The sequence below is a fragment of the Somniosus microcephalus genome, chromosome 1, assembly GCF_052327205.1.
Source record: "Somniosus microcephalus isolate GS21.2 chromosome 1, FLI_Smic_1.0, whole genome shotgun sequence".
In the NCBI taxonomy this organism is placed as follows: Eukaryota; Metazoa; Chordata; class Chondrichthyes; order Squaliformes; family Somniosidae; genus Somniosus; species Somniosus microcephalus.
The window spans coordinates 103,548,423-103,692,601 of record NC_140987.1 but is presented as its reverse complement, the minus strand read 5'-3'; the positions used below and the strand labels follow the sequence as shown (position 1 = coordinate 103,692,601).

General features: G+C 45.7%; 1 long non-coding RNA gene across 1 annotated transcript; it reads right to left on the bottom strand.

The window, feature by feature from the left end:
• Positions 1–79,138: 79,138 nt before the first annotated feature.
• On the bottom strand, positions 79,139–137,525 carry LOC147124267 (uncharacterized). The gene is made up of 4 exons (XR_015079711.1): positions 137,435–137,525; positions 132,427–132,573; positions 131,658–131,769; positions 79,139–79,798 (listed from the first exon to the last, which is right to left on the bottom strand). It is a non-coding gene; the product is annotated as an uncharacterized LOC147124267 (long non-coding RNA).
• Between the last annotated feature and the right edge of the window lie 6,654 nt (positions 137,526–144,179).

The following is a 144,179-nucleotide window of genomic DNA, read 5'->3' as shown; positions in this document are numbered from 1 at the left end:
GCTTACCTTCAGCGACTGGTGCACAAGGACACCCAGGTCTCGTTGCACTTCCCCTTCTCCCAATCTATTGCCATTCAGATAATAATCTGCCAACCTGTTTTTGACACCAAAGTGGATAACCTCGCATTTATCCACGTTATATTGCCTCTGCCATGCTTCCGCCCAATCACCCAACCTGTCCAAATCAGCCTGGAGTTTCTCGGCATCCTCCTCACAGCACACACGCCCACCCAGCTTTGTGTCATCTGCAAACTTGGAGATATTGCACCTAGTTCCCTTGTCTAGATCATTAATATATATTGTGAATAGCTGGGGTCCAAGGACCGATCCCTGCGTTACCCCACTAGTGACTGACTGCCACTCGGAAAAAGACCCGTTTATTCCAACTCTTTGCTCTCTGTCTGCCAACCAGTTCTCTATCCAAGTCAATACCTTGCCCCCAATCCCATGTGCCTTAACTTTACACGCTAATCTCTTATGCGGGACCTTATTGAAAGCCTTTTGAAAGTCCAAATACACCACATCCACTGGTTCTCCCTTATCTATTTTACCAGTTACATCCTCAAAAAATTCCAGTAGGTTAGTCAAGCACGATTTACCTTTTGTAAATCCATGTTGACTTTGTCCGATCCTGTCACTGTTTTCCAAGTGCTCTGCTATTACATCTTTTATAATGGACTCTAGCATTTTCCCCATTACCAATGTCAGGCTTACCGGTCTGTAATTCCCCGTTTTCTCTCTACCACTTTTTTTGAATAGTGGGGTAACATTAGCTACCCTCCAATCCATGGGTATTGTTCCAGATTCCATCGAATGTTGGAAGATGATCAGCAATGCATCTACTATTTCTAGGGCCACTTCCTTAAGTACCCTAGGATGTAGATTATCAGGCCCTGGAGATTTATCGGCCTTCAATCCCGTCAATTTCCCTAATACCATTTCCCTACAAATACTGATTTCTTTCAGTTCCTCCCTTTCATCAGACCCTATGTTCCCCGACATCTCTGGGAGGTTATTTGTGTCCTTCTTTGTGAAGACGGAACCAAGATATGTATTTAATTGGTCTGCCATTTCTTTGTTCCCCATTATTAATTCCCCTGATTCTGACTGCAAGGGACCTATGCTTAACTTCACCAATCTTTTTCTCTTCACATATCTATAGAAGCTTTTACAGTCAGTTTTTATGTTCCCTGCAAGCTTACTCTAAAATTCTATTTTCCCCTTCTTAATTGATCCCTTTGTCCTCCTTTGTTGAATCCTAAACTGCTCCCAATCCTCAGGTTTACTGCTTTTTCTGGCCAATTTATATGTCCTCTCCTTGGATCTTATGCTATCCCTAATTTCCCTTGTTAGCCATGGTTGAGTCACCTTTTTTGTTTTATTTTTATGCCAAACTGGGATGAACAAATTCTGTAGTTCATCCATGCGGTCTTTGAATGTTTGCCATTGCCTATCCACCGTCAACCCTTTGAGTGACATTCCCCAATCAATCCTACCCAACTCGCGCCTCATGCCATCGTAGTTTCCTTTATTTAAATTCAGGACCCTAGTCTCTGAGTCAACTACTTCACTCTCCATCTTAATGAAGAATTCTATCATATTATGATCGCTCCGACCCAAAGGGCCTCGTACAACAAGATTGCTAATTAATCCTTTCTCATTACATAATACCCAGTCTAAGATGGCCTGATCTCTAGTTGGTTCCTCGACATATTGGTCCAGGAAACCATCCCGTAAACACTCCAGGAATTCCTCCTCCACAGTATTGTTACTAATTTGGTTAGCCCAATCTATATGTAGATTAAAGTCACCCATGATGACTGCTGTGCCCTCATTGCACGCTTCTCTAATTTCCCTTTTAATGCCATCCCCAACCTCCGCATTACTGTTTGGAGGTCTATATACCACTCCCACTAACGTTTTCTGCCCCTTGGTATTTTTCAGTTCTACCCATACAGATTCCACATCATCAGAGCTAATATCCTTCCTTACAATTGTGTTAATCCCCTCTTTAACCAGCAATGCTACCCCACCTCCCATTCCTTTTTGTCTATCTTTCCTGCATATTGAATACCCCTGGATGTTGAGTTCCCAGCCTTGGCAACCCTGGAGCCATGTTTCTGTAATCCCAATCAAATCATATTCGTTTACCTCTATTTGCACAGCTAATTCATCCACCTTATTACGAATGCTCCTCGCATTAAGACACAAAGCCTTCAGGCTTGTTTTTTTAACGCTCTTAGACCTATTAGAATTATTATTTACTGTGGCCATGTTTGATTTAAACCGTTGATTTCTCTGACTGCCACTTTTGTTTTTCTCCTTCCTATCTTTTGCTTTTATCCTTGTTTCCCTTTCCTCTGTCTCCCTGCTCAGGTTCCCATTTTAGTTTAAACCCTCCCCCAGAGCACTAGCAAACACTCCCCCTAGGACATCGGTCCCGGCCCTGCCTAGGTGCAAGCTGTCCGGTTTGTACTGGTCCCACCTCCCCCAGAACTGGTTCCAATGTCCCAGGAATTTGAATCCCTTCCCCTTGCACCATTCCTCCAGCCACGTATTCAGCTGAAATATCCTTCTATTTCTGCTCTGACTAGCATGTGGCACTGATAGCAATCCTGAGATTACTACCTTTGAGGTCCTATTTTTTAATTTACCTCCTAACTCCCTATATTCAGCTTTTAGGACCTCATCCCGGTTTTTACCTATATCGTTGGTACCTATATGCACCACGACAACTGGCTGTTCACCCTCCCCTTCCAAAATGTTCTGCAGCCGCTCTGAGACATCCTTGAGCCTTGCACCAGGGAGGCAACACACCATCCTGAAGTCTCGTTTGTGGCCGCAGAAATGCCTATCTATTCCCCTTACAATAGAATCCCCTATTACTATAGCTCTACCCCTCTTTTTCCTCCCGTCCTGTGCAGCAGAGCCACCCCTGGTGCCAGGAAGTTGGCTGCTGCTGCCTTCCTCTGATAAGCCATCCCCCCCAACAGTATTCAAAGTGGTATATCTGTTTGAGAGGGTGATGTCCACAGGGGACTCCTGCACTACCTGCCTGCACCTACTACTCTGTCTGTTGGTCACCTATTCCCTTTCTGCCTGTGCAGCCTTTGCCTGCGGTGTGACCAACTGCTTAAATGTGATGTCCACGACGTCCTCAGCATCGCGAATGGTCCAGTATGTATCCAATCACAGCTCCAGCGCCGCAATGCGGTCTGCCAGTAGCTGCAGCTGGACACACTTCCTGCACACATGGTTGTCCCTGAGTTCCCACATAGCGCAGGAGGAGCATACCACGGGGCCGAGCTCTCCTGCCATGACTTACCCTTTAATTAATTGAAATTAAATTAAATCAAATCAATCCCACTTAAGGGCCCTGGTTTAACAACAGTCAGACCACAGACACCCTCTAAACTATAGACCACTGAGTTTAAGTTTAAAAGAGAGAAATACTCACCAACCAATCACTTACCTGCTTTCTGGTTCCGTCACACTTCGATTACTTTTTCTTCTCTCCCTCCTTCAGAATCCCATCATGGCAGTTGGGGAATTTAAATTCAGTTAATTAAATAAATCTGGAATAAAAAGCTAACATCAGTAATGGTGACCATGAAACTATCAGATTGTCATAAAAACCCATCTGTTTCACTAATGTCCTTAACAGCAGGAAATCTGCTGTTCTTACCTGGTCTGGCCTATATGTGATTCCAGACCCACAGCAATGTGGCTGTTTCTTAACTGCCCTCTGCTGTTCAAGAAGGCAGCTCACCACCACCTTCTCAAGGGCAATTAGGGATGGGCAATAAATGTCAGCCTTGCCAGCGATGCCCACATCCCATAAATGAATTTAAAAAAATTAAGTGACATAATGGCCCAGAAATTCGTGTCTCCATGGGTGAGTACGCATGGGGTACTCACCCGTAAGCCCAATGGAAGTGCCGGTTTCCTGCATGCACTGCGCATGCGCGGGAAACCGACACTTCTGTTCCCCTGAAAGAAAGGGTTCAGAAGTCGAACGCGTGCGCAGGAGAGGCAGCGCGTGCGCATCGAACTTACGTCTCTTTTGCAGGTTTTCCCGGGAGGGTAATTTTCCAGAAGTTAGACAAGTAAAAAGCAGTCGCAAGGCCTGCTTTTTACAAGGTAAGTGGTGAATTAATTAAAATTAAAATATTTTTTCCACAGGTTTATTATTTTTAAATACTTTAAAGAAAGGTAAGTTTATTTTTAGCCCCGTTAGAAAATGTAATTAATTTTTTCAAAAATGAAAATTATTGTTTAAAATAGTTATTTCATGTAATTTATAGTTTATTTTATAAATGTGATTTTTAAAAAATTTATTTGAAGATTTAGGGCTTATAGTATTTATAGGTTTGACAGGTCTTCCTGTCAAACTGATGAATGAAGCATTCCCTGCTACCATTGGCTCCCCATGGCCCACGTGATCCCAGGGGATGCATCGAACTAACTGCGCCCCTGGGATACGCAAGCACTGCGCGCCGGCAGTTGGAGGAGGCCCAGGATTGGAATCCCACGCGGGCCCACAGCTCAACAGCCGGCGCGGTAGGTAAGTGCAGGTCGGGGGCTTGCACCCGACCCAAATTTCTGGGCCAATGTGTCAATGGGCATATGTTTCTGGCTGTAATCTAAACCCCTACATTGCTTATCTAAACAAAATTGGCACTTGTCAACCTACTTTCTTCTCACTTCCCCCAAACCACTCAGTTGCTGTCGATTGGAGAATGCCATGTATCTTGAATGTGCTTTTTCTGAAAGTGGAAGGTACCTATTTTGTAATCTTTTTGCTCTAATGTTAATTATTTGAATATCTCATGGGGTGCTGTCTAGGTTTTCCCCAAAGTTAGTGTCAATCCTTTTGTATTAAGTTACATTCTGACAGAGTTATTCTGTAAACTGCTTGGCAGTGACCAAGACAGCTGCAGTATGACTGTATCCTTAAAAGTCACTACAGATTTCTCTTATCCAGGTGGTGGGTCCAGATTCCTCTTAAAGGTTTAGGGCCTAGAAATTCGGTATCGCCGCGCCAGGTCTTTAGTGCCCGAAATTTTGCGCTCGCCCGGATTCCCGTAGCGCCCGCCTGAAATTCAGTTGCGCCGCCCCAAGACGGAGGCGGGCGCTATTGCAGGGTTTGGCCGCCTCGTTTGGGGCGAAGAATGTCAGTTTCAGGCGTCCAGCTGCCGCTGCGGCACCCAATGCGGTGCGGCAGGCTGGGGTACTGCAGGCCTCCTCCTTCTCTTAAGGAGGAGCTGCCTGCAGCCGTGAGATCGCCGCTGGATTCCCCCGGTAAATGAGCCCGGCACCACGGAGAATTGCCGGGCTCGCGGGAGTCACACACCAATGCCGCGGGGGGGCGGTGCAGGAGTCCGGGGAGGGAGGTGCGGCCAGGCGGCCGCCGGGAAAGTGGCCGGCCGCCCCTCCACCTTTATGCGCCGGCCTCTCCGAGCTGCAAGGCACCGTTTTGCAAACGTTGTTTGTGGCCGCGACGGGCGAGGCGGCCGCAACTGAATTTGGCCATCGGGACGGATTACCATTGGAACCGGGGCGCTGCGCACACCAATGACGTCATCGGTGCCGGCGCAGCGCTACCGGCTAACGCCGATGTTAGGGACCAACTGAATTTCGGGCGCTAAAAAACTTCCGGCGCAAACCACTTTATAGCCAATAAGTGGGCGCAAATGCGACTGAATTTCTAGGCCTAGATGTTTTAATGTTTTAAATGAACTATCATAAAGCCAGTTATGGGTATTCAATGAACCACTAATGAGCACGTGTGACGTTGTGTAATTATACTGTAATTTTAATGTTTCTCAAATGCCACTTGTTAAATGATTCTAATGAATTCAGATCTGTTCTTGGGCCATTTCAGTTGTATGACAATGAGAGACTGACTGATGCAGTATTCTGGGACCAGTTCACTTTTAAGACATAAGTGCAATTGACCATTTTAACTTGACAAATGGGAGATCTGAGTCCAAATGTTTTGGGATCAAATGTTCTAATGTTCAGTTGGTCAGAGCAGTGGTTATACTTTTGTCACAGGTAGCTGTTTCATCTGACAGTTCTGGATAGTGATAGCCAAGACATTTTAGGGTTGTAAACCATGTATATATTTTTGCAGCATGATCCGACAATTGAAATATTAAATAAGGTTGACAATTCAAATTGTCTGCAGTAACAAATCATTTTTTTAAAAGTAGATGCTGCCACAAGGAAAGTGGCATTAGTCTTGAATCCTGTAACTTGTTACTGCTTGTCATTTCAGTTAGACCATTGAATGCCTTGTTCTCCTGAGCAGAGCAATGTAGAAATTAGTCATCTTGGTTCCTTGCATATAAACAAATGTTGAGGAAAGATAGTAAGAAAATGCATATGATATTCTGTGACAAACTTTCTCGATTGTCTATATTGCAGTTACATTATGCTGTTGCTCTGAGATTGTAACTGTAAAGTGAGCGTTGTAGCTGGCCACACATGAACTGTGTTGTAAGTTGCGAGTCACACGCGGTGCTCGGGGAGAGCTTCATGCATGTGTGTGATTGCAGAGCTCTCTTCCCAGCTCGTCAATTTATATTGTGTTGAGAGTGCGATAGAAAAGTCTTGCTTTTTCAAAAACATTTAAAGATTTTTTTAATCGTTTTGTAAAGTACCCAAGAGGTCCAATAGACCTGAGCACTTTTAAACCTGACTTGACAATGTATTACATTATACTCTGTGGTGTTCAACCCAAGAGCCTTGGCAGCGGAGCAGGGTCCCAGGAGTTTCAGGCTGGTGTTTCAGAAGGCTATTGAGTAAATTGCAGTGAATTAAGTTCCACCTTGTATGATGCTGTCAGTTCTGTACAACCAAATGTGGTTATAAATATCTTAATGGCTTTGAATTTGCGGTCGGTATGACGGTGAACTGTCAGCTTAAGCTGTCATACCGCCTTTGAAACTGACCGCAACTTCGGGATTTGGCAATCCCGACGTTGCGGTCTGTCAATGAAAACTGCGAAACTGGCTGCACTGTGCCCCTCTGCCCCTGCCCACACCCCCACTCCCCCACAGAGCTGGCAATCAGTGAAATCTCGTAAACCATTGAAACTGATGAAAACTTTGGCTCTTCCGCAGTAAGTACGCTGTTAAATTCCCCACTAAAAGTTAGACCCAAAGGGATTAGGTGTAACTGGGGTTTTAACAGCGTATTGACTACTAAACAAAGGTTAAGGGCCTGGAAAACGAATTGTAATTTTGTGCCGTGTGAAATTTATCCATTTTAATAAAAATTTAAATTTTTAAGAAACTTTTCAAAACATTTTTTTATATTTTTTTTAAGTTTGTCCATCTTTATTTCAGGTTTGCCTTTTCCCCATGTGAGAACCCCAATCTTTCTTTTGCTCTCTCTAACTGTTTTAAAAAGTTCGAATATTAAGGTCTTACTTCCTTGTTTGCTGTCGGTGAGAGTTCTGGTTTTGATTGGTTGCCTGTTGACATCACAGCAGTTTGAACAAGGGGATCCACATTAAGTTCCATTGAATTGAATTCAAGGTCGGAACACCCGGAGTTCTTGACACAGGGATTGTGAGATCCTGGTGCGGATCCTGGCGCGGAGCGTACTTCGGGGCCAGCAGCAACCACCTTCGCTTTGCTGCTGACCGCAACTTCAGGGCCAATGTATTTAATTTTGAAAACCATGAATTGCCATGTATCGTCCAGTATGCTGGTTTGAAATGAACTGATTTTATATGCCCAGTACTGGCCTCCTTACTTTTCACCCTCAATTCCATTTTACTCATGTATTAAATAAATGCTACATTACAAATCTAAGAATAGTGCTAAATGATCATTTTTGAAAATAATCCAAAGTGTTTTAAGCAAACTTCGTGCTGCTTACTAATTAGAATGATTGTGGCGTGCAGCCCAGCACTGAACGCGCTGCTGAGTGGCTGCATGCTCAGCAGGGGTCCAAGTTTGTCTGAGGCTAGCACCAATTAAAGCTAACCTGCACCTCTTAAAAGGGAGGTGCATTCTGGCTGCAGCAGGTGATTCAACTGGCTGGGGAACAGAGTCTGAGAAGGAAGATGTACAATGGCACAACGGGGGAGAGAATGTGCTCCAAGGTTCTCGGTTGCAGCACTGGAGGACTTGGTGCCGGAGGTGGACCGGAGGAGAGAGGTCCTGTTTCCACAGGGGGCCAGGCAAAGAGGGAAAAGGCAATGAGAGCAGATAGCCGTCATGGTCAATGCAGCAGTGTTGCCCCGAGGACCTGGATGCAGTTCCACAAGAAGTTCAATGACCTCACACGATAAGTCAAGGTCAGTGAATTCATCCTCAAATGCCATATCCTTACAACTGAACCACTAGCCTCAGACACTGTTCAATTTTGTCAGAGCAGTGGGAGGCATTCAAGGAGGAGATAGTGAGGGTTCAGCAAGTATGTTCCCTTAAAGAAAAAGGGTGGGACTAGCAAATCTAGAGCTCCCTGGATGTCAAGGGGCATACAGGATAGGATAAAGAAAAAAAGTGAAGCTTATGACAGATACCGAGGGCTCAATACTGCAGAAATCCTAGAGGAGTCTAGAAAGTGCAGGGGTGAAATTAAAAAGGAAATTAGGAAAGCAAAGAGGGCATGAAAAAATATTGGCAAGTAAAATCACGGAAAAACCAAAGATGTTTTATAAATACATTAAGAGCAAGAGGATAACTAAAGTAAGAGTAGGGCCTATTAGGGACAATAAAGGTAACCTGTGTGTGGAGGCGGAAGACATGGGTATGGTTCTTAATGAAGACTTTTCGCCTGTTTTCACAAAGAGAGGGACGATGCAGACGTTACAATCAGGGAGGAGGAGTGCGAAATACTAGATGAAATATGCATAGTGAAAGAGGAAATATTAAGGGGTTTAGCATCTTTGAAAGTGGATAAATCCCCAGGCCCAGATGAAATGTATCCCAGACTGTTAAGAGAAGTAAGAGAGGAAATAGCAGAGGCTCTGACTATCATTTTCCAATCCTCTCTGGCTACAGGTGTGGTGCCAGAGGACTGGAGGACTGCTAATGTTGTACTGTTGTTTCAAAAGGGAGAAAGGATAGACTGAGTAATTACAGGCCAGTCAGCCTAACCTCAGTGGTGGGAAAATTATTGGAAAAAATTCTGAGGGACAGGATAAATCTTCATTTAGAAAGAGATGGATTAATCAGGGACAGTCAGCAGGGATTTGTTAAGGGAAGGTCGTGTCTGACTAACTTGATTTAATTTTTTGAGGAGGTAACAAGGAGGGTCGATGAGGATAGTGCATTTGATGTAGTCTATATGGGGGAAAAATTCAGTTGGTTGCGCCTCCCGTTAGCGCCTTAAGAGGTCGCTAACGCGACACAAAGCAACTAGCGCCCGGGGGCAGCACTGCCCACGTCTCCCGCAAAATTCAGCGGGACGTTAGTGGTGGCACTAACCGGTAGCGCCCTGCGGCGCTGCACTGCTGGCGATGACATCATTGGCGTGCACAGCACCCTGCTCACGCCCCGGCCACGATCTTCAGGAGTGCCCCCTGACTTACCGCTGGACGCTATGTCCGACGGGGTCAGGGGGGCATACCTGCGGCCGGGGAGGCGCAATTTAAAGGCGAGGTGCGGGGCGGCCATTTTTGTTGCTGGCCGCCTGCCAGCACCTGCCTGCGCTCCCGTCCCAGGCCTCCTGAAACGCCCCTTCCCCGCAGTGTGCTGGCAGCGCTCCAAGAGCCCGGCACTTCTCTTGAGTGCTGGGCTCTTTTACCTGCACTCCCGATCCCCAGGGGCCCAGCTGGGCCCCAGGTCATGCTGCACAAGGCCCCTCCCCTTTAAGAAGGGGAGGAAGGCATGCAATACCGCGGGGCGGCGTGCCGCAGCGTGTGGCGTTGCGGCACATAACGCCGCAATATTGACTCGCAGCACCCCAAGAGGGATGCAGGGTGCTTCCAGTAGTGCCCCACTACCCCCTTTGTGTGCAACCACTCAAGTTCCAGCATGGGGGCACTAATTTTTCTGGGACGCTAAAAGTAGCGCCCCGGCGAAGTTAGCGCCCCAATTGCGGCGCTACTCAATTTTTAGCCCTATGGATTTTAGCAAGGCTTTTGAGAAGGTTCTGCATGACAGACTGGTCATAAAAGTAAAAGCCCATGGGATCCAAGGCAAAGTGGCAAGTTGGATCCAAAATTGGCTCAGAGGCAGGAAGCAAAGGGTAATGGTCGAAGGGTGTTTTTGTGACTGGAAGGCTGTTTTCAGTGGGGTTCCACAGGGCTCAGTACTGGGTCCTTTGCTTTTTGTGGTATATATCAATGATTTGGAGTTGAATGTAGGAAGTATGATTAAGAAGTTTGCGGATGATACAAAAATTGGCTGTGTGGTTGATAATGAAGAAGAAAGCTGTAGACTGCAGGAAGATATCAATGGACTGGTCTGGTGGGCAGAACAGTGGAAAATGGAATTCAATCCGGAGAAGTGTGAGATAATGCATTTGGGGAGGGCTAACAAGGCAAAGGAATACATAATAAATGGTAGGACACTGAGAAGTGCAAAGGATCAGAGGGACCTTGGTAGGGAAATTATTGGAAAAAATTCTGAGGGACAGAATTAGTCTTCACTTGGAGAGGCAGGGATTAATCAGGGATAGTCAGCATGGCTTTGTCAGGGGGAGATCATGTCTGACCAATTTGATTGAATTTTTTGAGGGGGTGACTAGGTGTGTGGATGAGGGTAGTGCAGTTGATGTAGTCTACATGGACTTCAGTAAGGTATTTGACAAAGTCCCACATGGGAGACTGGTCAAGAAGGTAAGAGCCCATGGGATCCAGGGCAATTTGGCACATTGGATCCAAAATTGGCTTAGTGGCAGGAGGTAGAGGGTGATGGTCGAAGGTTGTTTTTGTGACTGGAAGCCTGTGTCCAGTGGTGTACCGCAGGGATCGGTGCTGGGTCCTTTGCTGTTTGTAGTGTACATTAATGATTTAGATATGAATGTAGGAGGTATGACCAGTAAGTTCGCAGATGACACGAAAATTGGTGGAGTGGTAAATAGTGAGGAGGGAAGCCTCAGGCTACAGGACGATATAGACGGGATGGTTAGATGGGCAGAACAGTGGCAAATGGAATTTAACCCTGAAAAGTGTGAGGTGATGCATTTTGGGAGGACAAACAAGGCAAGGGAATACACAGTGAATGGTAGGATCCTAGGAAGGATAGAGGATCAGATGGACCTTGGTGTGCATGTACATAGATCCCTGAAGGCAGCAGCACAGGTAGATAAGGTGGTTAAAAAGGCATATGAGATACTTGCCTTTATTAGCTGAGGCATAGAATATAAGAGCAGGGAGGTTATGCTTGAACTGTATAAAACACTAGTTAGGCTGCAGCTACAATACTGCGTGCAGTTCTGGTCACCACATTACAGGAAGGATGTGATTGCACTAGAGAGGGTGCAGAGAAGATTTACGAGCCTGCGCTGGGGAATTTTAGCTATGAGGAAAGATTGTATAGGCTGGGGTGGTTTTCTTTGGCACAGAGTAGGCTGAGAGGAGATCTAATTGAGGTGTATAAAGTTATGAGGGGCCTAGATAGAGTGGATAGGAAGGACCTATTTCCCTTAGTAGAGGGTCAATAACCAGGGGGCATAGATTTAAAGTAATTGGTAGGAGGTTTAGAAGAGATTTGAGGAGAAATTTCTTCACCCAGAGGGTGGTGGGGTCTGGAACTCACTGCCTGAAAGGATGGTAGAGGCAGAAAACCTCATCAGATTTAAAAAGTACTTGGATATGCACTTGAAGTGCCATAACCTACAAGGCTACGGACCAAGTGCTGGAAAGTGGGATTAGGGTGGATTGCTCTTTGTCAGCCGGCACGGACAGGATGGGCCGAATGGCCTCCTTCTGCGCTGTAAATTTCAATGATTCTATGAATTCACCACAACCCCATCACTCACCTAGCAACAATCTCTATCAATCATGACTCATACCTCACATTCATCGCTTCACCTCAGCCTCACACACTTAGCACTGCTGCAAGCCTCACACCCTCATCTCACAGCTTACACATACTGCCAGCTATTCTAACATGACAGCCACATCACCCAAATACATTGCACCACATTCACTGACTCACTTCTCTCTCTCTTGCAAGACAAGGCGGTTCTTAACTGCAGGCAGCAGGGGTTACCTGCAGGGAGACAGGCACACCTGCATAACCTTATCTTAATGGAGGAGACAGTGCTGTAGATCATTGGAGCAGCCATTGCTGAGCCCATGGCACAGCCGAAACACTGCACAATGACGGTATCCTCACAACTAACCCCCCTTCTCACATCTCACTTCCCCTCATCCCACAATCTCTTCTGATTTACCAGCTGCAGATGGTGTAAGCACGCGCCTCTTGCTTTCACCCCTCCCCCCACCACAACCCTACCCTTGCACCTTTCTCTTTTCAGCTAGCTAAGAACTCCAACCTGGCCAGGCAGCCACCAGCTTAGATACCGACACTGCGCATACATTTAGAGGGGAGCATAGAGGCGAGATCTGCATGTGATGAGTCACCGGGCACAAGTGGGCTGCAGCCAGGCCAGGTAGAAAGGGTAGCGCAGGTGCCAGCTCCCTGGAGGGCAAGGTTACACATGAGTTCTACTGCACAGGACTCAGATGAGGAGGTCTACAGAAGAATGCTGATGGGTATGCACAATGAAATGCTTGGTGCATTGGCAGGCCTGCCAGAAAGCCTGAATGCAATGTCAAGGAGCATGGAGGAGTCCAGCACCAACCTTGCATAGGGCTTGGCGCCTGTCCTGTTCACCGTGGAACTGGTGCCGCCACCTCTGGTGGGTCTGTCCTACCAGTGGGATAGGACATACCTGTTAAATCCGTGTATCTTGATGTTGTGTGTCCTTCAATAATTTGACAAGAGACTGCAGGGAACAATCAACAGGTGTTTACTGGATGAGGGTTACTCTAAAACTAATTATACAGATCCCTACTCAGGGTTATATACAGGTGTGGTCACTGCCGGTACTACAGTATGCAGGAGCTGTAAAAAGTAGTTCTCCCCTTAAAGGTACATACACTACAATTCCTCCCCTTTTAGATTAACAGTACCATAACATTCATTTAACAATTAAATATCAACTAATTACAATTAACACTTTTAACATGCAACATTAACTGAAAATAGTCTATTTATAAATTCAGTCTTTGGGGAGGCTTCCTGATCCTTTCTGGACAGCGCCTTTCCTGAGTGTCTTGCTCTTGGTGCGGAGGCGATTCTGGACCCCTGTCGTCGGTTGGTTCCTCAGCTTCCGATGCTACTGTTTCTGGGGTAGATGCTACCTGTATGTCGGGTTCATCACCAGGTACGCGAGACATGGGGTTGACTCGTTCTTGTGACTCTAGGATCTGGTCAACATGACGTCTCACAAAGTTCTCCCCAACATCCACTGTGTACATTAGTGGCCCCTGCCGTGTGCATATCGTTCCTGGTTGCCATTTCTCTGTTTGGTAGTCGCGGGCCAAGACTGGTTGACCTACATTGAAGCTCCTTGTCAGCTTCTCATTGATGTGCTGGAATTGCTTATTCTCAACATCTCTTCGTACATTTGGTCTGAGCAAATCCAGACGAGATCTCAACCTTCGGTTAAAGAACATCATGGCTGGGGTCTGGTTGGTGTCTGCATGTGTCGCATTTCTGTAGGCTAACAGGAAATTGTCCACCTTATGCTGCAGTGGAATGTCATCATCGCACATGGCCCTTACTGCTTTTTTAAAGGTTTGTACGAACCTCTCAGCCAATCCATTTGTGGCTGGATGATACGGGGCGGATGTGTAATGCCTTACCCCATTCCTTTTCATAAATCTTCTAAATTCTTTGCACACAAACTGTGGTCCGTTATCAGAGCAAATCTGCTCTGGCAAGCCGTTCCTGGCAAATATGGTCCGTAGGACTGCAATAGTTTTCTCCGTGGTGGTGGAGGACATTTTGATCACCTCAGGCCATTTCGAGTGCGCATCCATGGCTATTAAAAACATTGAGTCCATGAATGGACCAGCAAAATCAATATGCACCCGTTGCCATGGAGATGAGGGCCACTCCCATGGGTGTAGAGGGGCATGTGGTGGTGCATTTTGGACCTTCTGGCATCCTGAGCAGCTCTTTGTCAGGTCCTCGATTTGCTGATCGATCCCCAGCCACCACACATAAGCCCTAGCAAGGCTTTTCATTTTCACCCCTCCCAGATGGCCTTCGTGAAGCTCATTGAGCACTCTATCACTTAACTTGGGTGGAATTACCACTCGGGATCCACACATCAAGGTCCCCTGGCATACTGACAGCTGCTCTCTTCTGGATGAGAATGCTGGCAACAGTGAGTCGCCATGTGTTGGCCATCCCTTCACCGTCAAGTCATATACCCGAGGCAGTGTCGGGTCATTTCGGGTCTCCTTCTCTATATCAGCGTTAGTTACTGGCAAGCGTTCAATTATAGTCGAATAAAATATTTCGACAGGGTCCACTGCTGGTGCTTCCTCTGCAGTAGGCAGTGGCAGGCGTGATAGCCCATCAGCGTTTCCATGCTGTTTCGTGCCCTTGTACTCTATTTCATATTGGTTCGCCCCTAGAAAAAGGGACCATCTTTGTAGCCGTTGCGCAGTCATCACCGGAACGCCCTTCTTTGGATTAAAGATGGAGACAAGTGGTTGGTGGTCAGTCAGCAAGGTGAACTTCTGCCTGCGCAGATAGTGGTTGAACTTTTTCACTCCCCACGCTAGGCTGAGGGCCTCCCTGTCAATCTGGGCGTAGTTACGCTCGGCTGAGGTTTGTGACCGAGACGCAAAGGCTACTGGCCTCTCCAAGCCGTCCGGGAATTTGTGCGACAGCACCGCTCCAATGCCATAGGGTGATGCATCACACGCCAACCGAATTGGTAGTGCTGGGTTGAAATGAGCCAACACCTCTTTTGATGTGATCAATTCTTTGCACTTCTGGAAAGCTCGTTTACATTCATCATTCCACTTCCATGGTACCCCCGTTTGCAGTAGGGTGTTCAGTGGGTGTAGTACTGTAGACAAATTCGGCAAGAACTTATGGTAGTAGTTCACGAGCCCGAGGAACGACCTCAGTTGTGACACATTTTCCGGTGCTGGAGCCTTGACTACTGCCTCAATCTTTTCAGGGGACTTATGTAACCCCTCTTCATCAATAACGTGGCCACAATACGAGATCTGCTTCTGGAAAAACTTGCATTTGTGGCGATTAGCTCAGAGCCCATATTCCTTCAATCTAGTGAGCACCTGCTCCAGGTTGGCGAGGTGATCACTGTCATTTTCGCCCGTGACCAGGATGTCATCCAAATAACACTGGGTCCCTGGAATCCCTTGCAGGACTTGATCCATTGCCCTTTGCCAAATAGCCGGAGCTGATGCTACCCCGAACACCAGCCGATTGTATTGGTAGAGACCTTTATGAGTGTTGATCGTGAGGTACTGTTTCGAGGCTTCTTCTACCTCCATTTGCAGGTACGCCTGGGCCAGATCAATCTTAGTGAAGCATTTCCCTCCAGATAGCGAGGCGAAAATATCTTCAATCCGCGGAAGCGGATATTGTACAGTGTGAAGGACTGGGTTCATTGTCACCTTAAAGTCCCCACAGATGCGAACCTTCTTTGGTTCCCCAGGCGTATTACTCAATGACCTCTTCATTACAGGAATGATGGGTGTAGCCCACTCGCTCCAGTCCACTTTGGACAGTATTCCTGAACTGTAGTGTATGTACCTTTAAGGGGAGAACTACTTTTTACAGCTCCTGTATACTGTAGAACCGGCAGTGACCACACCGGTATATAACCCTGAGTAGGGATCTGTACAGTTAGTTTTTAGAGTAACCCTCATCCAGTAAACACCTGTTGATTGTTCTCTGCAGTCTCTTGTCTAGTTATTGAAGGACACCCAACATCAAGATACACGGATTTAACATGAACGTTCCAAACCTTCCAGCTCTGCTTCGACGGCTGGGCGGATCGCTTAAGGTACCGGTCTGGCCTTAAAAAACTTTGGGCTTGCATTTTCCTCTATTTTGATCGTCGCTGTTATGCCTTTTAGTGTTCCGAGTCCCTGCTGGAACACTTCTTGTGCGTCAGTTAGCATTTTTGACAGTCGTCCAGGTGTGACGTCATCATCCTTTTTGGCATCTACAGTCAGTGCTTGTATGGAATGCCAATCTAGCTGTATCTTCCGGATCCATTCACGTCCTAGTAGTGGTGGTCCTCCATCTGACAATGCATATAGGTCCATTTTTGGTGTTTCTTTGCCGTTATATATAACGTTCACCCTTATTTTTCCTTTGGGGTAGACTTTTTGCCCCGTGTACGTCTTCAAGACAATCCCTGTATCTCTCAAGGGTATATGTGAGAATAGCCGCTTGTAGTCCCTTCGGTTTATGACTGTTAGGGCTGATCCTGTGTCCAATTCCATTTTCACTTGGACTCCGGCTATCTTGAGCGTGACCCAGATAGTTTGGTGATCCTCCGTTTTGATCACATTATGTAGTTTCAGACAACCCAGCTCCTTGCTTCCAGAGTCTGTATCACTTTTCTGTTCGTCTGCACTACTCTCCGTCACCTTATGTACCTTCTTGTACTTCTCCTGTGGGGCTTTCTTGCTGCTGGTTTTCTTTTCCGACCTGCAGACTCTTGCTATGTGTCCTACTTTTCCACACTGTCTGCACACTTGGTCCTTGAACCAGCAATCCTTATGGTCGTGTGTTGTTCTGCCGCAGCGATTGCACTTCACTGTTCCGTATGACATTTCATTTGTGCCATATTCTTGCGGTCTCCGTTGTATCTCTGCCGCGCCCCATGCTGCTGCTTCGTGTGATACTGCCATGCTGAAAGCCTTGTCCAGCGTAAGATCCTTTTCTGATAGAAGCCATTTCTGGGTTCCTTCACTTTGAAGCCTACACACACAAACTTGTCCCTTAAAGTATCTGCTCTTCCCGTTCCAAACTGGCAGTGTTTCGATAGCTTGCGCAGTTCCATTAAAAACTCAGCATTACTTTCATCTTTATGCTGGTTCCTTTTGTGAAACTTAAATCTTTCCACTATCAGCAGTGGTGTGGGGTCTAAGTGGTCCTGTAGGATTGACACTATGTTTTCAAAATCCTTTTCCACTGGCTACTCTGGGGTTACTAGGTTTCGCAGTAAGCCATACATTTTTGCACCCATTGAATTCAACAATACCAGCGTTTTCCTGTCATCTGGCACTTCATTCACCTTGCAGTACACTTCTATGCATTCGACATATGTCGTCCAATCTTCGACTTCATTGTCGAACGCTGTGACACTGCCACTCTTCAACATCCCTGGGTGTGGTTAGACTGGCTCAAAATGGCGTCTCCCGCTCTCTCCCTTCTTCTCCGCTGCGGCTCAAAATGGCGTCTCCCGCGCTTTCCTTTCTTCCCCGCTGACGCTGCTCGGCCCCTGAACACCGGCTGTGCTCTGCACGTTTTCCTGCGCGCCTCTCTCTCTCGTTGACGCCGCTCGGTCCTGAACAGCGGCTGCGCCCTGTGCGCTCTACCCTCTCTCTTTTCCCGTCGACGCCGCTCGGTCCTGAACACCGGCTGCACCCTGTGCGCTCTACCCTCTCTCTTCTCCCGTCGATGCTGCTCGGCCTTTTTCTGTGCCGTCGGTCGGCTCTAGCCGCCGCTGTGCGGGAAGGGTCTGCGCCGTACCTGTTGCCAGCCCATTTCGCTGGAGTCTCCGTTGGATGGTCAACGCCCGTGCTTCTTGACTCGGCCTTCTTCTGCAGTGCTGCAGGTAGGTTCGAATCTTCTCGTCGCCAATGTTAAATCTGTGTATCTTGATGTTGTGTGTCCTTCAATAATTTGACAAGAGACTGCAGGGAACAATCAACAGGTGTTTACTGGATGAGGGTTACTCTAAAACTAACTGTACAGATCCCTACTCAGGGTTAGTGGGTATGACTATGTTAGGCTGTTGCTTGACTAGTCCGTGGGTGTGCCGTTGTCGTGGCCAAAGCCAGTGCCGAGGTCGATGTCAAGTGTTCCATCCAGTTTTATTCTTATTATTGTTTTTTGTAGCGGTTGTGTACCTAGGCCATGTCAGAGGGTAGTTTAGAGTCAACCACATTGCTGTGAGTCTGGAGTCACATATAGGTCAGACCAGCAGATTTCCTTCCCTAAAGGACATTTGTGAACCAGATGGGTTTTTACAACAATCCGATAGTTTTGTGGTTACCATTACGGATACTAGCTTTTGATTCCAGATTTATTTAATTAACTGAATTTAAATTCCCCAGCTGCCATGGTGGGATTTGAACTCATGTCTAACTAGATCATTAGTCCAGGCCTACTGGATTACTAGTCCAGTAACATAACCACTATGCTACCTGTAAAGTCTGTGGGTTGTGCAGTTAATAAATACACAGACTTCAGAAGTAACAAACAAACAGGTCTTTTCTATTCGAAGGTCCGGGCGAATCTGCCCCAGCAATCCTGCCACAACACTTATATACTGGTGTGGTCACTATCGGTATTACAGTATACAGAAGCCAAACAAATAGTGCCACACCTAAAGTAGTTCTCTTAAAGGTGAACGGTTACATTCAATAGTTCCCTTAAAGGTAGATGGGTACATACACTACAATCCTCCCTTTTTAGCTTATTACTTACAGAGTCCCCGTTAAACATACATATCTTCAACTTCCAATAAAACAAATTACAGATATAATCTCGGTGGAGTCAATGCCATATAAAACAATTTACAGATATAATCTCGGTGGAAACAGTTCACAGGTTCAGTCTCTGCGGAAACAGTTCATAGATTCAGTCTCTGATCTTGACTCGTTCCGAACAACATTTCTTTGGTGTAGCCGATTCACCTGGCTAGCGTGACTCCTCCATAGCCTTTTTCTTGACGTAACAGCTTGAACTTTCGTCCTGTTGAACCAGCAGTGCGGACTTTTACAACCAACTGGCTGTCTTGACATTTTCCAGTTTTTCAACTAATTTAGCTCCTTTCGTAATGTCCCGCCTGGGATGGTAGAAGTGCTAATATTTTAGACAGTTATTATCTTCTGCTTCTTCTTTTTCTTTTCTGCCTTTTTGAAACTCTCGGAGCTCCTTTCTCGGCTGCCAGCTGTAGCGCCACCAACTCTCTATGTTCCTTAGACCTTAAGTGCTTCATCCAGATTTCAGCACTTTGGGAGTTTTCATCACAAGCTGGGCAGACCACATCCTCGTAATATTCAGTGTCACTCAACAGGTCATGGTAATATTCGGGTTCGTCCTGAGTTATGCCAGCGAGAGAGCGTTCATCTTCCTCCTCACCCGTCTGGACGTTAGCTGACGGTGGTTCCTTCCCTAGACATCTTTCTTGAAAAGACTTCTTCATGCATTCATATTCATCCCGCTCTTCCTGGGTTATCTGCCATTCCTTCACGACGGACCTCATTTGTGAGTTCAATACCTTCCCTTCCATTGGGAATTGCGTTATCAGGCTATTTAAACCTTCTACTGAAGTAACGGTTTCCACATTCTTCTGTTCACCTTGACGTGATTCAACGTACTTTTGGCATCCTTGTAAAATTTGTGTTGCCACCTCAGCTATCTCCATGACTTTTGAGAGCTCCGAACTCGTTCCCCCTGAAGATTGAAGCTCGTGTTCAGATTGTTCCCCTTGCAGAGTCTTGTCCTTCAGCATATGAAGAAGTTGGCTGACCATTAACTCTTCCCTGGGAACACGGTGGATCAGAGTCTTCTCCATTTCATCCACCTCTTTCTCCAATACTTCCACCTTACGTTCCTCTTGAACTTTGGCTTTCAGCGCTCGGAAAAGCTGCGCCCTGATGCTCTCTAGTTCATGTTCAGGGACCATTCTTACAGTCTCTGAGTTTCTTACAGTTTCCTTTTCTTCCACTGAAAGGATTCCCAGTTGAATCTGTTCTTCAAGTTGTTGAACCTCGGTCATTGCCGCCTCATATTTGTCTTGGGTGTCCTTCAATGTTTTTATGAGTTCTTGGACATCCTGTCTTTCATGCTCTGCCATGTTTTTCACCTCTAATTTCTCATCTATGGATGGAACTTCTACCGATGAGTCTGTCTTGGCCTTGAGCTCATCAAGAATTTCCTGCAGCCTTTGGACTTCTTGCTCATGTTCAACCTTTAGTTGTTCATATGCTTCTACTGAAACTAGCTTTTCGGAGGCTGCCGAGTTAACCCCCTCCAGAATTGTAGCCTGGGCCTGTTCATACTGTTCTTTCAACTTCTCACACTCTGCTTGTAAGGAGTCGTAGAGAAGAACTGGAATAAAATCCTGGCTTCCTGAAGATTCCTCTTCCTTTGGTTCGTTCTGTAAATATTCTAGTTCCTGAACAGCATCAGGGGAATGTGATTGGTATTTGGCCACGATGGCTCTATGGTCGCTCTCTGCTTGAGCTAGCTGTCTCTGTTGTCTTTCCAAGTTCTCCCATTCGGTGTCCCAGAACTTTTCCATATTTTTCATCTCTTGTACGAGACGGTCACTCAACTGTTCTAATTGTTGTCGTACTTTGACATAAGTTTGCGTCCGAGCTCGGTGTTCTTCCGTTGTGGATGAATCCTTTGCTTGAACAGGCTCAGAATTCTCTGTCAACCTGGACTTCTGCTCTGCAGCTTTATTCTTCTTGGTACCATAAGTCCTTCTGCATGTCTTCGTTTTCTTCCCCATCGTTGGCAAGTCCCTTTTAGCCTTGTCTTCCATATTCGACTTGGTCTTATCATCATCCATTTCAGAATCTGAGCTAATAGCTTGCACCGAGTCCTCCCTCATTATGGCTTTTAGGTAATGCCATTCCATGTCTATTTTCTTAATCCACTCCCATCCTAGAAGTGGTGGTCCTCCCTCAGGTAATACGTACAAGTTCATTCTTGGGTGTTCTTTACCCCTATCTCTCACCTTGACTCTTATTTTCCCCACGGGGTATACGTTATGCCCCGTGTATGTCTGTAATACGAACTTGGTATTTCGTAAAGGTATGTGGGAGAATAGCCGGTGGTAGTCCCTTCGGTTGATGACTGATAGAGCTGATCCAGTGTCCAGCTCCATTCTTACTTGGACTCCAGCTATTTTTAGTATGACCCAGATGGTCTGTAGATCCGTTTCTTTACCCACATTGTGGATTCTCAGACTACCCAGCTCCTGGTTGTTTGGGTCTGAGTCTGAATTCTGTTCGTCTGAACTCTTCTCAGCCACCTTGTGTACCTTGTTGTACTTTTCTTGTGGTGGCTTCCTTTGATTGTTGGTCTTTTTCCCGGACCGGCATACCTTCGCGATGTGACCCAGTTTGCCACATTTCCTACACTCTTGGTTCTTAAACCAGCATTGATTCTGGCCATGCGTTGTCTTCCCACAACGGTAGCATTTTGTTGTGCTTGAAGTAATTTGGTCCACCCCGAGTGCCGCCGCCTTTAGTTGCATTTCCGCCGTTCCTTTCGCTGCGGCTTCGTGCGATGCAGCAATAAGGACAGCCCTGTCCAGTGTGAGGTCGTTCTCTTCCAGTAGTCGCTTCTGCGTCCCTTCTTTGGACAATCCGCATACGAACTTGTCCCGCAGCGCTTCTGTCAGATTCCCTCCGAACTGGCAGTATTTCGCTAGCCTACGCAGTTCGACCAAGTATTCCGCATTGCTTTCGTCTTTCCTCTGCGTTCTTGCGTAGAATTTGAATCGTTCAGCCAGCATCAATGGTGTGGGGTTCAAGTGGTCCTTCAGCACAGCCACAATCTCTTCGAAGGTCTGATCCGCTGGTTTATTTGGTGCTATTAGATGCTTCAAGAGCCCGTATGTTTTTGCCCCCATCGAGTTTAGCAATGTTATCGCCTTGTCGTCTTCCTCTATTTTGTTGGCTTCGCAATAGATCTCTATGCGTTCCACGTACGTGGCCCAGTCTTCTATTTCAGAATTAAAGTCGTTAATATTCCCTCGCTTAGGCATCTTTCTTCCCTTGGGAGCAGCACCAGTATTTCTTTAAGTATTCTTATTTATTTGTTTGTTTCTAAGATAGCGGTTTTCCCGCGAAATCGGCGGTTTCCCGCTCTTTCCTTCTCTCCCCGCCCACTTCAATGGCGGTATGTCAGTTAAGATGGCGGTTTTCCCGCGAAAATGGCGGTTTCCCGCTCTTCCTTTCTCGCCCCACCCACTTCAATGGCGGTTTCCCGCTTCTGGCGTCTTCTCCGCCTAATGGCGGCTTCCCGCGTTTCTTCCCGGTGGAAGGGGTACGCTTCCCCCACAGCGGACAGGTTCAGCCGCTGGCTGGCTTCCGCACAGCTCCCCTTACTCGGCTCTGTCTTTTCCTCCTGCCCGCATGGCTCTACCGGCGCTGGGTACACCCCATTAACGGAGGACAGTTCAGCCGCTGGACTGGCTCTCGCGCAGTCTCTCTCTCCGTACCCGGCTCTGTCGCTCTCTCTCCCGCACGTTCGGTGCTACCGGCCCTGGGTACCCCGTTGGTGGAGAACAGTTCAGCCGCTGGACTGGCTCTCGCACAGTCTCTCTCCCCTTGCTCGGCTCTGTCTCTCCCTCTCCCGCACGTTCGGTTCTACCGGCTCTGGGTACCCCGTTGGTGGAGGACAGCTCAGCCGCTGGACTGGCTCTCGCGCAGTCTCTCTCCCCTTGCTCGGCTCTGTCTCTCTCTCCCACCCGCACGGTTCCTGTTCGCCTCCCCGCCCTCTCGCAGACCGGTGTTTCCCTCCCCGGCTGCGGCTGGGTTTCTCTTCCCGCGCCTACTCACTGTCTCAGCGCTTCGTGACTGCGGTCGCTGCCCAGTTTTCCCGCCGATCGAGGTCCGACTGTCTCACGACGCCGTTGGACCCGACTTTCTGACCGGCTCCGTTCCCCCCTCGACCGTGGTTGAGTGCACAGCCCTTATCCTCCGGATATTCTCTACACCTTCCCCTACTCACAGTCTCCGCGGCCGCCTTGTTTCCAGCTGATCGGCTCACTCCGCACCGTGGTAGAAGGGTAGTCAGTGCCTGTTGCAGATGGAAGCTTTTGTTGCTAAAGTCTTCCTCCTTCCTCCTGCTGCAGCCTCGTGTTTTCCTTCAGCAGCACGCCGAGGGCGGTTGCCTCTCTTCGACGCTTTTTGTTGCTTTGGTAGTCTTGCCGCAGGGTACGATCAGACTCGTCGCCACTGTAAAGTCTGTGGGCTGTGCAGTTAATAAATACACAGACTTCAGAAGTAACAAACAAACAGGTCTTTACTATTCGAAGGTCCGGGCGAATCTGCCCCAGCAATCCTGCCACAACACTTATATACTGGTGTGGTCACTATCGGTATTACAGTATACAGAAGCCAAACAAATAGTGCCACACCTAAAGTAGTTCTCTTAAAGGTGAACGGTTACATTCAATAGTTCCCTTAAAGGTAGACGGGTACATACACTACACTACCATTCCCAGCCTCCTCCTGTCCTCCTCCTTTTCATCCTCCTCTTCCTCCTCCTTCTCCTCCTCCTCATCCTCCTCCTCAGCTCTTCGCCGTATATATGATTGCAAGGGCTGTGCCCTCATGTTGGCGAGGCACAGACCACGACGAATCTTGAAACGTGCTCTGGCGAGTACTGCAGGGTTCCTCCGGAGCGGGCCAGGCAGCGGAATCATTGTTTAAGCATGCCAATGGTGTGCTCTATCAGATTCCATGTGCTGGCGTGGCTTTTGTTATATGCATCCTGTCCACGTGTGCTTGGGTTGCACACTGGAGTCATGAGCCGGGTGGTCAGCGATAGCCCTTGTCACCCAGTAGCCACCCTCTGGTTTCTCGTGATGGCTCAAATGTGGATGGTAAAGCGGACTGCCACAGAGTGAAGGCATCATGGCCTAGAAATTGGATTAGGCCTGAAAAATGGCGCGGGCATCGCGCAGCGCGATGTGCCCACACCCGTTCAAAGTGGTGCAGGCAGCAGACAAAATTCATGCTGCCTGCTCATTACAAAGATTGCAGCGCTGATCTCAACACTAAATGCGCTGCTGATTGGCTTAGCACTGAAAAAGGGTGGCCAATATGGGGTGCAATCTAGTGACCAACAAAGTTTGGCCTACGCTTTCTGCATTACTTAAAGAGGAGACATTTTGTTGCAGAAGCACCTGGTTGTCATTGTGGACAGAGCCATGGCCTTACAGCCAAGGCAAAAGGGCAAGGAAATTTTCAGGTGTGGCACTGGAGGCCTTGGTCTGTAGTGAGGCAGGAGGCCTTCAAGGCTGAGCACCAAAAGGCTGTGCGCGAAGATCGCTCAAGCCATCACTGTGTCGGGCATTGTCCCCAGGACCTGGATCCAGTGCCGCAAAAAGTTTAATGACCTCACGTGTGGTCAAGGTGAGTGAATGCATCATGAAATATCATATCCCACCATCTTCACCACAAGCCTCACACACTGCTCAATGCACCACACCCCCATCACTCCCCTACCAACAATCTCTAACAATCACCACTCAGACTTCACAATCATAGCTTCACTTTACCCTCACACATTTACCGCTGCTGCAAGACTCACACCTACATCTCACACCTTGCATACACTGCTAGCTATTAAACCATGGCAGGCACATTACCCAAACACATTACACCACGCTCACTGACACACTTCCCTTTCTCTTGCAGGCAAATGTGGCAGACAACTGCCAGGAGCAGCAGCAGACTGGTGGAGGGGAAGCCAGTCAGAGCTGGAGGAAGCAGTTCCTGACATAATTGGAGGGGCAGTCACATGGCGAGCGGGGAAGTTGAAAGCATGGCTGAGAATGCTGGTATGCTCTTCTTCTCACTTCCCACTTCCCCCTCATCCCACAATCTCTCTTCACTTACAAGCTGCTGATGGTGTATGCATGGATATCTTGCTCCGCTCCCCCCCCCCCCCTGCACACCTCACTACAACCCGATCCTTGTGCCTTTCTACTTTCAGATACTCAAGAACTCCAACCTGGCCAGGCAGTCCCCGAAGTGATGGAGAAGAAGAATACACACTGGCACTGCATCTGATACTCGCAGACACCAGCTCAAAAAATGGCACTCTGCGTACTTTAGAGAGTAGTATAGAGGTGGGTGTAATGATCAATAACATGTCATTCTATAGTGGACACTAGGTGGAGCCGTAGAGCTGTGTAGAGCTGTATATAGCTGTATGTATATTAAGACTACACTACTCAGCTGTATGTACATTAAGACTACATTACCATGAGGCACTAGGCTACCCACAAGGCAGCAGTCAAGATGGAAGCCTCTACAGATACTGTACCTAGTCCACATGTGCTCAATAAAAGTGTCTAGCAAAAGCTAGCTGTGTTCATAACAAGAATGTCTATTTATTAATGAACATAAGATGGTACCAGGGTGGTGAAGATCTGCTGAAAATTGTGAAAAGCGACATGGAGAATTTGAAGCCACCAGAGCGTTTGAAACTCACAGAAAAAATCGACTACAATTGGCAGGCTTTTAAACAACAATTCGAACTCTACATTGCAGCCATCAGATTCGGTACGAAGCCAGATGCAAGGAAGATAGCGTTGCTGCTTACGGATGCAGGCCCACAGGCGATAGAGGTATTTAATACATTTGTATTTAATCCAGCGGAGAACAGAGACAAATTAGAAGATGTGCTAAAAAAATTTGATGCACATTGCTCTCCCAAAAAGAATGAGACGTATGAAAGATACATCTTCCGTTCTCGGACACAGCAACAAAATGAGACTTTTGATAGCTTTATAACTGATCTGAAACTGAAAGCACAGACATGTAATTTCTCTGAGCTGAAATCATCCATGATTCGTGACCAGATTGTGTTTGGTATTCATGATAAAAAAGTTAGGGAACGTCTGTTGAGAGAAACCGAACTAAATTTGGAAAATGCGGTGAAAATATGCCAAGCCAGTGAACTAGCTCGAAAGCACGTGAAGACTTTCAGTGAAATCAATAATGATGCGATTGTAATGAGTGATAATGCTGCTGTCGGTGCTGTGTCCTACAAGGGGAAGAAACGTGGGCAGAACAGAAATGAAAAGCAATCGGAGGATGAAATTTTTAATTGTAAATGCTGTGGTTACAAACACCAGTTAAGACAATGCCCAGCATTTGGAAAAATGTGCACAAAGTGTAATGGAAAGAATCACTTTGCCAAACAATGCTTTTCAAAAGTAAAAACAACGAAAGGGCAACAAGTTAATGTGATTGAGGACACTGATTTAAGTGAGACATTTTTTGTAGGAATGGTGTCATGTGACGATATCAAAAAAGATACAGAAAATGTGCAGCCCTCAGAAATGGATAATGCTGAACATAAAGTCAATGCAGTAAAAGTGGACAAATGGATGATCCCACTGCAGATAAATGGAGCATTAGTTACATTGAAACTGGACACTGGGGCAAAAGCAAACTTAATCAGTATGAGTGACATAAAAAATATGAAAGAAAAGCCCAAAATACAGAAAAAGTCAGTACTACTGAAGAGCTATAATGGACAGAAAATATCTAGCTTAGGTGTATGCAGACTTAAAGTGACAGTCAAAGACAAAGTGCATCATCTCATGTTTTCTGTTGTGGCTGAAAGACTTGATTCAATACTAGGTGACAAAGCTTGTGAAGACTTAGAACTGGTCAAGAGAGTCTACCATATAAACTGTGCCATAAGCAGACCAGATGACTCAGGTGATGAAGCAGAGAGCCCATCAAGGATGAAAAGGCCAAAGGGTATCCATGTCTTCAAAAAGCCTTGTTTCTCCAAGAAGAAAGAAAAAGACTTTAAGGTCAAAGAGAAGCCAAAGGAAAAAAAGCACAAAGAGGAAAAACACAAGGAGAAAAAGTCCAAAGATATAACCGCAGCAGATGTTGTTAAGCAGTGGAAAGAGAAAAAGAAAAAGAAGAAGCCTGCACCAGAGCAGGAAGCAGTTCCGGTGGATACTCCTTCTCCCCTCAGGCCAATCTTTGGTGTTCCATTAGCCGAGGCTGCTGAGAGGACTATGCTGTATGATGGGATCCAGCTGCCAGCAGTTTTTCGAGAGTGCATTGACTACATTGAGAGTTATGGCATGAAGAGTGAAGGAAACACTGAAACCCTCTCCAAGCAAAGATCGTAAGGAGACCTCGATCTATACAAGAGCAGATCGATGACAATGCCGCAACTGCATCTTGTCATTCACCGCCAGAACAATCTCATGAAGACACATCAGACTTACCCGTGTTGAGAAGATCCACACGTGAAGTAAAAAAGCCTGATAGACTTAATCTTTGAGTACAATGTAAAGCTTTGAAAATGTGTTGACTGTTTTGAAAATGTTTATGTTTATAGAGCACTAACAAAAGTGTTACTGATATTATCTTTATTGTTTTCTTGAAAGTTGATTGATATTGATTTTGTTAAACCTCAAAGAAAGGGGGATGTAATGATCAATAACATGTCATTCTATAGTGGACACTAGGTGGAGCCGTAGAGCTGTGTAGAGCTGTATATAGCTGTATGTATATTAAGACTACACTACCCAGCTGTATGTACATTAAGACTACATTACCCATGAGGCACTAGGCTACCCACAAGGCAGCAGTCAAGATGGAAGCCTCTACCGATACTGTACCTAGTCCACATGTGCTCAATAAAAGTGTCTAGCAAAAGTTAGCTGTGTTCATAGTAAGAATGTCTATTTATTAATGAACATAAGAGTGGGATCTGCATGTGGTGAGACACCAGGCACAAATGCGCTGCAAGGGGAAGGGGAAAGGGTAGCTTGGGTGCCAGATCCCCGGAGGGCGAGTTCGCGCATGAGTTCTGCAGCACAGAACTCAGGACTCAGATGATGACCTCGATGGTGCAGCCTTCAGAAGAAGGTGGGTATCATGGCAGACACATGGCAGATGAAATTCAGCGCAGCAAAGTGTGAGGTGATACTTTTTGGTGCTAAGAATGAGGAGAGCTAATACAAGCTAAATGGTACAATTTTAAAGGGCGTGCAAGAAGAGAGAGACCTGCGATGCTTGTGTGCAAATCTTTGAAGGTGGCAGGACAGGTTAACAAAGCAGTTAATAAAAACATGTGGGATCCTGGGCTTTATAAATAGAGGCATAGAGTAAAAAAGCCAAACGTATATAAAACACTAGTTCGGCCCCAGCTGGAGTATTGTGTCCAATTCTGGCTTTGAAGGCTTACGTGAAGGCTTTGGAGAGGGTACAGAAGAGATTTACTAGAATGGTTCAAGGGATGAGCCATTACATTTATGTGGATAGGCTGGAGAAGCAGGGATTATTCTCCTTAGAGCAGAGAAGGCTAAGAGGAGATTTGTTATAGGTATTTAAAATCATGAGGGGTCTAGATTGAGTAAAGAAAGAGAATCCCTCTGTCGATAACCAGAGGGTACAGATTTAAGGTGATTGGCAAAAGAACCAGAGGCGACATGAGGAAAAACTTTTTTATGCAACAAGTGGTTAGGGTTTGGAATGCACTGCCTGATAGGGTGATGGAAACAGATTCAATAGTAGCTTTCAAAAGGGAATTGGATAAATAAGCAGAAAAATTGCAGGGATATGGGGAAAGAATGAGGGAGTGGGACTAACTGATTGCTCTTTGAAAGAAGTGGCACAGACAAATCTTTACAGGATGGCTCCCTTGTCTATCACCTAAAACTCCTTCCCTTACCATCAGATGTTTCAAAACTCACTTGACAAACCTGGATCTTATATTCAGCCACTAAATGTTCTGGTTTGTTTATTAGTATCCAGGTATTAATTTTCCAGAGGTCTTTCTATGCTCTCACAGTCACAATTTATGACACTTTTGTTCTCATTACAAATGGCTGCACCATTTATTTGCACCATTATCTATATATATATATATATTATATATATAAAACAGTATGTCTCTCTGTCTCTCTGTCTGTCTGTCTCTCTGTCTCTCTGTCTGTCTGTCCGGCTATACAATCAAAAGTTATAGAGCGTACCTACACATATGTTATATCAAAAGAAAGCTTATCATTAGGGGACTCTCATAGGTGTATTTACTTTTTCGTCACACAAAAATTGTTATGACACTATACAAAAAAGGCTCAAAAATCCTACCTGTCATTAGCGTTGACTGACGTGCTGCTTGACCAATCCTACAGTTCACTCACCTGATGGTTGACCAATCAGTGCGTCACGGGCGGGTCCTAATCCTCCAGTCTCCCTAAACTTCGCCGCCATTTTTTCCATCCCCACAGGGACAGCAGCACCAAAACAAACTGCCACATTCCGGCTCCCGATCCCGCTCCCGCCCTGCCGGAGCGGCAGGTAAGTTGGGCTCACTCGGGCCGTGCCTCGCAACCACTCGGCCCGACACACACAGTGGTCGGGGGAGCGGCAGCGGCCAGCCGTCAGCCTCGCGATCTGCCGGGGAGCTCAGCTCGGGTCCGTCTCGGCCCGACAGCCCGGCCGCGCCTCAACCGCTAGGCCCCGCACGGCCGTTATCACAACGGTACCGGGCCTCAAGCGCTAGGCAGGGAGAGGGAAGGGAGGGAGAGGGCAGCACAGAGACCAGGAGAGGGACAGAGAGGGGACACACACAGGGGTACGGAGACCGCGCAGCCCAAAATTGCCCTGGCAACACCGGGCTCCCCTGCTAGTTAATAATAAATTGATAAACCTCCCCAAAGTTTTCTATATTTCAATTTCTCCTTTACTTTTTCTGACACCGTGATATCTAGTCTAAATAAAACATCAACAAGGCACCTGGAATAGGAAACATTGAAGTGTCAGCTTGCCTCACTGGTAGCACTTTTACCTTTGCGTTAGAAGGTTGTGGATTGAAGCCCGAAACTGACCCCAAGGGGGTGATTTTGCCAGCCCTCGGGAGGCTTTTGGAGGCAGGACTGCCAGGAAAATGACATAAACTGGGGGCGGGTACCCATCCCGCCCCCAACCCACCTCAGTGCCATCTTCCCAGGAGGCGGGTACCCGACCCATGCCGGGTCCTGTCTCCTCGAGGCAGGAAGGGGATTACAGCCACTTAACTGCCTGTTAACAGGTAGTTAACAGGCAGTTAAGAGAATTATCCCCATTATTCCAACAGAAGTGCGGGCTTCCCAAGTCAGGAAATCCCGCCAGGGTCAGCGAGGCGAGCAGTGGGTCTGCAGGGGTGAGAGGTGTCGAAAAGTGCGCTGTGGCGGTAAGTGATGGGTGCAAGTGTGGAGAGGTAAATATGTGAGGTGAGTGAAAAGTATTTGAAAAAGTTTACTTACGTTTGTTTCTTCCTGCAGGCTTCAATCGTTGGGGATCCGGAGGCTCTGGCATCTCCACGGCAGAGATGACAGAATGGCTGCTGCATTCTCCGATGCAACACCCATCTGCTTTCTGCTCAGAAAATAGGTTTGATGAGTCTTGAGTACAAGAACTCACCAAACAACAGAGAGTGTCCGTGTTTGACAGCTTCTCAAAGCTGTCAAACGATGACAATTCATCTGTCAAATGACAGATGAAATGTCATATGCTGACGTTCTCTGTCACCGGCTTTCCCTTAATTGGCCTGCTAAGCCTGCTGGGCGGGCTTAACAAGGTCAATCAAGGGAAAATAGCATGGGTTGGCTGGACGTCAATGGAGGCGGGACTAAAACCCGACAAGCAGCAGTCCCGCCTCCATCATGTCCCCATTGGCAAAATCACCCCCTTCAGTGCAGTACCGAGCACATGCTGCAGTGTTGGAGGTGCTTTGGGATGAGATGTTATAAGTTGACATAAAATATCCATCTTTTTAAAAGAGCAGGGGAGTTCTCCTGGTGTCTTAGACGTCATTTATGCCTCAACCACCATCTTCAAAACAGATTAACCAGCCATTTCTCTCACTGTCGCTTGTGGTGTCTGGTTGTGTGCATATTGGTTGCCAAGGTTTACTTACATAACAACAATGATTACACTTCAAAAAAACAATTAATTGGCTGTGAAGACCTTTGGGACATCCCGAGGATGTGAAAGGCACTATACAAATGCAAGTGCTTTCTTTTAATTCTGTCTAATAATATCTTTAAATTAATTATGAACGCCACCATTTTGATGATTTGAAAATCACAATGAAATTGTGTTAAATGACTGCTTAATGTTTAAAAAAAACATAATTCTATTCTTTTTTTATTTCAGTACTAATCCAGCATCAATCAGGCTGTTATCCTTCAGGATCTGTACAGTGGAGCTCTGTAAGAAACATTTATAGTCATTAACAGATGATTTAGTCATATTCACACAAACAAATCCTGTATCTATTCATAGAATCTGTGTAAGTTGCTATAACAGAGGTATTGAGAAGCACAGTTAAAAGAGTTCTGCAAAGGCACTGTTAAATTACATGTATCAGAGAAGACTGCTACTTTATGAGGGGTTGGATTCAGTGGCATGCGTCCCTCCCAGCTATTTCCTTTTGCAAACACTATTACTGGTAGATTTTTCCATTTCTGTCATATAGGGATGTGAGTGAGGATTTTAAGAAACGTTTTAAACTGCCTGGCTTACCATAACACTTTGCTACAGGGATATTGTATTTATAATTCAGACATAAATGTATTCCATTTGGTGCTTTGTGGGACAAAGTACATTCTGAAAGATGCATTTTAGAGGGAAATATAGCAAACTCAAATCTATGGGAATTAAAAGAAAAAATCTGCATCTGGAAATCAGAAATTAAAATAGAAAATGTTGGAAGAACACAGCAGATTCATTAGCTTCTGAAGAGTAAACACTATTAATGTTTCAGGTGTAGACCTTTCATTGGAAAGAGAAACTCCAAAATATTGATAGGACTGGACAAAACTAGGGTGGGGAGAGGACAATAGGTAAAAGCCAAGGGTCAGGAATGCTAACTGCTGTTAGTGTTTTTTTTTGAAAAGCTGGAAAGTGGTGATAACTAGGGATGGGGGGGTTGGGGTGATATACTGGGATCATCTCAATGAGGCCATAAAAAGGGTAAAAATAACAAAAAGGGCATGAAAATAACTAGCTTCAAAGAGGCAGAGTGCATTTTTATTAAAAATCCTCAATTGGCAATAAGCAATATCCAGCAAACAAAAATGTGTTGTTATATTAAGCTAACATTGTGTAGCCAGAGACAAAAATTGCCCCTAAGACCAATCAGTCTCCTAAACCAGGGAGAGGGTTGCAGGAACCATCTTAATAACATGAAGTTGGTTGCCAGGGGAGATCCTCTTTAATAGGAAATAGCAATGTTCTGCTATGATTATAGGGTAAATTTTATGACTTAACACTCCCAGTGTAGGGCTTTGAGTGACAGCAGCTCATATCAGGAACTGTCAAGGAGCTCAGTACGCCTGATTCTAAGGGCTGAATTATCCCCTAACTTTCTGCCTGAATTTCCCTCCTCTGTCACTGTAAGGTCCGCCTCTGGCCTCCTCGCCTTCCACATGCAAATACCAGTGTGGGAGGGGGGCTGCGAGATCCATGCCCATTCTTCTCTGTAGGCCCCTATTCCTGTGATGGACCAGGTGCAGCCTGCACCCTTTGTGCAGAACTATGGGCAGCCTGGCCCTGTGACCTTTTGTACTCTAATTTCTGTAGCATTTACCTTTGAATAAGAGATAAGAAAATCCTTGTAGCCATAAACAGTGGCAATTTGTTTATCTCTTCCATGCATTGCGACATGAGTGATTTCAGTGGGGATGTGCTTCCATGAGCATGTTTACAATGGTAATTCAAGTTGGACTACATACGGTAGCAGTTATTCTTGGGATTTAAGATTGAAAATTGTAGCCAGGGTCTAAGGGGGATGTGGGGAGGAGCGGAGGAGGATGATGTTCCTACCCTTCAATAGGGATGGGCAATAAATGCTGGCCTTGCCAGCGACGCCCACATCCCATAAACGAATAAAAAAAATGTCCTCAACTCTAGAATTAATTAGCTCTCAAGCCTTTTACTGCTAAACATCAAAATTTATTAACATAGAGCAGAACATTTCAACTGGTTGTAAATTCATTTGTAGATTTACTGGCACAATTTTTTGCACGCTTATCTTAAATCCATCCAACCATTTAGTGCAAATGGAAAATTCAGGTTCTAATCTTTTATTTGAAATAAGGCCAGGAAAAAATGTTTTTTTTGTTTGGATTTAAAGTTGGTGCTACCATTGGAACTTTGCACTTGAAATTTTGTATTTCTTGTTTATTTTGTAATACAATCTGAATGGTTGGGAGGGCAACTGAATATATGTGTACAAACAGAAAATACTGCAGATGCTGGAAATCTGAAATAAAAACTGAAAATGCTGGAGAAACTCAGCAGGTCAGGCAGCATCTGTGAAGAGAGAAACAGAGTTAACGTTTCAGGTCGATGATCTTTCGTCAGAACTGGCTAAAGGTTCTGACGAAAGGTCATTGACCTGAAACGTTAACTCTGTTTCTCTCTTCACAGATGCTGCCTGACCTGCTGAGTTTCTCCAGCATTTTCTGAATATATGCGTATCTGTGTGCATTTGAGAGAAAATACAAAAACAAGAACAGCAGAAAAAGGAGTGAGGAGGACATAAAAACCTGCAAAAGGACATAGACAGGCTAAGTGAGTGGGCAGAGATTTGGCAGATGCAATATAATGTTGGAAAGTGTGAGGTTATGCACTTTGGCAGAAAAAATCAAAGAGCAAGTTATTATCTAAATGGAGAGAAACTGCAAAGTGCTACAGTACAAAGGGATCTGGGGGTCCTGGTACATGAAACACAAAAAGTTAGTATGCAGGTGCAGCAGGTGATCAGGAAGGCTAATGGAATCTTGGCTTTTATTGCAAGGGAAATGGAGTATAAAAACAGGGACGTCTTGCTGCAGTTATACAAGGTATTGGTGAGGCCACACCTGGAATACTGCATGCAGTTTTGGTTTCCATATTTAAGAAAAGATATACTTGCTCTCGAGGCGGTTCAGAGAAGGTTCACTTGGTTGATTCCAGAGATGAGGGGGTTGACGTATGAGGAAAGGTTGAATAGGTTGGGACTCTACTCATTGGAGTTCAGAAGAATGAGAGGCGATCTTATCGAAACATATAAGATTGTGAGGGGGCTTGATCGGGTGGATGCGGTGAGGATGTTTCCACTGATGGGTGAGACTAGAACTAGGGGGCATAATCTAAGAATAATCGGCTGCCCTTTCAAAACTGAGATGAGGAGAAACTTCTTCACTCAGAGGGTAGTAAATCTATGGAATTTGCTACCCCAGAGAGCTGTGGAAGCTGCAACATTAAATAAATTTAAAATGGAGATAGACATTGTCCTAGCAGATAAGGGAATTAGGGGTTACGGGGAGAGGGCAGGGAAGTGGACATGAGTCTAGATTCAGATCAGCCATGATCCTATTGAATGGCGGAGCAGGCCCGAGGGGCCGTATGGCCTACTCCTGCTCCTATTTCTTATGTTCTTATGTTCTTATGATCAAGTTAAAATGAAGGAAATCTCCAATAATCAAGTAAGGAGAGGAGTTCTGGAAAAAATTCCTGTGCAGTATTTATATATGGTGGCCATGGTTTTCTGCTTGTGTGCTCACCAGCCTGAAGTTTTCGTGTGCACTATAATGAATAAGGGGAAAATCATGGGTTGGTGAGCACCTAAGTGGAAAGTCCTGAATGGCATAATTTAAATCTGCGAGAGTACTATTGCTAGATGTTTAGTGAAGAAGGAAAGGTGCAAGTTAATTTAATATTTTCTTAAGTTTGGGGTTTTTGGTCCTCGCTATAAAAGCCCACCCTTTAGCCCAATAGACTCTTTGTTAAGCTTCGCAATAATTTGTATTAATTTTGCTCAGAATAATGCATTTTACAACTCTAACCTCTGAAAGGAACTGCAATGTAGATTATTTAATTATTATAACTTCTGTTGAAAAATACCTATTTCTAGCAATCTGCTTAATTGAGGTATGATAGTTTAGTGGTTATGAAACCAGACAAGGAAGCCAGAAAATTCCAACATAGCAAGTTGTGAAATTGAACTTGATGGGGGTGAATTTCCCAATGGAGAGCTTTTGGAGGCGGGACTCCCACTTGTCAGGTTTCAGTCCTGCCTCCATGAACTTCTGGCCAACCCACGCTATATTCCCTTGATTGACCTTGTTAAGCCCGCCCAGCGGGCTTAGCAGGCCAATTAAAGGAAAGCCGGTTGCAGAGAACATCAGCGTATGATGTTTCATCTGTCAAAAATTTTTGACAGATGAATTGTCATCGTTTGACAGCTCTGTGAAGCTGTCAAACACTGACATTCTCCGTAGTTTGATGAGGTCTTGAATTCAAAACCTCATCAAACTTCTTTCTTTTACAGAAATTAGATGGCTGTTGCATCTGAGAATGCAATGGCCAGCTGTCATCTGCAACACGGAGGCCCGAGACTCTCCACATACACACCGACTGAAGCCTGCAGGAAGAAACAAAGGTAAGTACACTTTTAAAAACACTTTGCACTTACCTCAGATACTCACCTCTCCACTCTTGCACCCATCACTTACCTTCACAACACACTTTTGCACCCCCCCAACTGCCACAGACCCTCTACTCGCCTCGCTGACCTGGCGGGTTTCAGAGCCTTCGGGAAGCTCGCACTTGTGAGGGCAAAAAGGGGATAATCCTATTTTCTGCCATTTAACTACCTGTTAACAGGCAGTTAATAGGCTTTAATCCCTTCCCGCCTCCAAGGAGATGTGACCCACTTCCTAGGAAGATGGCATGGAAGCGGGTTGGGGCGGGTTGGGTACCAGCCCTCAAATTCTGCCATTTTTCCAGCAGTCCCACCTCCATACTTTTGCACCCCCCCAACTGCCACAGACCCTCTACTCGCCTCGCTGACCTGGCGGGTTTCAGAGCCTTCGGGAAGCTCGCACTTGTGAGGGCAAAAAGGGGATAATCCTATTTTCTGCCATTAATTCATAATGAGAGTGTGAAAAAAGCAAGCCTGAAGGCTTTGTATCTTAATGCTAGAAGCATTAGGAACAAGGTGGATGAATTAGTTGTGGAAATAGAGGTAAACAAGTATGATTTGATTGGGATTACAGAAACGTGGCTGCAGGGTGGGCAAGGCTGGGAACTTAACATCCAGGGATATACAATATTTAGGAAGGATCGGCAAAAAGGTAGGGGAGGTGGGGTAGCATTGCTGGTAAAGGAGGGGATTAATGCAATGGAAAGGAAGGATATTAACTCGGATGAAACGGAATCTGTATGGGTAGAAATGAGAAATAGCAAGGGGAGGAAAACGTTAGTGGGTGTGATATATAGGCCTCCAAATAGTAATATGGAGGTGAGGGAAGGCATAAAAAGGGAAATTAGAGAAGCGTGCGATAAGAGCACAGCTGTCATCATGGGTGACTTTAATTTACATATTGATTGGACTACCCAAATTAGTAAAAATTCTGAGGAGGAGGAATTCCTGGAATGTTTTCGGGACGGTTATCTGGACCAATATGTCGAGGAGCCGACTCGAGATCAGGCCATTTTAGACTGGGTATTGTGCAATGAGAAGGGACTTATCAGCAATCTTCTTGTACGAGGCCCCTTGGGTCAGAGCGATCATAATATGATCGAGCTCTCAGTCGAGATGGAGAGTGAGGAAATTGAATCAGAGACTAAGGTCCAGAACTTAAATAAAGGGAATTACGAGGGTATGAGACGGGAATTGGGTAAGATTGATTGGGTGGTGTTTCTGGGGGGATTGACAGTGGAGAGACAATGGCAAGCATTCAAAGATAGAATGGAAGAATTCCAGAACATGTTTATACCGGTTTGGCATAAAAATAAACCTAAAAAGGTGACTCAACCGTGGATAACGAGGGAAATTAGGGACAGCATAAAATAAAAAAAAAGGGCATATCAACTGGCAAAAAAAAGCACCAGACCGGAAGATTGGGGGCAGTACAGGATACAGCAAAAGAGGACAAAGGGATTAATCAGGAAGGGGAAAATAGAATACGAAAGTAAACTTGCAGCAAACATAAAGACAGACTGCAAAAGCTTTTATCGGTATATCAGGAGGAAAAGACTGGTAAAATCCCAAGTCGGTCCCTTGCAGTCCGATTCGGGAGAATATATAATGGAGAATAAGGAAATGGCAGACCAATTAAACTCATACTTTGGTTCTGTATTCACAAAGGAGGACACAAATAACCTCCCAGGAATATCGGCAAACATAGGGACTAATGAGAGGGAGGAGCTGACAGAAATTAGTATCTCTAGGGATATGGTGTTGGGTAAGTTGAGGGGACTGAAGGCCGACAAATCCCCGGGGCCTGATAAACTACATCCTAGGGTACTTAAGGAGGTGGCCCTGGAGATAGCAGATGCTCTAAGGATCATCTTCCGGAACTCCATTGACTCGGGAACAGTACCCGTGGATTGGAGGGTAGCTAATGTTACCCCAATATTTAAAAAGGGGGGTAGAGAGAAAGCAGGGAATTATAGACCAGTAAGCCTTACATCGGTTGTGGGCAAAATGCTAGAGTCCATTATTAAGGATAAAATAGCGGAGCACTTGACAAATGGGGAAAGGATCGGACAGAGTCAGCATGGATTTACAAAGGGTAAATCGTGTTTGACTAATCTGCTGGAATTTTTTGAGGAAGTAACTGGTAAAATAGATGAGGGAGAGCCAGTGGATGTGGTGTACCTTGACTTCCAGAAAGCCTTCGATAAGGTTCCACACAAAAGATTATCATGCAAAATTAAGGCTCATGGAATTGGGGGCAAAGTATTAACGTGGATAGAGAACTGGCTGGCGGATAGAAAACAGAGAGTTGGAATAAACGGCTCGTTTTCAGAGTGGCAGGCAGTGACCAGCGGGGTGCCGCAAGGATCTGTCCTGGGACCCCAGCTGTTCACAATATATATAAATGATCTGGATCAGGGAATTGGATGCAATATTTCCAAATTCGCTGACGACACTAAACTAGGAGGAGGGGTGGGCTCTGATGAGGATGTCAGGAGGCTACAGTGCGATTTGGACAGGTTGGGGGAATGGGCGGATACGTGGCAGATGCACTATAATGTGGATAAATGCGAGGTTATCCACTTTGGGGGTAAAAACAGGAGGGTAGATTATTATCTAAATGGCAATAGATTGGGAGATGGGGAAGTGCAGAGGGACCTGGGTGTTCTTGTGCACCAGTCACTGAAGGAGAGCATGCAGGTGCAACAGGCAATTAAGAAGGCAAATGGTATGTTGGCCTTCATATCAAGGGGGTTCGAGTATAGGAATAGGGATACCTTACTACAGCTGTACAAGGTGCTGGTGAGACCGCATCTGGAGTATTGTGTACAGTTTTGGTCGCCCCATCTGCGGAAGGATGTTCTTGCCATGGAAAGAGTGCAACGGCGATTCACCAGGCTGATACCTGGAATGGCGGGAATGACCTACGAAGAGAGATTAAATAGTTTGGGCTTGTACTCACTGGAGTTTAGAAGATTGAGAGGGGATCTCATCGAAACATATAAAATAATGGCAGGCCTGGACAGGCTGAATTCAGAGAGAATGTTTCCAATGGCCGGGGAGCACAGAACCAGGGGCCACAGTCTAAAAATAGCAGGCAAATCATTTAAAACAGAGATGAGGAAGAATTTCTTCACTCAAAGAGTGGTGAGCCTGTGGAATTCCCTGCCACAGAGGGCTGTGAAGGCTAATTCAATAAATATTTTCAAGAGAGAATTGGATATATTTCTGAAGGCTAAGGGGATTAAGGGTTACGGAGAAAAGGCGGGGACGGGGTACTGAACTGGTAAGATCAGCTATGATCTCAGACGAAGATCAGCCATGATCTCATTGAATGGCGGAGCAGGCTCGAAGGGCCGAATGGCCTACTCCTGTTCCTATCTCTATGTTTCTATGTTTCTATACCCACCTTCCCAGGGCTGACAAAGTTGCCCCCGATAATCCTGATAATTTATGGGCAAGCACTATGAAAATGACTGTGCAGTAAAAGCCCCACTCATGTATCTGCCATCCAACCTGGTTGAGCCTACATGTGACAATATGTGGCTGACACTTAAAGGGCAATTTTAACCCTACTAGCCAGTCGGAAACTGGACAAGCGGGCAGTTGAGTTCGGCCAGATGACGTACCTACCGACATTCCGCATGGAACCCACCATCTTCAACTTTAGGCAGCAAGAACACTCGTCTGAAACCGGTTTAAATATGTGGATCAAGGTCTGACAATGTCATCAGGCCCCGACTGCAATTTTAACACTGGCCTGAGCAGGGAAACCTTTACAGCTTCCCCACCAAGTGAAGACAGCAGGAAAAGGATCTGGGACCAGAAGAGGACATTTAAAGCAATTATTACTTTCCTTGTGGAGCCAGGAGGAGTACAAGGAAAGATTAGTCCTCCCCCACCCCAGGATTTTGCCTTCCTCCCGCTTCCCTCCCGCAAGACTCTCCCGAAACCCCTTCTTTGCAAGACCCCCACGAAACCCCTTGCCCTCGACTTACTTTCTTGCCAGCGATCCTTCCTTTGGTGCTGATGGGCAGCCTCCTGCCGCCTGAACTTCTGTTCCCACCCACCGGTCACTTTGGGTGGGCAGCTGACTGGTAACATAAGTTGTAACTTACCATACTTTTCCAAAAATGAGACGTAGTTCATTTCAATTTTTATTTGAATTATGTCCCACGATTTTGTCCTACCTTACTCATGCATGTGGAAAAGATTATGTTGATTTCTTCAATTTAAGTTGAATAAACTAGCACTATGATTATTCATATTAATGGAATTTTAAGTACTCTCTACAGAGAGAAAAGTAGTACAGGTCTGAATTTATATCCTAATGGGAAATCTGTTACAGAAACATGGATATTAAAGCATGTACAGATAAAATCGTTAACAAAAGAAAAAGTGACTTATAATTGTTGTTTTACCATGTTTAGGGCAAACTACTTTACCTTAATTGAAAGGAACAAAAGAATGGATGAAATATAACTCATCAGACTAATGTGGAAACAAATAAGCATAAAACTAAGGACACAATTAAATTACAGGGGGGCAAAATTCGATTAGGCCCGAAAATGGGCGCGGGGATCGCGATGCGCGATCTGCCGTGCCTGTTGAAAGTAGTGCAGGCAGCATGCGAAGTTTGTGCTGCCTGATCATTACCATGATTGGAGCGCTGAACTCTACGCTAAACATGCTGCTGGTTGGCTTAGCGCTCAACAGGGGGCCCAATATCCTGTGCAGCCTGCCCTCTATTTAAAGGTTGCCTGCAGAGTCAAAGGCTGTTCTGCACTTCTTATAGGGGAGGTGCTCTGATACAGAAGTACCTCATTGTGGCTGGAACTGGAGCACTATGTCTCAAAAGGGGAGACAGCCTACACTTCGGTTCTCCGATGTAGCACTGGAGGTCTTGGTGCAGGGGGTGTACAGGAGGAGACAGGCCCTGTACCTGCAGGGGGGCAGGAGGCCTTCCAGGCACACTTTAGATGGCAGAGGGAGGAAATCACAAAAGCCGTCAGTGTCAATAGTCTTGCCCCCAGGACATGGATCCAGTGCCGGAAGAAGTTTAATTACCTCACTCGAGTGGTCGAGGTGAGTGAATGCATCTTCAAATGCCAAATCCCACCAACAGCACCACTATCCTCACACACTGCTCAATGCACCACACCCCCATCATTCACCTACCAACAATCTCCAGCAATCATGATTCATACCTCAAAATCATAGCCTCACCTCACCCTCACATACTTACTACTGCTGCAAGCCTCACATCCACATCTCACGCCTTGCACACAATGCCAGCTATTCAAACATGGCAGGCACATCGCCCAAACACTCACTGACACATTTCCCTTTCTCTTGCAAGCCAAGGTGACTCATAACAGGAGAGAGCAAGAACAAACAGATGGGGGGCAAGCATGGCTGCACAACCTAACCCCCTGTGCTGGAGATCATTGGAGGGGCTGTTACTGAGGCCGTGGCATGGAGCAAGGCTGCAAGCATTGATGATGACGGTATGCTCATACCTAATCCTTCTTCTCACATCACAATTCCCCCTCATCCCACAATCTCTTCTCACTTACAAGCTGCTGATGGTGTATGCATGGACATCTTGCTTTACAACCCCCCTCCCCTCAACCATAACCCGACCCTTGTGCCATTCTCCTTTCAGATACCAAAGCAATGCCAGCAGCCCAACCTCTTCAGCAAGAAGGAGGAGAGTGATGGAGAAGAAGAGACACCGTCACTCGGTTTGGCACTCACAGGCACCAGCTCAGAAAATGGCACTGTGTGTACTTTAGAGGGTAGTATAAGGGCAGGATCTGCACATGTTGAGTCACCAGGCATGAGTGGGCTGCAACCAGACCAAGGGGAAAGGGTAGCAGCGGTGCCAGCTCCCTGGACGGTGAGGTCGCACACCAGTTCTGCTGTACATGACTCAGATGAGAAATTGGATGGAAACAAAAGCAAAATACTGCGGATGCTGGAAATCTGAAAAAAACCCAGAAAGTGCTGGAAATACTCAGCAGGTCAGGCAGCATCTGCAGAGGGAGAAAAAGAGTTAACATTTCAGGTCAATGACCCTTCGTCAGAACTGGAAAAAGATGGAGATGTTTTTAAGCAAGTGTAGGGGCAGGGAGAGGGGGGAAGGGAGGAAAGAACAAAAGGGAAGGTCTGTGATAGGATGGAAGGCAGGAGAGATTAAGAGACCAAAGTGATGATGGTGCAAGGCAAAAGGAGATGGTAATAGGACAAGTTAAGAAACAAAAGATGACTTTAGATGAAGTGTAAATGGCAATGGCAGAATGATCAACTGCTGCCATGTGAGAGAGAGAAAAATGATAGGGCAGAGGTTATAGTCTGAAATTGTTGCACTCGATGTTGAGTCCAGAAGGCTGTAAAGTGCCAGTCGCCTGTCACTATAATTCTCCACTCCACTCCTACTCTGACATCTCCATCCTCGGCTGTAGTTTATGTAACCGTTCCACCTTTAAGAGAACTATTTTAAGGGTTACACTACTTTATCTTGGCTGCTGTATACTGTAATACCGGTGGTGACCACACCGGTATATAAGTGCTGTGTAATGATTTATTGGGCAGTTCCGCCCTGACCTTCGACTAGTAAAGACCTGTTAAAATTTACTCTTGTGGTCTGTGTAATAATTCTCATTATAACACACAGACTTAACAGTGGCGACGAGTACGATCTTACCCTGCGGCAGAGATACATCCAAGGCAGTTTAACGGGCGTCGAGAAGAGGCATCCGCCCTCATCATTCTGCTGAGAAAAGACTCGGGTCTGCAGAGCAAAGGAAGAATTCTGACACGAAGCCTTCCATCAGCAACAGGCAGTGATCATCCCTTCTATCACGGTGGTGGGTAAGCCGATCAGCGACGAGCAGCAAGTCGGCCACGTTGGCTGTGAAGTAGGGGAGGGAAAAACGGAGGATATAAGGGCGGAGAACTCGACCACGGCCGGGGAAAAGAGCCGGACAGAAGTCGGGGCCAGAGGCGCTGAGACTGGGGCAGCGTAAGGCACGGAAGCCGCGGTGACTGCAAACGCAGCCGGTGTGAGAGACCGGGCTGCAAGCGGGCTGGGAGACACAACAGCGTCAAGAGAGAGCTCGGCCGCGACCGGTGAAAAAGGCCGGGCAGCTACCGAGGCCGCGAGGCGCAGCGACCGGGACAGCGTAAGGCGCGGGAGAAAATAGCGGGCTGGGAGACGCAACAGCGTCGAGAGAGAGCTCGACCGCGACCGGGGAAAAAGGCCGGGCAGCTACCGAGGCCGCGAGGCGCAGCGACCGGGACAGCGTAAGGCGCGGGAGAAAATTTTAAAAAACCGCGGAGAACTCAGCCGCAGCCGGGGGGAAAGGACCGGACTGCAAGAGGGGCTGGGAGGCACGATTCGAGAACCACTGGGGAGGGCGAATGCAGCAATATGGCAATCGCCATTACAGCCAGCGGGGGAGAAAGGCAAACGCGGGAAGCCGCCATTTTCGTAGGCGGGGGAAGAAGACAAGCGCGGGAAACCGCCATTTTGTAAAAGAAAAAAGAAAAAAAAATCTTTTTGTTTCTCAAGAAGATTGCAAGGATGCCTAAGCGTGGTAACATCAACGATTTCGATCCCGATGTTGAAGATTGGGCCACGTATGTAGAACGCATAGAGATTTATCGTAAGGCAAATAAAATATCAAATAATGATAAAGCACTAACCTTACTAAACTCAATGGGTGCGAAGACATACGGGCTATTGAAGCATCTTCTATCACCAGCTAAACCGGCGGATCAGACTTTCGCTAATATTGTTGCTGTCCTGAGAAATCATTTGAACCCCACACCACTGATGTTAGCGGAACGATTTAAATTTTATGCGAGAACGCAACGGAAAGAGGAAAGCAACGTGGAGTATTTAATTGAACTGCGTAAGCTAGCGAAATACTGTCAGTTTGGGGAAAGACTGACAGAGGCACTGAGAGACAAATTCGTGTGTGGATTGTCGAAAGAAGGAACACAAAAGCGGCTACTTGAAGAGAATGATCTTACACTTGATAAGGCTGTCACTATTGCAGCATCGCACGAAGCCGCAGCGAGAGGCACTGCGGAAATGCAGCTGAAGGCAGTGGTACTCAGCGTAGATCAAATGGCTTTGGGTACAACGAAATGTTATCGTTGTGGGAAGACAACACACGATCAGAACCAATGCTGGTTTAAAAACCAGGAATGTAGAAAATGTGGCAAGCTTGGTCACATAGCTAAAGTATGCCGGTCAGGAAAGAAGACCAGCAACAAAAAGTCACCGCAGGAAAAGTGCAGAAAGGTACATAAGGTGGCTGAGAAGAGTTCGGATGAACAGAATTCGGATTCAGACTACAACAGCAATTAGAACAAATGATTCGCCGTTTTGAGCAAGAGATGAATGCAAAGAAAAAGTTCTTTGACACAGAGTGGGAGAATCTGGAAAGACAGCAGAAGCAGCTGATTGAGAAAATGGAACAGGAACACACAAACCGTCTGCGCGATGAGGCCAAACGAATCAAAGCTGAGCAAGAAAGGGAATATGTCAAATTCATCGATCAGTTGAAAGCTAAGAAGAAAGAGCACCCTTTTGTGAGCAGTGTCAGCAGTAATAAGCCACTCAGGGAATTGGTGGCAGAGGCAAAAGCTGAAGTGATGGAGGAAATAGAAGACAATAGAGAAGAAGCAGAAGAAGATGACTCATCTGAACCATTATCACCCCTACCAGGTCACGCACGTGGTCCCTCCGAACTGAGCCAAATCAGTCTGGAAGTAGAAAAACTTCCCAAGGTACTTGAGCCTTTAGAAGTCAGCAATGCTGGTTCTGAAGTTACGAAAGTTCAAGCTGTTAAGTCCAGTGAAGGACTATTAGATGAGTCACCCCAGCAACGAGAACCTACTACACCACCGAGAACTACTACACCACCGAGGCGTTATCCGGACCGAGTCAGGAGACGCAGGAGGCGCCTCCGCAGAGACTGAATCTGTGAACTGTTTTTACATGAAGTTGTGTATATATGTTATGATGTTATGTTTAATGGGGAATATATATACTGTTAAGCTAAAAAGGGAGGATTGTAGTGTATGTAACCGTTCCACCTTTAAGAGAACTATTTTAAGGGTTGCACTACTTTATCTTGGCTGCTGTATACTGTAATACCGGTGGTGACCACACCGGTATATAAGTGCTGTGTAATGATTTATTGGGCAGTTCTGCCCTGACCTTCGACTAGTAAAGACCTGTTAAAATTTACTCTTGTGGTCTGTGTAATAATTCTCATTATAACACACAGACTTAACATCGGCCTCTTACACTGTTCCAATGAAGCTCGAGGAACAGCACCTCATCATTCGATCCTGGGCTTTATAAAGGCATAGGGCTCGAATTTCATCAGGCCGTTGAGGTGGGATTGGAGGCATGTGGGGGGTTAAAGTCACAAAATTGAGGGGCACAAACCCATCCTGCCCCCAACCCGCCTCCATGCCCGTTTCACAGGAGGCGGGTACCCGACCTGTGCTGGGAGCCGCCTCCCCGAGGCGGGATGGGGATTAGTGCCAACTAACTGCCTGTTAACAGGAAGTTAACAGGCAGTTTTTAGCCTAATCCCTATTTTTATCCCTGAAGTGTGGGCTGCCTGACGGCTTCAAACCAGGCCAAGTTAGCGAGGCGGACCGTTGGGCTGAAGGACTTGGAGGGTTCGAGATGTCCGGTGTTCAGATGAGTGATGGGTGCATGAGTGCAGAGGTAAGTGTGTTAAGTGTGTGTAAAGTGTTTAAATAAGTTTTACTTACCTTTACAGCCTTCCTTCCTTCAGGTCTCGGGAGTCCCTCATCTCACCGGCACAGAAAGCAGAATGGCCGCGAGCTGTCAAAAGCTGCAGCATTCTGCTTTCTGTTCTGGACAGATCTCTAAATCAGCCTGAGAGGAAGGAATTAACTTAGAGTACAGATTGTCAGTGTTTGACAGCTTCAAAGAGCTGTCAAACGCTGACATTTCATCGGTCAAAAGCTCTTGACAGATGAAATGTCAATCTGTGACATCACCTGTTGCCGGCTGGCCCTTAATTGGCCTGCTGAGCCCGCTGAGCGGGCTCAACAAGGTCAGTCAAGTGAAAATCGAGTGGGTTGGCCACAACTCAATGGAGGCGGGACTACAACCCCAAAAGTTGTAGTCCCGCCTCCTACACACCTCCATTGCTAAAATTTAGCCCATAGAGTATAAAAGCAAGGAAGTTATGATAAACCTTTATAAAACACTGATTCGGCCTCAACTGGAGTATTGTGTCCAATTCTGGCCAGGAAGGATGTGAAGGCCTTAGAGAGGGTGCAGAAAAGATTACAAGAATGGTTCCAGGGATGAGGGACATCAGTTATGTGGATAGACTGGAGAAGTTGGGGTTGTTATCCTTGGAGCAGAAAAGGTTGAGAGGAGATTTGATAGAGGTGTTCAAAATCATGAGGGGTCTAGACAGAGTAGATAGAGAGAAACTGCTCCCATTGGTGGAAGGGTCGAGAACCAGAGGGCCAGATTTAAGGTGATTGGCAGAAAAACTAAAGGTGACATGAGGAAAAACATTTTTATGCAGCTAATGGTTATGATCAGGAATGCACTACCTGAAAGAGTGGTGGAGGCAGAGTCAATCATAGCTTTCAAAAGGGAATTGGATAAGTACCTGAAGGGAAAATATTTGCAGGGCTACGGGGAAAGGGTGGGGGAGTGGGATTAGCTGAAGTGCTCTTGCAGAGAGCTGGCATGGGCTCGTCAGGCCAAATGGCCTCCTTCTGTGCTGTAACCATTCTATGATTCTATGATTCTAAGAAGATGTTGTGATGATCCGTGAGGAAGGGTTGAGCAACGGGGATAAGAACATAATAAGAACATAAGAAATAGGAGCAGGAGTAGGCCAATTGGCCCCTCGAGCCTGCCCCGCCATTCAATAAGATCATGGCTGATCTGATCCTAACCGCCAATCCACTATCACAGAACCATCTCCTGAATCTAACAGAATTAGACACATGAAATAGGAGCAGGATCAGGCTACACGGCCCCTGGGCCCGCTCCGCTACCCACAGGGCCATGACCGATCCGAACCTAGACTCATGTCCAAATTCCTGCCCGCTCCCCATAACCCTTAATTCCCTTTACTTCTAGGAAACTGTCTATTTCTGTTTTAAATTTATGTAATGATGTAGCTTCTACAGCTTTTTGGGGCAGCATATTCCATGGACCTACCACCCTCTGAGTGAAGTAGTTCCTCCTCATCGCAGTCTTGAAAGAGCAGCCCCTTATTCTAAGACTATGCCCCCTAGTTCTAGTTTCACCCATCATCAGGAACATCCTCCCCGCATCCACCTGATACAACCCCTTTACAATCTTATATGTTTCAATAAGATCGCCTCTCATTCTTCTGAACTCCAATGAGTAGAGTCCCAATCTACTCAACCTCTCCTCATATGTCCATCCTCTCATCCCCGGGATTAACCGAGTGAACCTTCTTTGTACTGACTCGAGAGCAAGTATGTCCTTTCTTAAGTATGAACACCAAAACTGTACGCAGTATTCCAGGTGCGGTCTCAACAATACCTTGTACAACTGAAGCAATACCTCCCTATTTTTATATTCTATCCCCCTAGCAATGAAAGCCAACATTCCATTGGCCTTCTTAGTCACTTGCTGCACCTGCATACTAACCTTTTGAGTTTCGTGCACCAGGACCCACAGATCACTTTGTACTTCAGTACTTTCCAGTTTCTTGCCATTAAGATAATAACTTGCTCTACGATTTTTCCTGCCAAAGTGCATAACCTCACACTTTCCAGTATTGTATTCCATCTGCCAAATCTCTGCCCACTTACTTAGCCTGTCTATGTCCCCTTGCAGGTTTTTTATGTCCTCCTCACTCACTACTTTCCCTCCCATCTTAGTATCATCTGCAAAGTTTGATATGTTACACTCGGTCCCCTCCTCCAAATCGTTAATATAGATTGTAAAGAGTTGGGGACTCAGCACTGACCCCTGCGGAACACCACTAGTTACTGATTGCCAGTCTGAGAATGAACCATTTATCCCAACTCTCTGCCTTCTGTTAGATAGCCAATCCTCTATCCATGCCAGAATATTACCCCCAATCCTGTGATTTTTTATCTTAAGCAATAATCTTCTGTGTGGCACCTTGTCAAATGCCTTTTGGAAGTCTAAATACACTACGTCCACTGGTTCCCCTTTATCCACCCTATATGTTACTTCCTCAAAGAACTCCAGCAAATTTGTCAAACATGACTTCCCCTTCATAAAACCATGCTGACTTTGTCCTATTAAATTATGATTATCCAAATGTCCTGTTACTGTCTCCTTAATAATGGACTCCAATATTTTACCTACCACAGATGTTAGGCTAACCGGTCTATAGTTTCCAGCCTTCTGTCTACTGCCCTTTTTAAATAAGGGTGTTACATTAGCAGTTTTCCAGTCTGCTGGGGCCTTTGCTGAGTCCAGGGAGTTTTGGAAAATTATTACCAATGCATCCACAATCCCTACCACCACTTCCCTCAAGACCCTAGGATGTAAGCCATCAGGTCCAGGTGATTTATCCGCCTTGAGTCCCATTATTTTACCGAGTACCACTTCCTTAGTGATTTTGATCGTGTTTAGCTCCTCCCCCCCTATAGCCCCCTGTTTGTCCAGTGTTGGGATATTCTTAGTGTCTTCTACTGTAAAGACTGATACAAAATATTCATTCAGTGTTTTTGCCATCTCCATATTTCCCACCATGAATTTCCCGGTCTCATCCTCTAAGGGACCAACATTTACTTTAGCCACCCTTTTTCTTTTTATATAACTATAAAAACTCTTACTATCTGTTTTTATATTTTTTGCTAATTTACTTTCATAATCTATCTTCCCTTTCTTAATCAATCTTTTTGTTATTTTTTGCTGTCTTTTAAAGTTTTCCCAATCCTCTATCCTCCCACTAGATTTGGCTACCTTATATGCCCTTGTTTTTAGTCGAATACTATCCTTAATTTTTTTACTTAGCCACGGATGGCTGTCTTTTCTTTTACACCCTTTTCTTCTCAGTGGAATATATATTTTTTGGAAGTTGTAAAATAACTCCTAAAATGTACACCACTGATCATGTATCGTCTTACCCTTTAATCTATTTTCCCAATCCACTCTACTCAATTCCGCTCTCATACCTTCAAAGCCTCCTTTATTCAAGCTTAGCACGCTTGTTTGAGATCCAACCTTCTCACCCTCTAATTGAATATGGAATTCAACCATGTTATGGTCACTCATTCCAAGGGTCTGGGGTCTCCGTCAGGGGAACCGGAATCTGACAATGTGCTCACGGACAGCCTGTCTGGCACAGGGATTTCCAGGCTACCTCCTCCTCCTCTTCCTCTTCCGCTTCCTCCACCTCCTCCTGAAGTGGTCATGGAATCCATGGTGATAAGGGCTGCACCCTCATGATGGCCAAGTTGTGGAGGATGCAGCAGACCACCATGAATTGGGACACCCGCTCTGGCGAGTACTGGAGAGCTCCTTCCGAGCAGTCAAGGCAGCGGAACCATTGCTTCAGCGATGGTCTGCTCGATGAGGTCCCTCGTGGCAGCATGGCTTCCATTATATGATTGCTGGCCACGAGTGGTGGAGTTTGGAAGGGGTGTCATCAGCCAGGTGTAGAGTGGATAGCCCTTGTCACCGAAAAAACACCCTCGGGTTCGACGTGGTGGCTGGAAGATTGCTGGCACAGCAGACTGACGCAGGATGAAGGCATCATGATTGCTGCCAGGATACCAGGCCTTCATCATCATGATGTGCTGAGTATAGTTGCACACCAACTGCACATTAAGACAGTGGTAGCTTTTGCAGTTATGGTAAGTCTCAGTATTGATATGCGGTGCAGGCAAAGCCACGTGTGTGCATTCGATGCCGCCCTGCAGCATGGAGAAGCCCGATATCCTGGCAAAGCCACGTGTGTGCTCTTCCTGCTTCTCTGTTTAGAGAGAAGACAATGAAGTCTCTTCTCCTGGAGTACAGAGCCTCTGTGGCCTCCCAGATGCAGCTATTCGGCCCAACTCACACCACTCCACTCGAACCTCCTGCCGTCTTTCCTCATCTAACTCTATCAGCATAACCCTCTATTCCCTTCTTCCTCATATGCTTATCTAGCCTCCCCCTTAAATGCATCTATACTATTTGCTTCAACTACTCCCTGTGATAGCGAGTTCCACATTCCCACCACTCTCTGGGTAAAGAAGTTTCTTCTGAATTCCCTATTTGATTTGTTTGTGATTATCTTATATTGATGGCTTTCAGTTATGCTCTTCCCCACAAGTGGAAACATTCTCTCTGAATCTAGTCTATCAAAATCTTTCATAATTTTAAAGACCTCTATTAGGTCATCACTCAGCCTTCTTTTTTCAAGCAAAAAGCGACTCAGCCTGTTCATCCTTTCCTGATAGGTAGACCCTCGCATGTCATCTTTGTAATTCTTCTCTGCATCCTTTCCAGTGCCTCTATATCCTTTCTATAATATGGCAACCAGATGTGTATGCGGTACTCCAAGTGTGGTCTAACCAAGGTTCAATACAGGTTTAGCATAACTTCCCTACTTTTGAATTCTATCTATCTAGAAATAAACCCTAGTGCTTGATTTGCAATTTTTTATGGCCTTGCTAACCTGTGTTGGAACTTTTAGTGATTTGTGTATTTGTACTTCTAGATCCCTTTGTTTCTCTACCCCACACAGACTTGCACTCTCCAAGTGATAAGTGGCCTCCCTATTCTTCCTACCAAAATGGAATACCTTACATTTATCTGTGTTGAACTTCATTTGCCAATTATATGCCCATTCTGCGAGTTTATTAATGTCCTCCTGTAACTTGTTGCAGTCCTCCTCAGTATTGACTATTCCCCCCCAATTTGGTGTCGTCTGCAAATTTAGAAATTGTGTTTTTGATTCCCAAGTTTAAATCGTTAATGTAAATTGTAAACAGCGGTGGTCCCAGCGCTGATCCTTATGGAACACCACTACCCACCTTCTGCCACTGTGAATAGCTACCCTTTACTCCTACTCTCTGCTTTCTGTCCTGAAGCCAGCCAGCAATCCATTCTGCTACTTGTCCCCTGACTCCGCATTCTCTGACCTTGTTCATCAGTCTATTATGGGGTACCTTATCGAAGGCCTTTTGAAAATTTAGATAAATTACATCTACTGCATTACCATTGTCTACTCAGTCTTCAAAAAATTCAATAAGGTTGGTCAAGCAAGACTTTTCCTTTTGAAATCCATGTTGACTATTCATTATTATATTTTTGGTTTCTAGATGTTCTATTTTCTCCTTTAGTAGGGATTCCATTATTTTTCCTACCACCGATGTTAAGCTGACTGGTCTATAATTCCTTGGACATGTTCTATCCCTCTTCTTAAATATCGGTATTACGTTAGCTATCCGCTAGTCCTCTGGCACAACACCTTTTTCTAATGAATTATTAAGTATGCATAGTAATGCCTCTGCTATCTCTTCCCTAGATTCTTTTAAAATGCGTGGATGCAATCTATCCGGACCAGGGATTTTATCCTCTTTGAGTTTGATGAATTAATTTAATATATCCCCTTTTTAAAATTTTAAATGCACTTATCTCATTACTAATCTCATCATCCAATGTCATGTCCACTGTTGATGAAGTAGTTGATGATCCCTTTAAATAGCACTGGTGGGGGTGGAGAAGGGTCTTTCATGCTGCTTCTTTTTTATTCATTCATGGGATATATGTATCACCGGCAAGGCCAAAATTTATTGCCCATCCCTAATTGCCCTTGAGAAGGTGGTGGTGAGCCACCTTCTTGAACTGCTGCAGTCCATGTGGTGAAGGTACTCCCACAGTGCTGTTAGGGAAGGAGTTCCAAGATTTTGACCCAGCGACCATGAAGGAATGGTGATATTTCTAAGTCAGGATGGTGTGTGACTTGGAGGGGAATGTGCATGTGGTGGTGGTGTTCCCATGCACCTGCTGCCCTTGTCATTCTGGGTGGTAGAGTTCAGGGGTTTGGGAGGTGCTGTCGAAGAAGCCTTGGTGAATTGCTGCAGTGCATCTTGTAGATGGTACACACTGCAGCAACGGTACGCTGATGGTGGAGGGAGTGAATGTTTAAATTGGTGGATTGGGTGCCAATCAAGCTTGCTGCTTTGTCCTGGATGGCATTGAGCTTCTTGAGTGTTGTTGGAGCTGCACTAATCCAGGCAAGTGGAGAGTATTCCATCACACTCCTGACTTGTGCCTTGTAGATGGTGTAAAGACTGAGGAGTCAGGAGGTAAGACACCTCGCAGAATACCCAGCCTCTGACCTGCTCTTGTAGCCACAGTATTTATGTGGCTGGCCCAGTTAAGTTTTGGGTCAATGGTGACCCCCCAGGATGTTGATGGTGGGGGATTCTGCAATGGTAATGCCATTGAACGTCAAGGGGTGGTGGTTAAACTCTCTCTTGTTGGAGATGGCCATTGCCTGGCACTTGTGTGGTGTGAATGTTACTTGCCACTTATCAGCCCAAGCTTAAATGTCATCCAGGTCTTGCTGCATGCGGGCACGGACTGCTTTATTATCTAGGGAGTTGCGAATGGAACTGAACATTGTGGAATCATCAGCGAACATCCCCACGTCTGAACCTTTAATGGAGGGAAGGTCATTGATGATGCAGCTGAAGATGGTTGGGTCTAGGACACTACACTGAGGAACTCCTGCATCAATGTCCTGGGGCAGAGATGTTTAGCCTCCGACAACAACAACCATCTTCCTTTGTGCTGGGTATGACTCCAGCCAATGGATAGTTTTCCCTCGATTCTCATTGACTTTAATTTCGATGATCCTTCATGCTTCTTAACGCGTGTTCAGCTGTGCCAGGATAATAGAGTACGTAGGCTGGAGCTTGGAGTTCCAAAATGGCAACTCTAGTGCCAAATCAGTGTTGCACGCTGATTAACATCATGACCTGGGTGTCCTTGTGCACCAGTCGCTGAAGGTAAGCATGCAGGTGCAGCAGGCGATTAAGAAGGCAAATGGTATGTTGGCCTTCGTAGCGAGAGGGTTTGAGTACAGGAACAAGGATGTCTTGCTGCAGTTGTACAGGGCCTTGGTGAGACTACATCTTGAGTATTGTGTGCAGTTTTGGTCGCCTTATCTGAGGAAGGATGTTCTTGCCATGGAAGGAGTTCAGCGAAGATTTACCAGGCTGATACCTGGAATGGCAGGAATGACGTATGAGGAGAGATTGGGTCGATTGGGCTTGTACTTGCTGGAGTTTAGAAGAATGAGAGGGGATCTCATTGAAACTTATAAAATTCTGACAGGACTGGACAGACTAGATGCAGGAAGGATGTTCCTGATGGTCGGGGAGTCCAGAACCAGGGGTCACAGTCTAAGGATAAGGGGTAGGCCATTTAGGACAGAAATAAGGAGGAATTTCTTCACCCAGAGAGTGGTGAACCTGTGGAATTCTCTACCACAGAAGGCAGTAGAGGCCAATTTATTAAATATATTCAAGAAGGAGTTGGATATATTTCTTGAGGCTAAAGGGATCAAGAGATATGGGGAGAAAGCAGGGACCGGGTACTGAATTTGGATGATCAGCCATGATCGCATTGAATGGCGGAGCAGGCTCGAGGGGCCGAATGGCCTACTCCTGCTCCTATCTTCTATGTTTCTATGTTTCTATGATTTGCCTTCTCTGCATACTTCCGGCGGACTTAATGTGCGTACACGCTCATCCCTTTACCAAGACGGTGTTCAGCGCAAAGGCTTCGATTCACATAACTTTCAGCTGGTGAGTGATCATGCAGGCCTGTGCCCATTTTCCTGGCAGCTGTCATACTGTGCCGCTCCTCCATCCCCCCCATCCTTTGACCAAGCAGAGCTAGTCAGAGACTGGCTTCTTGGGGACAAGGGCTATCCTCTTTTCACCTGACTCATGACACCTCTCCTAAACCTATGCTCACTGGCTGAATAGAGGTACAACTTGAGCCATTGGGACCACTGGAGCCATCATAGAACACCACAGAACAGACCATTGGAATGCTCAAACAACACTTCTGCTGCTTGGACAAGTCTAGGGGCTTATTGCAGTACTTCCCAGGGACAACATCCTGGATTGTGATTGTTTACTGCATTCTGCACAACTTTGCAGTGTAACAGGGACAGCACATGAAGCCTGGCCAGCTTGAAGAGCTTCCACCATCTGATGCAGAAGACCCTGATGTCAGTGAGGATTGAACAGAAGTGGAAGTGCAACAAAACCAGCCTGCAGCTGATGGTGCGCCTCTGGTTATGTGGACAAAACATGGATCATATCCAATTCTTACCCCTAGTATTGCCAACAGTGGGATAGAGCTTCCGTTTGTTTCTGCTAATAATATCAGCGCAATCTGGGCAGAATTGGCCGAAATAGCGCAAAAGATTGGGCAATTTCAAACGTGATTGAGTTATGCCCAATAACACTTATGCCCGTATTTTCTGCAATTTTTTACACTGGTTCAAGATTCAATTTCCCTGGGTCACGCTCCCAGGTCAACATTGCAAGATTTCGCTGATTGTGCTGGTTCGGGAAGGCTCTTCAAATTGCGCTCATTGTCTTAGGCGCACAGGCACTAGTAGGCACGTTTTAAAGTTTTCTCATATCAGAAAATATTTAATTACTAAGAAAGGGACTAGGGTACACCAATGAAACTATTAAATGATTCATCTGTATTAATAATACTGCACCAGGTTACCACTCTCATGCATTATGATTATGCAAATTAATTTTAGCAGAAACTTGAACTGTAACCTAACCAGCGCAATTTTGAGCGCATTTTGGTGCAATGTCTTGATTGCACCTAAAGCAGAAACTCTACCCCGGTATCTTCTGAACTTTATCCTCCAATCACATCTCTCTAGAAGCCTATCCTCTTGAGGTCCACTTTAATGGCTTTGTCAGAGCACTTCGCACTGCAGCAGTGGCCCTCATCTACTCTGCTGCAGAATACTGTTCCCGGGTTTCCCGCCCGCCTCGGAGGCCCCCCACCCCCAATCCGCCTACCTGGAGAAAATTCCGGCCACTGTCTTTATCCAGGTTATTTATGAATATTATGAACATCAGAGGTTCTGTAACTGATCCCTGGGATACACCACTGCCACAACTGACCACTTAGAACTAACAGAAACCATATCACATTATTTAGCCAATTTACTACCTTTTATCCTACGAGCTTCCACACTAACCAAAAATGTCTTATGATACACCACATCAAATGCCTTCTGATAGTCCAGATATACAGGCCTAGAAAATTTGCAGAGGTGTGATCATGCCTGCTGTGGTTCATGGGGCCAGGGAGGGGGGCCTCCAGGAGTGGATCTTTGGCAGTTTGGGGGCACATCTATACTGCTGCCCCTGATGAACAGGCTGGAAGCCAGCTGGCTAGACTAAGTTTATGCAGTCCCCCGTGTCAGGGAGCTGCTTTAAAAACTTTTTAAAATCTATACCCTGATCTTTGGGGTTCCAGATCCCAACTTGTGTTTGCATGCCCAGCTGGGCCCTACTTCAGCGAGGTATGGCTGGTGAAACGAGGTGGACCTGCGCTAATAATATGCTGATATTGATGGAGGATTGGGGTGCAGAGTCCCCACCCCTGGTTCTGCCCTCTTATGCCAATGGCTTTGAAGAGCTGAACAGATGTTTGGCTCCACAAGGCTATCCTGTAAACTGTGGCTGAGTTTATGGATGTTCCAGTGGACCATCACCAAAGTTACAGTGGGAGTCTGCTGGAATGGTCACACATTTTCAGGGCAATAATCTCCACCACTTTAGTCTCCCTTACTAATACTGTTGTAAGTGGAGCCCAGGTTCATTTCTGATTCTTTTTATGGAGTAGCTAATTTAAATGTTGGAGCAATATAGTAAAATTGTTTTGAATTTATTTAGATATAAATTAGAAAGGGAAAAGGAAATTCTATAGAACTCAAGCTGGAAATCTGTTAGGATGCAGCAAGATTCCAATCTACACCTCTGTAATTCCCACTTCAAGCTCTTCCATTAGAATTAGAATTACATTTTTCCTAACCTTCTTTGTTATAAGTTAATGCTCCAAATATAGACAGCACAGAACTGAATATTCAGCTTCCTCTGTTGTACACAGGTTTTTCTTGACAGAAATCAAAATAAATTTGAACTTTCATGTAAGTAATCATTATGGGCTCGATTTTCATTGAGCTGTGGAGTCGGGCTTGGAGGCGCGCAGAGCAATTTTAACTCAGGCGTGTCTGATGGTCCCGACTCCGTCCCGCATCCAACAGGCGGGACTGGCCTTTAAGGCCCTTAATAACCACTAAATGGCCTCTATAATCCTATTTTAACAGGCCCTTGCAAATTTAACCCTTTTCCCACGTAAAACACGCCTGGTGGGAAACACAAATGTGAAATCTGGCGGGAGCACTATTGGATTGCTGACTATCAACTGCAGGTCAACCATTAAAGATGAGATTTGATCAGCCATCATTTGCAGGTGGCAGGACTTAGTGGTCTCAGGTCTGGGGCAACTTTTAGAAGGCTTAACCACACCTGTGGAAGGTTGGAGCCTCACACCCATCTCCAGTGTGACCTCCTGGGAAACCCCTCTCACCACCTTCACTCAGCACTTCCTCAATGGAGGCATATACCAGAAGCATGGGAGCCATTTATTTCCTTCCCATCTGGGCAGTAGAGGAGCTTGAGCACCAGCCGCGGCAGCAGCAGAACCAGGAACAACAACAGCAGCACCAGCAATAGCAGCAGCAGCAGGAGCGCCAGGCTGCTGCTCACCCACCTGAAGCTGTACAGGCCAGAAGGGGCCAGCACCTGGAAGTGGCTGGAGAGCACCTTGTTGCACATCAGGGGGGCCATGGGGACCCGTATCTGCAATGGCAGTCCTACTCAGAAGGACTTCCATGAAGGTCTGGTTTCTCTGTTCAATTGATGCCCATCGCTCCTCAAGAGCTGTCACTCTATTCTGAACAATGACCATGTTTTCCATACCATGGTGACTAAGCTCCTCCATGAGCGTAGCCATCCTCTCCTCTACCTTAGCCATCCTCTCCTCTATGGTAGCCAGCCTTACCATGGAGGTAGCCATCCTTCCCGTGGTGATGCGTTCATGCGCCAATGACTCCACAAAGGCTCTGCTCATGTTTGCTATGGACTCCTCCATTCGTTCCACACTCGCAGCGACCCTAGAGACAAAACCTGCCAGAGACTCCTGCATCTGTGCCTGGAGTTCCATTACCTCTGATCTTATGGATGGACCCTGTGATGAAATATAGGCCTTCATCAGCCCCTGTGTTTTACCTGCTTTGTATTGTGTGTACCGCCCCCTTTTTCCTATTGTGTGTATTGGCTACGCCCCTGTCTTTTGTCATATAAAGGTCTCAAGAGCTGTATGGGTCATTCTATCAGACGAACCCGATGTGGAAAGACCTGCAATGTTCTTAGTGATTAAAAGCCTTCAGTTGAATCCTTTAAACTCCTTGGCCTAGAAATTCATTATAGCCACTTTTGGGGCAGTAAAGTCAGGCGGCCGCTAAAGTTTGCGCCCGGCGCAAATTCGAGGCCACTTCGCCAATATTCATTAGCTTCGCCCTAAGAGTTTGCTCGAGCGCTAAAACTGGCGATGCACGGCTCTCTTTAGGCGCTAAGCCGGCGGCCCGGGCGCTAACACCGGAAGGTGGGCGCAGGGCAGGTGCGGCGAGCTGCTGATTGACGGCAGACACTCTGGCTCCGGTGAGCTCTTAAAGGGGGAGGGTGGATTTGTTTTTTTGAAAGGCCGAGACTGCTGTATTTGTGTTGTTGGGGAGGGCTTCTCTCCATCAGTTTGTTATGTGGTACCGGCACACCACTCCTCCTCCTCCTCCTCCTCCTCCTCCTCCTCCATCTCCAACATCATCACCATCTTTGTCTCTCACAAAGTGTTGCAAAACGGCTGCCTTTTCTACTGCAGGAGTGCCCTTTAATTTGCGCTCCCCGCGGCCCGCCTCGGCTGTGTACCGTTCCACTTCACAGTCGTTCGGACCGCCAGGCGCACAATGGGGCGGCGCGAGTGAAGTTCCGGTTCCGGGCGCACAAAGGGCGTTGCACGATGAAATGACGTCATGATCTGCGCGCGCAGCTGAGCGCGCGCAAAGACTTTGCGCCGGCGCTAAATGTCTACTGAAGTTGGGGCGAGGCGCAGATCGCGCTGCGCCCGGGCGCTAAGCGCCTAGCGCTCGAGATCTGCTCCTCCTAAGGCGTTAACGGCTGGCGCAACCAACTGAATTTCTAGGCCCTTGTCTTTGAGTTATTGATGGCACATCAATTTTAATCACTAAAACACCAAGATGGATCGACTCCTGAAACCAGAGCGCTTGGATCTGGACCCCCATGCCTCCGACGCAGCCACACAGTTCGGACACTGATTCCAATGCTTCGGATTTTTCATCGCAAACTCATCCACCGCCATAGCAGCCGCAACCGCCACCGGAGACGTGAAACTGGGAATCCTGCGAAACTGGGTGAGCCATCGGGTCTCCCCTCTCATCCAAGATGCCACCAGCTACGGGGATGCCTGCACCATTCTGAAGGCCCACTACGTGCGGCCAATAAACGAGGTGTACGTCAGGCATCTTCTGACTACTCGCACGCAGCGGCATTGTGAGTCACTAGAGGACTTCATGCTAAGCCTAAAAGTACTGGGCAGAGACTGTAACTGTAAGGCCGTGTCTGCCATCGTGTACACAGAGGAGCTGATCCGAGACTCCTTTATTGCGGGCCTCAGTTCAAATTACATTCGGCAGAAACTGTTTGAAAAGGAGGGACTGGACTTAAAACAGGCTATGGGCATAGCGCGATCGCTGGATATGGCCCAGAGGAACTCTGAATCCTGTTCCTCAGGCCAGGCGGCCCACTCCACCTCGTGCGCGCTGTGGGGGCCGCCATCTTGGAAGCCATCTTCACCTCCCAGGTCTCAGGCCAGCCCAGCACCATCGGAACCCTAGCCCCCACCCAGGAGCCCCACTACTGCCGCGATGCATCGGGGCCCGAAATGCTACTTCTGCGGCCAGGACAAACACTCCAGGCATCTGTGCCCAGCGAAGGGCACCACCTGTTTTAAATGCGGGAAGAAAGGCCATTTCAGCAAAGTCTGCAGAGGGAACCCCACCTCCAACTCCACCACCGCCGCGTGCGCGCCGTGGGGGCGGCCATCTTGGACGCCATCTTGTCCACCCTCATGGAGTCCACCATCTTGCCCCGACTACACGGACCTCCAGGACCCACTGGTGGCCTCGATCACAGTGGACCAATCCAGGCCGCATCCGTTGTCTAAATCGATGATGGACATAGAGGTAAACGGGAACAAGGTTAAATGCTTGATTGACTGCGGGAGCACCGAAAGCTTTATTCATCCTAGCCTGGTAAAACGACTTTCACTAACGATAGTCCCCACACAGGGCAAAATCGCCATGGCTGATAAGACTCATACCTCAAAAATTACAGGTTTCTGCACGGTTATGTTGTCGGTAAAAGGCACTGATTACAGAGATTTTAAACTATTGATAATGCCAGATCTCTGTGTGAGCGTGATCTTGGGTCTGGACTTCCAGTGCCACCACCAAAGTATCACGCTTACCTACGGTGGGTCCCAGCCGCCCCTCACAGTGTGCGGTCTGGCTACCCTGAAGGTCAAGCCGCCCTCTCTGTTCGCCAACCTCACACCCAACTGTCGACCCATAGCGACCAAGAGTAGGTGGTACAGCTGGGAGGATAGACGGTTCATTGCGTCGGAAGTAGAAAGACTCAAGCGGGAGGGTATCATCGAATGCAGTACCAGCCCGTGGCGCGCCCAGGTAGTAGTAGTTAAGGGTAGCGAAAAGAAGCGGATGGTGATAGATTATAGCCAGACGGTTAATCTATACACCCAGCTAGACGCCTACCCTCTGCCCCGCATAGCGGATATGGTTAACCAAATTGCGCAATACTGGGTGTTTTCCACCATCGACCTAAAATCGGCATACCACCAGCTCCCCATTAGGCCGGAGGACTGTCCATACACCGCCTTCGAGGCGAACGGACGCCTCTACCACTTCCTCAGAGTCCCCTTTGGGGTAACGAATGGGGTCTCAGTCTTCCAGCGGGAGATGGACCGCATGGTCGATGAGAACCAGTTAACAGCCACCTACCCATACCTAGACAACGTCACCATCTGCGGCCACGACCAGCAAGACCACGACTCGAACCTCGCGAGATTTCTGAAAACCGCCCTCAGACTCAATCTCACCTACAACGAGGATAAGTGTGTCTTTAGCACCACGCGCCTCTGTATCCTGGGCTGCGTGGTGGAAAACGGGGAAATCGGTCCGGACCCCGACCGATTGCGCCCCTACGGGGGCTACCCCTACCAAACACTCCCAAGGCCCTGAAAAGGTGCCGGGGTTCTTCTCCTATTACGCCCAATGGGTCCCCAATTATTCCGACAAGGCCCGTCCCCTCCTGAAATCAATGTCCTTCCCGCTCACGGCCGAGGCCCACACCGCCTTCAACAGCATTAAACACGACATTGAGAAGGCCGCGCTGCAGGCAGTGGACAAAAACATCCCTTTCCAGGTCGAAAGCGATGCATCCGACTTCGCTTTAGCAGCCACCCTCAACCAGGATGGGCGGCCCGTAGCCTTTTTCTCAAGAACCCTCCAAGGGCCCGAGATCAGGCACTCCTCGGTAGAGAAGGAGGCCCAGGCCATAGTGGAGGCAGTGCGGCACTGGAGGCACTACCTAGCCGGCAAACGCTTCACCCTGCTTACCGACCAGCGGTCGGTAGCCTTCATGTTTAACAACAGAGGGGGAAGATCAAAAACGACAAAATTCTCAGGTGGCGGATTGAACTCTCCACGTTTGAGTACGACATAATATATAGGCCAGGGGCCCTCAACGAATCCCCCGACGCCCTATCACGAGGGATGTGTGCCAGCATCCAGGGGGACAGGCTACAGGGCCTCCACAATGGCCTATGCCACCCGGGGGTCACCCGGCTATTTCACTTTATAAAATCCCGTAACCTCCCCTATTCCATCGAGGAGGTCCGGTCGATGACCAGGGACTGCCGCACCTGTGCGGAATGCAAGCCCCATTTTTTCAGGCCCGACCGAGCCCACCTGATCAAAGCTACACGACCATTCGAGTGCCTGAGCTTAGATTTCAAGGGACCAGTCCCCTCCACCGACCGCAATGTGTACTTTCTCAACATTGTGGACGAGTACTCCCGCTTCCCATTCGCCTACCCCTGCCCAGACATGACCAGTGCCACGGTCATCAAGTGCCTCGGCAACCTGTTTTGCACGTTCGGCATGCCTAACTACATCCACACTGACAGGGGGGCATCGTTCATGAGCGACGAACTGCGCCAATACCTGCTGTCGAAGGGGATAGCCACGAGTCGGACAACTAGTTATAACCCCCGGGGTAATGGGCAAGTGGAGAGGAAGAACACGACAGTGTGGAAGGCGGTCACCTTAGCACTAAGGTCTAAAGGCCTCCCCACCTCCCGCTGGCAAGAGGTCTTCCCAGACGTACTCCACTCGATAAGGCCGCTACTGTGTACTGCTACTAACGCCACTCCTCACGAGAAGATGTTTGTTTTTCCCCGCAAATCAACCTCAGGAGTGTCCCTACCCTCGTGGCTCTCCACCCCAGGGACAGTCCTATTACGGAAGCATGTGAGGGGCCACAAAACAGATCCCCTCGTGGAGGCAGTACACCTACTCCACGCAAACCCACAGTACGCATACGTCAAGCATGCCGACGGGCGTGAGGACACCTGTCCATAAAGGACCTCGCCTCGGCAGGAAGCGACGATGACCCATCACCACCACCCCCAGAAGAACCTCCACCATCCCCAGGCTCACCACCCCCAGAAGTACCTGCAACACCCCCAACACATGGGTATGCCCAGGAGGGCACCATGGACTCCCGGTCGGAACCCGAGGTACTGTTGCGACGTTCAGGAAGGACTATCACACCCCCGGACAGACTAAATCTGTAGAAGGGGTGAATGTGATGAAATATATGCCTTCATCAGCCCCTGTGTTTTACCTGCTTTGTATTGTGTGTACCGCCCCCTTTTTCCCATTGTGTGTATTGGCTACGCCCCTGTCTTTTGTCAAATAAAGGTCTCAAGAGCTGTATGAGTCATTCTATCAGACGAACCCGATGTGGAAAGACCTGCAATGTTCTTAGTGATTAAAAGCCTTCAGTTGAATCCTTTAAACTCCTTGTCTTTGAGTTATTGATGGCACATCAGACCCAAAGGCAGAGGGTCGATATGCTGCTGAGCCGAGCTGGCAGAGTCCTGCGCCCTCTGACTAGGACTCTCCACTGCTGTCCCTGTCTCCACAATCTGCAGATGCTCACTTGTGAGCCGTGATACACCAGGTGACAACACTACTCTATGTCCCGAAGGTCCCACCGAGGTGTGAGTGTCTGCGCTGGTGCTGGGTGTGCTGAATTCTGCTGATGCTGTGCTCTCAGAGGTTGCAGCTTCCTCTGAGGAGTCTGGCTGCTCAGCCTCTTCTTCCTAGCTAGGGGGGACGGATGCTTGTGATGGTCCTGTGGGGGAGTAAAGGAAAGAGTCAGAGATGTGATGCAAAGGCTACATGCACATAGCTTTTTGGAGATGCTCATAAGTCCATCAATTACAGCTTCACAATCATTATCAGTGACTCATGCAATGTCAAAGAGAGAGATGGGAAACTTTTCTGTCACCAGCTTGCTGTGTTACACCCGTCTGTCTGTCCCCCACGCACGAATGATCCTCTATTCCCATAATTTCCAGGACGGCCTCCTCCAGGGGGGTCAGGTGGGCTATTGAGGCTGTCCCTCCTCCTGTCCTGGCTCGCTCTCTTTTGTTGTGAGCTCTCTTTTCCTGCAATAAGGGAGACAAGTGGAGGTTGAGTGAGAATGAAGGAGTGAATGCAGAGATTGCATAGCATAGATACTTAGAAGGAGACAAAGATGGAGTGAGGTTGCAAGACCAAGGGCCCTCCCTGTGTCTTGTCAGTTGTGTTCAAAGCATCAGAGTGATAGGGAGTGTGAGGGCTGCATGGTGGAATAGTTATGTGAATGTGAGCATAGAGATAGAGGGAATGGGTAAGGGTGCATGGATGTCAGTGTCAAGTGGGATGTGGAGGAAGAGATTGCTAAAGCTGAGTGCTGGTGAGGAAAGGCAATGGGGATCAGATTGAGGGTGATGGGAAATCCATACTCACTTTTCCAGTGCACTGAAGGTCATGAAATCTTTTCCTGCACTGTATCCAGGTTCTGGGGGTGACTCCCAAGGAGTTGACCTCCTCAGCCACCTGCATCCACACTGGTCTGAGTGGGAGGCCTCTTCCTCCCTGATGAAGGGAAGAGCACCTCCCTGTTGGCCCTAGCCCCATCCACTAATTCCTGCAGTGCCACCTCGTCAAAGCGAGGAGCTGATCTGGCCCTCCCGCTTGTCATATTTGCTGCAGCTCCCTCACACTGCACAGTCAAGAAGCTTGGAAGCCTGCAGAAGAAGCAAGGCTTGCTGTGGACCTTAAATGCAGCAGCAATGATGACATCATCAGAGGGGACATGAAAAACCCATTTGCCAAGGCTTCCCACACGTTGGAAATCAATTGGCCAATTCAGTTAAAATTGTGTCAATCTCCCACATCCATTTAGATTTGTGTGGGAAACACGAAATTCGGATAACACGACACCATCCCGCACCTGAGTTAAAATCCCCCCCCATGTCTCTCTTAATTCACATAGTTGGTATTGAATGTCTAGAGGTGAGAACGTTACCACTGAGCTAAGGCTAACTCCTAAGAAAGCTTCAAGTAGGCACCAGTGTGATTGTGTGTAAGCAGTCTGTGGAAAAAATCCTCCAAACATTCTCTTAGGTTGCCACGGCTACGTCTAATAAACACAACCACATTTTGGAGCTGAGAAGATTTATTTTTATGATTGACAGCACGATTAACTATTAACAAAGCATGCCAGGCCCTCCTGTTTATAAAACCTTTTACCTGCCCAGCAGTGACAGCATTGCTCAGAACTATAGCAATCAAAAATACTGTTCAACTACTTCCCAACACAATTCAGGCGGTTTCCCAACACATGGTTCCCATAAGTCTCCTATGATCCGAAACCCAGGCTGTTATACATGGTGTGTATGGTAAAACATTCCCAGATTTAACAATTGACCTCTAATTGCAGTATATAGTTCACTGGAGGTCGCCTGGGAAAGCCAACACATTCTCTTGTCTCTCCAAAAGATGAAAAATACCGCAACGTCAGACCAATGCATACAGGTTAAAAATATTAGTTACATCCTATTTACAGCTTAATTAATACACAAAATCTAAATGATACTACAAGATGCTGAATCAGCACTATACTTTTCTGATCAGGAAGAATGTGCCTGCCCATGTGATTTGGGCTGATAGGGACTGACAAATTCAATGGCCTATGATTTTCCTTTTGGTCTTAATGCCTGCATAGATTTTGTGCAATAGCTTAATTTTGCCTAAGTCAGCTCTTAATATATGTAAGTTTATGACTTCCCATCATTTACAACAAGGATCTGCTGTACATTCAAACCCACCTATCAAAATTGAGTATAAAGAGATGCTCCATGCATAAAGGAGCTCTTAAACTATTATTTCCCTTTAATTCTAATGGGTTTTTAATGCTGTTTTTAAATCGTTTTTATGCTATCTTCCTGTGTTTCATCAGATTTTCCAGAGATTCTTGGTTAGTGTTTTTTGCTTAGTTCCCTTTCCACATTAGAGCATGGTCAAAATGTTTCTTTGTAAACAAAAACATCTGAATATTGTTTGCAAATGCCTTGGGAAGCTCGCTGCAATTGAAGCATTTACTAAAGCTCAGGAGAACAGGAAAATGGTAAAAGAAGAACAGATATGAAAATGTGTTATTACAGTAGAAACGTTCAGCCCTGCTCACTGAGAAAGCTAACTGCGTGCCCCAGAGTCCCTTACCAGTTAGCAGGACAATTTTAAATTAATGATGGGTGTTGCTTTGAAAGTCCCCCAATTTCTAATTTCACAGTTAAAATGGTACAAATTGAAAGAAGAAATACTAGGGAGTTCAACAGGCATCAAAGCCAGGTAACCAATACACGGCGTTATATTTGCAAACATGACACATCTGTGTAATGACAACTAGGTCTGCAGGGCCAGGTCAGCAACAAGCTGGTTACACAGCTCTGCCACTTGGTGTAAGGACTCTCGTAGCCAACCTTTAACATAGGGATGGTACTGCCAGAGGCAGCATGGTCCTCTACACCACTTGCAACTTTTCTGACATTGTCTCCTTCAGCCTAGCATTGGGACTGTCGGGCGTATTAGCCAATGATCTGGCCAAACATATGACTAAAGCATTAGTCAGTGCGGTCAGGACTTTCATCTTCTTTCCCACTGAATAGGAACAAGAGCTGCACAATGTCTGTAAGGGGTTTTAGATCGCAGAGGTTTCTCTCTCTAGAGGCCTCTCTCTCTTGCACAGTAAAACCTTGAGTGGTTCGACCCACTCGCCCCTTAGGTTCTAGACACTGGACTTTGAGGCAGGAACTACAATGTAGAGAATACTCTATAGGCCAGGTTTAATGGAAACAAAATGAAACTTTATTACATAAAGGAACAGATCAAACTGCAAGCCAATAAGGTACATGGGAGGGAAAAACAAATCATAATTCAGTACTGGCTAAGATATATACAGGCATATTATACTTTACAAAAGTCATCACGAAATGGGGAAACACACGGAACTGTCATCCTACTGAACTCCACAAATAAACTCTAAAGCCTGCACATCTACCAATGCACTTTATTATGATTATGTTTATGTTAATGTATTACAAGCCAAATGAATGTGAATGTTTAAATGTCTTAATCTAAATGTACACTCTTGGGAGCCGCAAGCCTACATTTCGTTGTACTGCACTTGTGCACTAACAATGACAATAAAGTTGATTATCATTATTATTATTATTATTATCGAGCGACAACAACTCATTGTTAAAATTACCCTTTAAATGCCCACCCCCTAAGCCTATCTAGATCAGATTGTGAGGGGCCAGAAACATGCTCACCAATCCAGTTGGAAAGTATAGAGTTTTGAAAAAGGTCTGCATTTTGATCCTTTCAGGCGTCCTGTCTCCACATGGTCAGCGCTGCGGGCTGCGACACTCTCTCTTCTTCCTCGAGGTGAAGGTCACGGACAGGCTGGATGTCAGCAGGCCTGGAAGTCGGTGCGGGGAGAGACCAACTGTTTTACCATTTTCGTATGGGTTTCATCGCACAGCCCAGTTGGTTCACCGTTTTCATATAGGTTTCACCTATACTTGCCAGCGTCCCGGGGTTGGTCAATGATCTCCCGACAGTTACCCCGGGACTAGATGCTGACTCGACCTCCCATCTCGAACCTCGATCCTCCGTCGTCTCTGCTTGAACTCCGTACCGATGTAGAGGCCCAGCTGAAGCCCCGGATCCTGTGAACCTCCTCAGAACCTCGATCGCTACCCCGGGTCTCCCAGATACATTTCTCAAAAGAGGCCTTTATCTCCCGCCAATTCAAGGTTAGTCTTTGTTTAACTTTTGGCGGGCTTGTAGCACAGCGGGGTAGTTATTATGTTTTAAACTACTTTGGGATGGCCGGTAATGGCCATCTCTGGTCTGGAATGACCCTGTATTGTTTTTAATGTCCTTCTGATGTCTTAAACGGTTCTTGATGTTCCCCCTATGAATAAGAAACTGTTTTCCTTTGTCTGGGTAAACATTTAGATGGCCTTTATCTACAGGCCGATCTGACTGGATCTGCATCCAATCCATATGTATGTGGTTCTGTCTGGTTTTGTTTTCTCCGAAACGGCCTTCCAGAACTTACTGTGGGCTGAATCCACAAAGGCTGTCTGGGGACTGCAGAAACTATTTTAAAGTGTCCAAAAAGCTGGTCACAGGGTCTGGTGGCCATTTTTTATGCCCCTTTTTCTGGGCTTCTTTTAAAACAGTCTTTTTAAAATTAAGGCCTCTTCTGCCAATAGACCCTTATAGGACAATGTTCAAATTTTGCGAATCTTACATGTCACCTCACTGCTGTAATTCCCAAAGTACAAGAGTAGTTCATGACAGCTATCTGGTCATCTGAATATCAGATTCCTACACAGAATCACCCAATGCCATCTCCTGAAGCTCATTAACGGCATTCTCCAGGATATAGATTGCTATGCTAATACTTGCAAACATTGTTCTAAGCCTACAATGACAGAAAATTAACAAATGGCAGAATGCTGGCTCACTTTGAACAGAACTCACATTATAAGATATTAAATGTGCTTGATGGTTGAGCGATCATGTGTATTCCTACTATGGGAGTGAGTAAAAAGGGGAATCAGACATAAGATCTGGATGGTACTAGCCCTGAGCTTGGTAGAAGCGTAGTGCTACACCTTAGAATCATAGGGGGAGAAATTCGGTGGGCTGCGCCACCAGTTAGTGCCTAAAGAGGGCACTCAGTGGCTTTAACGCCACTGGCCATGCCTCCCGCGATATTTAGCTGGGGCGCTAATGGCGGCGTTAGCCTGTTGCGCTGCGCCGCCACCAATGACGTCATCGGTGGCGGCGCAGCGCCCCGCTACCGCCCCAATCGCGATATTTGGCTGCGACCGCCTCTGTAGCGCCGCTCGCTAATCGCGCCCAGTTCACGGGGCCTACCTGTGGTGGCAGTGGCGCAAATTAAGGTGGAGGTGCGGGGCGGCCATTTTTTCCGGCGGCCGCCTGCCAGCACCTCTGTCCCCGGCCTCCTGTTCTCCTGCCGACTGTTTTCCGAGAGCCCGGCACTTCTCCTCGGTGCCGGGCTCTTTTGCCGGCACTAGCGATCACTCATCGCGCTGGTGCAGGCCCCTCCCCCTTAAGAATGGGAGGAAGGCCTGCAGTACCGCAGCGCGCCGTGCCGCAGCGTGTGGTGCTGTGGCACATTGCGCTGCGATATTCAGTTTCGGCGCCCTAGGAGGGACGCGGTGCGCCTCGAGCCTCGCCCCGTGTCCCTCTTGGGGCGCTCAAGCTGAATTTCCGGCGATCGCTGCTGCTCCGATCGCAGCGCAAAATCTGGCGCCCAGGCGAGCTTGGCGCCCTGTTTGCGGCTCCACCCAATTTCTCCCCCATAGAATCATAGAAATTTACAGCACAGAAGGAGGTTATTCAGCTCATTGTGTCTGTGCCAGCCAAGATCCAGCCTAATCCCACTTACCAGCTGTTGGTCCATAGCCTTGTCAGTTACGGCACTTGAATTGCATGTCCAAGTACTTTATAAATGCAATGAGGGTCTCTGCCTCTACCACCCTTTCAGGCAATGAGTTCCAAACCCCCACCACCCTCTGGGTGAAAAAATGTGCTCCTCAACTTTCCTCTAATCCTTCTATCAATTACTTTAAATCTATGCCACCAGGTTATTGACCTCTCTGCTAAGGGAAATAGGTCCTTCCTATCCACTCTATCTAAGCCCCTCTTAATTTTATACACTTCAATTAAGTCTCCTCTCAGCCTTCTCTGTTCCAAAGAAAACAGCCCCAGCTTTTCCAATCTTTCCTTATAGCTAAAATTCTCCAATCCTGGCAACATCCTCGTAAATCTCCTCTGTACCTTCTCAAGTGCAATCACATCTTTCCTGTAATGTGGTGACCAGAACTGTACTTTTACTCCCTCCGTGGTCTTCTATGCAGTGATGTCCAGGGCAACAGTTTCCTCTTAATATCATGTGAAGTGAACTAAATTGGCTGGACAAATTAATGTAAGTGATTAATGTGTACCCAACCTGCAGCCCATCCTCTGCATCTATCAGTGGCCATGTATCATGCCGTTGTATTGCAATGCTTTCATGTGTGAAGCCCTTTGAAGATGTGAGTGCGCCAAAGCTTTTAATTGCAAGTTGTAGCTTAAATGTGTGCCCTGCAGAATTAGATATGCATGGTCAACAATGAAAGAGCGGCAAAGTTGTGTGAGGGCATGGAAAGAGCCAACAGTAAATGTGAAGCAGGTTGACAGCAAATATTTGGTGGTGTGCATCCCTGTGGTAAAGGGTATAGTTGGGCTACCTTACCTTGGCAGTTTTCTTAAGGTGTGCCATTTTCATCCACATCTGTTCCCTGATCTTATGGGTAGTGCATATGGTGTTGAGCCTGGTCACCACCTAATGCCAGGAATGCTGCCCTACTGTTCTCTGGGAGGGTGCCCTGCAGTGGCAAGTAAGGCAACCCCCCTCACAGCCACATCATGCAGCAAAATCTACACTTTTCCAGCCATCAAACAGGGGGGCTGGGTGCTATACTACTCCATCACCTGCCCAAAGACTCTCTTTGCCTGCTATTGGATCTTCAAAATCAACTTTTGCTCAATTCTGCCTTTGGAAAGACTGAAATATACACAGAACATATTTGTATTTGAATCAATTTTTGACCCCACATGAGGTTACTTAAAACTTTTTAAGGGCTGCTGGCTTGAGCAATTTTTTTTATCCCTCCTCATTTTGGTGAGCTCCCAGCACCAGTCCTAATTTGGCCAAGAAGTCATCAAATCCAGTGGCATGGCCCCATTTCTAAATTGGTAAATATTACACTTGCTGCTCCATGCTACTGCTGGTTTTTCGCTCAGATCAGAAATTCCACCTTTACAGGAGAATTACACAGTACTTATCCATATGCCTCTGAAGTCAGAGCAGTCAATCACTAATGACTGAACACACACAATAGTAGAAATTATTGCATAGAATGCTAATGAGCAGGGGTGAACATGTTATTTAGGTTCTGAGTATTCATTACAATTTAATTTGCATCTCGAATTAAACTCATGCATGCTGGCTATTTTCCAAATCAATCAACCCTACCTGGAAGCACAAGCTATTCACCTGGACTTTATTTTGAAATTGGTTAAGGAAACACAGCTTCCATTTTAACTTTGAATATTTCAAAACTGTATGAAATAATAAGCACCAACAGCATAAATCAAAAGTCTTTATAACAGAGGGGCAAAGGCAAAGATGGTGATTTAAAACCATTTATTGACATCTTCAAAAATGTGTTGAATGTGAGTACTCGCAGAAACCACTATGTGGTCTTCCCTTTTCATACCCCTTTACTGTTCACCCTGTGATTCTTTACTTATTCAGGTGCTCTCAATGCTACCATTCTGGTAGTAGTACCACCAGTGGAAGGTGACTTGTCCAACTGGGGACGTTCCACCATTCCCATGTACCAAACTGAGAGATCAGCATCACCACCCCCCCCTCCATGGTGGAGTATTAAGGCACAAAGCACGGGCCTCTGTGCAGAGTTCACTGATTTCAAATGGAGCATCTATGTAAACATAGCCAAGGTTCTCTGACATTAGGGACAGACTTTTGTTCTGAATTCTAACACTCAAATCCTGGATTCCTTTCCTTAGTCAGAATCTGCTCAGAACTGCCAGCTATCTGTCTAAGGCAGACCATTATTATATCTCTACAGTCAGAGAAACTTTCTCTTATGGTTTTCTGCATTCTCGCTCCAAAAATATGAGACCTGTCCATGGACATTAGAATCTATTTGAGTCAAAACATTTTGTACAGATGCTGGTCAGTCCCTGGGTCACTGTGATGTTATTAGGCAATTGTAGATGCAGTCTGTTGGGGTGCAAAGTATTATTCACGTGCAGGTCAGGCATGACGTATAAAGTTGCTTCTAAAGAAAGCAATTCTACATGGCAGCATTGTTTTCTAACTCTTGTCAGACTACACTTCCTATCTGTTAAGGTGCAGGGCACAACATAACAGAGGGGAAGATACTTACTCAACAGTGATTATGTCCATATCAGCTCCTGCCACCCTCTTAAGACTTCCCAAGCCAAACAGTTTGACAATTCTGTTTTTTTTCCGGCACAAGCATTTTGATCTTATATTCTTCCATGCTGACAATTAAAGGTTAGTTTTTACTTGTTATTTTTTCATATCATGCACATTTTTAAGACTCTCCTCTCACATTCTATAAATTACCAATATGGAGGAGGGGATCAACATCTGCATTGTTGATGGAAGTTCTTTATTACAGGAATCAAGAAAGCATAATTCCTGCTTGCTATAGTGCCAAGCTGTGGTAATTAGTGGGTAATTTTGATTATTTTATAACCTTTTTTCTATAGCAGGTATGCAGGCTGCGGAAAAGAAACTATAGTATTCCCGCATGTTCATGCATTTTATTCATCATGAATGATGAAGTCCACTGGTTGGAGCCTAACGGTCAACACCCAAACTCTTACATCGAGAACTTATATGAAATTCTGACACCACCTTGTGGAAGCATTTGAGACACAGAGAGAACCTGTTTTTTTCTGCTACCATATGTGGCAGGAGCTTCAATAACTGAGGACTGAAACTCAGTAACTGTCCAGACCAAAGCCAGAGTTAGGATCATTCTTACCTCAATGACAACAGCATAAATAAACTTGAAAGGAGGCTCCACAAGTTTTTCTAACCTGACATTAAGCTCCCATGATAGATTAGGGGTTTACTTGGGGCTTAATATATCATCACATCAATAAACTAGAAATTCAAAAAATGTAATCCAAAAGGTCCCTTGCACCAACAGGTGAAATACAGAAATATCTGCTATATATATTTAGCTTTCTAATGGAACTATCCTTATCCAAGATCAGACATGGGTGGCTATATCTTTTAGTAACTGGCAGCTGTTTCTATACATGGGTCATAAATTAACATTACGTTGTACAAACATTTGTGACCTTCCAACCAACCTGTCATCTATTGTGGATGTTGCAATCTCTGACAGCTGTGACATGTTCCAGGCTTTAATATTTATGCCAGGAACAAGAGATTCTGCAGCTCTACCTCAATATTCTATATATTGAAAACTCTGGCACCTATGTTTGGATACGGTTGGGCAGGTGTGAAAGCAAAGAAAACATGTTCTAATGGGAGACAGAGTTTTCCACTGTTTGGAAGTCAAGTGGAAGAATAGAATAAAAAAATAATCAGCAACCAGTAAATGTAACAATGACAATGATCTGACAGTACCTGAGAGCACAAAAGATAAATATGAGTTAAAATGTCAATGGATATCGCCAGATCATTCCCAGGATCTAACATTCCATTCAGTTCTGGTTCAGCAGATAGGATTGTCTGTATTTGCCACATTCAACTAAATAACAATTTACTCTTGGGCTATGTCAGCCTCATGAGTTGCAATATTATGACCTGGCGGTAGACTTATTTGACCCAGTGTGCTTGAACATTTGCATTTGGCCATTTTTATTCCCATACTCTAAAGATTTCAACAGTTATTCTGGAGGTGTGGAGTTATTGGCCTAGAAATTTGATAAGGCCTGAAAACAGGCGCGCCATCGCTGGGCGAGATTTGCTTGCGTCCATAAAAAAATTGCAGGCAGCTCGTTATTTTGGTGCCCTTGTGCCTTCCTTACTTCAGACACCCAAGAAATCCAGCCTGCCCAGCCAGTGGTTGACCAAGAAGAGGGAGAGGAGAACAAAGAAGAAGAAGAAGAAGATGAAGAAGAAACACAGTTACTCAATTTGACACTTCCAGCCACCAGTTCCTTGAGGTCATCCTGCAAGGCCATCTACAGTGACCCCACTGAAAGTCAGCAGCCATGCTGCAACCACTAGGCTAGCACTGTATGACATCACTAGGATAGGCAAAGGCACACACAAGACAGTCACTAAGGGAATGCATAAGCTTGATTAGTTGATTTTTTGATGTAATATTGGATGCATATATGGATAAAGTTGGATTGGAAAGTTTGCTTTTGTGGTGGCTTTTATTTCAGCATTGTAGCCAAGAGAACACTGTGATGGTCAGTAACAGAGGGAAGGTAAGGTGTGGGACAAATGTTGAATGGGTCGTTGGGGTTGTGGTCACTGGTACCGCAGGCGGATGATTCGATCCTGGATATCCTGGCCAGAAAGGGGCTGTCTAGTTTGCATCCTTCCTTCTGAGTCTTCCTCTTCTGCTTCTTCCTCTTTGCTTTTTGTTCTTCTGCTTCTTCCTCTTCTGCTTCTCCCTCTTCTGCTTCTTCCTCTTCCCTCTGCGAGCAGCTTGTCCCCTTTGCTGCCTCTGCTTCATCTCAATGTGCCCCTCGGAATTATGAGCAAGTGGTCTTCTCAGAGGCCTTCCTTTAATATCCAAAGCCTTGCAAGTGTCCAGCAGCACCCCCTGCACACTTTAACAACTTTTTAAATGCCTTGCACCAAGCCAATACTTCATCATAAAATATAAAAAGACACTCCAAATGCTGAAATCGAAACTTGCCTGAAAGATGTGCGTGCCCCTTTATGAAGCACTGACAGCATCTCTGCAGTACTGCTGCATGCATGTTCTTCCGTATGTGGTTGGGAGAAAGCATTATGGCTTGTGGCGGCATCGAAAATCGCAGTCGTGTGTCAAATCAGATGTTACACGCTGATGGATGTCACGATCGGCACATTTGCATTGGACAGGCGAGAGCTGGCAACGGCAGCGCTATCGACCACTCCAAAATGGTGGACACCATATCCCATGCCAGAAGTGGGCTGTAGCAAGGCGGCTGCCATTTTTTCAAGAAAAATCGGTGTTAACGGTCGGTGCTAAGTTCGGGAATTTCCAAGCCATTGAACCTTACTGGGTTGCTTTTCTACAATGAGATCCTATATGAAATTGCTAACTGCAGCTGGGTACTTAAATACTCAGTTAGTCTTACCTAAGCATTGTTTCTCCTCCCCTGCGGAAACAAGGGTTTGTTCAGGCTTGCTATCTGAGAGATGGTGATGAATCTTTCCCTCTTCAGGAGTAAGCAGTTCAAGGCATCCACAAGGCAACTTTCATTGGTGCAGTGAGGTCCGCTGGAGAATGTGTGATATGGCCTGGAAAGCTCTTCATCACATTAGGATCTTAAATTCTTCCAGCTATAGAATACAGGAACAAATACTTACAGTCGAGGATCAAAGTTTCTGATGACTGATCTCTGCCCTTCTAAGAAGTGAATTTTTCAAAATTACATATTACATTAATACCAACACACATGGAGGTGAGCCACCAGTAATTGATAATGCAGACTAGTCCACCTGACCCACACCCTTGGCTATGTATGGCATTCCTTATCAAGAATGACCGACAGAGCATGCCAGCTGCACAGAAGCAGAATGAAGGAATAAGAGAAAGCTTGGAGGGCTGTCGGTTGTGATTGTCTCAGCTATGTTTGCCTTGTGCTGGAATTGGGGAGGGTTGCATTTACATAGAAACATAGAAGATAGGAGCAGGAGTAGGCCATTCGGCCCTTCGAGCCTGCTCCGCCATTCAATGCGATCATGGCTGATCATCCAAATTCAGTACCCGGTCCCTGCTTTCTCCCCATACCCCTTAATCCCTTTAGCCTTAAGAAATATATCCAATTCCTTCTTGAATATATTTAATGAATTGGCCTCTACTGCCTTCTGTGGTAGAGAATTCCACAGGTTCACCACTCTCTGGGTGAAGAAATTCCTCATTATTTCTGTCCTAAATGGCATACACCTTATCCTTAGACTGTGACCCCTGGTTCTGGACTCCCCGACCATCGGGAACATCCTTCCTGCATCTAGTCTGTCCAGTCCTGTCAGAATTTTATAAGTTTCAATGAGATCCCCTCTCATTCTTCTAAACTCCAGGGAGTACAAGCCCAATTGACCCAATCTCTCCTCATATGTCATTCCTGCCATCCCAAGTATCAACCTGGTGAATCTTCGCTGAACTCCTTCCAGGGCAAGAACATCCTTCCTCAGATAAGGCGACCAAAACTGCACACAATACTCAAGATGTGGTCTCACCAAGGCCCTGTACAACTGCAGCAAGACATCCTTGTTCCTGTACTCAAACCCTCTCGCTAAGAAGGCCAACATACCATTTGCCTTCTTAACCACCTGCTGCACCTGCATGCTTACCTTCAGTGACTGGTGCACAAGGACACCCAGGTCTCGTTGCACTTCCCCTTCTCCCAATCTATTGCCATTCAGATAATAATCTGCCTTCCTGTTTTTGCCACCAAAGTGGATAACCTCACATTTATCCACATTATATTGCATCTGCCATGCTTCTGCCCAATCACCCAACCTGTCCAAATCATCCTGGAGTTTCTCGGCATCCTCCTCACAGCACACACGCCCACCCAGCTGTGTGTTTTCTGCAAATTTGGAGATATTACATCTAGTTCCCTTGTCTAGATCATTAATATATATTGTGAATAGCTGGGGTCCAAGGACTGATCCCTACGGTACCCCACTAGTCACTGCCTGGCACTCGGAAAAAGACCCGTTTATTCCAACTCTTTGCTATCTGTCTGCCAACCAGTTTTCTATCCAAGTCAATACCTTGCCCCCAATCCCATGTGCCTTAACTTTACACGCTAATCTCTTATGCGGGACCTTATCGAAAGCCTTCTGAAAGTCCAAATATATCACATCCACTGGTTCTCCCTTATCTATTTTACCAGTTACATCCTTCAAAAAATTCCAGTAGATTAGTCAAGCACGATTTACCTTTTGTAAATCCATGTTGACTTTGTCTGATCCTGTCACTGTTTTCCAAGTGCTCTGCTATTATATCTTCTATAATGGACTCTAGCATTTTCCCCACTACCGATGTCAGGCTTACCCGTCTGTAATTCCCCGTTTTCTCCCTACCACCTTTTTTGAATAGTGGGGTAACATTAGCTACCCTCCAATCCATGGGTACTGTTCCAGATTCTATCGAAAGTTGGAAGATGATCAGCAATGCATCTACTATTTCTAGGGCCACTTCCTTAAGTAGCCTAGGATGTAGATTATCAGGCCCTGGGGATTTATCAGCCTTCAATCCCATCAATTTCCTTAACACCATTTCCTTACAAATACTGATTTCTTTCAGTTCCTCCCCTTCATCAGACCCTATGTTCCCCGGCATCTCTGGGAGGTTATTGTATCCTCCTTTGTGAAGACAGAACCAAAATATGTATTTAATTGGTCTGCCATTTCTTTGTTCCCCATTATAAATTCACCTGTTTCTGACTGCAAGGGACCTATGCTTGACTTCACCAATCTTTTTCTCTTCACATATCTATAAAAGCTTTTACAGTCAGTTTTTATGTTCCCTGCAAGCTTACTATCATATTCCATTTTCCGCTTCTTAATTAATCCCTTTGTCCTCCTTTGTTGAATCCTAAACTGCTCCCAATCCTCAGGTTTACTGCTTTTTCTGGCCAATTTATATGTCCTTTCCTTGGATCTTATGCTATCCCTAGTTTCCCTTGTTAGCCACGGTTGAGTCACCTTTTTTGTTTTATTTTTATGCCAAACTGGGATGAACAAATTCTGTAGTTCATCCATGCGGTCTTTGAATGCTTGCCATTGCCTATCCACCGTCAACCCTTTGAGTGACATTCCCCAATCAATCTTACCCAACTCACGCCTCAGACCATCGTAGTTTCCTTTATTTAAATTAGGACCCTAGTCTCTGAGTCAACTACTTCATTCTCCATCTTAATGAAGAATTCTATCATATTATGATTGCTCCTCCCCAAGGGGCCTCGTACAACAAGATTGCTAATTAATCCTTTCTCGTTACATAATACCCAGTCTAAGATGGCCTGATCTCTAGTTGGTTCCTCAACATATTGGTGCAGGAAACCACCCCGTATACACTCTAGGAATTCCTCTTCCACAGTATTGTTACTAATTTGGTTAGCCCAATCTATATGTAGATTAAAGTCACCCATGATGACTGCTGTGCCCTTATTGCACACTTCTCTAATTTCCCTTTTAATACCATCCCCAACCTCCGCATTACTGTTTGGAGGTCTATATACCACTCCCACTAACGTTTTCTGCCCTTGGTATTTCTCAGTTCTACCCATACAGATTCCACATCATCAGAGCTAATATCCTTCCTTACAATTGTGTTAATCCCTTCTTTAACCAGCAATGCTACCCCACCTCCCTTTCCTTTTTGCCTATCTTTCCTGAATATTGAATACCCCTGGATGTTGAGTTCCCAGCCTTGGCCACCCTGGAGCCATGTTTCCATAATCCCAATCAAATCATATTCGTTTACCTCTATTTGTGCAGCTAATTCATCCACCTTATTCTGAATGCTCCTCACATTAAGACACAAAAGTCTTCAGGCTTGTTTTTTTAACACTCTTAGAGCTATTAGAATTATTTCTACGGTACTTTAATGGTCTATTTTGCCATCAAAAATTAATTAATGAGTAATAACAAAAGGTGGGTCCTCAGCGTAAGGTCTTTTAAATCAAGAATTATGGGAAGAGGGGATCACACTTTGACTTGAGCCCTATGAGATTTCTTGGTCTCAGTCATGTTACATGTGGATATGTTATGGCTAAGAGGAAGGTGTCAAAGTCTAGTGAAATGGAAGATTTTTGGACTGGTATAGGGGGCCGCACAGAAATGTTGATAAATTACCAAAAATAACTACTGATAGTTTCACCAAAGCTTTGAAGCTAAAGCAGCAACATTGGGGTCTATTTTAACCTCCCCTTGCCCAGTGGGAACGATGCGTGAAAGAGGTTAAGATCAACCGAGTCCACTTACTGGTCCAAACTGCACCGTTCACACTGGGCAGCATTTTATATTCATTGACTTTGAAGACGGATGAGGCTCCTGCTGCAAGCAGGTATGGATCAAATTGAAATCTAAATATCATCGGCGCTGCAATGTGATTTTAACAAAGACTCAGCCAGAGAAACTTGGCGGGTTGCAGGACAGTGACCAAAAAAGGCATTGGTTAGTTTCAAAAAAACTTCTTTAAGGAGCATCTTAAAGTAGGAGAGAGGGGTGGAAAGGTGAAGGGGTTTAGGAAGGAACCTATTTTAAATTACTTTGTTGCTTAAATGACTTCATTTTAAAGCAATCTAACTTCCCCACAATCTTTTCACCAGTAAAGCGAATGCCTCAGTGTCTTCTGTGGGATCAAGGCTACGCTACAGCTATGACACTGTGCACTTTCCCATGACACCAGCCAAGCAGTGGTATAACAATGCTCATTCTGCACCAGGTTCATCATAGACCACACTATTGGAGTTTTGAAGGCAGGCGTCAAGTGTTTGAAGCAGTCTGCAATTCTGCAGGTATTCTGGAATATAGTCTAACTAGAGTATCAAATACATTGATGATGTGTTTCATTCTGCTTGACTTTGGCTTTGGCAGTAGGAGGAAATCAGGCAGATAAGCAGCAGTTGCATGAAAGGGAAGCAGAACACAACTTGTTGTCAGCTCCAAGAGATATTTGTGACCATCTGCTATGGGAGACTTTTTATTGGCTACCATATCTACCAACTGCATGAATAGTCCTGTGCACATCTTTTTCCTTCCTACTACAAAGTTGTTGTCATCTACAGTCACTTCTTTGTGTTCATCAATTTATACAACTCAGATTCATGTCACCTCATCAAAGGCACTTTTAAAGTGTTCAAAAAACGCCTGCATGCCCATCAACTTTCATACCATTTTAATCCCAACCCATTCTGTATGTGTACCTATAGGTTCTTCCCTTCATGCTTCCTCTTGCTGCCAATGTGTGATGTGCATCCTCTTAAACCTAGCTTTGTACTTATCCCAGAAGTTATTTGAGTGCCAGGAGCACAAGAGGCAGCTAGCTGCTATGTTCCTCTGGGACCCCTTGGTATTGAGTTGGCTCTCATCACATGGTGGGATCAGCACTGGCAGGCACGGATGGGCACAATCCCAATGTAACCACCCAGATTACAGCTCCTGGATTTTCGGCCACATCTTTTTTGGTCTCTAGTTTATTGCAAAAGCCATCTGAGAGATGTATAGTTTGGAAAAATGCAACCTAATTGAGTTGTATTGATAGAGTAATGTTAACACATAACAGATTTTTCTGTGGAAAATTTATGAGTTCACTACAGTGATTGCAGCTAAAAGCTGATAAATGCATTGCCCAGTGGAAAAAATAGCCAAACAAGAAAGTATTCCAGCTTTGATTCTCAGTCTGTGCTAAGTTAGTTGATCTCAACTGTAGATGTAGTAATGGCTGTGCAATTCATCTCAGCACCCCTGGGCTAGGGAGTGGAAACATCAGGGAGGACCCTTTCTCCTGACCATTATGCAGTGACTGGTACATGTATGGCTGTTAGATGAAGACAGTTTTGAGCTTGGTTTTGGTTTTCCTCAGTACTGTTTATGCTCACAGAGGAAGATTGGCCTCTTGGGAGATGTAAATGAAGAACAGTCAATGCCCATAAAACTGAACCCCAGCATCAGCCAGCACCTTCAGAACAGGGGTCATAATTGGAATAAAAAGGCCTCCATGCCCTAGCTTGCGTACCATAGATTGCTAAAATATATCTGAATATCAGGCACTTGTCTTTAAACTCCATAGAATATCCAATCATTTATGTAAATGATCCTATGTTCTGGTGGACTACTGAACATATTTTCAAAATCAATTTATTATACCTCTACACAACTGCAGGTCCCCTCCCAAGACATGTTCTACCTCACTCCACCCTGTCCAGCATGAATTCACAGCAGCACCATTTTAAAACAGAAAATATGGACATTGTTTTAATATCTGGCACAATTGCTTCATATGATTTATCTCACTTCTGTTTATAGTTTCACTTAAGTGAGCACTATATCAAATTGAAAGTGTTCCTGCTGTCAGTACATGTACAATACGGACTGTGAACTTTCACTTTAATAATGTCCATCAGCTCATCTTAAATCACTGGTAGCTACTTTTGGCACGTTATCTGAGAAACTCTTAATGCGCTCATCTAAAATTCCACTCGCCACTATCTTAACAGAGATGTACACCTCCTTAAATTAACAGAGAGAAAGTTGATATGAGTGTGTTAAGTGTTTGTGTGATAATATTGCCAGCAGTCATTTCTACCAATTATTTTCAAAACATGCAAAGGTGTACAGTAATCAAACATAAATTATATACCTCAGCAAAGACAAAAGCAAGAAGTTCAGGATCATCTAATTGATTGATGAAGGATTTAAATTGCACTTTCATTTTCCAGTCAAACAGTCCTCAATTACATGCGATGTACGGTACATGCATTGAAAATTTGCATTTAACAACAACTTACATTTATATATATTTATACTGGGAATGGTAGCATTGTGGTTATGTGATTCGACTAATAATCCACAGGCCGAGACTAATGATCTGCCGGGTTCAAATCCCACCATAGCAGCTGGCGAATTTAAATTTAGTTAATCGAATAAATCTGGAATTAAAAAAAAAGCTAGTATCAGTAATGAATGGTGATCATGAAACATAGAAACATAGAAGATAGAAGCAGGAGTAGGCCATTCGGCCCCTCGAGCCTGTTCCGCCATTTAATGAGATCATGGCTGATCATCCAAATTCAGTACACTGTCCCTGCTTTCTCTCCATATCCCTTGATCTCTTTAGCCTTAAGAAATATATCTAACTCCTTCTTGAGTATATTTAATGAATTGGCCTCAACTGCCTTCTGTGGTAGATAATTCCACAGGTTAACCATTCTCTGGGTGAAGAAATTCCTCCTCATCTCAGTCCTAAATGGCTTACCCCTTATCCTTAGACTGTGACCCCTGGTTCTGGACTCCCCCGCCATCGGGAACATCCTACCTGCATCTAGTCTGTCTAGTCCTGTTAGAATTTTATAAGTTTCAATGAGATCCCCTCTCATTCTTCTAAACTCTAGCGAATACAGGCTCAATTGACCCAATCTCTCTTCATACGTCATTCCTGCCATCCCAGTCTGGTGAATCTTCGCTGCACTCCCTCCATGGCAAGAACATCCTTCCTCAGATAAGGCGACCAAAACTGCACACAATACTCAAGCTGTGATCTCATCAAGGCCCTGTACAACTGCAGGAAGACATCCTTGCTCCTGTACTTGAATCCCCTCGCTATGAAGGCCAACATACCATTTGCCTTCTTAACCGCCTGCTGCACCTGCATGCTTACCTTCAGCAACTGGTGCACAAGGACACCCAGGTCTCGTTGCACTTCCCCTTTTCCCAATCTATTGCCGTTCAGATAATAATCTGTCTTCCTGTTTTTGCCACCAAAGTGGATAACCTTACATTTATCCACATTATACTGCAACTGCCAGGCATCTGCCCAATCACCCAACCTGTCCAAATCATACTGGAGATTCTCTGCATCCTCCTCCCAGCACACACGCCCACCCAGCTTTGTGTCATCTGCAAACTTGGAGATATTACATCTAGTTCCCTCGTTTAGATAATTAATATATATTGTGAATAGCTGGGGTCCTAGCACCGATCCCTGCAGTACCCCACTAGTCACTGCCTGCCACTCGGAAAAAGACCTGTTTATTCCAACTCTTTCCTTCCTGTCTGCCAACCAGTTCTCTATCCAAGTCAGTACATTACCCCCAATCCCATGTGCTTTAACTTTGCACACTAATCTCTTATGCGGTACCTTAACGAAAGCCTCCTGAAAGTCCAAATACACTACATCCACTGGTTCTCCATTATCTATTCTACCAGTTACATCCGCAAAAATTTCCAAGCATGATTTAACTTTTGTAAATCCATGTTGACTTTGCCCGATCCTGTCACTGTTTTCCAAGTGCTCTGCTATTACATGTATTATAATAGTCTCTAGCATTTTCCCCTCTACCGATGTCAGGCTTACCAGCTTATAATTCCTCATTTTCTCTCTGCCACCTTTTTTAAATAGTGGGGTTACATTAGCTACCCTCCAATCCATGGGTACTGTTCCAGAGTCTATTGAGTTTTGGAAGATGACCAGCAATGCATCTACTATTTCTAGGGCTACTTCCTTAAGTACCGTAGGATGTAGAGGATCAGGCCCTGGGGATTTTTTGGCCTTCAATCCCGTCAATTTCCCTAACACCATTTCCCTACAAATACTGATTTCATTCAGTTCCTCCCTCTGTTCTCCGACATCACTGGGAGGTTATTTGTGTCATCCTTTGTGAAAACAGAAAAAAAGTATGTATTTAATTGGTCTGCCATTTCTTTGTTCCCCATTATAAATCCCCCTGTGTCTGACTGCAAGCGACCTATGCTTGACTTCACCAATCTTTTTCTCTTCACATATCTATAGAAGCTTTTACAGTCAGTTTGTTTGTTCCCTGCAAGCTTACTCTCATATTCTATTTTCCCCCTCTCAATTAATCCCTTTGTCTTCCTTTGCTGAATCCTAAACTGCTCCCAATCCTCAGGTTTGCTGTTTTTTCTGGCCAATTTATATGTTCTCTCCTTGGATCTTATGCTATCCCTAATTTCCCTTGTTAGCCACGGTTGAGTCATCTTTTTTGTTTTATTTTTATGCCAAACAGGGATGAACAAATTCTGTAGTTCATCCATGCGATCTTTAAATGTTTGCCATTGCCTATCCACCATCAACATTTTAAGTAACGTTCCCCAATCCATCCTAGCCAACTCGCACCTCATTCCATCGTAGTTTCCTTTATTTAAATTCAGGACCCAAGTCTCTGAGTCAACTGCGTCATTCTCTATCTTAATGAAGAATTCTATCATATTATGATTGCTCCTCCCCAAGGGGCCTCACACAACAAGATTGCTAATTAATCCGTTCTCATTACATAATACCCAGTCTAAGATTGTTGTGTTCGTGTATAATAAGACACAGACTGCAGGAGAACGGTACAACAGGTGTTTACTCAACGTGGCTCACACTGGAACTGATCTGTACAGATTACTACTCAGTGCTATATACAGGTGTGGTCACTGCCGGTACTGCAGTATACATGAGCTGTAAAAGATAGTTCCCCCCTTAAAGCTATATACATTACAGTTCCTCCCCTTTTAGATTAACAGTACCATAACACTCATTTAACAATTAAATATCAAACTAATTACAATTAACACTTTTAACATGCAACATTAGCTGAAAATAGTCTATTTATATATTCAGTCTTTGGGGAGGCTTCCTGATCCTTTCTGGATAGCGCCTTTCCCGAGTGTCTTGCTCTTGGTGCAGAGGCGATTCTGGCCCCCTGTCGTCGGCTGGTTCATCAGCTTCCGATGCTACTGTTTCTGGGGTAGATGCGACCTCTACGTCGGGTTCATCACCAGGTACGTATGGGCGAGGCATGGGGTTGACTTGTTCCTGTGACTCTAGGATCTGGTCAGCATGGCGTCTCACGATGCTCTCCCCAACCTCCACTGTGTACATTAGGGGGCCCTGCCGTGTGCATACCGTTCCTGGCTGACATTTTTCTGTTCGGTAGTCGCGGGCCAAGACTGGTTGCCCTACATTGAAGCTCCTTGTTGGCTTCTCATGGATGTGCTGGAATTGCTTACTCTCAACATCTCTTCGTACGTTTGGTCTGAGCAAATCCAGGCGAGATCTTAACCTTCGGTTAAAGAACATCATGGCTGGGGCCTGGTTGGTGACTGCATGTGTCGCATTCCGGTAGGCGAACAGGAAATTGTCCACCTTGTGCTGCAGCGGAATGTTGTCATTGTACATAGCCTTTATTGCCTTCTTAAAGGTTTGTACGAACCTCTCAGCCAATCCATTTGTGGCTGGATGATACGGGGCAGATGTGTAATGCCTTAGCCCATTCTTTTTCAAGAACCTCCAGAACTCTTCGGACACAAACTGTGGTCCGTTGTCAGAGCAAATCTGTTCTGGCAAGCCATTCCTGGCAAAAATGGTCCGTAGGACTGCAATAGTTTTCTCCGTGGTGGTGGAGGACATTTTGATGACCTCAGGCCATTTCGAGTGCGCATCCACGGCTATTAAAAACATTGAGTCCATGAATGGACCAGCAAAATCAATATGCGCCCGTTGCCATGGAGATGAGGGCCACTCCCATGGGTGTAGATGGGCCTGTGGTGGTGCATTTTGGACTTTCTGGCATCCTGAGCAGCTCTTGGTCAGGTCCTCGATTTGTTTATCGATTCCCGGCCACCACACATAAGCCCTGGCTAGGCATTTCATTTTTACCCCTCCCAGATGACCCTCATGAAGCTCATTGAGCACTCTATCCCTTAACTTGGGTGGAATTACCACTCGGGATCCACACATCAAGGTCCCCCGGCACACTGACAGCTGTTCTCTCCTTGTTGAGAATGCTGCCAACAGTGAGTCACCATGTGCTGGCCATCCCTTCACCGTCAAATCATATACCCGAGACAGTGTCGGGTCATTTCGGGTTTCCTTTTCGATACAAGCGTTAGTTACCGGTAGGTATTCAACTATAGTCGAATGGAATATTTCAACAGGATCCACTGCTGGTGCTTCCTCCGCAGTAGGCAGTGGCAGGCGTGATAGCCCATCAGCATTTCCATGCTGTTTCGTGCCCTTATATTCAATCTCAAAGTGGTGCACCCCTAGAAAAAGTGACCATCTTTATAGTCGTTGCGCAGTCATCACCGGAACGCCCTTCTTCGGAATAAAAATGGAGACAAGAGGCTGGTGATCAGTCAGCAAGGTGAATTTCTGCCCGTGCAGATAGTGATTGAACTTTTTCACTCCCCACACTAGGCTGAGGGCCTCCCTGTCAATCTGGGCGTAGTTACGCTCGGCTGAGGCTAGTGATCGTGACGCAAAGGCTATTGGCCTCTCTGAGCCGTCCGAGAATTTGTGCAACAGCACCGCTCCAATGCCGTAGGGTGACGCATCACATGCCAACCGAATTGGTAATGCTGGGCTGTAATGGGCCAATACCTCTTTCGATGTGATTAGTGTTTTGCTGTTCTGGAAAGCTCTTCTACATTCGTCACTCCACTTCCATGGCACCCCAGTTTGCAGTAGGGTGTTCAGTGGGTGTAGTATTGTAGACAAATTTGGCAAGAACTTATGGTAGTAGTTTACCAGCCCGAGGAACGACCTCAGTTGTGACACATTTTCCGGTGCAGGAGCCTTGACTACTGCCTCAATCTTCTCTGGGGACTTATGTAACCCCTCTTTATCGATAACATGGCCACAATACGAGATCTGTTTTCTAAAAAACTCGCATTTGGGGCGGTTAGCTCGGAGCCCATATTCCTGCAATCTAGTGAGCACCTGCTCCACGTTGGCAAGGTGATCACTGTCATTTTCGCCCGTGACCAGGATGTCGTCCAAATAACACTGGGTCCCTGGGATCCCTTGCAGGACTTGTTCCATTGCCCTCTGCCAAATAGCCAGAGCTGATGCTACCCCGAATACCAGCCGGTTGTATTCACAGAATCACAGAATCACAGAAACCCCACAGTGCAGATAGAGGCCATTTCGGCCCATCGAGCCTGCACCGACACATATCCCACCCGATCCCCGTAATCCCTACACCAACACATATCCCACCCTATCCCCGTAACCCCACGTATTTAATCCCCCTTACACTAAGGGTCAATTTATCATAGCCAATCAACCTAACCCGCACATCTTTGGACTGTGGGAGGAAACCGGAGCACCCGGAGAAAACCCACGCAAACACGGGGAGAATGTGCAAACTCCACACAGACAGTTTTGGTAGATACCTTTATAGGTGTTGATTGTGAGGTATTTTTTTAATGCTTCTTCTACCTCCATTTGCAGATACGCCTGGGCCAGATCAATCTTAGTGAAGCGTTTCCCTCCAGATAGCGAGGAGAAAATATCTTCAATCCGGGCAAGTGGATATTGTACGATGTGAAGGACCGGGTTCACTGTTACCTTAAAGTCCCCACAGATGCGAACCTTCCTTGGTTCCCCAGGCGTGCTGCTCAATGACTTTTTCATCACAGGGACGATGGGTGTAGCCCACTCGCTCCAGTCTACCTTGGACAGTACACCTGAACGTTCCAGACTCTCCAGCTCTGCTTCGACGGCTGGGCGGAATGCATAAGGTACCGGTCTGGCCTTAAAAAGTTTTGGGCTTGCATTTTCTTCAATTTTAATCGTCGCTGTCATGCCTTTTAGTGTTCCAAGTCCTTGCTGGAACACTTCTTTCGCGTCTGTTAGGATCTTTGACAGTCACCCAGGTGTGACGTTGTCATCCTTTTTGTCAGCCACAGTCAGTGCCTGTATGGAATGCCAATCCAGTTGTACTTTCCGGATACATTCACGTCCCAGTAATGGTGGTCCTCCATCTTGCAATACATACAGGTCTAGTTTTGGTGTTTCCTTACCGCTATGTATAATGGTCACCCTTATTTTTCCTTTGGGGTAGACTTTTTGTCCCGTGTACGTCTTCAAAATAATTTTTGTGTCTCTCAAGGGTATGTGTGAGAATAGCCGCTCGTAGTCCCATCGGTTTATGACTGTTAGGGCTGATCCTGTGTCCAATTCCATCTTTACCTGGACTCCTGCTATCTTGAGAGTGACCCAAATGGTTCGGTGATCCTCCGTTGTGATCACATTATGTAATTTCAGACAACTCAGTTCCCTGCTTTCGGAGTCGGTATCACTCTTTTGTTCGTCTGAACTATTCTCCGTCATCTTATGTACCTTCTTGTACTTTTCTTTGGTAGTTTTCTTATTGCTGGTTTTCTTTCCCGACCTGCAGACTCGTGCTATGTGTCCTACTTTTCCACACTGTCTGCACACTTTGTCTTTGAACCAGCAATCATTCTGGTCATGTGTTGTTCTGCCGCAACGATAGCACTTCTCTGTTCCATATGACATTTCGTTTGGGCCATATTCTTGCGGTCTCTGTTGTATCTCTGCAGCGCCCTGTGCTGCTGCTTCATATGATACCGCAATGCTGAAAGCCTTTTCCAGCGTAAGGTCCTTTTCAGATAAAAGCCCTTTCTGGGTTCCTTCACTTTGAAGCCCACACACAAACTTGTCCCTTAAGGTATCTGCCAGTCCCACTCCAAACTGGCAGTGTTTCGATAGTTTGCGCAGTTCTGTTAAATAATCAGCATTGCTTTCATCCTTATGCTGGTTCCGTTTGTGAAACTTGAATCTTTCTGCTATCAGCAGCGGTGTGGGGTTTAAATGTTCCTGTAGTATCGTTACTATGTCTTCAAAACTCTTTTCCATTGGCTTCGTTGGGGTTACTAGATTTCGTAATAACCCATACGTCTTTGCACCCATTAAATTTAACAATACCGACGCTTTCTTGTCATCTGACACCTCATTTGCCTTGCAGTACACCTCTATTCGTTCGACATATGTAGTCCAATCTTCGACTTCGTTGTCAAATGCGGTGATACTGCCACTCTTCGGCATTTTGGGTGTGGTTTAAAATGGCGTCTCCCAATGTCTTAAAATGGCGTCTCCCGTGCTTTCCTTCCTCCCCCGCTGCTGCCAATGCCGCTCCTGGCGGTTTTCGTGGCAATGGCGGCGCCCTGTAGGTTTCGCGCGCTTCTCCTGCGCTGCTGCCAACACCTCTCTCGGCGGTCCTCGTGGCAATGGCGGCGCCTCGCGGGTTTCTGCGCGGCTCTCTCTCCCTCTCTTCGACGCTGCTCGGCCCCTGAACACCGGCTGCACCCTGTGCGCTCTGCCCTCTCTCTCTCTCCCCCGTCGACGCTGCTTGGCCCTTTGCTGTGCCGCTCGGTCGGGCTCTAGCCCGCCGCTTTCCGGGAAGGGTCTGCGCACTACCTGTTGCCAGCCCGTTTCGCTGGACCACCTCGACTGGAAAGCCAAGCCTGGCTCTCAACAGCCTCCCCCGCAATTCTCGAGTCTCTGCTGGATGACTGGGCGGTTGCCCGTGGTCGACGCCCGAGTCTCTGGCCTTGACCTCCAATCCACTGATCTCCAGGAACGAATCCCCGGGAGGTGATGCAGAGTGGCAGTTAGGTTCGAACTTGCCTTGTCGCCAATGTTGTGTCCGTGTATAATAAGACACAGACTGCAGGAGAACGGTACAACAGGTGTTTACTCAACGTGGCTCACACTGGAACTGATCTGTACAGATTACTACTCAGTGCTATATACAGGTGTGGTCACTGCCGGTACTGCAGTATACATGAGCTGTAAAAGATAGTTCCCCCCTTAAAGCTATATACATTACAAAGATAGCCTGATCTCTAGTTGGTTCCTCGACATATTGGTCCAGGAAACCATCCCGTATACACCCTAGGAATTCCTCTACCACAGTATTGTTACTAATTTGGTTAGCCCAATCTATATGTAGATTAAAGTCACTCATGATAACTGCTGTGCCCTTATTGCACGCGTCTCTAATTTCCCACTTAATGCCATCCCCAACCTCTGCATTACTGTTTGGGGGTCTGTATACAACTCCCACTAAATTTTTCTGCCCCTTGGTATTTCTCAGTTCTACCCATACAGATTCCACATCATCAGAGCTAATCTCCTTCCTTACTATTGTGTTAATCTCCTCTTTAACCAGCAATGCTACCCCACCTCCTTTTCCTTTTTGCATGTCTTTCCTGAATATTGAATACCCATGGATGTTGAATTCCCAGCCTTGGTCACCCTGGAGCCATGTCTCCATAATCCCAATTATATCATATCCGTTTACATCTATTTGCGCAGCTAATTCATACACCTTATTACGAATGCTCCTCGCATTAAGACACAAAGCCTTCAAGCTTGTTTTTTTAACGCTCTTATACCTTTTAGAATTATTATTTACTGTGGCCATGTTTGATTTACACCCTTGATTTCTCGGACTTCCACTTTTGCTTTTCTCCTTCCTGTCTTTTGCTTCTATCCTTGCTTCCCTTTCCTCTGTCTCCCTGCACAGGTTCCCAACCCCCTGCCATTTTATTTTAAACCCTCCCCAACAGAACTAGCAAACACTCCCCCTAGGACATTGGTCCCAGTCCTGCCCAGATGCAAACCGTCCAGTTTGTACTGGCCCCACCTCCCCAGAACCAGTTCCAATGCCCCAGGAATTTGAATCCCTCCCCCTTGCACCATTCCTCTAGCCACGTATTCATCTGAAATATCCTTCTACTTCTACTCTGACTAGCACGTGGCACTGGTAGCAATCCTGAGATTACTACCTATGAGGTCCTATTTTTTAATTTACCTCCCAACTCCCTATATTCAGCTTTTAGGACCTCATCCCGTTTTTTACCTATATTGTTGGTACCTATAGGCACCATGACAACTGGCTGTTCACCCTCCCCCTCCAGAATGCCCTGCAGCCGCTCTGAGACATCCTTGACCCTTACACCAGGGAGGCAACATACCATCCTGGAGTCTCATTTGTGGCCACAGAAACGCCTATCTATTCCCCTTGCAATAGAATCCCCTATCACTATAGCTCTCCCGCTCATTTTCCTCCCATCCTGTGCAGCAGAACCACCCATGCTGCCAGGAAGTTGGCTGCTGCTGCCTTCCCCCGATTAGCCATCTCCCTCAACAATATCCAAAGCGTTATATCTGTTTGAGAGGGGGATGGCCACAGGGGACCCCTGCACTACCTGACTGCACCTACTACTCTGCCTGGCGGTCACCCATTCCCTTCCTGCCTGTGCAGCCTTTACCTGTGGTGTGACCAACTGATTAAACGTGATATCCACGACGTCCTCAGCATCGCGAATGCTCCAGTATATATCCATTCGCTGCTCCAATGCCACAATGCCATCTGCCAGTAGCTGCAGCTGGACACACTTCCTGCACATATGGTCATCAGGGACACAGGAAGTGTCCCTGATTTCCCACATAGTGCAGGAGGAGCATGCCATTGGGCCAAGCTATGCTGCCATGACTTACCCTTTAATTAATTAAAATTAATTAAATTAAATCAATGCCACTAATTACACTACAATTAAATGATATACTCAAGGGCGCTTGTTTATTAGCACTCCCCGCTACAAAACAGAGACCTTAGAAACTATAACCACAAAAATTAAAACCTTCTAAACTTTATAAACTATTAACCTTAACTGTCAAACTATAGAGTAGTATAAATACTCACCGTACTCACCCAATCAGCTGCTTCCTCTTGCCCGCGTCACTTTGAATCGTGATGTGGCTCTGGAACACCGCCGCCGGTCTGCGAGATTGGTAAGCCTCTAACTCACAGCACTCTGTTGAAACCGCACTCAGTGCAAAATCGCACTTCAAAGCCTGTTTTATAGGCCCTGAAACAAAGGAGATTTGCTGAGCCCAGATTGTTGAATCTACCAGATTGTTGTAAAAACCCATCTGGTTCACTAATGTCCTTTCGGGAAGGGAAATCTGCCGTCTGGCCTACAGGTGACTCCAGACCCATAGCAATGTGGTTGACTCTTAACTGCCCTCTGAAATGGCCTAGCAAGCCACTCAGTTGTACCAAACCATAACAACATGGACTGCAGCAGTTCAAGAAGGCGGCTTACCACAACCATCTCAAGGGCATGTAGGGATGGGCAATAAATGATGGCCTTGCCAGCGATGTGCACATTCCATGAACAAATTTTTTAAAAGCACCTTTGACGTAAGAAAACTACTAGGCTTTAATCAACTGTTTTTCAACATGGAGATCTAGTTGTGTCCTTCACTAGTTCCTGTTAAAGAATGTCCTGAGCAAGCTGGGCCCATGCCCGAGTATTTATACTCTCCCTGGGCAGCACCACCAGCAGGCCGCCCAGTATCATTTCATAAGTCATTTCCACATGAATGACAAGATTCATGTCAACATTCTTACAGAAAATCAACCCAAAGCGCTTTATTTATAGGCAAAATGTATTTTTCTGACTTGTCACATAATCCTAAATGCTATAAACAGAGTTCTCTTTAAAATTATTGAGGTCTATAATGTTAGATCCGTGTGTTAATGGAGACACGGAATGCAGGAGTTGATTTAACAAGTGTTTACTGAACAAAGTCTGGAGGTGAACTAACAACACAAGACGCTACACAGGCTTATATACCCGAGTGGTCACTACTGGTACTACAGTATACAGGGGCTTCAAAAACATAGTTCCTCTTAAAGGTACATACACTACAATTCCTCCCCTTTTAGATAAATAGTACAAAACATTTTAAGTAATCATTAAATAACATTTTTACAAGAACAATAATATACACATTTGCTGAAGTTAATCAATTACAAATTCAGTCTCTCTGGAGGCGTCCTGACTCGGTCCGGATAACGCCTCGGTGGTGTAGTAGGTTCTTTTGGCAAGGTCGATTCGGCTTCAATGCTAGTGTCGGGTTCATCTGGTTCCAGTATCACCGGATCGGAGGTAGATACTATGGGTATCTCTGCTTCATCACTAGGCGTATAGAGTTGTGGTGTAGGTTGTCCTTTTTCGGATGACTCTATGATCTGGTCAGCATGGCGCCTTATTATGCTTTCTCCAATGTCCACGGTATACATCAGTGGTCCTAGTCGTGTGCAAATAGTTCCAGGCTGCCATTTCTCGGTACGGTAGTCCCGGGCCAAAACTGGTTGACCTATCTGGAAGGTTCTAGTTGGCCTTTCATTCATGCTTTGAAATTGCTGGTTCTCTACGTCTCTTCTGACGTTTGGCTTGACCAAATCCAGCCGGCATCTTAGTCTTCTTTTGAAAAACATCATGGCGGGGGTTTGGTTTGTAACCACATGTGTTGCATTCCTGTACGCAAACAAGAAGTTATCTACCTTATGTTGTAGATTTATGTCTTCACTACCCATGGCCTTTATGGCCTTCTTGAAGGTCTGGACAAACCTTTCAGCCAATCCATTGGTGGCGGGATGGTACAGGGCGGACGTGTAGTGCTTAACCCCATTGTTTTTTAAGAATTTCCTGAATTCTTCGGATACAAATTGCGGTCCATTATCAGAACAGATCTGTTCAGGCAGCCCATTCCTGGCGAATATGGTCCTTAAGACTGTGATTGTTTTTTCCGTGGTGGTGGAGGACATCTTTATTACCTCCGGCCACTTGGAGTGTGCATCCACCGCGATTAAGAACATTGAGTCCATAAATGGACCAGCAAAGTCAATATGTACCCTTTGCCATGGAGATGAGGGCCACTCCCATGGATGTAGAGGGGCTTGTGGTGGGGCGTTTTGGACCTTCTGGCATCCTAGACAGCTCTTGGTCATTTCTTCGATGTCTCCATCGATACCTGGCCACCACACAAACGCTCTGGCTAAGTCCTTCATTTTCACTCCACCCAGATGCCACTCGTGAAGCTCCTTTAGCACTCTATCCTTGAGTTTGGGTGGAATCACCACTCTGGATCCACACATCAAGGTTCCTCGGCACACTGACAGCTGTTCTCTTCTTTGCGAGAATGCTGGCAACAGTGGTTCGCCAAGTGCTGGCCATCCCTTCACCGTTAAATCGTAGACTCGTGAGAGAGTTGGGTCATTTCGCGTTTCCTTTTCAATGGTAGAATTTGTCACCGGTAGACATTCCACTGTGGTCGAGTGGAATATCTCCACTGGGTCCACTGTAGGCGCCTCTTCCACCGTTGGCAACGGTAGGCGCGATAACCCATCAGTATTCCCATGCTGTTTTGTTCCTTTGTACTCTATGTCATATTGGTGTGCCCCTAGGAAAAGGGAGCACCTCTGTAGCCTTTGCGCTGTCATAATGGGAACGCCCTTTTTAGGGTTGAATATGGAGACGAGGGGTTGATGGTCAGTCAACAAGGTAAACTTTTGTCCGTGTAGGTAATGGTTGAATTTCTGCACCCCCCACACCAGGCTGAGTGCCTCCCTGTCGATCTGGGCATAGTTACGCTCAGCTGAGTTCAATGAGCGTGACGCAAAAGCTATCGGCCGCTCCGAGCCATCAGGGAATCTATGCGATAATACCGCTCCTACGCCGTAAGGGGATGCATCGCACGCCAGTCTGATTGGCAGTGATGGGTTGTAATGAGCCAACACTTCCCTGGATGTGATCAAGCCTTTGCATTTATTGAAGGCACGTTTACAGTCTTCGCTCCATTTCCAAACTACTCCCGTTTGTAGCAGTGCGTTAAGCGGGTGCAGAACCGTCGACAAGTTTGGTAAAAATTTATGATAGTACTTTACTAATCCCAGGAACGACCTTAATTGTGAGACATTTTCAGGCGCTGGGGCCTTTACGACCACTTCAATTTTTTCAGGTGACTTATGCAACCCTTCTTCGTTAATGACATGGCCACAATATGATATTTGTTTCTGGAAAAATTTGCATTTGGGGCGATTTGCTCGTAGGCCCCGTTCTCTCAGCCTCGTGAGCACCTGCTCCAAGTTGGCAAGGTGCTCGTTGTCGTTTTCTCCTGTTACAAGGATGTCGTCTAGGTAGCATTGAGTCCCCGGAATCCCTTGCAGGACTTGCTCCATAGCTCTTTGCCAGATAGCCGGAGCTGATGCCACTCCGAAAACCAGTTGATTGTACTGGTACAGGCCTTTGTGTGTGTTTATCGTGAGATACTTTTTAGAGGCCTCCTCAACCTCCACCTGTAGATATGCCTGTGCTAAGTCAATTTTGGTGAAACGTTTCCCTCCGGATAGTGAGGCGAAAATATCTTCTATCCTCGGAAGAGGATACTGTACCATGTGAAGGACCGGGTTTACAGTCACCTTGAAGTCCCCACAGATGCGAACTTTTCTCTGTTCTTCTGGTTTATCATTATTCAACGTTTTCTTCATGACCGGGACGATGGGTGTTGCCCACTCGCTCCAATCTACCCTGGATAACACGCCTGCTTTTTCCAAATTCTCCAGCTCTGCCTCGATGGCTGGATGAATTGCGTATGGCACCGGCCTTGCCTTAAAAAACTTGGGAATTGCCGCATCTTCCACTTTTATTGAGGCGGTGGCACCTTTCAGGGTTGCTAGTTCCTGTTGAAACACTTCTTTGGGGTTAGCCAAGATTTCTTTTAATCGTCCAGGTATGACGTCATCATCGTTTTTTTTCTTACTGGTCACCGTCAGTGCCTGAATGGAGTGCCAGTCTAAACGTATCTTTCTGATCCATTCACGTCCCAACAATGGTGGACCATCATCTTGCAGAACATATAAATACAACTTCTGTATTTCCTTGCCGTTGTATACAACAGGCACCCTTATTTTCCCTCTGGGGTATACTTTCTGCCCCGTATATGTCTTCAAGACAATGGATGTGTCTTTCAAAGGTATATGCGGAAATAGCTGCTCGTAATCCCGTCGACTCATGATGGTAAGAGCTGATCCTGTATCTAGCTCCATTTTGACTGGGGACCCCGCTATCGTGAGGGTAACCCAAATGGTCTGGTAATTTCTTTGGCAATTACATTATGTAATTTGAGACAGCTTAGTCTCTTGTTTCCGGAGTCGCTATCGCTCTTCTGGTCTTTGGAGCTACTGTCCGTCATCATTTGTACCTTTCTGTACTTTTCCTTATTGACCTTTTTACTGTCAGCGGATTTCTTTCCAGATCTGCATACACGTGCAATGTGTCCCATCTTTCCGCATTGCCTGCATGCTTTGTCCTTGAACCAGCAGTCCTTCTGGTCATGGGTGGATCTGCCGCAGCGATAACATCTCTCAAAACCCCGTGTCATTTCATGGGTGCCGAAGTCCTGTGGCTTTTGCTGTATCTCTGCAGCTCCTCTTGCTGCTGCTTCGTATGATACAGCCACACTGAAAGCCTTGTCCAGTGTCAAATCTTTCTCAGAAAGTAGTCTTTTCTGTGTTCCTTCGCTTAGGAGAGTGCAGACGAATTTGTCTCGTAGAGAATCTGCCAGTCCTGCCCCGAATTGGCAGTGCTTTGACAGCTTTCATAATTCGGTGAGGTAATCAGCGTTACTTTCATTCTTGTGCTGATTCCTCCTGAAGAATTTGAATTGTTCCGCTCTCAGCAGCGGTGTTGGGTTTAAGTTCTCCTGTAAGGTGTCAACAATCTCATTAAAATTCTTGTCCATCGGTTTGGCTGGAGTGATCAAGTTTCGTAACAGCCCGTATGTCCTTGCGCCCATCAGATTTAGAAGTACCGATGCCTTTTTATCATCCGCTACTTCATTCGCCTTGCAATATACCTCCACTCTTTCCACATATGTGGTCCAATCTTCTATATCACTATCGAAAGCAGTAATATTGCCAGTCTTCGGCATCTTGAAAATCTAAAATGGCACCTCCCGCGCTTTCCCGCCACTGCCGCTGCTGCCAACGCTGTTCTCCGCGGTTCCCGTTGCGACCTGCAGCTTTTCGCGGTATTTCTATTTTTTTTTATATATCGCTTCAATAGTTTCTCCGTTACTTGGAGAACCGTTCCCATCGTGGAGCGGACCCTCTGGGACTTTCCCCTCCCTCTGCTCGGTCCGAATGCCGACCTGCTTTGCAGCACCGGCCGCGCCCTGAGTGCGCCACCCTCTCTCCCTCTTTGCTTCTGCTTCCCGACTCGCTGCCCGGCCCCATTGCAGAGCCACCCGATCGAGCTCTAGCCCGCCGCAGCCCAGAAAGGATCAGTGCACTACCTGCCACCAGCCCGTTTAGCTGGGGAAACCACAGACTGGAGACCAAGCCTGGCCCTCGTTTTCGAGTTTCTTCAAGTTATTTTTCATTTATTTATTTATTTCTTGCTTCTGGCTTCGACCTTCGTCTGAGGAATCGATCCCCTTGAGGTGCTGCCGAATTGCAGGTAAGTTCATTTCTAAATCGTCGCCACTGTTAGATCCGTGTGTTAATGGAGACATGGAATGCAGGAGTTGATTTAACAAGTGTTTACTGAACAAAGTCTGGAGGTGAACTAACAACACAAGATGCTACACAGGCTTATATACCCGAGTGGTCACTACTGGTACTACAGTACACAGGGGCTTCAAAAACATAGTTCCTCTTAAAGGTACATACACTACATATAATATGCGTCAATTTAGTGGGATACACTTCTCTTGCAATGAGATTGTAAAACGAATCTTTGACACAGCTCCACCGAGGTATATGCATGGTGAACATTTCAGTAGCTTTTTAGAAACCCTTGTAAATTGAATGTGAACTAACAATCACATAGCCTGATAAGGAAACTGCTATGGGACCACTTACAGCAGTTCAGAACAGCAAGTCCAGCAAAGAAAGCAATGGAGTACAAAGCAAACCTCCAACTGTAAAACAAAAAAAATTGATATAAAATTGAACTCAATCACAACCCATCTAGCAATTGTGAGCTTTTCTAATGTACAGGATTTGGAAATTAATTTCAACCTGCTCATTATGACTTCCAGTTTGAAGTTTTACTGCAGATGTAAGTCATAGAAACATAGAAGATAGGAGCAGGAGTGGGCCATTCGGCCCTTCGAGCCTGTTCCGCCATTTAATGAGATCATGGCCGATCATCCAAATTCAGTGCCCTGTCCCTGCTTTCTCCCCATATCCCTGGATCCCTTTAGCCTTAAGAAATATACCTAACTCCTTCTTGAATATATTTAATAAGTTGGCCTCAACTGCCTTCTGTGGTAGATAATTCCACAGGTTCACCATTCTCTGGGTGAAGAAATTCCTCCTCATCTCAGTCCTAAATGGCCTACCCCTTATCCTTAGACTGTGACCCCTGGTTCTGGAGTCCCCCGCCATCGGGAACATCCTTCAGTGATACAACAGTGTGAACAGTGATAACCATAGAGTAACGATATAACAGTGATAACTATAGTGTAACGATAGTGAACGACAAAAGTGGTTTGCCACACTGTCTAGTCCTGTTAGAATTTTATAAGTTTCAATAAGATCCCCTCTCATTCTTCTAAACTCTAGCGAATATAAGCCTAATCGACCCAATCTCTCTTCATACATCATTCCTGCCATCCCAGGTATCAATCTGGTGAATCTTCGCTGCACTCCCTTCATGGCAAGAACATCCTTCCTCAGATAAGGCGACCAAAACTGCACACAATACTCAAGGTGTGGTCTCACCAAGGCCCTGTATAACTGTAGCAAGACATCCTTGTTCCTGTACTCGAATCCTCTCGCTATGAAGGTCAACATATGAAGGCCTTCTTAACCGCCTGCTGCACCTGCATGCTTACCTTCAGCGACTGGTGCACAAGGACACCCAGGTCTCGTTGCACTTCCCCTTTTCCCAATCTATTGCCGTTCAGATAATAATCTGTCTTCCTGTTTTTGCCACCAAAGTGGATAACCTCGCATTTATCCACATTATAATGCATCTGACATGCATCTGCCCAATCACCCAACCTGTCCAAATCATACTGGAGTTTCTCAGCATGCTCCTCACAGCACACGCCCACCCAGCTTTGTGTCATCTGCAAACTTGGAGATATTACATCTAGTTCCCTCATCTACATCATTAATATATATTGTGAATAGCTGGGGTCCTAGCACCGATCCCTGCGGTATGCCACTAGTCACTGCCTGCCACTCGGAAAAAGACACATTTATTCCAACACTTTGCTTCCTGTCTGCCAACCAGTTCTCTATCCAAGTCAGAACCTTACCCCCAATCCCATGTGCTTTAACTTTGCACGCCAATCTCTTATGCAGGACCTAATCGAAAGGCTTCTGAAAGTCCAAATACACTACATCCACTGGTTCTCCCTTATCTATTCTACCAGTTACATCCTCAAAAAATTCCAGTAGATTAGTCAAGCATGATTTACCTTTTGTGAATCCATGTTGACTTTGTCTGATCCTGTCACTGTTTTCCAAGTGCTCTGCTATTACATCTTTTATAATGGACTCTGGCATTTTCCCCACTACCAATGTCAGGCTGACCAGTCTATAATTCCCCGTTTTCTCTCTACCACTTTTTTTAAATAGCGGAGTTACATTAGCTATCCTCCAATCCATGGGAACTGTGCCAGAGTCTGTAGAATTTTGGAAGATGACCAGTAATGCATCTACTATTTCTAGGGCTACTTCCTTAAGTACCCTAGGATGCAGATTATCCCATCAACTATAAAAAAACTAGAAAGACTACTTTAATGCATCCTTTACAATGCAGTGTATAAATGTGTACTAGGAACCAAGCAAAACAAGAATGTAGAAATGTACATGGCTGTATAACTTTCTAGCAGGAATATAGGAAGGCAAAAACTTAGGAACGTACAGGACTAGAAAATACCACTGCCCATTTGGCCAGTCCCAAAGCTTGAAAAATATCATGCACAATTCTAACTCTCATACTTCTCAAACCCTGCTAATCTATTCATTTCTTCCCCAGGGTCTTCATAATATTTGCCTTGACTGTAGTTGCTGAATTAGTTGATCTCAGTAGTGATAGGAGTGTTACAATTAGCCTCAGGGCTGCTGGGTTAGGGATGAGAAATTGGCCAGGAATGCTGCTTCTGATCCTTATTCAGTGCCCCTGCTGGAACTGTAAATATGTGGACAATAGTGTGACTAAATTATTTTTAAATAACGAAATTTATCATCGAAGAATGAAAGAAAGACTTGCATTTATATAGTGCCTTATATAGAGCCAGCGGACCTGGGCGGAACCGGAGCGGCAGCAGGAGCAGAATAAAGAGCGTGGCGAGAGGGGTCCTCAGAGCGTAAGGCCTGCTTTTACCAGCATAAGAGTTTAAAAAAATGTTTTCATTCATTTCTAATTTAAAAATACTTTTTAAAAAGGTAAGTTTATTTTTAGCCCTGTAAAAAACTTTTTTGTTTATAAATTATTTAATTTATGTAATTTTAACTAATTTTAAATACGTGATTTAAAAAAAAATTATTTAATGTTTAACTGTTTTTTAAGTGATCCCCCATTCATACTTTTGACAGATCTAAGCATAGAGACCTGTCCAAAGTGTGCAGGGGAATTCCCTTCTTTGATTGGTTCCCCATGGCCCACGTGATCCCAGGGACGCTTGCGCACCGCATGTGCCCCTGGGATACCTGGGCCTCTGCGCATTTTGTAGAGCAGAGGCCCAGGATCGGAAGTCTCGGGACCTACGGAGCCAGCAGGTAAGTTCATAAATTTTTTCCAATCGGAGGCATCCGCCCGTAGGAAGTCTCCAATCGGAAAATCTGGCCCAATAACAACATATCAAAGTGTGACGATACAGGTAAGCAGGTAGGTGATTGGTGGTGAGTACTTCTTTTCTCTTAGGACTGAGGGCTAAGTTACAGTAAAGACATATAGCGTATAAATGAATTTATAACTAATTAAACTTATTTTTGGTGGTCGTGCCTTCTGTTGCCTAGGCCCTAAGTTCTGGAATTCCCTGCCTAAACCTCACCACCTCGCTACCTCTCTTTCCTCCTTTAAGACACTCCTTAAAACCTACCTCTTTGACCAAGCTTTTGGTCACCTGCCCTAATTTATCCTTATGTGGATCGGTGTCAAATTTGTTGTCTTAAAACACACCTGCGCAGCGGCTTGGGATGTTTTACTACGTTAAAGGTGCTTTATATATACAAGTTGTTGTTGTTGTTTTAATAAATTAAATAAATTAAACAAGGTTATTACCTAGTTTACCTAGATTAAAAACTATAAATAGGCAATTGATTGATACTGACATAATTAATTAAATAAAATACAATAGCGATGGCAGGGCAGGTGATGTGTTGCAGCTGTAGCATGTGGGAGCTGGTGGACACCAGTGTGATCCACAGCAACCATATCTGCAGTAAGTGTCTGCAGCTCGAGGAACTTCAGCTCAGAGTTGATGAGCTGGAGTCCGAGCTGCAGACATTGCGATACATCAAGGAGCGAGAAAGTTACCTGGACACTTTGTTCCAGGAGGCAGTCGCACCCCTTAGGTTAAATACTTCAAATTTGGCCCGTGGTCAGGGGCAGGAGTGTGTGACTGCGAGTGAGGCAGGTATGGGGATCCAGGAGGTAGCATTGGAAGAGCCTCAGCCCTTGCACTTGTCCAACAGTTACGAGCTTCCTGCAACCTGTGTGGATGAGAGCAGGAACTGCAGGGAGGATTGGCAAAACTACTTGAACAATCTACAGCACCCGGCCTCACCCTATATGAATCCAAGGTTAAATTCCTCCTCTATGCCGACGACCTGGTTCTGCTGTCACCAACTAAGGAGGGTCTACAGCAGAACCTGGACCTGCTGGAGTCGTACTGCCAGACTTGGGATAAATCCCCAAAAAACCAAAGTCCTTGTGTTCCAGCAAAGATCCAAACAACATGGACCCACAATAAATTTCACAGTAGGAACAACCAAAATTGAACAAACCACTCACTACACATACTTGGGCTTAAAAATCAGTTCTACGGGAAACTTCAAACTGGCTGTGAATGAACTGAAAGAGAAAGCAAGAAGGGCTTTCTATGCCATCAAAAAATCAATCCAAATAGAAATCCCAATTAGCATTTGGCTCAAAATTTTCAAATCAGTAATTGAACCAATTGCACTCTATGGCAGTGAGGTCTGGGGACCACTAACACAACAAGATTTTGCAAAATGGGACAAACACCCAATTGAGATCCTACATGCGGAATTCTGTAAAAGTATCCTCCGGACTCAAAGGAAAACAGTAAACAACGCATGCAGGGCGGAACTAGGCCAATACCCATTAATAATCACTATCCAAAAAAGAGCCACCAAATTTTGGAATCACCTACAAATGAGCAACCCCCAATGCTATCACTACGACGCCCTGAAATGCCAAGAGCTGACCATAAAGAAGAATACCCTCAGTCAACTAGTCCTGGGACTCAATAAAGTAACTAATAACAATACTAACAATAACCAGCCCCAGGACAGTGACAGGGTAACACAAAGAATTCGACCCAACACAATCGTTGCTAAGCAAAAGGAAAAATATCTGTCATATTGGGCAGAAACAACAAAAACCCAAAGCAAACTCAATTGCTACTTGGCCCTAAACAGACAATACAACATAGCTGATTACCTGACCATGGTAAAGGATAACAAACTGAGAAGAACCTTGACAAGGTACAGACTTAGCGAACATAGCCTAGCGATCGAAAAAGGCAGACACAGGCAGACCAGGCTGCCAAGAGAAGACAGGATATGCTCTCACTGCAGCCAGGGAGTAGTTGAGACAGAGATGCACTTCCTCACAGCCTGTGGAAAATATCAGGGCATCAGAGAGAATTTCTACCAAAAATTCTCACAAATATGCCCTGGATTCAGAAATCTGACTGACAACCAAAAACTCCCATTCCTACTGGGGGAGGAGAGAAGCTGTGTAACACTGGCGGCACACTATGTTACAGCTTGCCATGAACAGAGGGACAACCAGTAAACTAAGACAAGAGTATATATAAACAAGGCGAATGTATATTTATAAACTCAGGGATATACCTGTTTATACACTGTATGAATGGAACCGCGTTTATGTGTTCAACCATAAATGTATTTTGATGCTTTGGCAACATAAGATGTACCTTATCATGCCAATAAAGCGATTTGTATTGTATTGTATTGTATTGAGGATGAGCAAACTGACACCGTGGTACAGGGGGCCATTCAAGTTGGGAGTGTAAAAAGGAATGTCGTAGTGGTAGGAGACAGTATAGTTAGGGGGACAGATACTGTTCTCTGCAGCTGAGAGCATGAGTCCCGAAGGCTGTGTTGCCTGCCTGGTGTCAGGGTTAAGGACATCTCCTTGGGGCTGGAGAGGAACTTGGAGTGGGAGGGGAAGGATCCAGTTGTCGTGGTCCATGTAGGAACCAATGACATAGGTAAGACTAAGAAAGAGGTTCTGCTGAGGGAGTATGAGCAGCTAGGGGCTAAATTAAAAAGCAGAACCACAAAGGTAATAATCTCTGGATTACTACCTGATCAGAGAGTTGAATGCGTGGCTCAAGGGTTGGTGTGGGAGAAATGGGTTTCGATTCATGGGGCACTGGCACCAGTACTGAGGAAGAGTACTGTTCCGTTGGGGTGGCCTTCAGTTGAACCATGCTGGGATCAGTGTCCTGGCGAATCAAATAACTAGGGCTGTAGCTAGGGCTTTAAATTAAATAGTGGGGGGGAGGGTTCAAGTGAGGGGAAATTTAGAAAGTTAAAGAGAATGGACAGGGCAAAAGTGCAGGGTAGTGATATGGGCAATGAAAACCAGAGTGTGACAGGAAGGGACAGAACGTACAAACATAAGAGTTCACCAGCAAAGTTCTTTGAGGAGGTAACAAGCAGAGTGGATAAAAGGGAACCAGTAGATGTAGTGTATTTGGATTTCCAAAAGGCATTCGACAGGTACCACATAAAAGGTTACTGCATAAGATAAGAGCTCATGGTGTTGGGGGTAATAAATGAGAAAGAAAAGAAAGACTTGCATTTATATAGCGCCTTTCATGACCACCAGATGTCTCAAAGTGCTTTACAGCCAATGAAGTACTTTTGAAGTGGAGTCACTGTTGTAATGTGAGAAACGACATGGCAGCCAATTTGCGCACAGCAAGGTCCCACAAACAGCAATGTGATAATGACCAGATAATCTGTTTTTGTCATGTTGGTTGAAGGATACATATTGGCCAGGACATCATAGACACATAGAAACATAGAAGATATGAGCAGGAGTAGGCCATTCGGCCCCTCGAGCCTGCTCCGCCATTCAATGCGATCATGGCTGATCATCCAAATTCAGTACCCGGTCCCTGCTTTCTCCCCATACCCCTTGATCCCTTTAGCCTTAAGAAATATATCCAACTCCTTCTTGAATATATTTAATGTATTGGCCTCTACAGCCTTCTGTGGTAGAGAATTCCACAGGTTCACCACTCTCTGGGTGAAGAAATTCCTCCTCATTTCTGTCCTAAATGGCCTACCCCTTATCCTTAGACTGTGACCCCTGGTTCTGGACTCCCCGACGCATCTAGTCTGTCCAGTCCTGTCAGAATTTTATAAGTTTCAATGAGATCCCCTCTCATTCTTCTAAACTCCAGCGAGTACAAGCCCAATCGACCCAATCTCTCCTCATACATCATTCCAGCCATCCCATCAAATCAAATCAAATCAAGTCAACTTTTATTGTCATTGTTAGTGCACAAGTGCAGTATAACGAAATGTAGGCTTGCGGCTCCCGAGAGTGTACAATTTGGATTAGGACACTTAAACATTTCAACATACATTTGTACATATATATTAGCATAAATATGACCATAATAAAGTGCATCGGCAGATGTGCAGGTTTTAGTGTTTATTTGTGGAGTTCAGTAGGATGACAGCCCTGGGAAAGGAGCTGTTCCTAAGTCTGGTCGTACGGGTGCGAATGCATCTGTAGCGTCTTCCAGATGGTAGGAGGGCGAACAGACTGTGGCTGGGGTGGGTAGGGTCTTTGATGATGGTCCGTGCCCTCCGTAGGCAGCGTTTCTGATATATATGCTCTATGGTCGGTAGCCGGGTGCCGGTAATGCGTTGGGCAGTTTTGACTACCCGCTGCAGGGCTTTCCGGTCATGGGAGCTACAGCCGCCGTACCATACCGTGATACAGTTTGTCAGGATGCTCTCTATAGTGCAGCGGTAGAAGTTAGAGAGGATCGGGGGTGACAGATTACATCCCTTCAGCCTCCTCAAGAAATATAGGCGCTGCTGGGCCTTCTTCACCAGAGAGGAGGTGTTGAGGGACCAGGAGAGGTCTTCCGTGATGTGGACTCCGAGGAACTTAAAGCTGGCCACCCTTTCCACCTCCGCCCCATTGATGTGGATGGGGGTGTGACTTCCGCCTTTGGACTTCCTGAAGTCCACGATTATTTCCTTTGTTTTCTTGGTGTTAAGGGCCAGGTTGTTGTTGGCGCACCACTTCACGAGATGCTGGGCCTCCTCTCTGTAGGCTGACTCATCGTTGTTGGTGATCTGGCCTACTACTGTGGTGTCATCTGCAAACTTGATGATGGTGTTGGAACCATTAACAGCCACACAGTCGTGGGTGAAGAGGGAGTAGAGGAGGGGGCTCAGCACACATCCTTGTGGGGCCCCCGTGTTCAGGGTCGGGGGGGGAGGTGTGGTTGCCTAATTTGACAGACTGGGGTCTGTTTGTTAGGAAGTCCAGGGTCCAGTTGCAGAGGGAAGTGTTCAGGCCAAGAGTTTGGAGTTTGGTGGCCAGCTTGTTGGGGACGATAGTGTTGAATGCTGAGCTGTAGTCTATAAACAACATTCTGATGTAGGTCTCCTTACCATCTAGGTGATTCAGTGCCGAGTGTAGAGCAGTAGTGATTGCATCCTCCGTTGATCTGTTTGCCCGATAGGCAAACTGGTGTTGGTCAAGGGAGGCAGGAACACTGGCTTTGATGTGGGCTAAGACCAGTCTCTCGAAACACTTCATTATGATGGGTGTGAGTGCGACAGGTCGATAGTCGTTCAGACTAAAATGGCGGCGCGCACGGACGCAGCAGCTTTGTCTCTCCCGAGACTGAACGGTTTCACCCTCCTCCTGAGTCTCTTCTGGACTCTGCTGATCCGGGAATTAAAGGCTGACCTACTGTACAGCCGGCAGACGCTCCTAGACATCGGGGCCGACTGCGTGAAGCTTGAATTCGGCGACATCAATCTGCCTCCTCACATCGCCCGACCCCCGGGACCAGCGTGGCGTCCTTCCCCAGCCAGAAGTCAGCGCAGACCGCGCAGGGAACGCAAGCAGAAGTGGGGTAAGAGAGCAGGGATCCAAAACAGGCTGAAGAGGTCCCCACACAAACCCTCCCTCCCAAGTATTTTCCTGGCCAACGTCAGGTCACTGGAGAACAAAATGGATGAGATCAAACTGGATCTCACCACACAGAAAAGGACAAAGGAATGCTGCGCCATGATCTTCACAGAAACCTGGCTGAACAATGGCATCCCTGACACCACCACACAACTAGAAGGACGCACGGTCTTCCGCGCCGACAGAACTGCAGACTCCGGTAAGAGCAAGGGAGGCGGTTTGTGCATTTACACCAACAATGCCTGGTGCACCAACAGTGATATAATTGATAGATCCTGCTCGGCTGATTTGGAATTCCTCATGGTAAGGTGCAGACCCTTCTACCTGCCTCGGGAATTCACAAATGTTATCAGCACTGCGGTCTACATCCCACCACACGCTAATGCCAAACTAGCACTGAAGGACCTCTACAGGGCCATCAGCGAACAACAAACTGCGCACCCAGACGGAGCTTTTATCGTCGCGGGGGACTTCAATCACACAAACCTAAAAACTGTACTACCGAAATTCCACCAGAATATCTCCTGCCCCACAAGAGGGGAGAACACACTGGATCAAGTCTACACGAGCATTGTAGACGCTTACAAGGCCATTCCCTGCCCCCACCTTGGGAAGTCTGACCACCTCTCCCTGTTTCTAGCCCCGGCATACAAACCGCTCATCAAAAGAGAGAGAACATCAATGAGAGCAGTGAAAGTATGGCCAGAGGGGGCAGTATCGGAGCTTCAGGATTGCTTCGAACGCACTGATTGGGGCATGTTTGCCCACAATGACATCGAGGAATACGCATCCACAGTGCTATTCTACATCAACAGCTGCGTCGAGGTCGTCACGACCCACAAAAATATCAGGTCATACCCCAACCAGAAACCCTGGATGAACGGAGAGGTCCGCTCACTGTTGAAAGCACGCGACGCAGCATTTAAATCTGGCGACGCGGCGGCTTACAGAGCAGCTAGGACCAACCTAAAAAAGGGTATCAGGACTGCCAAATGGAAACAGACACTGCGGATAGAGGATCACTTCCGCAACAACTCGGACCCCCGGCGCATGTGGCAAGGCATCCAGGCCATCACTGACTACAAGGGCAAAAACACCAGTCCCACGGTCAGCGACGCCTCCCTTCCAGAGGAGCTTAACAACTTCTGCGCTCGCTTCGACAGGGACAACAAGGAGCCGGCTACCAAAGCCTTGCCACCCCCGGAAGACCAGGTGCTTACTCTATCGACCTCCGACGTAAGGGGCGCTTTACGCAGAGTGAACACACGAAAGGCTACTGGACCGGATAGCATCCCTGGACGGGTACTCAAGGAATGTGCTGATCAGCTGGCTGATGTCTTCACCGCCATCTTCAACCTGTCATTGGCCCAGGCAGTAGTCCCTACATGCTTCAAGACCGCCACCATCATTCCTGTGCCTAAACAAGCGGCTGTGACGTGCCTGAACGACTATGTATCAGCCTGGTGAATCTTTGCTGAACTCCTTCCATGGCAAGAACATCCTTCCTCAGATAAGGCGACCAAAACTGCACGCAATACTCAAGATGTGGTCTCACCAAGGCCCTGTATAACTGCAGCAAGACATCCTTGTTCCTGTACTCAAACCCTCTCGCAACAAAGGCCAACATGCCATTTGCCTTCTTAACCGCCTGCTGCACCTGCATGTTTACCTTCAGCGACTGGTGCAAAAGGACACCCAGGACTCGTTGCACTTCCCCTTCTCCCAATCTATTGCCATTCAGTTAATAATCTGCCTTCCTGTTTTTGCCACCAAAGTGGATAACCTCACATTTATCCACGTTTTATTGCATCTGCCATGCTTTTGCCCAATCACCCAACCTGTCCAAATCATCCTGGAGTTTCTCGGCATCCTCCTCACAGCACACATGCCCACCCAGCTTTGTGTCGTCTGCAAATTTGGAGATATTACATCTAGTTCCCTTGTCTAGATCATTAATATATATTGTAAATAGCTGGGGTCCAAGGACCAATCCCTGCGGTACCCCACTAGTCACTGCCTGCCACTCGGAAAAAGACCCGTTTATTCCAACACTTTGCTTTCTGTCTGCCAACGAGTTCTGTATCCAAGTCAATAGCTTGCCCCCAATCCCATGTGCCTTAACTTTACACGCTAATCTCTTATGCGGGACCTTATCAAAAGCTTTCTGAAAGTCCAAATACATGACATCCACTGGTTCTCCCTTATCTAATTTACCAGTTACATCCTCAAAAAATTCCAGTAGATTAGTCAAGCACGATTTACCTTTTGTAAATCCATGTTGACTTTGTCCGATCCTGTCACTGTTTTCCAAGTGCTCTGCTATTACATCTTTTATAATGTCAGGCTTACCGGTCTGTAATTCCCCGTTTTCTCTCTACCACCTTTTTTGACTAGTGAGGTAATATTAGTTACCCTCCAATCCATGGGTACTGTTCCAGATTCCATCGAATGCTGGAAGATGATCAGCAAAGCATCAACTATTTCTAGGGCCACTTCCTTAAGTACCCTAGGATGTAGATTATCAGGCCCTGGGGATATATCGGCCTTCAATCCCATCAATTTCCCTAATACCATTTCTCTACAAATACTGATTTCTTTCAGTTCCTCCCGTTCATCAGACCCTATGTTCCCCGACATCTCTGGGAGGTTATTTGTGTCCTCCTTTGTGAAGACAGAACCAAAATATGTATTTAATTGCTCTGCCATTTCTTTGTTCCCCATTATAAATTCCCCTGATTCTAACTGCAAGGGACCTACGCTTGACTTCACCAACCTTTTTCTCTTCACATATCTATAAAAGCTTTTACAGTCCATTTTTATGTTCCCTGAAAGCTTACTCTCATACTCTATTTTCCCTTTCTTAATTAATCCCTTTGTCCTCCTTTGTTGAATCCTAAACTGCTCCCAATCCTCAGGTTTACTGCTTTTTCTGGCCAATTTATATGTCCTCTCCTTGGATCTTATGCTATCCCTAATTTCCCTTCTTAGCCACGGTTGAGTCACCTTTTTTGTTTTATTTTTATGCCAAACTGGGATGAACAAATTCTGTAGTTCATCCATGCGGTCTTTGAATGTTTGTCATTGTCTATCCACCGTCAACTTATTGAGTGACATTCCCCAATCAATCCTACCCAACTCGCGCCTCAGACCATCGTAATTTCCTTTATTTAAATTTAGGACCCTAGTCTCTGAGTCGACTACTTCATTCTCCATCTTAATGAAGAATTCGGTCATATTATGATCGCTCCGACCCAAGGGGCCTCATACAACAAGATTGCTAATTAATCCTTTCTCGTTACATAATACCCAGTCTAAGATGGCCTGATCTCTGGTTGGTTCCTTGACATATTGGTCCAGGAAAACATCCCTTAAACATTCCAGGAATTCCTCCTCCACAGTATTGTTACTAATTTGGTTAGCCCAATCTATATGTAGACTAAAATCACCCATGATGACTGCTGTGCCCTTATTGCACGCTTCTCTAATTTCCCTTTTAATGCCATCCCCAACCTCCGCTTTACTGTTTGGAGGTCTATATACCACTCCCACTAACGTTTTCTGCCCCTTGGTATTTCTCAGTTTTACCCATACAGATTCCACATCATCAGAGCTAATATCCTTCCTTACAATTGTGTTAGTCCCTTCTTTAACCAGCAATGCTACCCCACCTCCCTTTCCTTTTTGCCTATCTTTCCTGAATATTGAATACCCCTGGATGTTGAGTTCCCAGCCTTGGTCACCCTGGAGCCATGTTTCCGTAATCCCAATCAAATCATATTCGTTTACCTCTATTTGCGCAGCTAATTCATCCACCTTATTACGAATGCTCCTCGCACTAAGACACAAAGCCTTCAGGCTTGTTTTTTTAATGCTCTTAGACCTATTAGAATTATTATTTACTGTTGTCATGTTTGATTTAAACTGTTGATTTCTCTGACTGCCACTTTTGTTTTTCTCCTTCCTATCTTTTGCTTTTATCCTTGTTTCCCTTTCCTCTGTCCCCCTGCTCAGGTTCCCAGCCCCCTGCCATTTTAGTTTAAACCCTCCCCCAGAACACTAGCAAACACTCCCCCTAGGACATCGGTCCCGGCCCTGCCCAGGTGCAAACCGTCCGGTTTAAACTGGTCCCACCTCCCCCAGAACCGGTTCCAATGTCGCAGGAATTTGGATCCCTCCCCCTTGCACCATTCCTCTAGCCATGTATTCATCTGAAATATCCTTCTATTTCTACTCTGACTAGCATCATGGATAACTCCCCTGCTTTTCTTCAAAATAGTGCCATGGGATCTTTTACGTCCACCTGAGAGACCAGATGGTTTAACGTCGGTTTAATATGCTTATGGAGGGAGTCACAATGCGCATAGAGGTCCTCTTCCCTTCCCATGGTTGGAAGAGACCTCCCCAGGAGATCACCACAGCCTGATTGCACATTGCAGAGGAGGGCACAAGCAGGGATGTGGTCAGGAGGACCTGGGTGCAGTGCTGCAAATGTTTCAATGATCTCAGTAGATCAGGAAATGTTAGTACAAAGCCAAACTCAACCTCATCCTGCTGTGCCTCTCATCACATCCCCATCACTCTGCCTTCCCAACCCTACTCCTGCACATCCTTACTCACATCAACTTACCTTGGACCACCACCCATCCCTCTCTATCTATATTATCACATCCCCATCTCATTAGCCACCCCTCACACTCACCCTCATTCTAGTACAATCATACCAACTAACAAAAAAAATTATTGGCAAGTAAAATCAAGGAAAACCCAAAGATGTTTTATAAATACATTAAGAGCAAGAGGATAACTAAAGTAAGAGTAGAGCCTATTAGGGACCATAAAGGTAACCTGTGTGTGGAAGCGGAAGACATGTGTATGGTTCTTAATGAATACCTTGCGTCTGTTTTCACAAAAGAGAGGGACGATGCACACATTGCAATCGTGGAGGAGGTGTGTGAAATATTAGATGAAATAAACATAGTGAAAGTGGAAGTATTAAGGGGTTTAGCATCTTTGAAAGTGGATAAATCCCCAGGCCCGGATGAAATGTATCCCAGACTGTTAAGAGAAGTAAGAGAGGGAATAGCAGGAGCTCGACCATCATTTTCCAATATTCTCTGGCTACTGGTGTGGTGCCAGAAGACTGGAGGACTGCTAATGTTGTACCGTTGTTTAAAAAGGGAGAAAGGGATAGACCGGGTAATTACAGGCCAGTCAGCCTGACCTCGGTGGTGGGAAAATTATTGGAAAAATTCTGAGGGACAGGATAAATCTTCATTTAGAAAGAGACGGATTAATCAGGGGCAGTCAGCATGGATTTGTTAAGGGATGGTCGTGTCTGACTAACTTGATTGAATTATTTGAGGAGGTAACAAGGAGGGTTGATGAGGGTAGTGCGTTTGATGTAGTTTATATGGATTTTAGCAAGGCTATTAATAAGGTCCCACAAGGCAGACTAGTCACGAAAGTAAAAGCCCATGGGATCCAAGGCAAAGTGGCAAGTTGGATCCAAAATTGGCTCAGAGGCAGGAAACAAAGGGTAACGGTCGAAGGATGTTTTTGTGACTGGAAGGCTGTTTCCAGTGGGGTTCCACAGGGCTCAGTACTGGGTCCTTTGATTTTTGTGGTATATATCAATGATTTGGACTTGAATGTAGGAAGTATGATTAAGAAGTTTGCAGATGATACTAAAATTGGCCGTGTGATTGATAATGAAAAAGAAAGCTGCAGACTGCAGGAAGATATCAATGGACTGGTCAGGTGGGCAGAACAGTGGCAAATGGAAGTCCATCCAGAGAAATGTGAGGTAATGCATTTGGGGAGGGCTAACAAGGCAAGGGAATACACTATAAATGGTAGGACACTGAGAAGTGCAGAAGATCAGACGGACCTTGGTGTGCATGTCCACAGGTCCCTGATGGTAGCAGGACAGGTAGATAAGGTGGTTAAGAAGGCATACGGGATACTTGCCTTTATTAGCTGAGGCGTAGAATATAAGAGCAGGGATTTTATTCTTGAACTGTATAAAACACTAGTTAGGCCGCAGCTAGAATACTGCGTGCAGTTCTGATCACCACATTACAGGAAGGATGTGATTGCACTAGAGGGGGTGCAGAGGAGATTTACGATGATGTTGCCTGGGCTGGGGAATTTTAGCTATGAGGAAAGATTGGATAGGTTAGGGTTGTTTCTTTGGAACAGTGGAGGCTGAGGGGGTACATAATTGAGGTGTATAAAGTTATGAGGGGCCTAGATAGAGTGGGTAGGAAGGACCTATTTCCCTTAGCAGAAGGGTCAACAACCAGGGAGCATAAATTTAAAGTAATTGGTTGGAGGTTTCGAGGGGATTTGAGGAGAAGCTTTTCCACCCAGAGGGTGGGGGGGGTCTGGAACTCACTGCCTGAAAGGGTGGTAGAGGCAGAAACCCTCATCACATTTAAAAAGTACTTGGATATGCACTTGAAGTGCCGTAACCTACAAGGCTACGGACCAAGTGCTGGAAAGTGGAATTAGGGTGGATTGCTCTTTGTCGGCCGGCACGGACAAGATGGGCTGAATGGCCTCCTTCTATGCTGTAAATTTCTATGATTCTGTGATTCTATGTACAACACACAAGGGTAGGCACTTGGGTGTTTAATTGCAATGTTCATGAAAAGTTTCTGTTGATGTGGTGTCAAACATTGAAACCTTTATTTTCAACACTTTGCGTTCTTGGACAGATTTGTGTGCACCTTTGGAAGTGGCTTAGTGAGTCGCAGTGAATGGTGAGACATAATGGTACCCCCTGCAATGGTCATGAGTGTGAAAGGAATGGCTTGGGCATTGTAGGGATGCTTTATGTTGTTGGTGTGGGGTGGTGCCAACCTGGTGCATCATGTGGCAGCCAGGGTGTATAGCATCAAGTGAAGTAAATCTGGCCATGCTGAGGCCATCCGGTAGCAATGTGGTCAGGTGCTGATGCCCACTGTCCTGTGCAGCATCAGTTGATTGCAAAGAAGGTTGTTGTTGTTGTTGGTGGTGCTGCTGGTGCGCCTGGTGCTGCTGGTGTTGTGGCTGATCGTGGTGGGATTCTGAGGACCAAGGTGAGAGAGTATAAAGGGCACCCATGTTGAGGGAATAGATGGCAAGTGAAGTAGAGGTGTCAGAAGCATTCTGTCAATGGTGAGAGACTTCTTCCAATGAGGTGAGCGTGGTTGGAGAGTGGAAAGTGGAAAACCTGCAGAATGTATGCTGGAAATGGTGTGAGAAAAAGTTTCTGCATGAGGAAAGGGAATATCTGTCAGCTTTTCTGTACATTTTCTGTTTTCTGTTACAGCTTTAACTATACAGTTTGAAGCTGTCAAGTAATCAGCTGGCGTAATGGCCACAGAACTCACACCTCCACTTGACAGCTCAATGGGGATCCCGTGGTCACGAAGCCCTGTTCCTGGGACTAGGGACAGGGTCTACTGGCAAGGCTTGGAAGCTAAGACAGAGCCAGGCCTGGTTAGTACCTGGAGGGGTGACCATCAGGGAAGACCAGGTGCAGAAGGTCACGAAAGGAGCCCCGAGGAGGGGCAGTTGGTGAGGTCACGAAAGGAGCCCCGAGGAGGGGCGGTTGGTGAGGTCACGAAAGGAGCCCCGAGGAGGGGTGGTTGGTGAGGTCACGAAAGAAGCCCCGAGGAGGGGCGGTTGGTGAGGTCACGGAAGGAGCCCTGAGGAGGGGCGGTTGGTGAGGTCACGGATAAGAGCCCTGGGAGGGGTGGCTGGTGAGCAGGCCCAGGCATTGGGCTGAAGATTGCCAGATAGGAGGAATGGTGGAAATGGAATGGCGGCGCGCACAGACGCAGCGGCTTTGCTTCTCCCAGGACGGTGCTATTTACGTTTAATGTTAATGTTATTTGTACTGGACTCATGGGAGCTTGCAAGATCACATTTCGTTGTGCATTGTACAATGACAATAAAGTCAAATTATTATTATGAAGTTAAAGACAAAAGGTAAGTGAAAAAAGGCTGTTAAGCATCTGGCAACTAAATGCTAATCATTTTAAGTTGGTACCCCGCCGCTGCCGGTCGGGTCTGCTCAGCGTTGACAGACCCGACATTGGGAAAGGCGCATGGCGGCGGGTTCAACCCGCTGTGGGAAAAAAAACACTTTCCCACCTGACTCGCCACCAATCCCGCCCGCTAACCCACTGGAAAATTCCAGCCTATGTAATTCTATCTAGTTCTCTTTGACCAAGATTTTGGTCACCTAATATCTCCTTATGTGGCTCAGTGTTAAATTATGTCTGATTACACACCTGTGAAGTGCCTTGGAAAGTTTTACTATGTTAAAGGTGCTATATTAATGCAAGTTGTTGTTATGTATGTTATGTTATATTGTTATGTTATGTTGTTATGTTATGAAATGTCATGCTATGTAATCAGAATAAGAAAAAGCCATCAGCCACATACATGCATGCTTCACTTCTTACTGGACTCATTCATATATCCCCATCCTTCCTTCTCTACCCCTTCCCAACACACCTAAATACAATCATAGAATCATAGAAAGTTACAGCACGGAAGGAGGCCATTTCGGCCCATCGTGTCCGTGCCGGCCAACAAAGAACTATCCAGCCTAATCCCAATTCCCAGCTCTTGGTCCGTAGCCCTGCAGGTTACAGCATCCCAAGTGCTCATCCAAGTACCTTTTAAATGTGGTTAGGGTTTCTGCCTCTACCACCCTTTCAGGCAGTGAGTTCCAGACCCCCACAACCCTCTGGGTGAAGAAATTTCCCCTCAAATCCCCTTTAAACCTTCCACCAATTACTTTAAATCTGTGCCCCTTGGTTTTTGGCCCCTCTGCTAAGGGAAATAGGTCCTTTCTATCCACTTTATCTAGGCCTCTCGTAATTTTATACACCTCAATAAGGTCTCCCCTCAGCCTCCTCTGTTCCAAGGAAAACAAACCCAGCCTATCCAGTCTTTCCTCATAGCTAAGATTCTCTACTCCCGGCAACATCCTTGTAAATCTCCTCTGTACCCTCTCTAGTGCAATCACATCTTTCTTGTAATGTGGTGACCAGAACTGCACGCAGTACTCTAGCTGAGGCCTAATTAGTGTTTTATACAGTTGAAGCATAATCCCCCCTGCTCTTGTATTCTATGCCACGGCTAATAAAGGCAAGCATTCCGTATGCCTTCTTAGCCACCTTATCTACCTGGCCTGCTACCTTCAGGGGCTTGGACATGCACTCCAAGGTCCCTTTGTTCCTCTACACTACTCAGTGTCCTACCATTTAATGTGTATTCCCTTTTCTTTTTAGCCCTCCCCAAATGCAGTACCTCACACTTGTCTGGATTGAATTCCATTTGCCACTGTTCTGCCTACCTGACCAATTTATTGATATCTTCCTGCAGTCTACAGCTTCCTTCTGCAGTATCAACCACACAGCCGATTTTAGTATCATCTGCAAACTTCTTAATCATACCCCCTATATTCAAGTCCAGATCAGTGATATATACCACAAAAAGCAAGGGACCTAGTACTGAGCTCTGCGGAACCCCACTGGAAGCAGCCTTCCAGTCACAAAAACACTCATCAACTATTACCCTCTGCTTCCTGCCCCCGAGCCAGTTTTGAATCCAACTTGACACTTTGCCCTTGATCCCATGGGCTTTTAACTTTGTGACCAGTCTGCCATGTGGAACCTTATCAAAGGCCTTGCTAAAGTCTATATACACTACATCAAACGCACTACCCTTTTCTACCCTCCTTGTTACCTCCTCAAAAAATTCAATCAAGTTTGTCAGACACGACCTTCCCTAAACAAATCTGTGCTGACTATCCTTGATTAATCCGTGTCTTTCTAAATGAAGATTTATCCTGTCCTTCAGAATTCTTTCCAATAATTTTCCCACCACTGAGGTTAGGCTGACTGGCCTGTAATTACTCGGTCTATCCCTTTCTCCCTTTTTAAACAAGGGTGCCACATTAGCAGTCCTCCGGCACCACACCTGAAGCCAGAGAGGATTGGAAAATGAAGGTCAGGGCCTCTGCTATTTCCTTTTTTGCTTCGAGAGGCAAAATAACGTACAAAACCTCTGTCAAAAACTCTACTCAGATCCAAAGTCTTGCAGCGATCACATCTCGTAGTTATCCAAAAATGCATCTAATGCCTTCTTGAAGGAATCCTCCCTGTGCCTCCAAACACTGCTCCATAGTGTGACCACCTTCTGAGAATAATAAAAATTCTGCACTGACTGAAATAGAGAGTAAAACTGGGTGGGATGTTAAACCAGCTTTGCACCTGATCTTGTCAGTTTCCCGATAATCTCTGTTTTCTGCAGCTGTCGTGAATCTCTCATATCATGCCCAAACATTCTAGGTGATCATTAAAAGCAATCCTAATGATACTTTCCATTAATTTACACACTACTGAGGTCTGTTCTGACGAAGGGTCATCGACCTGAAACGTTAACTCTGTTTCTCTCCAGATGCTGCCAGACCTGCTGAGTATTTCCAGCATTTTCTGTTTTTATTCCACTGAGGTCTGTAGTTGCCAGGTTGTAATTTTGATCCTTTTTTTTAAATAAAGGCACTGACAAATGTTTTCTTTCTCCAATCACCTGGCACTTCCCAGTGAATTATTGAAAATATTAATAACAACCTTAGTCTATTCCTTCAGTAGCATAGGATATACCAAATATGGCCTTGGAGCCTCTTCAATCCTGAGCCCATTTAATATAGCCTGCATCATGTCCCTTGAGATGTGTAAGCAACAAATTTGAGTTTTAGTTTTATCCGCTATACAAAGGGCAGGTCCAACCCCCTCAAAACAGTGTTAGGAATTTGGATTTTGTAATATATAGACAAAGACTGCAGTCTTGTGCCTCTATTAATAACGTGTTTAAACACGGAGTCAAAAACGTTTGAAGGTTTATTAAAGGTTAAAAGAACCAACATACTAACGGCCAACACCGAGATTACGAGATTACGTAAAACATGGCCGCAGAATAACACATTTTTATAGCCAGTTGAGCTCAGCCTTTCAGATCTCTTCCTTCCCTTTCATCTTTCCAACCTCACATTACAATGGTCTTGCTTTTAAGCTCAGCTAAAAGGCCATTACATCACCTCTTCCATGACCTTCACTCTTGGTTTTACATTAGATTTTATTAGTTCAACATACCAAAGACTCAAAAAGGCTCCACAACATGGGTCTCGGGACATAACATAAACTACCTTCCCTATAATATAACATAAATACCTTATCTATTTACTTGTACAGAAAAGAATAAACACATAGATGTATCTCTGAGAAGATTAGAACAATCCAAAGATATTACACATGTTGACAGTTGCAGCCTTACAGATTTGTTTACATTCTACAGATATTGCCTATCAGCTACATTTGCAGTTTGTTCAAAAAATTCTAAGGTTTTAAAGAAAGACTTGCATTTATATGGCGCCTTTCATGACAATCGTACGTCCCAAAGTGCTTTTTGAAGTGTAGTCATTGTTGAATGTAGGAAACGTGGCAGCAAATTTGCACACAGCAATGTGATAATGACCAGATAATCTGTTTTTTAGTGATGTTGATTGAGGGATGAATATTGGCCAGGACATCAGAGATAACTCCCCTGCTCTTCTTCGAAATAGTGCCATGGGATCTTTTACGCCCACCTGAGAGAGCAGACAGGGCCTTCATTTAACGTCTCACCTGAAAGACGGCACCTCCGACAGTGCAGCACTCCCTCAGTAGTGCACTGGAGTGTCAGCCTAGATTTTTGTGATAAAGTCTCTGGAGTGGGTCATGAACCCACAACCTTCTGACGCAGAGGCAAGGGTGCTACCCACTGAGCCATTGGCTGACACTACAGAAGCAAATATAAAAGCAACAAAAATGATTCTTTTGCGTAAAATGGATTTCTTAACTATTTCGCAATCTTAATCTCTAATAACAAAATCAAGTATCCGTTCAATTCTTCATCCATGTCCTCCTGCAACTGTCATATTTGTTGTCTAACTGATTCTAAAATAAGCATAAAATGCTTTCCCATTATTTTAGCTACATTCAACTATCCTCCTTTCCAGATTCTATTTGGCTTGCCTAATACCTGTACTTATTTTTCTTAACACTGTTTTTTATGAACCTCCTACCCGAAGGATTATTACTCATTTTATAAGTCTTAAAATATCTTACAATGCCTTAAAATGGAAGCTATTCTCTCCTAACTAAGTTACATATTTGCATTGAAGTTAATGAAAATAAAAATCGTGAGAGATGTAAAACGGGCTGCCGATTCGCTATCACCCATTTTACACTACCGCACAGTCAAAATGTTTTCTACATTACAACAGTTCACTACACTTCAAAAGTATTTCATTGGTTGTAAAGCACTTTGGGACGTCCAATGGTCGTGAAAGGTGCTATATAAATGCAAGCCTTCCTTTCTTTCTTTTCTTTCTTCCTTTCCCCCATTCAGTCTGTAGGAAAACAGATGGTTGACAAAGGATTCCTTTTGAATACTGGGCCAACAGGTTCATGCTTGACAGATTATGTTTTACTCCCTTGCACTTGGGCATAAAGGATCGCCTCGGCATATCGCAGAAAGGAAAATCAGGTGAGGAGGATCATATGCCTGTAATGGAGCTTGCCCAGTCCTCAGTCTGCTTTTGGAAATTGTGGTCTAGCCATGACACTAAAAAGATATTAAGAAAATGCATGAACTGTAATAGATGGATGAAGACAGGATTGGGCTCAGCTCTGACGTGCTATTGGAGTAAAAGCCTGCTGATAATCAGTATCAAGTCTTATACATGAGTAATGACCACCGAAGGGCATCTTACAACCCTAGAATCGGGAGAGATGTAAAATGGGCTGCTGATTCACTATCACCCATTTTACACTATTGCACAATCAAAATGTTTTCTACATTACTAGCAAGGACTTACAGCCTTTAGAAAAGGAAAAAAAGTAGTAAGATTATTAATCACTGTTTTATTTTAAGAAACATTTTGAAACCTCTCCCCTTATTTTCTCTCTATCCCTCAGTTCCGTATTTGATTCAGAGCAGTGTATTCCAAGCTTATAGACACCACTACAAAGACATGCCTCAGAAAAGTGGGAAGAGACCACCCCAACAATTTTCTCTTAATCATAATCCTAACCAGACCAAATCATGCAAAAATTTTGAGATTAAGTTACAGTATGGAATATTAAGAGGTTTGTGTAAAGTGCCATTGCTATTTTAATGAAGTTATTAAGCCATTTATTTTAAACAGGTCAATGCCTCTGTTAAAATTGTGGACAGAGAAATATCTTAAAAATGAATTTGTTACTAATATCATACGATTTTAACCCACTAGTCTCTAGTGGACAGGAATTGGTGAACTTGGTGGGATTCAAACCTGGGCTCTCAGTTTGTCCTGTGCTCTCATATTGTGGCTAATGGGCTACTCAGTTATTTTTATTTGACTTTCACCATCTGCATTTCAGGACAACTCAAAAAATTCAAGATATCACCCGGACTTTCAACTATCAAAGGAGATGCGAGAGTCAGGAATAGTAATTAGTTGTGACAGAGGAGGTTGTAGAGAGACAGGTGCAATTAAGAATTCTGTAGTAAATAAGCTGAAATACACTGGAGGCAACTCGGGAGGAATCAGACTGACAGGCTCCCCAGGAGGAAGCAAAAGAAGTTGAAAAACTAGCAGAGACTGCTTCGCAGAGATCAAGAGGATAAGAATAAGCCAACTAGGGAAAACTGGAAACAGATGAGAAGGAGGAAACTTTGCATTCTGACACTGAGAGAAAAGTGGTTAGAAACAGAACAGGAAAAGAGAGTGAGAATCAGAGCTGGGGAATAAAAGTCACAAAGCAAGCTAAGAGAAAGATATAGGAGACAGAGCCAGGATAAATACAACTGAACAGGAAGAAGGCGAGACCATTCAGATTTCATTCTTTTTTTCCCCGGTCATTTGTACCAAGGGACCAAAAAAACAGCAGACTGAAAAACAGAAAGTTCCTCATTTGTGAATTTGATGGGTGACACCAAGATACCTATAAATATTGTTCAATTTGCCTATCACAGACAACATTTTTACATTGAGTTGCACATATCTCCAGTAAAGAACAAAGAAGACAGAATGAAACTAGCAAACTAAAAAATCAAATGCAAAAGCAGAGAGGTGCTTTAGCAATCTAATGATTCAGCCATGACAGTAAATGTGAGCAACGTTAGAAAAAAAATGACATGATTATGCAGCTTGAACTCATCTACAGTGTTAATCTCATGAAAAATGGGGTTAATCTGCTGGAGTACATGGAAACTGGAGTGCCTTTAAAAAGACAGTTCAGCTGGAGAGTTCAGCAGCAGATGTGGAGGGGGGGCAAGGTAAGGAAGGAGCAGTTCTTGGCTCACTCACTTAACTCTCAGGTAGCATTTCTGACTCGGACCTCCAAGCCCTCCTTGAGGGTGTCCATGTTAGCAAGCTAACCAGGCATGTTACATGTGCCACTTGGAGGGATGGGGTACTGGTACTAAGTGCCAACTTTCTCATCCCCAGGACTGCCAACCTGTGCTGCAAGTTCAATGACCACACCAGGGCTGGCAAGATAACACATTGGACACTCTCAATTTTCTTCCTTGCCCACCTTGGACACCAGTACACTCTTCACCCTCTAAAAGCAACATTTGTACAACTAACCCTTCACAATGCTTGCTGTTTAAGGCAGCTCTAACTCAGCATCTTGCACTATGGCAACCAAGCTCCCCTAATAGCAATTACTTACATGTACAACCTTAAAACCCCTTCCCCCGGTTTAACAAACTGATATCCCCACATCCCTTATTTCAAATGCCACTTGGCACATACTCCTCAACTGCCAGCCTTCCCTTCATTTACTCTATTTTTTGCAGGAGAAATTGGTGCACACTACCCACCAGAGGCAGACCACTGGAGGGGGTTTCTCCATCTTTAAGCCCCTCATGCCACACGAGGAGAAGGACATGTAGCTCACAGGGAGGCACTCAGCTCTTGCCATGAGAGACAGAGAGGTCAGCGGCACATTGCTGCTGTTGGGTTACTAACTGAGCACCGACACTGCTGCCCTGGCATCCCTGTGAAGCATGACACAGAAACAGCCTTCCACCCCATTCTCTACCTCCTTAATCCCAAGGGCGAGGGCGGTGGTGGCGGTATTGCTTTTACATTCTTAGCTTTTACCCTTCTTTCCTGTACATCCATCACAGCAATGCAGGGCACAGAAGGAGGAAGGTAATAAAGTTGATGATGGGAGGAAGAAGAGGAACTTAACTATCTCCTGGTCAATTGCAATGATGATGTAAAGGATAACGATGAAGCAGGAGATGAGGGCAGACTGAAGCCCATCCAAGAATTCCTGCACAGACCTACTGTCCCCTGTTCCGTTTCCCCAACCCCTTTCAACTCACCCCCTGCTGCTTCACTCCCAGGCACCAGCTCAGATACTTTCACTCGGGGACAAGTAGATAAAGTTAATGAGAATGTGGTGCTGAGTGATTCACAGAGCACAAGGGAGCCGGAGGACAGGGAAGTGGTTGAAAATGTGGCACCTTCCTGGCACCTCAGAGTCAGAAGGCTACCTGTAGCTCAGAGTCAGAAGGATGCTTGATGAACATTATATCCATGTGCAGGCTCTGGGGTCAGTTTTTGAGGGTGCGTGGTAACAGACGGGTGTGACTCTCCAGTCTGCAGCTCTCTTTTGCGGCATCATCAGGGAAGCCTTTTTTTTGTTGCAGGCATCAATGGACTGAGCTGCAGCTTCGCTGAAATTTACAGCAGATCCTCAGCTAAGAAGCAACTAAGAGCCAGTTGGTGCTTCCGCCTCCATGGAAGCACAGACTGCAGAGCTGGCAGCAATAGGGGAGAGAATAGACAGCACCCTGCATACTGGCTTCCAGACCATGGCAGCCATGATGCATGATGATCTCAGGGCTTTTTGGATCTGGTAGCTGCCATTAGACTAGCCATCCTGCTGATCAATGTGGACCCAGATCCAAAACCTAGTGGAATGGGTGGGCTTATGGTCACTTTGGACTTCATTCTATGAAAGTAGACTGTGCACTGTTATTATGCTTTGTTTTTCATGGAAGTTAGAGTTATACAGGAAACTATGCACTTATTTTGTGCTGATTTATTCACTCAGGTAATGATTATTGGCGAGCCATATCCGGGTGATGTGGGCTTGTGTGTTTTTGTGTTAAAGGAAGGGTAGTGGATTGAGGGAATGTCCCTTTATTTGAAAGTGGGAGATAAGGAGGTAAGGTAGAGGTATCAAACGTAGACTGTATTACACAGAAGAGAAGACTTCAGTGATGAGATGTTTCTGATGCTCCTTGCAGCAGTCACCGAGGAGTCATCTGACTGTAGACCTTCATAATGCTCTCCTTCATTTTGTTCTGGTTCCAAGGGAGTGAATGATTTTGAAGTCCAGCCATTCTTGACTTAAGAAGTTGTGAAAGACACAGCGGGCTATAACTATTCATGACACATGAGCTGCAGCATACTTCACAGCCCCACCTGAACTGTCCGGACAGCAAAAGTATGCCTTTACGACCCTGATGGTCCTCACTATGGCTAGTCTAGTAGAGGCATGTGCTTCATTGTAGCGTTCCCCTGCTGCTGTTCAGGCTGCTCTGACTGGGGTTATTTTCCATGGGAGCAGGGGATAGGCTTTGTCACCCAGAAGCATATTGATGTGATTTTCTTCCCTGAAGAGGGCAAGGAGGGCAAACTTTTGAAGGATGAATGCACTTTGACAACTTCCAGCATATTGGGACATCTTGAAAGTGGACATCCTTTCTGTACTTTAAGGGGTGTACTGATAGAGCATACAAAGCAATGTGGGTGCCATCAGTTGCACCCTGGACCTTAGGAAAGCCACTGACCCTTGTTGTGTATTTTGAATGTTGTATTTGAATTGTCCCACATAGCTTACTGTAGTTGTGATGTGCAATGCACTATGGGGAATAGAGTGCATGAAGTGGAGAAGATTCTTTGGAAAGATGGCTGTTAACTGAACTCTGTCTCCTGCGTACTCTTTTAATTGTTATACAAGCAAGGTTATTAAACTCTTGAGATTTAACAAAAGTGGCGACGAGGACGTCTGAACTTACGTGGCTCTGCTGTGCGGAAGATAGTCGGGTTTTACGTGTTTAAAACTGTTATTTTTGCCGTGGACAGTTAATTAAAGTGAGGCTGGCTCGAGGATAAAGGAGCTTGAAATGGCAGGAAGACGAGACGGTGTATAAGGTACTAACGACTTGAGGAAGGGGAGGAAAAACAGTGAGTAAATCGGGAAGGACATTTATTCAACTGTGAAATGATCTGTGAATTGAAGCACTTAACTGATAGTGATTTTAGTTGAGTCCAACATTGGAAGGATCCTTAGTGAATGATAATTAGGAGCCTGAGAGAAGGAAAATGGCTGGAATTATCGGTAACATTGGACCGTTTGCTGAGAATGTCGAACAATGGAGCTCATACACAGAACGATTTGAATACTTCACACAAGCAAATGACATTGGAGGGAACAAAGTAGTACCTACATTGTTAAGTGTGATGGGGCCAAAGACTTTCAATCTTTTGCGTACTTTAGTGCATCCAGATAAACCAGGGACTAAACAATATAGCGAAATTGTGGCGATACCAGCAGGGCATTTTTCACCCAAACCCCTAGTCATAGCTGAGAGGTTTAGGTTCCACAGGCGTAACCAGGAAGAAGGAGAAACAGTGACCATGTTTGTAGCTGCACTAAAAAGACTATCAGAGTACTGTGAGTTTAATGACGTGCTAAATGATACTATAAGAGACAGGCTAGTGTGTGGTATGAGAACTGAAGCCATACAGAAGAGACTATTAACAGACAGTAATCTGACTCTACAAAAGGCCATTGAAATCAGTATTTCCATGGAATTGGCAGCTAAGGAAGCTCAACAGTTGGGTGCAACAGAAAAAGTGCACAAAGTAAGAACAGAGAGCCAAGGGCCATGCTTCAGTTGTGGCAAAACGGGGCATCTTGCGTCTGCATGCTGGTGTGTGGACATGGATTGCCACAGCTGTGGTAAAAAGGGACATATTCAGCGCGCATGCAGAAATAAAAAGGAGACAGAGAAAACGTCAAAGACGGAAGGAAGAAAAAAAACATTCAGACAAAAGACAAAGAAGCATGTCCACTCTGTAGAACAGGACAAAACAGAGGCAAGTGACACTTCAAAGGAGGAACTATGACTGAACGTGCTGACTGTAGCTGGGGATTCGCATGGCTACTGGGTCTCACCCTTGCTAGAGGGGCAGCCTGTGCGAATGCAGATCGATACCGGGCAGCAGTATTTCTTATGTCAGAGACAGTCTACAAAAAGACATTAAAGCACCTTCCACTTCAGCCAGCTAACTAGCATTGAAGACATATACTGGTGAAAGAGTAACCGTGAGAGGTATCACTGGGGTCACAGGTCAGTTGAATGGACAAACTAGGAAGTTACCACTCTACATAGTTAAAGGAGACTACCCCTCCCTGCTGGGACGTTCGTGGATGGAGAGAATAAAATGAGACTGGTTATCAGTCTACATGGTGTCACACAATGATCCAGGCTTACCCACCATCTTAAAGAAACATGCAGAAGTCTTTAATGGAGAACTGGGTAGCATGAAAGATATTACTGTGAAGGTTCGTATTAAGCAGGATAGCAAACCCAAGTTCATGAAGGCATGACCCGTACCTTATGCCATCAGACCAAAAGTCGAGGCTGACTTAGAAGCCCTAGTTGAAAGCAGAGTACTAGAACCAGTCAGCGTGAGTGAATGGGCAACGCCTGTCGTACCAGTGCTTAAGAAAGGGGGTGGAGTTAGGATATATGGAGATTTTAAAGTAACTGTTAACCCTGTATTGTCAGTGGAGCAATATCCGCTTCCCCATATTGATGATTTGTTTGCGGGACATGCTGGGGGCCAGAAGTTTAGCACAATCGACCTCTGTCAAGCCTACCTGCAAATGCATGTGGATGAACAGTCACGAAAAATGCTGACTATTGTGACGCACAAGGGCCTATTTAGGTATCGTCGACTTCCTTTCGGAATTACATCAGCTCCAGCGCTTTTCCAATGTGCTATGGACCAGATCCTTAGTGGATTGCCTGGAGTCCAGTGCTACTTAGATGATATCTTACTTACTGGGTGTGATGACCAAGACCATCTGCATAACTTGGACGCATCACTACAGAGACTGAAGGATTATGGACTCAGAGTTCGCAGGGATAAATGCGATTTGTTTCAGGCATCAGTTGAGTACCTCGGTCATGTGATCGATGCCACAGGCCTTCACAAGGCACCGTCCAAGACCAAGGCAATCGTGGAAGCCCCAGCACCTGAAAATATCAGCCAGCTGCGTTCTTTTTTAGGGTTACTGAACTACTATGGACGGTTCATACCGAACCTAGCCTCGATGCTGAGGCCGTTGCATTGGTTGCTATGTAAAGACAAGAAGTGAGAATGGACTAACAAGTGCCAGGAGGCGTTCATGACAGCAAAGGACACGCTCCTGAAGTCAGAGGCTTTGACGCATTTTAACCCTTCATTACCAATACAGTTAGCTTGTGATGAATCGTCATATGGTATGGGAGCGGTCGTTTTTGGCGTTCGCAAGTTTCACCAATATTTGTACGGGAGACAGTTCACCCTACTAACAGATCACTGCCCTCTCACGACCATCTTCAGGCGAGCAGAATGCAAAGGTGGGCACTGCTGTTGTCTGCACAGACATTTGACATTAGATATCGTAAGTGTTATGTATTGTGTGTTCTATTGTGTGTTCTCCTCCCACCTGTGGTGGCGCTGTCACAGGAGATAAATGGTTGGGTGTTCTCTGTTAAGTTTAGCTCTCTTTGTTCGGAACTTTCCAGAACTTCCTTTCCTTCCAATAAAGCACTTCATGTTTGAATCTCTGAGTTCTGAGTCCTAAATTGTGTCTAGGTAGAGAGGTACCGACACAACAAGTGGCAACGAGGAGCGGATGAATCTGCGTACGTTACGGGTGCAGTGAGTAAACAGAAAATTTAATTTGAAACGTGAGATGGCTACTATATTAGGAAACATCGGTGATTTTGATGAAAATGTGGAGCAATGGAGCGCATATACGGAACGTTTTGACTATTTTGTATTGGCGAATGCGGTGGCAAATGAAAAGGTCGTGCCTACCTTTTTGAGTGTAATCGGGCCGAAGACATTCAATTTACTTCGCAGCCTCGTGCAGCCAGATAAGCCAGGAACTAAAACATATAAGCAACTAGTGGAAATTCCTGGAGCACATTTTTCACCAAAACCTCTGGTTATTGCTGAGAGATTTAGATTTCACAAACGGAATCAAGAGGAGGGGGAATCAGTGACGATGTTTATTGCTGCTTTAAAAAGGTTGTCGGAACACTGCCAGTTCAAGGAGGTGCTGAATGACACCATTAGAGACAGACTGGTGTGTGGTCTGCAAAATGCAGCCACACAGAAGCGCCTTCTTACTGAGGACAACCTTACTCTTGAAAAGGCCATTGAAGTTAGTGTCTCCATGGAGATGGTGGAAAAGGAGGCTCACCAGTTGAGTTCAACAGGGAGAGTTCACAAGTTGTCGTCTGAGCCTAAAGGTGTGCGGAACGGCACATGTTACCGTTGTGGGAAAATGGGCCATCACGCTAATGACTGCTGGTGTACGGAGCTGGAATGCCGAAATTGTGGCAAAAAGAGTCACATTGAACGCACCTGTAGAGGTAAAAAAAGAACAGACAGAGCTGGGAAGCATGGAAGCAAAATGTCTGTATTTGGACAAGAGAGGAAAAAGAGTGTTCATTCAGTGCAGTATGATAGAACAAGCAAAACAGAGGGGAGCGACACCTCTGAGGAGGAAGAGGTGCACATACTGACGGTTGCAGGTGATTCAAATGGCTACTGGGTGTCACCACTGGTGGAGGGACAATCAGTGCGGATGGAGGTTTACACAGGCGCGGCTGTGTCCCTTGTTTCAGACACTGTCTACAACAAAATGCTAAAGCATCTTACCCTTCAGCCAACAAACATTGTGCTAAAGATGTATACTGGCGAACCTGTGGCCATGAGAGGCGTCATTGAGGTGACAGTTAAATTGAACGGACAGACTGCAAAACTGCCACTATATGTGGTAAAGGGAAATTACCCATCGTTACTGGGACGTACGTGGCTAGAGAAAATCACGCTGGACTGGCCTGCAGTCCGCATGATGTCAAAAGGGGAGTCAGGTCTGACTGCAGTGTTAAACAAACATGCAGAACTCTTCAATGGGGAACTTGGGAGCATGAAAAAGATCAGCGTGAGACTGGACATTAAACCTGACAGCAAGCCGAAGTTTCACAAAGCCCGACCTGTACCCTATGCAATTAGGCCAAAAGTTGAGGCTAACTTGGAGGCCTTAGTCGAGAATGGAGTCCTGGAGCCTGTGAGCGTGAGCAAATGGGCCACACCCATTGTTCCTGTCCTGAAAAAGGATGGATCTGTTCGAATCTGCGGGGATTTTAAAGTGACTATTAACCCGGTGCTGTCTGCGGAACAGTACCCTCTTCCCCTCATTGATGATCTTTTTACGGGCCTGGCCGGAGGGCAAAAGTTCAGCAAAATAGACTTATGCCAGGCTTATCTACAAATGCATGTCAATGACAAATCAAAGGAGCTGCTGACAATTGTGACACACAAGGGGCTATACAGGTACTGCCGCCTTCCGTTTGGAACTACGTCGGCCCCTGCTCTATTCCAAAGGGCAATGGATCAGATTTTGAGTGGACTGCCAGGAGTCCAGTGCTACCTGGATGACATCCTTGTCACTAGGACAAATGAGGAGGATCATCTTCTGAACTTGGATGCAACACTACAACGACTGAAAGAGTACGGACTCAGAGTTCGTAAAGACAAATGTGAATTCTTTCAGTCTTCAGTTGAGTACCTGGGGCATGTGATTGACGCTACTGGCCTGCATAAGGCGCCGTCAAAGGTCAAGGCGATCGTGGAGGCCCCAGCACCCCAGAATGTGAGTCAGTTACGTTCATTTCTGGGGCTACTTAACTACTATGGGAAGTTTATTCCAGACTTAGCAACATTGCTGAAGCCGTTACATCAGTTGCTATGTCAAGGCAAAACATGGAAATGGACTGAACTGTGCAACGAAGCTTTCGCCCAAGCAAAGAAAGCATTGCTGAAATCGGAGGTCCTGACACACTTCGACCCAAAGCTACCCATGCAGCTAGCATGTGATGCATCACCATATGGTGTGGGAGCAGTCATATCCCACATCATGCCTTCGGGTGAAGAGAAACCTATCGCCTTCACATCACGCACCTTGAACAAGGCCGAGAGTAACTATGCGCAGATCGAGCGCGAGGCCTTGGGAATCGTTTTTGGAATTCGAAAATTTCATCAGTACCTGTTTGGGAGAAGTTTCACACTCCTGATGGACCACCGTCCATTGACTTCAATCTTCGGGCCCCACACCGGAATTCCGTCTCTCGCTGCAAGCAGGATGCAAAGGTGGGCTTTACTGTTGTCAGGACACACATACGACATCAAATATCGCAAATTAGACTTGCACAGCAACGCAGATGGTCTCTCGAGGCTACCCTTGCCTGTTACTCCCCCAGAGCCTCGTCAGATAGACATCTTCTACTTTAGACAAGTGGAGGGAGCACCTGTCACTGCAGTTCAGGTGCGAAGGTACACCCGCAACGATCCAGTCCTGTCTGAGGTAATGGACGATGTCATTCGAGGGAGAGCTATAGGAGATTCTCCTAGTTTGAAACCTTACGTTTCAAAAAGAAATGAGCTCTACGTCCAGGCAGGTTGTCTTCTTTGGGGACGCCGTGTCATCATTCCGCCACCTCTGAGGGAACCTATACTGCAACAACTTCATACAGGCCACAGTGGGATGGTTCGGATGGCCAGGTCTCGATGGGAATATTGAGGAGAAAGCCAAAACATATTCCCCATGTCAAAGGGACCGGAATGTTCCACAGCTGGCAACCCTACACCCCTGGGATTGGCCTGCAGAAGTGTGGCAGCGAGTACATGTGGACTTCGTCGGTCCTTTCGAAGAGAAGATGTTTATGGTGGTTGTGGACACTCGTAGCAAGTGGCCGGAGGTCGCTGTGATGAGGTCTGCCATGGCAGAGAAAACAATTGAGAAGCTTGGTGAGATGTTCAGCCGTTATGGCTCACCGGAACAAATTGTAAGTGACATTGGTCCACAATTTGTATCACAGGAGTTTGCAACCTTCCTGCATGTGAATGGTGTCCAACACATCAGGTCTGCGCCCTATCATCCCTCTACTAACGGCCAGGCAGAAAGGTTTGTGCAAACTTTGAAGCACGCCTTGAAGGCATCGCAAGGTCAGGGCTCAATCCACCAATGTCTGAACAGCTTCCTGTTGTCCTACAGGAACGAGCCGCATGCCACAACCAAAACTTCCCCCGCTTCGCTCATGATGAAGAGGCAGTTGCAGACAAGTTTTGACTTACTCAAACCTCCAAGGGCAGAACAGGTTTTCCATTGTCAACAACAAGCTCAAGTTGAAAAGAGAGAGAAAGAGCCAAGGAGAGACGGCTTCACCCTGGAGAGCACGTCCTAGCTCGAAACTACAACACTGGACCGAAATGGGTTCCTGCTACGGTGATCGTGCAGACGGGCCCTGTGTCTTACACGGTTGAGACTGCTGAGGACGTCGTCTGGAGAAGACACACAGATCAACTGTTGCTAGGAGCAGAGACAGCCACAGAGGCTCCAACGGCTGGTTGGCCTGAACTGTTTCCGGATGATACCGCAAACCAGCATCCTTTGCCACAGTGCTCTTCTCCAACACAGGTAGTCAAAGAGACTGTTCCACCTGTGCAAACTCCTGACTTTCGACTGACACAGGCACCTTCTCCATCCAGGCCTGTGTCAATGCCTACTGCTGTGGAAGCCAGCGATGACCACCGGTATCCTGTCAGAGAGCGGCGGCCTCCAAGACGCTTAGATCTGTAGGCTTAGTGACTTACCCACAAGACTGGGGCAGAATAAACCCCAGGGTAAAGTCAGGGTTGAGGCAGTCTACCTCTACCCTAGATTCGTTGAGTGCATTGAAAGTAACTTACCTGTTGAGGAATAATGTGGACCTTCCATTTAAGAGGGGAGGAAATGTTATGTATTGTGTGTTCTGTTGTGTGTTCTCCTCCCACCTGTGGTGGCGCTGTCACAGGAGATAAATGGTTGGGTGTTCTCTGTTAGGTTTAGCTCTCTTTGTTCGGAACTTTCCAGAACTTCCTTTCCTTCCAATAAAGCACTTCATGTTTGAATCTCTGAGTTCTGAGTCCTAAATTGTGTCTAGGTAGAAAGGTACCGACACAACAATAAGTCTGACCTGCACAGCAACGCCGACGGTCTTTCCAGGTTGCCGCTGCCTGTCACCAAGCCTATGACGCGTAGCATGGACATCTGCTATTTTAGGCAGGTGGAGAATGCACCTGTTACTTCGACACAGGTCTGACGATACACCAGAAATGACCCAGTGTTGTCTGCAGTGCTGGACATTATCGTCAGGGGCAAGCTTGACAGCGATGACCCAAACCTGAAACCATATCTCTTAAGGAGAAGTGAACTGTCGGTGCAGTCTGGATGTTTCCTGTGGGGGAGGAGAGTGGTTATTCCACCATCGCTACGGAAACCAGTGTTACAGCAACTACACTCCGGACACTGCGGAATGGTTCGTATGAAAGAAATAGCGGGGAGCTACTTCTGGTGGCCGGGTATGGATGGACAGATTGAGGACAAAGCTAAAACCTGTTCCTCATGTCAGAGAGTTCGTAATGTGCCACAGCTTGCACCTCTTCACCCCTGGGACTTTCCGGAGGAAGCATGGCAACGCATTCATGTAGACTTTGCAGGTCCATTCGAGGAGAGAATGTTCCTGGTGGCTGTTGATGCGCACAGTAAGTGGCCAGAGGTTGTTATAATGAGGTCCACCACCGCTGAGAAGACCATCGAGAAGTTAGGTGAGGTGTTCAGCCGATTTGAATCTCCAATGTAACTTGTCTCAGACAATGGTCCACAGTGGGTGTCACAAGAAATGGCTACATTCCTGCACGTGAATGGCGTACAACATATCAGGGCTGCACCATACCACCCTGCGACCAATGGTCTAGCTGAGAGGTTTGTTCAGACCATGAAACACTCTCTAAAGGCATCGCAAGGCCAGGGAACGCTTCATCAGTGCCTGAATAGTTTCCTGTTGAGTTACAGGAACACACCACATGCGACCACAAAAGCATCACCTGCCACTCTACTGCTCAAAAGAGAGCTACGAACCAACTTTGACCTGCTGAAACCGCCAAAGGTGAAAGACGTGGTACAGTATCAGCAGGACAAGCAGATCAAGCGACGTGAACAACGCTCCAAAGACAGAGTCTTCAGTCCAGGTGAACATGTGTTAGCACAGAACTACAGTGGTGGACCTAAGTGGGTTCCTGCTACTGTCATTGCACAGACTGGTCCAGTATCCTACACTGTACAGACACCCGAGGACATTGTCTGGAAGAGACACACCGATCAGCTTCTACGAAGTGCAGCAACACCCACTGAACCACCAACAGCAGTTTATCTGCCATTGGGTGACGCTGTGGGTCATCCGCCTTCTACACCGAGAGGCTCACCTTCTGAGGAAGCAGCCGCTTCAGCCCCTATCTCATCAGCAAGGGAGAACTGTATACAGGCACCTCAACCGCCTACACCTGTGTTGACATCACCTGTGAGAGACAATGAACTGGAGAGCCAGGTTGACCGCTGGTATCCTACCAGAGAGCGGCGCCCCCCTATACATTTGAACTTATAGTTCAGAGGCTTATCCTTTATCTGTGTTTTATTGTGTTATTATTGTGTTTTAAAAATTTTGAATTATTATTGTGTTTTTAAAATTTGTGGTTCTATTGGGACATCTAATGTAAGAGGGGAGGAGATGTTGTGTATTTTGAATGTTGTATTTGAATTGTCCCACATAGCTTACCGTAGTTGTGATGTGCAATGCACTATGGGAAATAGAGTGCATGAAGTGGAGAAGATTCTCTGGAAAGATGGCTGTTAACTGAACTCTGTCTCCTGCGTACTCTTTTCATTGTTATACAAGCAAGGTTGAGATTTAACAACCCTGTAAAACTGAATGGCCATAGCTTGAGGCTGCCTCATTGTGATGCCAAAACTGATGAATTCACCAGCTCTCCAGTACAATGTTCCAATGACCTGACAAATGCACACTATACTGCAACCTTGCTGATAATGCAGAGATCTCTCATGGCTGCTTTAAAAGTTGAGTGCAGTGGCCACCTGCATAACCACAGAGAGAACATTGTGGGAAGATGAGCATGGCTGCAGGTCATCATGCAGTAGGTGACAGTTTTGCCCCATTGCCTCTTTGGTGAAGCACACTCTTCTTCTATACATCTCCTCAGTAAGGTCCTCATATGACTTGTGCTGCCTGCATATTCTATGGGGGGTGGGGGGAGGGTAATATCTACTGGGCTGCATCTTTCTTCAATGCCCTTCGTTGTACATCTGGTGCTGCTCATCAACCTCCTCCTCCATGATAATGGGATAAAAGGCTCTGCCCATGAGGTATGCCACACCTACTCCTGAGAAGCCCTCACTGCAGATCGGGTACGGAGGAGTGAGGGGTGCCAAAAATTTGCGAGTATTCAGACCCTGTCAGAAGCAGTGAAAAGCTAGTCCAGGTGTGTTAGGCAGAATGGCAGAAAGAAATCGCTGCAAAAAGTGATCCCCAGCTGTCAAAATCACTAATCAAAGTCTCCAGATTCTTCAGCTTCAGAAACTCCTCACTTCCACTTGTATCAGCTGATCATGGCAGCAGCTTGTGGCCTAGAAATCTAGATGTGCAGCACCTGTTTTTCAGGCGCTAAATGGTCTACTATGCTCCCAATATGCCGGGCAAGAAGCATGCGCATTATTCCAGCCGGAAGTGTGCTGCCCACGATATTGGATAAGGTAGATGTGCTGGTGGCAGGAGTGCACGTTGAGAACGTTTTAAGTGCAGAATAACCAAGGCCCAATTACCGCCCCCAACCCAAGGCCCGATTGCCCACCCTTCATCACTTACCTGAGGGCCGCTGCGACATCAGCAGTGACCTGATTTACAGTCATGATTCACCAGCAGCTCTGCGCAGCTCACCAGCTCCATTGAAATGAGGTCTGACGTCCAATATCAGGATGCCTCGGGCCTCACTATTCAGGCGTAGGGATCGTACCCTGAGACACCCAGCCTCCCCACCCGCCACCCCCCCATGCGACCCAAAATGGGCGTGCCCGAATTTCTGGGCCGATGTGTCTCAGTCTAAGTTAGCCAGAGTGTATTGCTAGTTTAAAAGCAAGAAACTGGGAGCTGTCGTGCCACTGAACCTCATTAACATATATTGAAATGAGGGCAGTCGGATCTTGGCAGGTGGATTGTGGGAAGGCACAAAAATCGCAAAGCGAGGAAAATTGTGGAAGAGATTTAATGGTGGAAAATGATGCCCCTTGCAGACTCCTGAATAGAGCTTTCTGAAAATGTTAAATAATTAGCACCCATGCCCACACACTCATGCACTCATATAACAATGTAAAGTTTTTGACTGTCATACCCATATATGCATGTGCGATATAATTGACAGTGATCCTCATTGCTTACCTTAGTACTTTTCTTCAAACTGGAAACCTTCTTCCACACATCCCTCTAAATTGAATGGTTCGGAGATGCTGAGCTAAAAGAAAAATCAGCCTCTCAGCAGGATCAAATTGTGCTGTAAATTGAAACTAAACCATGAGTAAATCCGATTGGGCTGTTAACTAAAGCAAACTAAAATAAAATCAACATCAAATAAAATCTACAAATGTATCGTGGAATAAAATTAGACAGAAATAAATTGGGCTGTAAAACAAAATCAAGTGTAAAATAAAACAGTACAGTAAAACAAAATGAACTGTAAAATGACTCAAATTAGGCTGTGAAATATAGGACAATAAAACATGCCCGTTAAGTGGAAGGAAACAGATGAAATCCTTTTTATCTGTTAGAGTCTATTTTGTTGTTTGGCATCAAGGAATTGGGTTTACTGAAGCTTCCTGAAGCTGGAGGCTGACTGTGCCTGGAGGAGCAACTGGTGGCTGGGGGGTTGATTGGCGGGGGGGGGGGGGGAGAGCAGCCCGCGTTCTTTTAATGGGGGATCAGGAGGCGCACTCCCGCTCCTCCCAGCTCCACATTCATGTATGTATAGGAGCCTTCCTGCCGGTTAGTGCCACTTTAGGCTGTGCGAGTTTGGCATGTAGCAAGTGAAGCACTGGAGCAATCAAACATCTACAACGGGTCCTGCAAGAAGCACAGACCCTCAGTTAAAAAAATTATTTTCACCTTTGAATGTTCCCGACGTACGCTCCTAACTCCAGTGCAACCACCTTACCTAATTGGTTGGAAATGTGCGCAAACTTCCTGTTTGCCATCTTGGAGGCTTAGGAGGCATTTTAGCACCCGAATTCTAGGTCCCAATCTTCAGCTGACAAAGTGGCTAGGCTACCTGCTTCCAGTTTTCCATCAATGTTGTTCTGAACTAGTAGGAGATGAATAAATAGAGATGAATAAATAGCTCAGGGTTGAGTTTCCTTCTTATTTGCCTTTGCTCTTGACAGGAAGGTATCGGAGGGGGGGTGTGATTTTCATCAGCTTAATATGTTGCTCACATGGACCATGCCTTGATCTAGCCAACACTAATTTCAGTTTTAAATTGGGGGGGGTGCTATGCTGGTTGTAGGACCCTGACACAACTTCAGGTACCAATGGGCAGAGCAAGCACTGGAGGCCGCTTCAGAAACAACATAGGTAATGATTTCGGTGGGCTCAGGAGGAGCATACTGATCATCAATGGGCTGCAATGGAAATAAAATTCAGGAGAGATGTTAAAACGGGCTGCCGATTCGCTAGCATCCGTTTTACGCTATACCACAAAGTCAAAATCAACCCCAAAGTGTGCACAAGGTTCATTAGGGCAATTAAAACTATTCAAATCAGAGGTCCTCTCAATAATGGCCCAGATGGTATGGTCAGCAGCGAAGTGATGGTGCTCGCTGCTGACCTCAGAAAATGTTGCCCACAAAGTTCTGACGATTTCCGTGGCGTCGATTTCACCTTTCCCGATGTTAGTTTGATTTTGGCGCCAACTCTATGGGATCTCCAGCATCCAGCAACAATGATGTCATTAAGCAGGCTAAGCAGCCAATCACTTTGAAGAATTCCCACAGATAGCAAACCAGGAAGTAAAATGCAGTGATTATCCTTCACTTTTTATAAATTTTACAGAGAGCAAAATAAAGATTGGCACATACACATGGGATTATGATAGAAGCTGAAATATCATAAATAAACTTAAAAAAAAATTATTTTATTAAAAACCTATGGAATTTTTATCATAATAGAAAAATGTGACATTCCACAAATATAAAATTAATCTTTCAGGACCAGATAGGTTGTTCAGCGGTAGTTATGACTTAGTATGCTGTTAAAAACCCAGTTACACCTCATTCAAAAGGCTTAACTTTTTCGGGGTTTTTAACAGCAATATTATGGCATAAAAGGGGAAGTTCTCGTCAGTTCAGTGATTTCTAAAGATTGCCATCTGCAGGGATTGTGGAGCAGCAGGGAATCACTGACAGCAACTTCTGGATTTCCATGTTTAACTGCGCAAGTGTGGACGCATGAAGTTACTGTCAGTTTCACAGAGTAATGATGTGAATGCTGACCGTTTTGTCATCATTACAACCGCAAAATACGGGCCTATATATCTGGAGCACCTGAACAGCACTGTAGTGAGGAGAGGAAGCCCCAGTCAAACAAACAAACAAAAACCCCTGGCTGGCCCTTCCCTCTTTCCATCTCCACTTAAGCTGACTTCCTTTAACCCCCTTTTCCACCTCTCTCCCTCCCCATCATCATAAAACCACAGAAATTTACAACACAGAAAGAGACCCATCTAGTCTAGGCCAGTGTATTGCTGGAGCACTCTCTCTTTGTAAAGATATTTCTCCTAGCCTCTCTCTTCACTATCTTCATATTAATTTTAAAATGATGACCCTTCCCCACGGAGTTCCCAACCTGTTTGCTCTATTAAAATGCTTCATAATTTTTTTTAAATCTAGTAGATCTTCTCTTAGCCTTCTCAGCTCCAGTGAAAATAGTTCTACTATCTCAAGTCTCGCCTCGTAACTATAGTTTTCCATCAGCGGCATTATCCTGGCGAATCTACATTGTATGCTCTCTATGGCTTTAATGTCTTTTTCTATAATGGGGTGTCCAATACTGCACACAGTTCTCTAACTGGCCTAATGAGTGTTTTGTATAAATTTATTATGACTTCTTTACTCTTGTACTTTATGTCGCTATTTACAAAATCCCAAAATGCTTTTGGCCTTGTTTTATGGCTTTACCTACCTGCACTTACTCTTTAAAGAATGATGTATTTGAGCTCCCAGCTCTCTCTGTTCATCCATACCCTTCAGTGTATAATCCTATTCCTTGTTTTTCCTCCCAAAATGAATTACCTCACACTTGTCCAAATTCAATTGCATTCTGCCCATTCCGCTAGCATGTTCATTTTTTCCCGCTCTTTTATGGTCCTTCTTGCTATTTGCCAAACCTCCTAATATTATGTCATCAGCAAATTTCAAGATTGTGTTCTCTATACCCAATTCTAAATCATCTATGTATTCCAAGAACACAAGTGGATCCAGCACTGACTCCTGGAGTAACAACTCTTCTCCAATCTGAGCAATACCCATTTACTGCAACCCTTTTGTTTCCTGCCCATCAACAAACTTTCTATCTGTGTTGCTACATTTTCTCTGATATCATACATGTGAATTTTTCTGTATCCATCACCAAGATTGCTTACTTCCACTTCTGCAACATTGGCCTCTCCACCTCATCTTCCCTAATACTGAAACCCTTATCCATGCTTTTATCACCTCTAGACTCAAGGTCTGCTTGCTAGTTTCTTAAAAGGACAAACCCTTCATAAACTCCAACTCATCCAGAATTCAACCGCCCATATCCTTTGCTATTCACCCATCACTCCCATCTCACTGAGCTACACTGTTTCCCTGGCCTCCAATTCATTGAATTTGAAATCCTCATCTTCATCTTCAAATCCCTCCATGCCCTTGCTCCATCCTACCACTGCAACCTCCTGTAGCCTTACATCCCTTCCCATAACCTTCAGTCTTCCAACTTTGGTCTTCTTTGCTGCTGCCCTCCCTTAGCCCATCAATGGTGGTAGAGACCTCAGGTAGCCCTACTCTCTCAAACTCCTTCCCTAAACCCTCCCATCGGACAAAGTCAACATGGATATACAAAAGGTAAATCATGCTTGACTAATCTACTGGAATTTTTTAAGGCTGTAACTGGTAAAATAGATAAGGGAGAACCAGTGGATGTGGTGTATTTGGACTTTCAGAAGGCTTTCGATAAGGTCCCGCATAAGAGATTAGCGTGCAAAATTAAGGCACATGGGATTGGGGGCAAGGTATTGACTTGGATAGAGAACTGGTTGGCGGACAGAAAGCAAAGAGTTGGAATAAACGGGTCGTTTTCCGAGTGGCAGGCAGTGACTAGTGGGGTACTGCAAGGATCGGTCCTAGGACCCCAGCTGTTCACAATATATGTTAATGATCTGGACGAGGGAATTGGATGTAATATCCCCAAATTTGCAGATGACACAAAGCTGGGTGGGAGGGTATGCTGTGAGGAGGATGTCATGAAACTCCAGTATGATTTGGACAGGTTAGGTGATTGGGCAAAAGCATGGCAAATGCACTATAATGTGGATAAATGTGAGGTTATCCACTTTGGTGGCAAAAACAGGAAGGCAGATTATTATTTGAATGGCAATAGATTGGGAGAAGGGGAAGTGCAAAGAGACCTGGGTGTTCTTGTGCACCAGTCGCTGAAGGTAAGCATGCAAGTGCAGCAGGTGGTTAAGAAGGCAAATGGTATGTTGGCCTTTGTAGCAAGAGGGTTCGAGTACAGGAACAAGGATGTCTTGCTACAGTTGTACAGGGCCTTGGTGAGACCGCACCTTGAGTATTGTGTGCAGTTTTAGTCGCCTTATCTGAGGAAGGACGTTCTTGCCATGGAAGGAGTGCAGCGAAGATTCACCAGGCTGATACCTGGGATGGCAGGAATGACGTATGAGGAGAGATTGTGTCGATTGGGCTTATACTCACTGGAGTTTAGAAGATTGAGAGGGGATCTCATCGAAACCTATAAAATTCTGTCAGGCCTGGACAGACTAGATGCAGGAAGGATGTTCCCGATGGTCGGGGAGTCCAGAACCAGGGGTTATAGTCTAAGGATAAGGGGTAGGACATTTAGGACTGAAATGAGGAGGAATTTCTTCACCCAGAGAGTGGTGAACCTGTGGAATTCTCTGCCACAGAGGGCGGTGGAGGCCAGTTCATTAAATATATTCAAGAAAGAGTTGGATATATTTCTTAAGGCTAAAGGGATCAAGGGATATGGGGAGAAGGCAGGGACAGGGTACTGAATTTGGATGATCAGCCATGATCTCATTGAATGGCGGAGCAGGCTCGAAGGGCCAAATGGCCTACTCCTGCTCCTATCTTCTATGTTTCTATGTTTCTATCTCTCTACTTCTCTCTATCTTTAAAAATCATTTTAAAACTCAACTCTTTGAAGCAGCTTTCAGTCACTTTTCCTAACTCTCCGACCACAGCTCAGTGTTCATTGCTTTTATTTATTGATTCTTCCCTCCCTCATAAAGTGCATTGGGACAATTTCTTAATTAAAGGTGCTATATAAATGTAATTTGTTGTTGTTTTTGCTGCACTGATTCTGTTGTGTTTCAAATATGGAGGTAACTGTTCTGTGGGAAGTGTTCTCATCAGCAATGTTAACATTTGGTTTTCATTCACTTTACTGCTTCTACTTTTTTTAAAACCTGAACAAATTTATTTTAAAGAGCACAAAGTGTATTGAGGATCACAAAGTATTAGGTGTCACAGTAGCTTATATAAATAATTATCTCAAAAGTTCAAAATATGTTAAGTATGCGGCACTGTATGCTATCAAAACCAACATCGAGACATACTTTTAAAGAACATGATTTAAGGGTAAGAAACGTATTATGGTGTAGCAGCTGCATGGAGCTGTGTACAATAAAAATATGCAGCTACTGTTACAAGATAAATGCTATGGATGTAAAATAGACAGGTTACTCTCACTAGTAGCGTTTCAAAAGAAACAATTTAAAATGGATTATTATACACACCATTGTAACATTGCAGTGATGATTGAGTATTTGTTTTAGTAAGTGAGTATGTCTCGAAGCTTTACAAGCTTTACATGTAGTACAGTTTATTATCACCAGAAAAATTAAGAAAACTAATATATGGTGCACTTACCTAGTTACATAGAATTTTGTTGTGACACTGGGCTTGTGTCATTTTGTCTGTCTGGACCATATCTTCACTTGTCTTATGGGTAGATCGTGGTGTTTAGATACTTCAATGATATTATTCTGTCAAAGACATGAAAGTGATGCAACACTACTGCCCCCTGCAGGAAATATTAAAAAGTAAACATTATAATGCTCTCAATATTCATGTGAACTGAACTTACCAACATCATATCCATACACCAATCATATCTGAGTTAAATTACATATTTAAACAAAATGTATGTCCAGTGGAATCACAGACATCTATTTATCTTTATGTGAGTGAAGTGGCAATGTGACATTTTGGTAATTGAAAAATCTATGACACAATTAGCTGAATCTACAGAACCATGAAATCATCATAATGTAGTAGGATGTCTTTAAGAGCATTGGTATACTATCGATACAGCATTGAGATCAGTACCTGCTTACACCAATGCACTGCTGCATGTCATTGTCTTCCCAAGGAAAATTAAGCTCCCCATATGTGGAGATCTGCTCTGAATGAGGTTAAGTTTTAATATTAGAACAGAGCCATTTGGAGAGTTTGCTTTTTTGCTTTCTTAAAAAAAGACTAAAAAATAAAGTTTAAAAGTTCCCAGACAATTCAATGGAATGTTTTGAACTTTGCTTTGTACCACCTGCACTTATACTGCAGCAGGTGTGAAATGGAAGCAGTGTAAGAAAATTAAAATGGAAAGCTCAGAGTCACACCTGCGGACTGAATTGAGGTGTGCACCCAATCTGCATTTGGTCTCTCCAAAGTAAAGGAAACCAGATTGTGAGCAGCGAATACAGTATACTAAATTGAAAGAAGTACAAATAAATCACTGTTTCAACTGGAAGGAGTGTTTGGGGCCCTAGACGGTGGGAAGGAAGGAGGTGAGAGGACAGGTGTTGCAACTCCTGCAGTTCCCTACATTACAACAGTGACTACAATTCAAAAGTACTTCATTGTCTGTAAAGCACATTGAGACGTCCTGAGGTTGTGAAAGGCTCTATATAAAAGTAATTTATTTCTTTGTTTAACCTACAGCAACAACAATGTAACATTTCAGATGTGTTAAGGTGCAAAATGCACAAGTGACTGCCAGAAAAATGCCTCCGAAAGCTCCATCCAGCTTTACCTGACATTAGCAGAGGTCACATAGTGAAGCAGCGAGTAAGCCTCATCACCTGAATTTTCTCTCATTCTCTGGGAGGAAAATCCAGCCCATTCAATGAGGATCCTCCAGGATTCTTTGTTAGAATTGAGTATTGATGCTTGACAGGATTAAGTTCTTTCCTCAATAAAGGGGGTCTTCGGTCTGGTGAGGAGAGTGGGTCAGGGGATTCACTGGAAACTTGGTGAGAGTAGGTTTTGGCCAATGTGCAGTCTTTCAGACAGGTACTGGCAGTAGTAAGGCCAAATAGGTATTCTATTGAACGCAATCTGATCATAGCCCTAACTCCAGCCGTTCTGGATGGAGATCTGAGAGACTATCAAGACCATCATGAGCATAGCTATTGTCCTACATTCACCTCATGCCTATTTGGTTTGTTTCCAACCAAAGTAGAGTCTTTATGCAGTTTATAGACTCATCCGGTTCTCACTTTTGGTAGTTTGGAGATGCATGCTGCAGATGCGATGCAACTCAACAACTCCACCCTAAACACCTGGACAAATCATCTGTGCAACATTAGCTAATGTGAGACACTGATATATGAGTTGTGTATAGGTTAAAGACCCTGAGCTGTGGACCCATCTTCTGCGGCTCAGGATATGCATACGGTTGTATGGATACAATGCACCAAAAAGAAAAATATACACTGTTAAGAACTCAAGAAGCAATGAACGATTGAGTGAATGCTGACTTGACATACTTCCACAGAACAGATTATAGTCTGACATTCATCGTGCTGTATTTCCTATAAGTATCAAGGTTACAGTTTGCAAATATGAAAAATGTACACTAAATTCCCTATGGTCTATTTCTGCAATAGAACATTGGAGCACACTCAATCTGCACTATCCTTGTAGTCCATTCCTGTTATTGGTTCTTCTAGCGTTCCATGGGATTTCACTGTAAACTAGAATCAAGGAGAGACTCAATCATCCTCTACAGCATACAGAATGGAAATGAAAACAGACAGCTGGAAAACCTTGCAAAGCGAACATGTCACACTTCATATAGTACATTATATTTTCATTACTGTCATTAGACATTTTTTTTGTTCAGTTGGAAATTGACTTACAATTTTGTAATTTATTCTGATGGCTTAGGACCAATATCACTGGATTATAGTTTATACAATGAATTTCATACATTGTGAATTCACTAACTGATGCATTTTAACATTACACTGAAATTAAATGCAGTCGGCATTTGATTAAACATTGCGTTCCCTTCCAAACACAATACCAAGTGTATTTACAGTACTAATATTTTTTCAGATGATCATTTAAAGGATTATTGTCAGCTCTGAAAGGTTGTTGCCCAAGTTTTGTTGGCACTGTCCTGTAAACATGCATCATCGTGGCACAATTCCAATCATGGCTGAACCTTGACTAATTTTTTCCATCTACCATAAATATTAATGAAAGCTGCTACTTTTCTTGTCAAGTTTCTCCCTATAATTTTCCCTCTTTCCCCTCCTTTCCTGAATACACTGACTCCTTGCCAGGGTACTATTCCATGGTTCTTGTTCACCCTCTGGTACCACATCCATTCCAAGTGAGCATTATTCATGTGTGAGCCATAACATTGACTGCTGGCAAGATAATCAACCGTGGAGAGCATCACAACTTGATAGTCCACACATGTGCATTTCCAGCAGAGGTCAACACAAGCAACAACTTATGTTTCTACAATGCAATTCATGCATAGAAGCTTTGCAGGGCAGTTTCCACAGCTGCAGAAAATGTAAATGATAAACAGGAAGGAAAAAGGGGAAACAGACAGGGACATGGTGGGTGCAGCCTAAAAGTCAAACTGGAAAGTTTTTAGAAGGCTTTTGGAAGCAAGGATGAGATGGATCAAGGGAGGGAATTCCAGGAGGCATAATGGCTGAAAGAGCTGCCGCTGATGGTGAAAAAGAGGGAGTAAGTGACAAGGAGTAGATTATTATTAGACGAGAGGAAGATATATGTGGGGACTTATGATGGAGATTGCTGAGTTAGATTGAGATGAGGGCAGGAAGGGATTTGAAAGCGAGGACGAGATCTTCAAATCAATTCACTGGGGCTAGGGGCACCAGCGGCACTTGGCACTGTCAAGAGTGATGGAAGTGCCTTGTGAGCGTGAGCATAAAGGCTGCAACATGCTGAATGAGTTGCAATTTGTGGAGGCGGAGCTCCAGGTAGGAGAGCGTTTGAGAAGTCAAGGCTGAAGGTGATAAAGGCATTGAATAGTGTGCAGGAACAGGAGCCTTGCCTGAATTTCCGCTCTCTAAACTAACGGTCCTAAGCCCAATTATACTGCCCCTATCACCACCTCATCTGAGATCAGCTAGCTCACTGCAGACTAGTTATTGAACCTGGGAATGTTCCAGCCTGCATCACATGACTACTAATTGGATAAACTTACTAAGCCATCGTGTAACCAGCTAAAAACTTCATTGTGAGCGTCAGTGGTTCCATGTTAAATTGGGAACGTGTAACTGAACAGCACTACAGGTCTTGCTCTTCCATTTATTTTTGTGTTACTTAATCAAGCAAAAAATATGCCAAACTTTCCCTCCTAGCTTTCATTCCTTTTTCTCTTCACTGATATATCTTTTCATCAGGTACATGGCCTCTTTAGCCTAGGAGATGATGGGTTCTGCATATTCAGTCTTTCAGGAACATACGAAGAGGAGTAGGCCATTTAGCCACCTGAGCCTGTGCCAACTTTCTGATCGATACCTCAATTACATTTACTCTCCATTGCTCCATTTCCATTGATACCCTTACCTAACATAAACCTATGGATCACAGTCTTGAAAATTTCAATTGACCCAGCAGTCACAGTTTTTTTGGAGGAGCGAGTTTCAGATTTCTACGACGCTTTGTGCTTCATAATTTCACTCCTAAATGGCTGAGCTCAAATTTTAAGATGATGCCCCCTTGTACTGGATTCCCTCACTAGAGGAAATAATTTTTGTATTTGCCACATAACATTGTACAAACAGCTATGGGTAGAGAGACTTGGGGCTCGATTTTGTCACTGGGGCGGGCTGGGGTCATGTAATCTGCTTTTCGTGTTAGCCACCCGATTCTAAATCGATGTGGGAGAATGATGCGATTTTAATTTAAGTGGGCAATTGAGTTCCAGCGTGTGGGAACCCATGGCCTATGAGTTTTTTCAGTCTGAAACTCGCTTCCGATGACGTCATTTAAGGCCTGCAACAAGCCTTGCTTCTTCTGCAGACTGCCAACCTTTTGGCCTTTCAAGTTAGAGGGACCTGGAGGCAGAATGACCAGCCAGAGGCCTAGGTCTGCTCCCAGGTTTGATGATGTTGCCCTGCAAGCTTTAGTGGAGGGAGCAAGAGCCAATAAAGAGGTGCTCTTCCCTTCTTCAGGGAGGAAGAAGCCTCCCCAGCAGACCAAGGCTGTGTGGATCCAAGTGGCCCAGGAGGTCAACTCTTTGTCGATAACCCGCAGAACCTGGCTTCAGTGCAGGAAGAGGTTTCTTGACCTTCTGCGCACTGGAAAAGTGAGTATGACTTTCCCATCACCCTCAATCTGATCCCCATTGCCTCTCCTCACCAGCACTCAGCTTTAGCAACCGCTTCCTCCACATCCCACTTGACACTGACATCCATGCACCCATACCCATTCCCTCTCTCTCTATGGTCACATTCACCTAACTATTCAACTATGCAGCCCTCACACTCCCTATCACTGTGATGCTATGGCGGGCCCTTGGTCTTGCCACCTCATGCCATCTTTGTCTCCTTCTAAGCATCTATGCTATGGATTCTCTACACTCACTCCTTCATTCTCACTCAAACTCCACTTGTCTCTCTCATTGCAGGAAAAGAGAGCTCACAATAAGAGGGAAAGAGCGAGGACAGGAGGAGGGCCACCTTCAGTAGCCCAGCTTACCCCCTGGGAGGAGGCGGCCCTGGAGATCGTGGGAGTGGAGTGTGGGGGACGGACAGATGGGTGCATCACAGCAAGCTGGTGACAGAATAGTTTTCCATCTCTCTCATTGACATTGCATGAGTCGCTGATAATGATTTTGAAGCACTAGCAAATGGACTTATGATCATCTGCAATATGCAATGTGCATGTAACCTTGGCATCACATCTCTGACTCTTTCCTTTACTCCCGCACAGGACCATCGCAAGCATCTGTCCCCACTAGCCAGGAAGAAGAGCCTGAGCATCCAGACTCCTCAGAGGAAGCTGCAACTTCTGAGGGCGCAGCGTCAACAGAATTCAGCGCACCCAGCACCAGCGCAGACACTCACACCTCGGTGGGACCTTCGCGAGATAGAGTAGTGTTGTCACCTGGTCTATCACAGCTCACAAGTGAGCATCAGCAGATGGTGGAGACAGGGACAGCAGTGGAGAGTCCTCGTCGGAGGGCGCAGGACTCTGCCAGCTCGGCTCAGCTGCATGTCGACCCTCTGCCTCTGGGTCCATCTACAAGATCAGCGGTGCTGGAACTCCAGGAACAGATGCAGGAGTCTCTGGCAGGTTTTGTCTCCAGGTTCGCTGCGAGTGTGGAGCGAATGGAGGAGTCCATTGCGAACATGAGCAGAGCTTTTGTGGAGTCATTGGCGCATGAACGCATCACCATGGAAAGGATGGCAACCTCCATGGAGGTGATAAGTCGCCAGAGTGCAGAAAACATGGTGAGTGTTCTGAATAGAATGAGATCTCTGGAGGAGCGATGGTCATCTATTGAACAAAGAAACCAGACCTTCATGGAAGTCCTTCTGAGTAGGACTGCCGGTGCAGATACGGGTCCCCATGGCCCCCCTGATGTGCAGCAAGGTGCTCTCAAGCCACTTGCAAGCGCTGAGGGGGACCTGACCCATGAGAGGGAAGTTGGTGGCAGACATCAAGGAAGTGGGGGCTCCTCTCCAAGTGCTCACACTTCCATGCCACTGCAGAGCCCTCGGTCAGAGCCCCACCAGAGTCCACACACAACTGAGATCGGCGTCTCAACCCCTGCACAGCCGCAGGAGCAGCAGACTGTTGCCGAGCCCTCACAGGTTCGCAACACCAGAGGACGCCTGCCAAAGGTGTCAAGACAGGAGCAGCAAGAAAGTGAGCAAGGGGCCTTCACATCTGCTGAAGCCACAGGGGAAGCACCACGTAGGAGCACATGTAAGAGAAAGATACTACAGAAATAGTCTCAAGGGTAGTCACTTGGGTGAAATTTGATGTTTAATGTTAAAAAGCCATCAGATGGTTACTGTAAATAAAAAATCTGATGGCTACTGCTGCAGTTGTGGCGTGTGTCATTTCGCTAATGGGACTTCCACATTGAGGGCTTAGGATTACTTGGTATATACCTCAGTTGAGGAAGCGCTCAGTGAAGGTGGTGAGAGGGGTTTCCCAGGAGGTCACACTGGAGATGGATGTCAGGCTCCAAACTTCCACAGCTGTGGTTATGACTTCTAAAAGCTCCCCCAGACCTGAGACAACAAAGTCCTGCCACCTGCAAATGATGGCTGATCAAATATCCTATTTAATGGTGGAGCTGCAGCTAATAGTCAGCAATCCAATTCTGCTCCCG